The following is a 138,377-nucleotide window of genomic DNA, read 5'->3' on the forward strand; positions in this document are numbered from 1 at the left end:
ATCTTCTGCCTGATCAGTAATTTGGTCGTGTTCTTTTTTCTGCCAAACATAAATCAATATTTGATTGACGAGAGACAAAGACTGCAAGTTGGTTACAGAACAACAGCAACAAGAACCAAGCGCTCAATAGAAATGCAAAGCAGGATGGCACGTTCTGAACTGTCTCTAACTTTTTCCCACAATACTGAGTTAGGCAACATCCAAAACACTTCCTCATTTTAACTTTAAGATTTGAAATAACTTCTCTATATTGATAGTAAGATGGGTTGTTTTCCGGGCAAGGAGTTTACGTTATCATTTGACAGGCGGTTGGGATAAAGCAAGTGTTTAAACAGGCTATTGAAATCATCCCACCGAGACATGCTCTGTGGCACTAGTTTTTATTCAAGCGATGCCAAAAATCACATGAGAACGCTCTGTGTGTTTGAACTGTGGGGCAGAAGCAGCGATGCAAACATCACTGTGTTTAACTCTGAAGGGGGAAAGTAGGGTCTCGGGATGAACTCACTTTAGATCATCCTAATACTGTTAGCTAAAGGGCAGCCTAGACTGTTTACATTAGACTGCTTCTTTCAAGGAGATCAGGGAAATTCCATATTGACTGTTTCCTCCACACTCGAGAAAACAATAGTGTGCTTTAAGACGTCTGATTTCTCTCTGATGTACAATGACATGATGAGTCGTTTATTCACTCAGATATTCAAGCATTACTCTTTGGGGTACTTATTATATGTGAGGTAATAAGAAAGGAAGGAAGGAAGGAAGAAAGGAAAGAAAGAAAGAAAGAAAGAAAGAAAGAAAGAAAGAAAGAACAAAAGAAAGAAAGAAAGAGGAAGAAAGAAAGAAGCTATAAAGCTAGGGTTATTGCTTACTTGGTAAAGCTCTTACCTGGTATGTGTGAGACACTGGTTTCCATCCATGGTACCACAGGGTTCTAGTTGTTGTAATAAGGCACTCAAATACCAACTTAGAGTGAAAAGGGTTTGTTTGGTTTACACTTCCAGGTCACAATCCATCACTAAAGGATGTCAGGGCAGAAATTCAAGGCGAGAACATGGAGGCAGGACCTGTGGAGGAATCCTGTTTGCCGGCTCCTTCTTGGGCTGACTCATGGGCTCCCTAACACTGTCTTTTTTATGCCTAGGATCACCTGCCTAGGAATGTGCTGCCCACAGTGTGCTGGGCCCATTGTCAATTACCAGTTAAGATAATCGGTAATCCTTTACAGACATGCCCCAGACGTACCTTATAAAGACAGTTATGGACTCTCTTCTCTCTCTCTCTCTCTCTCTCTCTCTCTCTCTCTCTCCCTCTCCCTCTCCCTCTCCCTCTCCCTCTCCCTCTCCCTCCCTCCTCCCCTCCCTCCCTCCCCCTCCCCCTCCTTCATTCTCCCCCTTCCCCTCCCTCTCCCTCTCTCTTCTTAGAATTTTTCTATGAAGCTATGGATGGCCTCATAGTCTCAATGTCCACCTGCCTCTGTGTCTAGAGTGCTGGGATTGAAGGTGTGTATCTCCACCCCTGTAAACCAGACCCAATCACATGTTTCCTTTGTAAGAGTTGCCTTGGTCATGGTGTCTCTTCACAACAGTGGAAACCCTAACTAAGACATCTTCTTTATCTGAATGATACGGATCAGCTGACCAACTGTTTTTCTAATTTTGTATGGAGTTACCTGTGCAGCTCAGTCTATGTTTTGGTTGATTCTTTTTAGGTGATTCTAGGCTGTGTCAAGTTGATAGTTAATGCTAATTAGGACTCAAAGGTTTTTTTCTTTTCAAAGAACAGTGTATAACTGAATATTTGTATGAAGCCGGTATCTAAATATAGCTAATGTTTTTAAGACAATGAGTGCAAATTCAAAATGCCATGAGTGAATACTGTAATACAGTAGAGGAAGACTTGGGTACCAGAATAGTGTAGGGAAGAGCTTGAAGAGATGGGTGGGATGAGGGGAAATCATGGAGAAAGCATGGAGCAGGGAGCATCATACTGACCATTACATTGCCAGCTGCATAAAACATAGTACAGAGGTCAAAGAGCAGAGAAACTCACATAGTTACTTGAAGGGTAGTTTGGGGACCAGCAACACCAGCATCCCCTGGAATTTTCACAATTGCAAAATAAATTCATGGTTCTCCTCTTTGGGTACTTTATGCCTTAGCATCTGAGAAGTCACACCACCCACCAATCGATCCTTCAACTTAGAAAGGATGCTGAGTTGAAGAGAGGTTGAGTGGCTTCTCTTATGATCATAGAGAACTTTCTTTTAGAGCTCAAATCAGACAGTCCTGGAAATGAGTCCCATGACATATGGAAGTATCGAATCCCATGTTAAGAAGTTTATGCTTGGGTTGGGGATTTAGCTCAGTGGTAGAGCGCTTGCCTAGGAAGTGCAAGGCCCTGGGTTCGGTCCCCAGCTCCGGAAAAAAAAAGAACCAAAAAAAAAAAAAAAAGAAGTTTATGCTTTATTCCTCACTAACTAAACATTTTTACTGATGTTGTTGTGTGTGATATACTTTGTGTGTGTGTGTGTGTATGTTGCACATATGCTCAGAGTCCAGAGGCTTGTTCACGCTCCTCCCCTCCCCCTTTTTCTTTTTCAAGACAAGGTTTCTCTTGATATACCACCACTCCCTTGCTGTTTTCACCTTATTTTCTTGAGATAGGGTCTCTCACAGAATCTAGAGCTGCACATGGCTAGCAAGCCCCAGAGATCCTACTGTCTCCTTCATAAGCACTCTTATCTACTGAGTCCCTCAGGTCACCTTTTGCAGTGTTACGTCAGGAGCCACATCGCGTACTTGACTTTGCATTTGCACTCAGGGGTCACCTGCTAGATTGCTTCATGCTGGCAGGCTAGTCCTGTGTAAGGATGCATGCCTGGACAGGGAGGGCAAGTGCTATCCTTGGGAAGCAACTCCTCCTTCTCAATCCTTCTCATATACCATGGTTCTCAAATCATTTGCTAATGTAATACATGTGATACAAGGGCAGACACTTGGGCTGTTTGGTCTTTGATTCTGTGCATAAAGCTGTTTAAACACCCCTGCATGTGCACCAAGGTGTACACACATGCATCTGTTAGGTATTGCCCTGGGGTATGGCACTGTTGGAGCCATATCCTGACATGTTTAGCCTTTCGTGGAGTGGAAGACCACAGGAGCCAAGAGCTCATTGCATCCGGCTACCAAATAAATCAATTCAGTACAGCTGCACAAGTAAGTCCACACAAGACTAGAAAAAAAATTGGTCAGCTGATCTGTATCATTTGGATAAGGAAGGTGTCTTAGTTAGGGTTTCCACTGCTGTGAACAGACACCACGACCAACGCAACTCTTATAAAGGACAGCATTTAATTGGGGCTGGCTTACAGGCTCAGAGGTTCAGTCCATTATCATCGTAGTGGGAAGCCTGGCAGTGTCCAGGCAGGCATGGTAATGGGAGGAGTTCTGAATCTTGATCTGACTGCAGCCATGAGAAACTGAGTCTTCCACATGGGGTGGGGCTTTAAAGCCTACCTCCACAGTGACACACTTCCTCCAGCGAGGCCACATGTACTCCAAGAAGGTCACACCTCCGAATAGTGCTACTTCTTGGGTCAAGCGTATTCAAACCACCACAGACTTTACTGTTTAATCTCTTTTTTTTTTTTTTTTTTTTAAAGAAAAGATTTATTTATTTAATGTATATGAGTACACCGGAGCTGTCTTCAGAAACACCAGAAGAGGGCAGCAGATTTCATTACAGATGGTTGGGAGCCACCATGTGGTTGCTGGGATTTGAACTCAGGACCTCTGGAAGAGCAGTCAGTGCTCTTAACCACTGAGCCATCTCTCCAGCCCTACTGTTTAATCTCTTAAATTGTGTGTGTGTGTGTGTGTGTGTGTGTGTGTGTGTGTGTGTGTGTGTGTGTGAATGGGTAGTTCTGGGAATGGAACCTGAGGCCTCAGGAACTCTAGTGAAGCATCTTATCACTAAGCTGTGTCTGTACTCTGTGAGATGTGCTTTCACTATGTAGCCTTGGTTGCCCTGGAAGTAACAATGTAAAATGGGCTGGCCTGGGACACACCTTTCTGCTTCTGTCTCTCAGTTGCTGGGATTGCACACATCGGTGTGCCTGGCCTGGACCCCTACTTTCTAAAGCAGTTTGTTGTAAAGTGATAACTAACAGACATGGAAATCAATAGCCGTTATGAGTACATGAAACTTTAAAGCATGTGGCTCTGGGTTTTGAGCATAGTGGATGGAAACTGGGAAAACAAAGAGGCTCTTAGAGGTGGAGGACAAACGAGCTGTTAGTGAAGGGCCACCAGGCTTGGAGCAGTTGTGTTACTGGAGGCTGGAAAGAGTGAATGGTGACAGAAAGCTATGTAAGGGGGTACAAAAACAAAACAAAACAAAACAAAAAACACCTTGTAACAACCGGAAATTTATGTCACATAGCTAATGGACTTCCAGAGTGGGCTGGGAGATTTCCAGGTGGCATATTGGAAGTATCATTTGGCTTCTGAGAACTGAGTACAGGAAGGGGTAAGGAGGAGAAATAGTTGCGTCTGTAAGCAAACAGCTGGCCAAGGACTGGAAGGGTTAGAAAATGAGACTTCTTTTATTCCAAGTTTCTCCATGAGAGCTTAATTAAGACCTCAGAGAATGCTCGCTTCAGCAGCACATATACTAAAATTGGAACGATACAGAGAAGAAGACCTCAGAGAACAGTTGTATGCTGGTACAAACTGTAATCCTAGCACAAGGGAAACTGGAGAAGAAATACTTCAGCATGCTCAAGGATATCCCATCTTGGGATAGCAGAGTTCTTGTATAGGGGTTGGGGTGGGGCCCCCAAAAACAAAATAAGAAGGACTGAAATGAGGTGTGGACTGAACTTCAAGTCTTTGGAAAGTAGCGAAGCTTTCAAGAGCAATATAGGTGTAGAAACAGCCAGAAGCCCTGGGAGTTTCTCTCCATGGCGCAGGCTTTGCCACACGTGTTACAAGAGTTGACACAGATTCTCAACAGCTCAGGAGTGGGGCTGCAGGAGGTACACATCAAACTGGAAAGTTGAAACACTCCCAGGTACTAAGAGAGAGGAATCCAGGACCGTCTCCAGGTCCTTGGTTTAAACCAAAGAGTGTTTTTGCAATCTGAGCCTTTCGCCCGGAACAAGAAGTCTGGCCGCGGAAGAAAAGAAAACTCACAATATGGCGCCGTGGCACACACCTTTAGGGAGGCAGAGGCAGGCGGATCTCTGATTGGAGGTTAATCTCGTCTACCGGGTGAATGCCATGGGAACACAGAGAAACCCTATCCCAAAAAAGCAAAAACACAGAAATCACAATACAGCCAGATGTTGTTTCCGGCATCTCTAGCAGAGTGGTGTGAAGGAGAGCTGGAAAAGATGGCCCCCCCGTGCTGACGAGCTTGTGGGTCTTTGTTGTACTGAGGAGCAGACCCTGTCTTACCCTTTGGAGAGGGCAAGGCTGTGAAGACAATGATCCCAATGCCCTCTCTGTGAGGGTGCTGTTGACCCGCTACCTCTTGTGTACCATTAAGCTCTAGTGTTCCTGCCTCCTCCTGTGTACGGTCCCTGAATTGTGGCATCCTGTTCCCTCTGGGAGGCTGCAGTGTGATGGTCTTCACGGAAGATTTTCTGGTTCCCGAGTCAGGCCAGGCTCAGGAACATAAGACCACCATGAACAACTCCTGCTGTCCCAGGAGACCTTGAGCCCCTGGAAGCCATGGTCAACTTCAATATCCTTAGTGGAAGAAGAGAAACTCAATTACTTTGTAGCTGAGGAGCCACAGACTCTCAAAACGCTGTAATTGCTGCCTTCTTCCTCTATCTCAGAATCAAATGCGAATTTAAATGTTGGGGGGAGGTATTGGTGAAGATACATCTTATTTTAAAATTTAGTAAGTTATTATTGGATTATAGCATCTGACAAAGATTAAACTGTCTGGGTGTGGTGGCTTGTGTCTATAATCCCAGCATTCGGGGAAGCTGAGGTAGGAGGCTCTCTGTGAGTTAGAGGCCAGCCTGGGCCACAGAGTGGGACTCTGAAATAACATAAAACGTTAAGTATGTTACTCTGAAGCTAGAGCTACAGTGCTTGCACACATCTCTCATCCTAGCAATTACAAGTTGAGGCAGGAGGATTACAAGATCAGTGTCAGCCTGGATTTGGTTAAGATTCTCCCAGAAAACAGATTAAAATAGCAAGTTATTCCTGGCTTTTAATAAACCGACCAGTTGACAGGAGTCTAGTAACAATTAGCTTAAAGCACCACCTCCACCTAGTGGCTGCTCTTGACATTCTTTGATCGTTTGATCTCCAGTGCGACATTAAGACATTAAGACAGTGATTCACTTATGACTGTTGTAACAAACTATTATAGAACATTTAAGGATTAAATTAATGATCATTGCATTAGTCCCCAAATCTCATTCTATAATTTAACATATAGCTAGGGAATTGTGGTCCACACATGAGACCAGCCAGGTCTACACAGCGAGTTCCAGGATAGCTAGAAACTACACAGTGAGATCCTGTCTCAAACACCCAAACAAACAACACACAGTAAGCAATAGTAAAACAAATAGTTACTAAACAGTAAAAGAAAATTTTTTTTTGGTAAGAATTTGGCCTAAGGGCTGGAGAGATGGCTCAGTGGTTAAGAGCACTGACTGCTCTTCCAGAGGTCCTGAGATCAAATCCCAGCAACCACATGGTGGCTCACAACCATCTGTAATGAGATCTGATGCCCTCTTCTGGTGTGTCTGAAGACAGCTACAGTCTACTCACATACATAAAATAAATAAAATCTTAAACAAACAAACAAACAAACAACAACAACAAAAAAGAATTTGGCCTAAAAGTGAGCAACGGGAAAAGGGTCTTGTTGCAGTTTTAAATATGACATTTGAGTGAACATATTAAGTCAATTCAGTGTGGCTATCTCAAGAATAAGAATGCAAAGCTAAGGGGTTGGGGATTTGGCTCAGTGGTAGAGCGCTTGCCTAGCAAGCACAAGGCCCTTGGTTCGGTCCCCAGCTCCGAAAAAAAAAAAAGAAAGAAAAAAAAGAATGCAAAGCTAATATAAGCAGGGTTAGCATGATTTTAGAGTTCTACTTCCTCAAAGATTATGCTTTAAAATATATTTAATTTTATGTATAGGTGTTTGCCTGAATGCATGTATGTATGTACGCTTGGTCCGTGTTGGTGACCATGGAGGTCAGAACAACTGAATCCCCTACGTGGTAACTATTCTTGGTGGTCACCTTGACTGCATCTGGAAAGAACTACAGTCCAGAAATGGAGGGCGGACTTGTGAGAGATTATTTGTGCTTGGGTGAATTCACTTTTAGTCTGAATCTTTGAGACAGGAAGACACACTGTTTTGATTTGGATCCTGAAGTGGGAAGACACACCTTTAATCTCATTAATCTAATCTAATCGCCTTAAATCTAATTTAATCTGGGCCACACCTTCTGCTGGGAGACTGTACAGGAACATGGAGGATGGAAGCTTTTGCTCTTTGCCTGCTTACCCTTGCCTTGCTAGCACATCCACTCTTTCACTGACTTGGAGCCTACTTCTTTGGGATTCCAGCAGTACTGAAGACCAGTTGAGACATCCAGCCCGTGGACTGAGTCTCTAGAAAACCCTTATATACCCTATATACCCTGGACCTGGAGTTACAGTTGGGAGCCACCTGTTGGTGCTGGGAGGAACTGCAGAGATGACTCAGGGTGGAGATGTTGAGAGTTACAAAATCTGCCTACCCGGACTTGTTATTTTCACAGTAGTTTTATTGTGGTGTATTTTCTCTTTCTTTTCCCTTCCTTCCACCTCCCCACCCTCTTTCTGAGACAGGATCTCTCTATGTAGACCTGGCTTATCTTGGAACTCACCATGTAGACCAGGCTGGCTTCGAAATCAGAGATGCACTGCTTCTGCCTCCCAAATGCTGGGACTAAAGGTGTGTGCTGCCCGGCCTTTACAAATGTGGCATATTATTCCTTTCCACCCTCTTTTTAAAAGAGAATCCATTCTCTCAGGTATTTTATGTAATTGTACTCCAAGATAAATCTACAAGAGCCTAAATTTGAAGTAGCAATGACCAAAACCTGTCAATGTAGCAACTCATGTTAGAGAGGAGCTGGGAGAAGGGGTGAGATGGTCAGTGGAATCATAAGCATGCTTTATGTGTAAAGCATTAGAAAGACGAGGCAGTCTTTACAACTAATCTTAAAAAGGCTCAGGTGTTATCATTAACAGGCAATTCATCATGTGCTATTTAAGGTGAGAAGCTGAAGGCAGGGCTGACTGTCCTATTTCAGCCTCAAGTGTCCTACAACTTCCCTGTGCTGAGTCAGGCTGGTCCCTGGATCTGTAACCTGGAGAGAAAAAACAGAAAGGAACACGAAGAAAAAAGACTCCTTGGACTAGAGAGATGGCTCAGCAGTTAAGAGCACTGACTGCTCTTCCAGAGGTCCAGAGTTCAAATCCCAGCAACCACATGGTGGCTTACAACCATCTGTAATGAGATCTGATGCCCTCGTCTGGTGTGTCTGAAGAGTGACAGTGTACTCACATACATAAAATAAATAAAATCTTAAAAAAGAAAAAGAATCCTGTGTCCTTGAAAACAGCTTGAAGGTGAAGCATTCCCAACATGTGTTAGTAATATTTACCCCATGATATAAAAATGCCCAGAGTGGAAACAGCCAGAATTTAGCCATGGAAAGCAGCTCATCAGTGGAATAAATGCTGTGCTCTTGAATTCATGAATCTTGCTTTCTGGGTTCCTTCCTTGTAGGGCGCCCTCCAGTGGTGAACAACGGTACTGCGCATGGCAGGTTTTTGCACCTGGTGTCAGTTAGCCGTTAATATGCTAATGAGGGGCGGTACCATGCTAGTGAGGTGATTCATTCTCCACCAATCCCTGGAGGACAAGTAGTGGGGTGATAGTGGGGTGATCCGTGCCCCACCAATCCCTGAGAGATTATTAGCATACTGTTGTGTATATAAGGCGAGCGACTTTGCCGCTCGTGGTCCCCTGTCCCTGTTCAAGAGAGCTGTACAGTAAAGGCTTGTTTGCAGAAGAATCCTGTTGCCGCGCGTCGTTCTTACTGGCGAGACGTTGGGCGCGCGCCACTTCCCCAGTTGGTTTTTCCCTGATGACTAAGTCTGACTCAATGATTGTCTGTTTTTTTGTCCTTTTACCCAGAGGCTTTAGGGGAGACACTGATCAGGAGCTCTAGTTTGTTGTCTTGATGAGGGTTCTCGATGATTTCTGCTAGATGTTTAAGAGCTGATTTGATGCTGCCTTTTGTCTGCTCTCTCTACCGGGCTACCCCAGTTGTCTGCTGGATGTTGTGCACACCTCGATTGCTGTTTTTTATTATCTGTTGCTTCTGTCTCCTACTGGCTACTCAAGGTCTTACTTTTGCTGATTGTTTACTTAATAAACTCAATAGTGCCTCATTCTAGAGAGATCACTCTGCAGACCTTACAGGTGTTTAGGTAGAAATTCACTTTCCCAATGACTTTTCCTTGCAAGGAATGTTTCTGCGAATTCAGGGCTTTGGGTGAAGAGGAGGGTGTTGGGAGATTTAATTCAACATCTGTGCAGTAAATTTAAGTAAAAAACAAAACAGAGACCCTTGGCAGGAATGTAAACTACTGTAGCCATCATGGAAAACCGTATGGAGTTTCCTCGAGAAGTAAAATAAGTACGGTAGCATCTACTTTGTGGTATTTACCTTAAGAAAACGAAGTTAGTGTGTCAGAGTGCAATGCGCTCCTATGTTTCCTGCAGCATGAATCGCGATCGTCGATATAGAAAATCAGTGGGGGCTGAAGAGGTGGCTCGTCAGTTAATAATTACTATTCTTGCAGAGAACCCTAATTTGGATCGCAGCACCCACATCAGGTAGTTCTCAATTGCCTATAACTCCAGCTCTGGACAGCTCCAGATGTTGCTGCCCTCTGGGAGCACCTGTCCTCATGTGTTCATACTTAGATGCATGCCACGGGCACACACACGCTCAAAAAGTATAAAAAATACAGCTACCAAAAAAAAAAAAGGTACGAAATCAACCTGAATAATCGTATTAATGTAGAAAATATCATCTGAATGTATAGAGGCCCATGCTTAACAATAGAATAACTAGTTTATAACACAAACTTGGAAGCCATTCTGCCAAATGAAATAAGCTTAATACAAAATCATACATTTCTACCTCTGAGGGTGTTGGGAGATCTAATTCATAGGTGGAATCTATGGAGGAAACTCAGAAGCAGAGAGCACAACGGTGACTGTCAGTGGATGGAACACAGATGCAGATACATTGGTAAAGCAGTACAGATTCCTTTGCAACAGAATGAACAAACCCATTAGATGTATAGTCACAGCATGATGACTGTATTTAATAACAATACACTGCCTATTTGGAAATTGCCAGGAGCTGGAGAGATGGCTCAGTGGTTAAGAGCACTGATTGCTCTTCCAGAGGTCCTGAGTTCAAATCCCAGCAACCACATGGCGGCTCACAAATATCTGTAATGAGATCTGATGCCCTCTTCTGGTGTGTCTGAAGGCAGCTACAGAGTATATAATAAATAATTTTTTTTTTTTTTTAAAAAGCCAAATAGGGGGTTGGGGGATTTAGCTCAGTGATAGAGTGCTTGCCTAGCAAGCGCAAGGCCCTAGGTTCGATCCCCAGCTCTGAAAAAAAGAAAAGAAAAAAAAAAGCCAAATAGATTTCAGTGTGCACAACATACAGGAAACAAATTATGAGGATTTGCCTATGTTCACAGTAATCACTCCTCATACATATCACACTGCAACATGCATATAGTTTTATCAGTAAAACCCTAATAATGTTAGACTAAATCTTATGCAGTTTGTAAATTTCCAAAAAGATGAACATTTTCATTATAAAGAAGAACATAACAATACAAAGTTTACATTTGGAAGAAAATCTCCTAAAAAGTTCCGGCGAAAACTCAAGAATTTGAGATAATTGTACTTTTCTGTTTTTAAGAACTTAAAAGAAAGTAAGCCAATTTTCTTGTTCATTTCTTGCATTTGAAGTACTCTTCGATGACATCTTTAGCTTGAGATTCTTGGCCATAATCTTTAACCACCACACAGCTGCAACCTATCACTTTACGAGGTTTCCCCTTTCGATCAATTTTGCAGAGGCCTACCCATTCTCCTAGTTTCTTGTTGTCATCAACCTTAATTAGGTTGATTTGGTGCTCAGCACAAAGGGTTTCCACCAACTTGATGTACATAGGTTTATCACAGTTGGCTGCAAGCACACAGAGATGGGCTTGGCGCTTGCCTAAGGCTTTGGCAGCTTCGTGAATTCCTCTGGCTAGGCCATCGTGGACCAGGGCGGTCTTCAGCACCTCTTGCAAAGCAGTATTAACATCCATGATAACTCCAGCAGCAGTGTCTTCCTTGGCCATGGCGTGGGTTACAGGTGGATCCAACCTGGAGCGCACTCGAGCCTCTGAGCGGCTGCGCAGGAAGAGGAAGCGTTTCTAAGAATTTTAAACACCAAACCCTTTCACTACCTAAAACTACGTAACTTCCAACCCAAGTCGCAAGAGGTAGCAAGTTTCCAGTCCTGCGGAGGCGGAAAGGTGGGCAGGTGGCCACCCAGAGAACAAAAAATTAAGCACCTCGGGTACGAGGGTGCCCTGTGTTGGTGGCACGCAGTGAGTGCGGGTGAGCTTTCTCGTTATTATTACGTAACCCTGGCTCCTCCTGCGAAAATGCATTTAGAGGAAAGTGGACCGCCTCCGCAGACTGCACCGGGATCTGCAACCACCAGGACGCTGCACCCTGCGCCAGCATTCTGTGCCTTCGCTTCATCGAGCTTTTTATTTTTCGTTAGCCGATTCGCCACTATTTGATATCAGAATTTAATATGAAAGAGTCCAATTTTAATATTTGAGAAGGGCTTACTGTCCATAAAAGTGGAATCAGGAAACACTTTTGGTCTTCAAAATTTTTTTTTTGTTATAGACGTGGCGTTCATTTTGGCTACGCTCAGAGAACCAGGAATTTGCGTCGAAAGCGCCGACTCGGACGCCCAGATCGCCGTGCTCGGCGCGCAGTCGCAGTGGCCTCTCGCTCTGGCTCCCGCCCCCGCTGAGTGGACGACGTGGAAGTTGCTGGCTGACCAGGCTTGGAGGAGTCGTCTTCGGAATCGGAGTCTGGGAACAGTGGACGTGGCGGCGCCCCGGCTCAATTAGGAGTCGCTGCCGAGTCCCGGCCTGTCACTGAGGATCGGCGAGGGCGCGGCGGCGGTCCATCATGGGTGAGGAGCGTGGGAAGGGCGTCTGTCGGCCGAAGGGACCGTCCGGGCCGCGGGCAGATCTTCGCTACGTTGGCTCTTCACCTGCAGGGAGACCCCACCTCCCGGCTCGGTCCTTTGCACCCGCGGGGTCCAAACTGGTCCCAGCCCGGCCTTTCCCCCTTATCCCGCATCCCCATCTCGGTTGGGTGGGCGGAACGGAGCGTCGGGTGCCTGCCAGGTAGCTTGCAGGTCACGGAGGTGTCTGACCCTTCGTGGAAGTTTGATGGCTTCTGTGTGGGTGTTGGGACTGCGTCACTTTTAGAAACCCGAGGACAGGTTTGTTGCTCCTTGCTTTGCTCCTGTCTGCTCGCCCGCTGTAGCTAGCTGTCCGCGGAGATGGTGGAGTTAGGTGGATTGTGAAGTGGGAGAGAGAGTACGGCGGGACAGGGAGTGAGATTTTAATGTTGGTTCGCAGATTCGCACTTCTCCAGGTGAGGGAACTACGGTAGACGTCCGAGCGCACCCTATGGTGATGCTCCAGTTGGAATTCTTCGGTTCCTGTTAATACTTCAGTTTTCTCAAAAACATTGTAATTCTGTTCGGTTCTCTATTACCCTTCGGCGTTGTTTTTCCGCCTCTGGACTTGTAAATGGCCGAAAGGACTTTGTCAAGTCACACCCATTCCTTCTGCCTACTGCTTGTTCTGGGTTTGTTTTTCTAGGGTAGGCAGCTTTAATTGTGCCATTTCCGCCCCCAAATAGCAAAGTGACATCTTTTTCTTTCTTCCTCTCTCCTTTCTGTGTGCGTGTGTGTCTTCATGTGAGTGCTGTTGGAAGTCAGCCTTGAATATGCTAGGCAGTGCCCATTTGCTGAGCTGTATTAGTTCCAGCCCTTTTAAAACTTTGAGATAGGATCTCACACAACTCACTGTAGCCAAAGGTGACCTCAGACTCACAGTGCTCTTGCTTTAGCCTCCTGAGTAGCTGGTATTATTGGACCACTAGCCAAAAGGCTTTTGCCTTTTATTTTTAAAATTACGTGTGTGTGTGTGTGTGTGTGTGTGTGTGTGTGTGTGTGTGTAGTAACAGTGTATATTGCATGTTGAGCATATTCTCCTTCTTAACCCTCCCGACAAGTTTCCATTTTCTCACTTTATATCGTGACTTTTTTTTTAACCCTTTAGTGACTTTTGAAGGCAAGTATCTGTGGCACAAATACTTTTACATCTCAGGGTGCCTTCGGTACATAAAGGTTCCTGGGAAGATTTCATTAAAGTAGTGAATGTAGTCTTTCTGTCTAAAATGAGTTCCTCTGTTTCAGGAAACAGAGGCAGGCCAATCTCTATGAGTTTGAGGCCAGCCTGGTCTACATGCTGATTTCCAGGTCATCCAGGGCTATAAAGTAAAAGACCCTATCTCAAAAAATACACCCCCCCCAATAATAATAAACAAAGCAACAACAACCTAGTTTGTTGAGGTGGTTGTGTGGGTTAATGGAGAGTGCCCTGAAGGCTTATACTGGTACTGCCCCTGTACAGTCACTGCTCTGTCACTCAGAGCACTCAATTGTGCCACTGTCTCCTGCCGTAAGGGTAAGGACGAGACTGCATTAAGTTACCCTGTCCTTGTTCTATTGATAGATATGAACTGGACTCCTGAGGGCAGTGTCTACATGTCTGATATCTTCTGCCTGCCTGACGTTTCTCAGGACCTCAGAACTTCACGTGTTAGTGTTTGCTGTTGAGTTACATCTTTCACTGGAAGCAAGAGTAGCTACCTGCGCATCCAGGACAGTGTTTTGCTATTTAATTAGGCACATAGCTCTCAAAAGGCAAGGTTAAATGTTTCGTGGACCTAATTGATAAGATGACGTCAAATACATTTTTGTTTTTATTATCTTGTAGGTGGCTTTTTCTCAAGTATATTTTCCAGTCTCTTTGGAACCAGGGAAATGAGGATTTTAATTTTGGGATTAGATGGTGCTGGAAAAACGACAATTTTGTACAGATTGCAGGTTGGAGAAGTTGTTACTACCATTCCCAGTAAGTATTGGTTTGATACAACTTTCCATGTTTCCAATAGAGCTTTCTGAATAAATGAGTCATATGGTAGAGGTTTTTAAACTTCTAGTATGGAAATGATATTGACAGTATTTAAAAGAAAATAAACTCAGCATTTTGGTGCAATTTAAGGTTCTGAACCTGTCTAGAACACAAACAGGCTTCTCTGTTTAGAGTTACAGTTGGCTTAAGTCACTAAATCTTTACTGCTTAATGAAGATACTGTTTGAGGAGTAAAGCAGGCATACGATGTACTTTGCCAACTTGTATAATGATGTACGTAGATGTTAAATTGGTATTGTTGCACACAAAGCACCTTTTTCTGAATATTTATTACTCGAATCACAGTGCAATTTCTCTTAAGTAATTCTGTAGATCACTTCTTAAAAATGGGAATTTTAGAAGCCAAGTTTGAAATGACCTGGTACCTGAAAACCAAGGAGAAGAAACACCTGAACTTTAATTTAATTTAATTTTATTTATTTATTTTTTTTGGAGCTGAGGACCGAACCCAGGGCCTTCTGGTTGCTAGGCAAGCGCTCTACCACTGAGCTAAATCCCCAACCCCTGAACTTTTTTTTTTTTTTTTTTTTTTTATTATTATTAACTTGAGTATTTCTTATATACATTTCGAGTGTTATTCCCTTTCCCGGTTTCCGGGCAAACATCCCCCTGAACTTTAATTTTAACTCTGCTCATGGCCTTGTTATCTCGCTGTCTTAGACAGTTATTATCTGCAGATAGTCCTCCCTATTTTACTACTTGGGGGTGGATACTCTTGGTGCTTTTTGTTTTTTTGTTGAGCTAAATTTATAGAGATACGATTAATACATTTTTTTTTCTTTTCTTTTTTTCGGAGCCGGGGACCGAACCCAGGGCCTTGCACTTGCTAGGCAAGCGCTCTACCACTGAGCTAAATCCCCAACCCCGATTAATACATTTTAATTAAATTGAAGAGTCTATAGAATTTACTGAAGATTTTAAATTGTGTGCTTTGAATTACTCTGTTGGATATTCCCATTTTGTCACTGTTAAGCCATCCAGGGTTTTTCTCTTTTGCTTTTAGGGAGGAATGTTTGGATTTTGTAGCTTCTGTTATTTCCTTTTGCAGTTTTCTGCCCATTTCATTTCCTTTGATTCTCACTTCTGAGACATCTCTCCTCTCCACGTGGGTAGCTTTTTGTGGCTTCTGCAGTGCACAGTGCTACGCAACATATGGATGGCAGTGTGCGCTGTTTCCATGCCCGTCCTTTGCACGTAAACAGTGTTCTTGACAGTGATGACCATAGACCTGCACTTGTCTAGTTCTGAGGAAGAGCGGAACGTGCTTTTCAGTTGGCTACATTTGCCATGGTTTTATTTTTCAGTTGTAATACGTATGTCTACTTACCTGCCAAGTACATCATTCATCAGCACATTGTTAAGATAGGAAACAAAAATCAGAGGTGATTGTAAGTCAGTTTTCACTCTGATGTTTTTTTTTGGTTTGTTTGTCTATTTTCTGAGACTGGGTTTCTCTTTGTAGCCCTGGATGTGCTGAAACTCACTCTGTACTGTAGACCAGGCTGGCCTGCCTCTGCCTCCCAAGCCCTGGGATTAAAAGCCTCACCTGACTTTTTTTTTTAAGCTTAGGAAATGAGAGCAAACTTTATAGGTGTTCTACCCTAAGTGTTTTCAGCATTACTTTCTCCTCATTTAGATTTTCTTTGAAAATAAATTTCTGGTTTCAGCTGCGTGGTGTCATTACACTTAAGGATGACAGACAAAAGGGATGAGATATTGACTGTCCAGCTGTGACCTTTTTATACGTGAGCTCTCGAGATGACTGTAGAGGGGCTGTAAGGCTGCAGCCTACAGAGAACATGGCTTTATTGCATTTAGAGCCTAGTCTTTTATATTAATTTTAATTATTTACTGTCTGTCAGAGCTTCAGCTTTTGAATCTATAACCACTTTTCAAATGAGACTTCCTGAATGAACTCTTATATACCAATACCTGGGTAGTTACCATAATGGACTTCCGGCCTGGGGAGATTGCTCAGTAGGTAGCAACTGCCTACTCTGTGGTCGTGGTGGTGCGCAATTATGATCCCAGCAGTGGAGAGGCACACTGGCAGATATCTGGGGCCTGATAGCCAACGAGACAGAGAGAGAGAGAGAGAGAGAGAGAGAGAGAGAGAGAATGAATATGAATATGTATATGAGAATATGAATGAGAATGAAAATATTGTTATATTAATCCAACCCATAATGTGATGGAAAATTACAAGCAGTTGCTAACACTCAGTGGGTTGGACACTTTGTGAGAGTGGAGAAAGTGGAGAATATCAGTTTACATATGTGTTGATTTCTCTTTCAGCTATTGGATTTAATGTAGAGACGGTGACATACAAAAATCTCAAGTTCCAAGTTTGGGACTTAGGCGGACAGACAAGTATCAGGTATGGTGTGAACATCAGATCATTTGGTGGTATTTAACATTTCCTGGCTCTTTTTAGCACTGACAACACTAAACCGAAATATATCCCCCGTTGGAAATTAGATAGGAGTCATATTGTTTAAGATGTGGTAGAATTTGAATCTATGTATTGTCCTTAGAGCATCCAGTGATTAAAATCTAAGGAACTCGATTTTTCAGATAGTCACTTAAATGAAAATTCTCTCACAAGAACCTAGAAGGTTCAAAAACTGGCCCTGGTTTGGGTTTTGTCATTTTCCCCTCTGAGACACTGTTTGGCATACATGCAAGTCCACGCAGGCTGATAGAAATGCAGGAGCCAACTGAAATCTAGTAGTTGGCAAATGTCAGTGGCTAGGGGACCCATTTAGAGTAGTAGTAATAAGGTTGCTGTTAAAAATAATGGTGCACATCTTTGGTTCCAGCACTGGGAGGCAGAGTCAGGAGGGACTCGGAGTTAGAGGCCTGTCTGCTCTACATATCTAGTTCCAGGATAGCCAGGGTGAGACTTTTATAGAAGATAAAATAAAAGAGAGAGGGAGACGGAGTGGGGAGGGAGGGGAGGAGGAACATTGATTATAATACAGTCACTAAATACTCAGCCGTTCAGCCATTCATTTTATTTGGTAAGTTACTTTGAGGTGATGATTATTATGATTTCGTTCTTGGTTTTTTTGAGACAGGGTTTCTCTATGTAGCCCTGCTTACCCTGGAACTTGCTCTGTAGAGCAGGCCTTGGAGTTTACAGACGCAAGCCTGCCCCGACCTTCCAAGTGCTGGATTATAGGTGCTCCGCCACCCCCTGCTCTGAGATTGTTTCTAATTGTATACAGTTCTACTCCTGGTTGTCAACAGTGGTTAAGGACATAAAAAGTCACATTTAAAATTCCAGGCAATTGTGGTGCATACTTTAAATTTCATCACTTGAGAGGCAGAGGCAGGAGGATCTGTGAGTTTGAGGCTGGCCTGGTTGACAGAGTGAATCCAGGACAAGCAGAGCGAACAGAGAAACACTGTCTCAGGAAACAGAACAAAACCAAAAAAAAAGGATCCCTGGTTAAAGACTGATAAATTACAGTAATCAGGTCTGTGGGTAATTTTTCTATCAGTGTATTTACTGTTTTTTTTTTAAATTATATTTGTGTCTTCTTATCCTGAAGTTCAAAGCTTGAAACTGTAGTTTTAGGCCTGTAATTTAATGTTTATCACTCTCCTATCAACCCAGTCATACTGAGTGTGATGCCGGATGTGGCTCTGTTAGAAACCATAACTCATGCAGGGGTGGCATGTAACCCCCGTCTCCAGCATTGACCAAGTCCAGCATGTAAGTTGACATGTCAGGTATTTTGCAAGGGATGATATGTTTTTGGATTTTCTTTAGGCCATACTGGAGATGTTATTATTCAAACACAGATGCAGTCATCTATGTCGTTGACAGTTGTGACCGAGACCGAATTGGCATTTCCAAGTCAGAGTTAGTTGCCATGTTGGAGGTAAGCAGACAGTTAAGAGTGAAGGAGCTAGAGGGATCACTCACATTCCGTGTATGTTACCATGTGCAGTAATAATTAAAAACATTCAAGGATACTTTCCTCCCTTCTTTTCCTTTTCTTTTAGATACATTTTTGGGGGCTGGAGAGATGGGTTAGTGGTTAAGAACACTGGTTGCTCTCAGAGTACCTGGTTCAATTGCCAGCACCTGTAAGGCAGTGTGCAGGTGACAGCTGAGTGGTCTGTTACTCCAGTTCCGCAGACACACATGGCGCATATAACATGCTCATAAAAATGTAAACACATTAAAATGCACACAGATACACAGAGACTTACTTATTTATATGATTGTTTTGTCTGTATTATGTGGGTGGACCATGTACATGCATGGTGTCTGTGGAGGTTCAGAAGAGGGTACATCAGATCTCAGGGCAGGGAGGTGTAAATGACTGTGAGCCATTGTGTAGGTACTGGGGAATTGAACCTGGGTCCTCTGCGGGAACAACAAGTACTCTTAATCACCGGACTAACTCTCAAAGATTTATTTTTATTTATTTATTTGTGTGTTTGGCTACATGTATGGTTCTGTACTTACTATCACCTGAAGAGGCTGGAAGGGGTGTTAATTACAGATGCTGTAATCTACTCTGTGAGTTTGGGGATCAAATGGGGGCCGACCCCTGCATAAGCAGCAAGTGAACTTAACCAGAGCCATACCTGTTGCCATTCCGTGGTGTGTGTGTGTGTGTGTGTGTGTGTGTGTGTGTGTGTGTGTGTGTGTATCCATCCTCTATCCCTCTTGTTCTTTTTAAAATGTGCATGTTACTTCCTATTGGAGATACAGTTGGAAAGATAGATTGAATAATAATCCAGCTTTCTAGCTTCTTGTAATCATTACGTGAGCCTTAGAAAGTTCAGAGCTTGTAAGTTAAACTAAGTCAAGTTAAAAAGTTACCAGGGTGTTGGTTTTGTTTTTTGTTTTTGTTTTTTTTTTGGTGTGTGTGTGCAGGCATGTGTACGCGAGTGCGCATGTATGTTTGTGTGTACACATTTGCACATGGAGGTGAGAGCACAGCTATGTAGAGTTGGCTGTCTTCTAACTTACGTAGGTTCTAAAGATGTATCTTGGGTTGCCAGGCTGATGAGACAACTTCTACCTGCTGAGCTATCCTGCTCCCCCACAGTGACTTTTACAAGACTTGTTTTTGTGTCTGTGTGTTTGTGTCTACATGCGTATGTATGCTGGTGCTTCAGAGGCCAGAAGAGGGTGTCAGATGCCCCTGGGCTGGGGTTGGGAGCCACTGTTATGGGGACTGAGAACTGAACTTAGTTTCTGGGAGAGGAGGAGCAGGTGCTCTGGGGTCAGTCCTGGGCCGTCTCTTCCGCTCTGCCTTCTAAGGTTCTTGTTTTTGGATGTTTTGGATGGTTTGGATGGTTTGGAAGCACTGTGCTCAGCCGTGCGTTTTTGGATTGCTGGCTCCGCTGTGCTGTGACCAAGGTCTCACTTTTCTCGGAACTCTCTCTCTGAAGTCGCCGCGCTTGCTTCCGTCACAGCTCTTCTTCCCTCCGTCTCATAGGTCTTTGCTTTGTTGCCTCTCCTCTGCGACACGATCTTGTTTTGCCATCAGCTTTTGTTTGTTTGGCTTGTCATTTTTTATTTTATTTTATTTTTTTTTTTGAGACGGTTTCTCTGTGTATCCTTGGCTGTCCTGGAACTCCACCTGCCTCTGCCTCCATTGCTGGGATTAAAGGCTGTGCCACCACCTCTACCAGTTGTGTTTGTTTTTGAGATTAGGTCTTACTATGTAGCCCTGGCTTTCTTTAAATTCACAGGAATCCACCTGGCTCTGCCTTTTAATTGCTGGGATTAAAGGTCACTATGCCTAGCAATTAATTTTTTAATGGTTTTGGGGATTGAATTTGTACATGAGTTCTACTATTGAACTATATACAGGTACTCGATACATTTTATTGACTGAGATCATTTATAATTTAATGTTTGGACAATCAAATTTGGAGCATTCATTAAATAAAACAATAAAATTAATTTTGCTTTGATTCATTTAATAACTGCCAAGTAGAATTTGCTCTGAAAAATTAAATGGATAGTACCTTTGTCTAAAATTCCCACTTTCCCAGTTATTTGACGCTTAGTAACTAGTTCTAGGCTACTTGGTACTCAGGCGTATTAGTCACTTTCTTTTCTCGCTGTGGTAGAACACCATGACCAGGGCGATTTACAGAAAAGTTTCTTGGGGCCTGGTTCCAGAGGGTCAGAGTCGGATGGTGGAGTGAAGGCATGACAGCAGGAGTGGGAAGCCGAGGGCGCACGCCTCACACTGCAAGCAGGAGCCAGGGAGAAACTTGAAATGGCACCATTTCTCCCAAAGGCAGCTCCCAGTGACGTTGCTTCTCCAGTTGGACCACACCTCCCAGCCCTCCTCAAACAGCACTGAGACTAGGTGAGGGGACCCTCTCTTTATAGACCGCAACACAGCAGAGGGCTGTGGACTTGTAATTTCTTGGACCACCAGCTTTGTAATGGCTTAGGAGTTGTGAGTTACAAACTTAATAGTTTTTACCTGTGCTTAACTTTTTTACAATGTAGCATAGTTGATGAGCGCCCCGCGCCCACGCCCCCCCCGCCCCCCCACGGAGCTGGGGACCAAACCCAGGGCCTTTCGCTTGCCAGGCAAGCGCTCTACCACTGAGCTAAATCCCCAACCTTGTTGATGAGCTTCTTAGATCAAATTAAAGTATAAAGATTTCCCTCTCTCTCTCTCTCTCTCTCTCTCTCTCTCTCTCTCTCTCTCTCTCTCTCTGTCTCTCGACAAGGTTTTACTATGTAGTAGCCCATGGTGGTTTTTAATTCCTAGACATATTCCTGCTTCAGCCTCTCAGGTAATAGTGTGCTACCATGCTTGCCTGGGGATAAGGAATTAGTTTTTAGGAACTGTGGAATTGCTTTTGCTATAAAGGACTTTTTTTAAAATAAATATTTTCCTTTTTGAGGTTATAATACAATTCCATCATTTTCTCCTCCCCTCCCCTCCCTGAGAACCCTTCCTTACACTTCTTGCTCTCTTTGAAGTTCTTGATCTCGTTTTCTTCAATTATTGTCACAGATAATGGATTTCACAGCAGCGGCTTATTTCGGTCTGGTTCACATTACATAAAGTGTCATTTCAAAGAAACCAGCCGTTAACTTCAGTTTATAGTTTTTGGGTTGCACAAGATTGTTATGAGGTCAGCTGCAACAGGAGGATTTGATTTATGAGCTCCCAGAGGTAGGCCTGCAGTCTCAGATGCATGCTTCTGTTTGGGAGGCCGTCCTGGGCTACATAGTTCAAAGACTTGTTCAAAACCAGGGTGGGGTGCCGCTCAGCAGAAGTCAGGGTTAGGACGTAGCTTCTGCTTCTATCAGTAGGCGTGATTATGTCAAATCTAGGTCTAGCGCCAGTTTGTATTGTTAACCTTAAAACAAAACATACAGGCAGTTTAGGGTTTGCCTTCTTTGTAAAACTAGCCACAGGAATGAGAGGGTGAGTGCACTTAGGGTTTCTGGATTGGGAAAACCTTTCTGAAACACTGGGAAGGGCTTACAAAGGAATAGATTTCATTATAATCAAACCACTTACATTCAGATATGGTAAATATCAACAAATAAAACAGGAAGCCAGGACTAGCTAGAACCCATTGAGGGAGGATTGGCTGTTCTTCTTTGTGAGAGGGTCTTGCCTTTAGCTTCTGCTGGCTTGACCTTGCTTGTCACATGCCAGGCTGGTGCAGACTTGGTTCTTACTCTGGTGTTTGACTGCTTCTGTCTTATTTAGCATGCATGAAGTGTCCATGGTGGGCTTGACATTCTGCTTGTGTGTCCATAAAGTCTCGAGTGTGTGTGTGTGTGTGTGTGTGTGTACACGTACATCCCTTTTCCCCTCCTTGTTCTACTTCTACTCCATCTGTCCCTCCCCAGCCTCCCTCCCCAGCCTCCCTCCCTCCCCACTTTGCCTTCCCTCCCTACCCTGCCTCCCTCCCTTCCCAGCCTTCTTCCCTCTCCACCCTGCCTCCCTCTCCACTCTGCCTCCCTCCCCACCCTCCCTCCCTTACACTTCATGTCTTTCTTTTTTCTTTTTAACGACCCAGTGAATTAGAGTTGTCCAGGAATACGGACACACACACATCCCCCCACCCCCCAAACTCGAATGCAAATTAATTAGAGGAAATGAAATCGTTTTCTATCTTACTTAGGAAGAGGAGCTGAGGAAAGCCATTTTAGTGGTGTTTGCAAATAAACAGGACATGGAGCAGGCCATGACGCCCTCAGAAATGGCCAATGCGCTTGGGTTACCCGCCCTGAAGGACCGGAAGTGGCAGATCTTTAAAACGTCAGCAACCAAAGGCACCGGCCTCGACGAGGCAATGGAATGGCAAGTATCGTGTGTGCGTATGTCCAACCCAGTAGTAATAGCAGAGTATATAACAGTAAATGTATATACCTGCACTCAGACCGTGCCTGCTTACGATCCCAACACTTCAGAGGCAAGGCAAGAGGGTCAGGAACTCAAGGCCACCTTTCGTTACTGGGTGAGCTCAAAGCTAGCCTGGGCTACTTCAGATTTTGTCTCAAAAAAAGAAAAAGCAGAATAAAAATCAGTAGATACTTGGTGTTTCTCTTCTGATCTGTATTAATCTTTGTTATCTAAAGAGCTTTTAGTGCACCTCCATTGTGAAGTTTATATTATTACCATTCATGCTGTGTACTTTGAAGTGAGTTGGTAACTATTGCACTTCCTTTCTCCAGGTTAGTTGAAACACTGAAAAGCAGACAGTGAGTCCATTCACATCAGCGCCTGTGAACCAAACGCTCCGTCACAGACTCACTGAACCAGTCAGATGTACTTCTCGTGACTGGTGGAAGGGACTGTGTGATTCTAGCATATACAGACCTGACTTCACTATTTGTAATAAATATAAAAAGCAAGTATCTGGTGAGAGGGTTAGCTTGATCGAATCACCCAAATGGTTTATGTAATGTAAAATATTTCTTCCTTGTTTTCTTGTGTTAAGGTATATATTCTATTTGTATGGAATTCTTACTCAGATACAGTTCTATTAAAGAATGTACACTCTTGGGGGAACCGTCCTACTTTTAAATTAGTGGTTTCATCTTGTTTGTATAAACACTAATATTTAGCTCAGACTCTTTCCCCTAAAATGAATTAAGGCGTTCCAAAGATGAGTCTTAGCAAAGTAGATTAGAAACAGAGCGTATGGTCGTCATTTGCTTAGCAGACTCACTTTACTGACTCACATTATCTTACAATAATAACGCTTCATCAGAAGCGTTTTCTGTATTGACCTGAACTTTGTGCAGGAACTCTGTAAGGAAGGTGGGGTTCTGCTAGATTGCTTTGCCAGCCCTACAGTGAGGTGTTATAGGGTTCAGAGTCAGGCTTGTGGGTCAGGAACTGTCCTAAATCAGACTGTATCGGAAATGCCAACACTGGGAGCATAGACAGACACCACAGTGTGGTGGCACACGCCTGTAATCCTAGGACTCAGGAGACAGAGGCAAGAAGACCAAGAATTCAGCTTTGTGGTGAGTCTGAGGCCGGCCTGGGCAGCTTGAGGCTATGTCTCAAAACAAAACAGAAAACCAACCAACCAACCAACCAAAACATTCATGCTCAAGTTGTTACGGATATTCAAAGTAATGTTTGTATGAACTCTTGTCTATGCTAGTAAAATGATACAGAAGGATCCCAAATGGCTGTTTGAGGAGTTCACCACACAATACAAAAACTGCACATGAAAAGAAATAAAAATCAGTTTTAATAAGCTTTGTCTTTAGTGTCTTCCAGTCATTTTCCTTCATTAATAAGATGTCCTTACTGTCTTCCATTCATTTATCTTGGTATGAAATTGGCTAAAAATAAAAGTTTTACTGGTTCTATAGCAAAAATTAAATAGTCCTACTTTTAAAGATTAGGCATACTGTGTAGGCCTTAAGATTGTCTTCTGAGGAATTTTCTGAACCTGGTAATGCACCACATGCTTAACTGAAGTGTGCAGAATGGTCCAAAGTGTTAATAACGCCGTGGAGTTCTTTCAATTAGTTGGACAACTGGCATTTAAAAGTTAGGCATTGCTAGGAACTTGGGCTCTAGTCTTCCCCGCCATGTATGTGGTCATTTTGGGCAAGTGGGTGAATGGACTTGGCTCCTGTGGGATCTTTAAGCTCCGAGCTAGCCTCAAACTCCCAGTGACCCTCGTGTCTGGCCCCTGTAGTGCTGAGGAAACATGTGGCTCTGTAACCGCCATAGCCAGCTTGGGACTCATCACCTTTTTGTTCTTCCCTCTACTGTGTAGTTTGCCTTCTTTGAAATCTTTTTAGGAACGCTCTTCCTCCAGGTACTATAGGATGATGTCACTGCAGGTGAAGGCAGGTACAAGATAGAACGAGGCCTGTCATTGGACGAGAAGGAAGGATGGGCAGGAAAAGGGTTTTAGAGGAGGAGACAGGAGAGGAGGGAACAGCCTGGAGAACATGGAGGCGGATGTTAAGATTCCTCTCTGCACATTCACAGGTTGTTATGAATATGCTTAAGGGATGGATGTGTACAGGGCTTTGTATGTCTAGGTGGGCAAATTATATTTTATCAATTGGGTCAGAGGTTATTGTATGTTCTTTCATGTGGCAATTTAGTTGAGTTCAAGAGAGTGGTAGCTAGACACACTGGGCCACCATGGAATTGGGATGTGTATGTGTGGCATGGTGGTAACCTGCCCTGGGAACTGGATGGGTAGAGAGATTGTTGCCAGGCTGGGTGAGATGAAAATACCCCACAGATGTCATGTGGGGTACTAGGGCGCCACACTTAGTGCAGGCTGAAAGAAAGCCGTATTTTAAGTTTACTGCAACAAGGCAGTTATTCTTAGTACAACTCATCAAAACAAAATACCTTTTTGATGGGCAACAGCTTTTGTTTTTATATGAATACTAGTATCTATATATCTGAACATTCCGTTTCATGGGAACATTCATACTTGAGGCCAGTAGTGGCTCAGTGGATCGTTTGCTATGGAAGGATGAGGATCAATGTCTTCTAACCAGACCTGTGTAAAAGGCCAGACGATCTTCCAGCCCAGTACCGGGGCTGGAGACAGCCTAGCCAGTCTAGGTTGGCCAGTCTAGCTGAAATGGCAAGGTCCAGTGTCTCAAAGAGTAAGGCAGAATGTGCTTGAAGATAGAACTCAACACCTATGACCTTCACATCTACACGCACAGATAAGTGCATCCCTCATACCCTAATATATATCATACAAAAAATAGAAAGTTGGTATATGTCTGTCAGGTAGGCAAGTGGCCCTGCAATTTATACCTTAGCTTTCATCTGGTCAGAGGCATAGCTGGGAAATGGCAGAAGAGTCATTTACAGAGCTAAAGGTCCTGAGTGCTGGAACACTGAGAAACAGGGGGGCTGGCAGGCACGCACTGCCTGGCACACAGCCCCTGCCACCTCAATCTCATCATGATTCTGTTGATTCATCCCACAGGCTGCAATAAACCCTGAGTTTCGTTGTTGATGTTTACAAAGTAAATCTGGATACGTGTGTGTGTGTGTGTGTGTGTGTGTGTGTGTGCGCGTGTATGTGTGTGCGTGAGTGTGCGTGTGTGTGCGCGTGTGAGATCTTGGTCTACTGCCCACTGCCTCACACACCTCCGTGGTGTACTGGCTGTCTGCTGCATCTGTAAAACAGGAACACGTCTGAGTCATCAGGTCTAGGTGTCCGCCAAGTGCCTAACAACAACACAGGATGAACTTGCTGTCTTCCCACTTGGCACTGAAGAACACTGCTTCACCCATCCTGAGTGCAGTGAGCAGTTTCCTCTAAATGTGTGAGCCACTACACACTCAGGCGGATTCAACCTTAGAACCAACTGGTAAAGTTCCAGTGAAACCATTTACTAATTTTTGTTTCCTGTTGTTGTTTGCTCCACTTTAATTATGAGGTTTTTGCACATAAGCAAAATGTGAGAATCTGGAGGAGAGCTCTAAATCTTGCAGGTACTGCTCGTGCTGTTTCAGGCCTCTGCCGGCACACTGGACCTGCATCTTCTTCCTCCTCAGGGCTCTCTTCCAACACTGAGCGCATTCTCTGTCCACTCACGTTTTACAGGACCACATATATGGTCCTTTAACAAACACATGCATTAAATATAAGCTCACTGTCTTGTCTTCCACTAATTAGCTTACCACCAACTTTTCTGGGGTTTTGCTTCTGTATGCACTCAACCAATGGATGAACCTGGGAACAGGGCGTTTTCAGTCACTGACCGCCTCAGCCCGGCTGTGTCCACTGTGCAGACTTCAGACGCCTTCAGATAAGTTTACATGTTCTCATACTTTGTTTTCCTCACTTGTTCCTAATATCTTCCTCTTTATATTTGTTTTCTGAGGCAGGATCTGTTTTCAAGCTCACAGAGATCACTTGCCTGTGACACTAGAGTGCCGGGATTAAAGGTACACAACACACCAGGTTTTTGTGAAAATTAGGCTAAAATCCTATCATGTAATATCATATTCTTTTTTAGGCAGGAATAGCATATAAACATTTTAATTAAAAAAAAATACAAGTATGGTTACACTAAAATATACATTACAAATCTATGCCAAAGTTTTAACTTAATTTCTTTTGGTTGAGGTCCGGTCTCAGTCCAGCTGCTCTGAAACTCGTGGCAGCCCCGTTGCCTGAGCTTCACCCACCTCCCAAAGTTTACATAAGAAACAAAATCTGCCAGACGTTCAGCCCAGTGGACTAAAGCCGGACGTTCAGGTTTGCACCCTGGTGAAGACGGCTGAGTTAATGTAATGCACATAGGGAGACCTTACTCCACCATTGCTAAGTCTCGGAGGCTGTGGGACTTTTGTCTCTTGGCCTTGTAGCCGGGCCGCAGGAACTCTATCTTTCTCTTCTTTGCTTCACTTTTATTTTTATGTTTCTTCAACTTCTTCTTGGCGGCAATGTCAGGATTGGTTACAAACTTGAAGAGAAACCGGAAATCATTCATTACTTTTAAAGCACATATGAAAAGAATCCAAATCACACGTAGAACACGTGTCATTAATGAACACGTGTCATTCCTCTCCCACAGAACAGTGGCACACGTGTGCACAGCCACATTTACAACGGAACCTCACCTCCAGGGCCTTCCTCTTCTTCCGGAGCGCCCGCTTTTCACTAGCCTGTTTCTGGACAGAGGCAAAGGCTAATGAGAAGCTCTCCAGTCCAACCAGCTTTTTGAGTAATTCTATGATTTCCTGGGATAAATTCTTCAGCACAGGATCTAATCACACAGAAATAAAAGATTAGAGGCAATCACACATCCAAGTAACATCTAAAGTCCTGTGCTGTCATGACTGTTACTGTTAAACACAGATCTGACACAGGCTTCTGAGGGCCCGACAAGGAGGGTGTGGCCTTGTGGCCTCCACCTTAGCCAGCATGCAACAAGACACCAGGAACCTGGCTGTGAGGACGGTACACAACCCAGCACCCTGGCAGTGTTTTGGGTTCTGTGATTGCCCAGTTGTGCAGCGGTGGAAGAGGTCAGACTCTCTGGCCTCTCTCACAGGTCAGAGTCCAGCTGTGCCCACAGTATGGATTTTTGAGATGACAGACTAAGAAGCTGGATTATCTCCTACTCTCCATGTCTCCTCTCTATAAAATGCAAATCAGCCACAAGAGTTTGCCTATTTCTCAAACGCCATGGGGATTAAGATGTGTACCAAGTCCCTAACACACAGAACGGACTGTTCCAAATACTCTGGGCACTAAAGAATATCCCTGAGCAAAGGCTGGGCTGGGCCGAGCAGCTGAAATCAGTCTCTAAATGTGCACCTCACTACAGCACTGGGTATGAGGACCTCAGGACCAACTGCTAAGATCTCCGTGAAATCAGACACTCATTTCCACTTTCTCTCTATTACTTAGTTATTTAGGCCACACGTTTAAAAAAATACATTATGAGGTATTTGTGAATAAGCAAAATTTGAAAACTTTGGATCTAATGTCAAATCTGTTTCCTTTGTCTTATTTTTAAACTATTTAAAAGTTTTTTGTTTTTTTGTTTTTTTTTCCCTTTTTGAGATACTCTTCCCATGTAGCCTAAGCAAACCGCAAACTCGCAGCTCCTGCCTGAGGCCCTAGAGGGCTGGGGTTGCAGGAGCACAGCACCCGCCCAGATCACTGTAAGGTTTAGGCCTTCTGCAAACTGCCGAACAGGACAGTCATCGCTATGCACAAGTGACAGTCGTTGAGACGGTGCTTCACTGTTGTTTTGGCCTTGAATTTGTCAAGGTCCAGCTGCCTCGTGAGTCAGTCTCAACACCATTCTGACATGACTGAGTCATACAGAGAGTTTGCTAGATACAATGGAAAATATATGTTTGTCAATTAACCATTTTCTCCCCTGAACTCTAGCAGGAGAGGCAGACAGAAAGGAAGGGGTCATCCAGCATCCAGACAAGAAGTAAGGGGTCCCAGTGTGCAGACCCTCAGGAGGACAGAGATGGCAGGGTTACCTTGCTCTGAATAGGTGCTGTTGAGTTCTCGAAACAGGGGAGCGATGATCACTGGGAGATAGGGCTTCACCCGGTCTACCCCAAGATCCACGGCCACCGCACCGAGGAACTTAAAGATGCAGGTTCTCTGAAAGAAGACAGCGTTTTCACTTGAAATGTTTCTGCTCAACATTCTGTCATGCAAAAAGTGTTCATTTGAAAGCAGAGTTCACTCTATTGTGCGATAGATAGTGTTACACTTTTAGGTTCAAGATAGAAAACCCCAAGGATCTGAAAGTCTCATGGATAATGTTAAAATATTTAACAAAAAATCCAAGCCCCAAAACAAACACCCCAAACCCAAACTACCACACATCAGGCATGTAACTGATGCCTCTAAATGGAGCACGGGAGGCTGAGGCTGGATTCCTTCCAGCACACGTTTCAGACTGGCCTAGGATATAAAGCAAGTTCAGGCAAATTCGTCAGAGCCCGTGTCAAGCTGGGCGTGTGGTGCAGGCTCAGGAGGCAGAGGCAAGCAAATCTAAGCTGGAGGTTAGGCTGGCCTAGATAGTGAGCTGCCAGAGCTACAGAGAAATTCTCTCTCCGAAAACCAAAACCCAACTGAAACCCAGCCAACCAACCAACTAACCAACCACCCCAACCCCTGTGTGAAAACACAGGAGCCAGGCATGGTGGCACACACCTCTGACGCCAGCATCTGGGGGCAGAGCCAGAGTCCTGTGAATTCCAGGAGGGCAGAGCAGAGCTCCGGCCAGAACTATGTAGTGTGCTGAGAACCTTCTTAGACAACAACAAGCAAACAACAGAGACTTTCAGTTGTCCTGCTCTGTACCTTTAAGGGGTTTCTGGGTGAATAGGCAGCTTCCAGCTTAGCCATTCGGGACAGCTTCTGGATCAGCCACATCAATGTGGCTGGCTTGCTGGGCTCTTCTTTCTCTTCTCTGCTGGACTCCGTCTTCCCATCTGCAGCAGCCTTCTCTTCTGCCGCCTCTCTGGCCAGAGCATCTCCTAACGTGTCCTGTTCTTCCGAGTCTTTTAACCTTTCTTGCTTGTTCTCAGAATCAAGTTCCAGTAAATATAAGACTTTTGCTATGAACAGTAAGTTCTTAACAACCTTAAAAGATGAGGAGGGGGAGTTAGAAACAAGTATGGCTCGTTGGAGCCTAACCAAGTGCAGTGGACAGACACAGAAAGCACAGCACCGCTGCACTGATGGCTGTGTGCTTCAAATTCTTAAGTCCTTCCATAGACAGCATCCAAATTCACCCTCACGGAACTTATCCACCTGTCTCAGTTCCGTCCTTAAAAATCACAGAAAATATTTCCCTATGGAATAACCTTTCTTATTTTACCTTGCACCAAATTCTTTGAATGGAGTCAGGTAGCAGTAGTGTTAACTGACTGGTTGGTGTCTATCCATACTATGGGTCAGCTGTAAAAGGTCTCTCTGAAGTGGTATTACCAGGAGGAAATGAGAAATGAGCTCAGAGTTATTATAAGGTCCACATGTAAACTGTCACGAATGCTCAGTCACGAGTGCTCAGCCACGACCCAGCAGTCTGAGAATCAAGGCCGAGCGTTTAACTCTGCCACCCATCCCTTCCCTGCCCCTGCCCCATGATAAACCATGCTACCATTCACGTTTTAAACATAAGAGTGGAGACCTGTAGCCCAGGCTGCCCTCAAACTGCTGGTAAGCTGCCCACCTCAGCCTCCCAAGGGCTGGGATTACTGGCATGAGCTCTTATACCGGCTACAGTTACATTTCCTCTTATGGAAGTCCATAAACGATTTTCAATGATGGGATAATGTATCTGTTTCTAAGGACAGCCAGTGCTTAGGGCAGAATGTGGACAGCATCTTTTCTCTCTAACTTCCGGGGTGGAGAGGAAATATGTTATCAGGTTGTGCTACAACACCTACACCATCAGTTAACCCCTGTAGAGCTTAGTCACTGAGTGGGATAGGGAATGGTGGGGAAGCCAAGAGTTATTCCAGTACTGACCCCAGAATCAACGAGACAGCACGTGTAACTGCACACACGCTGGCATAGACGTTTACACACACACACACACACACACACACACACACACACACACACACACGCTGGCGTGGACGTTTACACTTGGTCAGATATGCCAGACACGAAAGCTGGCTACAAACAGAAGAGCCAGTAGCAGATGCAAGCCTGTGTCAGTCTGCGGCTCTGACCCTGAGCCGACCACACCCTTACCTGCTCTCCTAGGGACGCATCTAAGAACCTGGAATGCAGTTGATGGCACGAAGCCAGAGAGAAACTCTTCATCTGTGAAAAGAGACGGACATGAGCAGACAGACAGCACATCTGTTGGTTTATTAAAAAACAGAAACAAAAATAAAAAATCCACCAACCAAACAGAAAGACCCAGTCATGTGTAACAGCCAGGTGTGGTCGCACACCTCTGACATCATCCGAGCACACCAGGAACCCGAGCCAGAGGAGCCCTGTGACTTCAAGGCCAGCCTGGGCTCCACAGTGAGCTCCACAACTCCTTTACGCTTAGTGAAATTGTGTCTCACAACCAAACCAACCCCCGGCCCCAACAAAAGCCCCCAAACAAAGCTACTATTAGTTCCGTGTGCAGCAAGTCATCAGCGGGATCTCTCCCAGTCATGGGTTAGAACCACGGTCCACACACCAGAGCAAACACCTCACTCAGCTTAGAAGGGGAGAAAACGGCTTCAGAGAAAGTGTACCTTAGCAAACATACAAGCAGCAAGAACAAAACCCAAGCTAGGCATGGAGTGGTACAGCTCCCAGGACTTAGAAGGCCAAGGCAGGAGGTACAGTAACTCAGGCCAGCTTGATTTTAGGCTAGCCAGGGCTACATGGAGACTCTGTCTTTAAAAACTAAAAGAAAACGAATGGTACCTTCTGGTCAAGGTCACTTGTTAGGAACTTGACTGCTACAGGGTCTGAGGTCTTCTTTTTGGCCTTTTTGCCTTTCCATTTTTGAATGAGCTCTTCTGGTTGGCAAGAGGCAAAGAGCAATCCAAAAATCTGGGCTGCCGTGAGCCACACCCAGCTGTGTGGATGTCTGAGGTGAGAATGCACATGACCTGAAAGAGAAGATGCGTTCTCAGGCACCCTGATTCTCTGGAGGGACAGATGGAGGCACCCATGGAGCTGCTCACAGGCTTGGACCGAGGAGCCGAGGAGCTGCAGAGGAAAATGGCTGTCCCTGCTTCCCAGGCCACAGGAGCCGGGGAGGAGAGGCAGAAAGCCTGGCACCGTCTGGTAAAGGATGCACAGAACATGTGTACATACACAGGAAAGCCCACCGTTCCTAGAGCTGGTGCCACACGAGCTCGTTTCAGAACCCAGGGCGGGAAGATGCTGTTCTCAGACCATCTGTATGTCAGTGATGGAAACGTGTGCAGACACAAGCTTGGTTCTAAAAGAAATTGGTGACGGAAAACAACCATTTCTTTCTGAGGGCCTTCTACTGGGTGTGTGCTCTGGTAACATCCTTTAGACACAATTGTGAAGGAGAGTGCAGCTTTACCTTAGAGGAAAGAAGTGCTCCTGGAAGCTGGGGTCACACAGAGCCCCACCTCACCCAGAACGCAGTGCTTCAGCAATAGGATGGACACCAGGCCTCTCTCTCTCCATCGCTGCTCTTGGCAGGAAGAGTGCAAGTCTAATGTGCAGTCGTTTGACCACTGCACTCTGTGAATGTCCACATACTGACTAATCTAAACGTATATGCTAAAGTTCTGGGTTACACTCTGCATTGGGAGAGTTCTCTAGAGTACACATGGTAATTTAATGTCCTCAAGTGAAAAGGGCGTCTACTGAGCTGTACTGTCATGACATGCTGGCTGAGTACACTAGGACACTAACATCTCTAGGGAACTAAGCCATGTGGGAAACACCTACTTCATAAGCCGACTGGAAGGAAATACACTGTGTGTGTAGATCTCAGACTGTGCTGCCAACAGTCTTACCCCTCTCCCTTCCTCCCGCTGCTCCTTTTTATTAACAAGGACCCCCAAGCTGGGGGAACACAGGAAGGAAAGGGGATGAGGAAGAGCTGGTGTGTGTGTGAGAGTGTGTGTGTGTGAGAGTGTGCATGTGTGTGTGTGAGAGTGTGTGTATGTGTGTGAGTGTGTGTGTGAGTGTATGAGTCTGTGTGTGAGAGTGTATGAGTCTGTGAGAGTGTGCGTGTGTGTGTGTGAGAGTGTGTGAGCGAGTGTGCATGTGTGTGAGAGTGTGTGCGTATGTGTGTGAGAGTGTGTGTGTGAGAGTGTATGAGTGTGTGTGTGAGAGTGTGTGTATGTGAGAGTGTGTGTGTGAGTGTATGAGTCTGTGTGTGAGAGTGTGCGTGTGTGTGTGAGTGTGAGAGTGTGTGTGAGTCTGTGTGTGTGTGTGAGAGTGTATGTGTGTGAGTGTGTGTGAGTGTGAGAGTGTGTGAGAGTGTGTGTGAGAGAGAGTGTGTGTGTGTGTGTGTGTGCGCGCACGCTAGCGTGTGCTTGTGGAGTGAAGGAAACCACGCAGCACTTCGACAACTTTACCTTTTCAAAAATTAATATCCTTTGTTTCATAAATGAAATGAATTAGTGACGAAGAAATACCCTTCCCCCACAAAGAAACATTTCAGTGTAATAATCTGATGGGATCCTTTACGTTTTCCTTATGAACTTAAAAAAATTTACTTTTTGTAGTGTTCTTATTTAATTTTCAAGTTCTTTCAATATTTTTGTAATAACTACAATGTTAGACTAAATACAATACTTACTCCAGATTTTACTCAAAGTCTCAGAGGGCTTGGTAAAGTGAAGAATATTACATTCCTTGATGAGTTTACTTATCAGGGTGAGAAAACCGAACAGCAGGCGATCGGCAGCCTTTTCTTCCGTCTCCTCTATGATCTAAACACATGGAGAACGCATGCCAGTTGACACAATGACCCGGAAGCACCCAATCCACGTCTCTCTAGCACGTTTGTTTCTACTAGGCTTCCCAATCACAGCAACAGCCCTCATTCCCAGCCACCTTACCACTTTGCCAGTATCACGCCCACCTCCCAGCCTTGAGACCAACAATGTTTCTGGATACTGTCAGATACACCCGTGGAGTAAGAAGCTCTGGCTGAGAGTCTCTAACTTCATAGGTCATGGAAGATAATTTGTCTTCACCCCCACTTGGCTTTTAGATAGTATCTCACTGTCTATACCATGCAGGTGTCCAAAGTGCTTGAGATTATGGGTGTGCCATCATGACAGCAGGCTCCCCCTGGGACTATAGGTATGCACTGTGACAGCAGGCTGTCCCTGGGACTATAGGTGTGCATCATGACAGCAGGCTGTCTGTCCCCGGGATTATGGGTGTACATCTCGAGAGCAGGCTGTTACTTGCTTGTTTCTGTGGTGCTAGGGCACGCTGGTAAGCACTCCATTGAGGAAATATTTCCTTTACCAGCTGCAGTGAATTCTTGCTTTGACTAACAACAACTGCATGTTTAAATACTGACTCAATTTGAGTCCCAAGTTTTAGTACCTAGCAAATTACTTACATCTTTAAAACTTTCAGGATCAATTTCCTTTTCAATCACAGGAAGAAGAGTTCCAAGCCTTCTCTCAAAGTCAACTCCTTCACTTTCCACAAATAAACCACAGGCCAGGGCAGCAAGTTGCCTATTTAATCGCTATAAAAAAGCCACAACGGGATGGATTACAGAAAGGCAGATGTCATCAACACCAGAGACAACATGGATAAACGCCATGCGCTGGCCCTCCTATGCGGACCCTAGCTTTATACATGTGTGTTTACCTGGAGTGACAGGAAACTAGAAAAGGGCCAAGGAGAGGAAAACAGAGGTTAAAGGAGAGGGACAGGGAGGATTAAACCTGTCATGTGAGAGCAAAAGGGGGTCGGTGGTAGAAAGGTTCAAGTCAGATGGGGGCCAGAGCACGTGCAGGATCAACCAAATCAAAACTGGATGAAACTAGAATTTTCAAAAAGAGAGAAGAAAATAAACGAGATCCTGGGCAAACGCAGTAAAGGACGGGCCAGCGGTGACGGGGAGAGTGTTAAGGGGGAGAATGAGGAAGACTTCCGTCCAGCAATGGAAAAGCAGACGTGTCAGGCACTCACTCGCTGGAGGGTTCTGCTCCGCTGAACACCCGCAGACGGTTATCCTCTATGGCACCTGGACTTTGTGCCAGTTTAAGAGCTCACGGCTCACACAATCACAGTTACCAACACGGCTGCCGGGACAGGGCGTTCGCTCCAACAGTGTATCTAGCATGCATTCTGATGTAAACTGTGCTAAAAGCGTGTCACTGAGCCATGACCAAAAGCAACACTGACCTTCTTTGCTTCAAACCAGGAGGTAACCAGAGCAAACAGCCAGTCTTTCTTCTCACGGCTGACCTTGCTGAGTAAGGACTTGACTGCCATGGACGCCATCCTTTTGCACATGGCAGAGTCATCGTTGATCATCATTAGGCAGAGAGGAATGAAGAACATCCCGCAGTAGTCATGGAGGAGTCCCTGTGGGACAGCAGGCACCAGTGAGAATGGAACTGCTGTGGCTGCGTGACAACATGGACAACACGGAGCCAGGCTCCCAGGGCCCAGGGGCAACGTACCTGAGGGAAGGTCTCAAACAGATAGGCGATCATTTCTAAAGTGGATTCTCTTCCCGTCTCATGTTCATAACTAGGGCAAGAACGTTAGGTAGACTCAGTACACCATGGTTATTTTAAATTAAAATGTATCAGTTTGTCACCTAGTTTCTTTAAAAGCTGGGAACTACTCCATTCCCTTCATGGTCGTGAATGCATGCACCCAGCAAGCGGCCAGGCAGGTTTAGAGGGAAGCTGTTGGGTTTCCAACATTCTATGTAGACTGATCGGACTGAGTAAAAAGCAACCCACAGAAACAACAGGGAAGTCAAGAGTAACAGAGCAGCATCCACAGAGAAACGGCCACCAGGCCCACGCTGTCCCTTCAAGACTGTCGCCACACTAACAGTACAGAAACTGCCTTCTGCTCCCATGCGGCTCACGGTTGGGCTTACCTCAGCTGAGCCAGCATAAATTCCAGGTTTGGTCTCAGTTTCTCACCGAGGGGATAGTCAAGGATGTACTTCAGGAAAACCTAAGAACAAAGCACGCGGCTGACCATGTGCAGCCTGCCTGTCTAGGCAGGAACCGCACCTTCCCTCCCCTTGTTTCCTTATGAGGCAGGGGACTGACACAGGCACTGGGCTTGCTAGGCCAACGGGACTCCCACCTGCTAAGGTGCTGTCTGGGACTCACAGGAGGGACAAAGCGATGAAGTCAGCCTTTCCAACCAACTCCAGGTTAAGCTGTGTACTAAGCCTAGAACTGTGCCCCTTTCCGATCTCCACGTCATTCACTGAGGTCTGGCTCCACAGCGGCTCCTGCCTATGACCACGTGGTTAAAGCTCCAAACCTAAGCCTGCACATCAAAGCCTCTGTCAGGGGTCGCGGACAGTGTGACCACTGCACTTCCCACCCCTGTGCCGAGCCTAGCACTGTTAACTCTGGCTTAGCTCTTTTCAAGTCCTCACACACTAGGCGACAGAACACAGTGGTGGACAGAGACTCTGAAGTCACTTTCTGGTCCAAACTGTAATTTTTTTTCAAATTACTTATTTATTTAGTGTGTGTGTGTGTGTGTGTGTGTTTGTGTGTGTGTGTGTGTGTGTGCGCGTGCGTATATGCATGGAGGCAGGAGGACAACTTGTAGTTCTTTCCTTCCATCATGTGGGTCCCCGGGATCAAGCTCAGATCACTTGCTGGGGTCGGCAGCGAGCGCTTTTACTTGCTGAGCTGCCTGGCCGGCTAGGCTTCCGTCCTACCCCACTAGTATTCTGGCTTAGTTAAACACACGGTGAAAATGACGGTGCATCCTTCAACTTCCAGAGCCTGGTAAAACAGACACCAGATGCCCACATGAGTGGACTGCGTAAGGGGCTGAGTTGAATCAATAATGCGCTGTGTACAGCCCACTTTGGAATGCCTGTGTGTAACGCACACATCCCATCTCTTGGTGGAGAGGAGGTGACCCCTCCCTGTCGCAGTAGGTGAGAGGGATGTGTGAGAGAGGATCACAAGCCAGAATGAAGATCAGAGAGCATGTGTGATCCAGGGCACATGCTAGTGCTTTACGGCAGCTGACCCTCTGTGCTCATGCCGATTCAGTTCTGGGGATTTACTTCCTCTTCTGCCTGGCCTCCACAGCAGTGTGTGTGCGTGGTCTTCTCTGTCTACCTTCTCCACACGGAGGATCGCACACTTAAGTGTCAGGCCTGGCAGTCAGCACCTTGACCCACAGAGCTCTCACCAGCCAGCGTCTCCATCTGTAACCAGACCACAAGGCCTGCCCAGGCATCTGTGCTCTGCTCTGAAGGACGCTCAGCTCGTCTCACCCCAAAGGCTACTTTCTGAAGGCGGCTACTGCTCCTTCACCTGGAAGACTGGACCCCACTCTCCCGTCACTCCTCACTGCCCTCCTGACCTCCTCCTCTACAGCTTGAGTCTCAGCACACAGCATCAGCGTCACACAAGTCAGTCGTCAGCCCAGTTGGACAGAGGGTCACCTCTCAAACTACAGAAGCCAGCGCTGGCAGGGAGTGGCCCAACGTTTCCTACAGAAACAGGCTCTGTCTCCACACCTGTCTGCACTGGACCCTGGCAGGCTCGCTCTGGGCAGAAATCGCCAGCTTGGATACTTTCCGCATGACATCATCAATTTCTGGGACCAACAATTTTCTTGATAAAATAGCCTAAAATATAAAGGGAAAAGACATAAAAAATTTACACAAAGATGGAAATAAGTAGGCATGATGTTAAAGTGGTCACCGGCAGTTTTCAAACACACAAAAAATAACCAATAGCAAAAGCAATCTTAAGAGATTAAAATGGAAAACATTATATTATGTAGTAGTTCATCAAATTCAGAACAAATGACTCTCTGATATGATATCTAGAGGATGATATTTGTACATAGCTCCCTGGGCTTAGATAAATATATGTATGTATGTGTTTGTGTGTGTGTGTGTGTGTATACACATATGTGTGTGTGTGTGTGTATGTTTATATATGCATGCATGCACACAATGGTGGAGACTGAACTCAGGGCCTTTCACGTTCTGTGTTTTACTACTGAGACCAATCCCAGCTCCTCTGGTCTGGGAAGGTAACTGCAGATCTTATGTTTAAATACTATATCAGGGGCTGGAAAAATGGCTCTGCAGTTAAGAGCATGGGCTGTTTTTCCAGAGGTCCTGAGTTCACTTCCCAGAACCCACATGGTGGCTCATGACTGTCTGTAACTGTGGTCCCATGGGATGCAATGCCCTTTCTATTGTGCAGGCATACATGCAGACAAAATACCCATACAATAAATAAAGAATTCTTTAAAAAGTACTATATAAGCTTATACCTATCAAAATCATCATATCCATCATCAATTAAGTAGCATGCTCCATATTATTCTAAGGATCTGATATGAGTGCATAAATGGCCAGAGCCAACATTTGGGGACATCATACCTTCAGAAGACCAAACGCAGTGGCTTGTCTTGAAGTATCATAAATGTCTTCTTCAGCATAAGCCAGGAGAACCTGAAGCTGTTTCTCAGTTATCTGGTGAGACTTGACTTTCTTTACAACGATGGTAACACACTGTAAGTCACAACAGGGAGTTAACAGCAGCCACCCAGCACGGGGGTCTAATGAAACGAAAAGATGCTGGTCCTGGCTCTCCCTAACTGACGATGGCTGGTCCTGGCTCTCCCTAACTGACGATGGCTGGTCCTGGCTCTCCCTAACTGACGATGGCTGGTCCTGGCTCTCCCACTGATGATGGCAGGTCCTGGCTCTCCCACTGATGATGGCTGGTCCTGGCTCTCCCCAACTGTAACTGTTTCTTCTCACCTTGAAACAATTCACGACCAGGTGGAAGTTCTGGCCCCGGGCAGCCCCCAGTCTTGCATAGTTCTTCAGCAAGAGGAAAAGGTGTTTCGTCAGCTGGTCTGCTTTGGTTGCTATGGAAGGCAGAGGGAACCGCAAGACCCAGATCAGGCACTGCAGAGCACCCGTGATCACCTGAGAAAACAATGCAACTATGACTTAGGACACAGGCAAGGAGCTGAGATATGTCCGCCTACTGTGGGAGATCTAGCTACAAACTGTGAATTTCTTGTTTCTCTAAAAAGTGTTTTTAGATTATTTTACATAAAGAGGGCATCGGACCCCCCAGAGCTGGAGTCATAACTGGTTGTGAGCCATGTGGGTGCTGGGAACAGAGCCCAGGCCCTCTCAAGAGCACCTCTCTTGACTGCTGAGCCACCCCTCCAGGCCCAAGTCAGTCACTCCTTGCTGTGGAAGAACGGACTCCCTATCACAGCAAGTGAACGCAGGTCACAGTCAAAACAAACGCCGCTCATTCACAATGTTCTTAAGGGTTTGGACAGTTTAAGGACTTTTTCCTTAAAATTCAATTTAAAATAGCTTGTCTAATTTCTAGATAGTCCATCTTTATTGTTTGTGTTCTTACAGTGGGCTAGCCTGATGCTCCTTATATTCTAATGCTAATATTGTGTCCCCAAGACTGTTGCCCAGAGATGAGAGTCTGCAGATAGGTCCTAAGTGACCCTGCCCCAAGTAATTTCTGACTGTGAAATAAAGAGGCCAACAGCTGATTTTTGGGCAGAAGGGACATGGGCGGGTTCAGATTTTACGGGCTTGGTGACCCCAAGGAGGACTACAAGAAGAAATAGATACAGGAGGAAGAAGGAGAAGTCTCCATGGGTTAGGTGAGCCATAAGTACATGGCCCTGAGGGCTAGCCAATTGGAGCTAAGAGCAGCCCAGATGAAACATAGTAAATACTGAGTAATAACTCTGAGTTATCATATCAATAGGAAAATAGATTATAACAACATGGAGGGAAGGTATCCACCCAATATTGGGCTGCCTAAGGTTTATTGTAAATATAAAGACTATGTGTGTCTTTTATCTGGGAACAAAATGGTCAAATGCAGGGTAGAAACCCAGAAACCCTGGGTTGCGATTAAATAATTTCTACAACATGTTCTATATACAAGTGTGTGCGTGTGTGTGCGTGTGCGTGTGTGTGTGTGTGTGTGTCTGTCTGTCTGTCCACACACTCTACTGGGTATCACTGGCACTGCTGCTGCCGCCGATGCCACCACTACGTCTTGTGAAGCCCTAGGCTCAATCCAGGGCCCTTCCCATGCGAGGCAGATGTTCTACCACTGACCTACATTCCTCATGAGCCACTGGGCATTATAAATACAAATAACTAGGTGTGGTGGCTCACGCCTGGATTCCCAGCACTTGAGAGGCTGAGGGAGAGGGACCTTGAGTTTGAGGCCAACTTGGGCTACATAGTTAAGAGTCTGTTTCAAAACCCCAAACATAAATATACTTATAATTTCTGTGTTAAGAAGAGACAACAGGGGCTGGAGAGATGGCTCAGTGGTTAAGAGCACCGACTGCTTTTCCAGAGGTCATGAGTTCAATTCCCAGCAACCACATGGTGGCTCACAACCATCTGTAAAGAGATCTGATGCCCTCTTCTGGTGTGTCTGAAGACAGCTACAGTGTACTTACATATAATGAATAAATAGATCTTAAAAAAAAAAAAAAAAAGAAGAAGAAGAAGAGAGACAACAGGCTCAAAACCAGGCCTAAGAACATGTAACATTTTCCACAGTTACATACTATGTACAAGGATAGGGAGCGTGTGCTGGTACTCGGGTGGTAGAGTCCCCGCATCCCCAGGCCCAGACAGGCCTGCAGTCCTGATCCACTCCCTCTAGCACAGGCACCCGCACAGGGCGCATATGAAGAGCTATAAGGGGCCTGGCCATCTGAAAGACCCAGGCTGATGCCTGAGCCTTCTGAGGGACAGAAGCCTGTGTGACTCCGGAGATAAGCATTTCCTCTGTGGAACAGGTGCTCTGCCAAGGAGACGGCAGCTCTGGGGCCCTGAGAGCTCATCACAGACCACGGCTCTCTGCCAGCCCTAGCTTCCCCATTGACATCTGCCTTGGGCCGGGACTACAAGCACTAGTACACTAGTAGCACTAGTATGGGTACAGCACTAGTCTTGTGTGATAAAGTTCTAGGTTCATTCAGAAACAGAACAGGGCTGGGCTCGAGAGCTAGTCTGCTGCTGTCTCAGAGGCTCTAGGTTTGGTTACTAGCATCCAGATTAGACAGCTCACAACTGCCCAGAACTCAGCACTTCAGGGACCCACTACTCTCTTCTGGATCCCGTGGGCATCCAGGTACATATGTAAGAACGCATACACATAAATACAAATAAAGTAAATCTTCAAAATGAAACAATCTGCGTCAGGAGTTAGCAGAGTCAGGGATGAAGCCACGATGATGATGATGACGACCACCATGCAGATGAAGATCAGTATCTGGGGACACTGGAGGTGTTTTGAGATAGCGTAGTAAAAGGACTTTCAAAGATGGTCAGGGCTATCCAAACAAATTTATGTCATCCAACCTCAGGTCCTCATGATCACACAGATGAACTCTGCTTGCTAAGCCTTCTTCCTACATGCCCCCTCTAGTTATTGTCAAGGAGGCAGACAGGGAAGTAAGAGTTCCTGAGGTAAGTTTCAGCCCATGTGAAGGAGCAGACGCTCCAACTCGGACCAATACTCACCTTCACATCCTGGGCACCCAGGCAGTTGATGAGGACAGACACAAAAGGATCCAACATTTCCAGCACACGCTCACTAGAGGACTTGATCTTGGATGTCTTCAAACTCAGGTGCAGCAGCTACAAGGTATGAAGAGGATATTTTACATTATTTCTCCAAAATACTAGGTGGACGAGGTAAAGGAGCTGACTTGCAGAGATGAATATGACATTTCAAGATGCTTCTATTCAAAATAAAACAAGAAATGAAGAAATCCAAGAAGCGACTCTCAGAAAGCCATGCTTGTGGGAACGCAGTCTGTGGCTGAGATGCTGTTCATAAAACGACCACTGAGCATTTACTGGGATTCCAGCACTGGCTCCATGCACAGGGCACAATAATGGCCAGAACAGACCTGGTGCCCACACTGGGGGCTCTTAGCTAGGAACACTCAAAGAGTGAGTTGAGAGCTGAGGGAAGCCAGGCTCACTGCAGTGTGTGTTGGGGTGCTACAGTAGGAGCCTGGAGCCAGGAAAAGAAAAAGGCCCAGGAACTAAAAATGAAATTTTAAAATTCAAAAATTAAAAAGTCTGTCTCATTACCTTAAAAAACACAGTGAAATTCTAATAAATTTAGGTTAGAATAGTAACTCTGAGACAACTGTATATCAAAAATATGGGGGGTTGGGGATTTAGCTCAGTGGTAGAGCGCTTGCCTAGCAACCGCAAGGCCCTGGGTTCGGTCCCCAGCTCTGAAAAAAAAAAAAAAAAAAAAAAAAAGAAAAAAGGAAAAAATATGGCCCAGAATGGTGGTGTATTCTTGTAATCCCAGCACTCGGGGTACAGGGGCAGGTGAACATTGCTAAGTGTGAGGCCAGCCTGGTCTACACAGAGATCCAGGGCAGCCAGAAGGGTGTGCTATTAGAAGTATTGGTGGAGGCAAACGGTAAGTTAACGAACGCACCCTTAACCAGTTCTGGAAGTAATTTGTGGTGCAGCATTGGCACAGGAGGTGGCTGGCACCCAAGATTCTGCAGGTTAAACCGGAAACAAGTTGTAAGGAAGTCTTACCCGAAGTCCAGACTCAATGAATACGTGCATGTTGGTTTTCTTGCTCACGACAGCTTTTGCTCCACCTCGAACCGGAGTTGCAGGGAGCAGAAGGCAGCTCTGGGGTGGCAGTCGAGCGTCAGGCACAGGGGCTGCTGGCTTTCTGCCAATCAATCACATGGGAAAAAAGGAAAGAGCACTGTCATCGATTGGCTCTGAGAGGATGCTGTGGCCTGGAGAACCGAGCAGTGCCGGTGGGGCCCAGCCACTGGAGCTCTGCTCTTCCCTCCCTGCAGACGACCGCCACTGACTGAGCTGCAGCAATCCCTAGACTACGGAACGGGTCTGAGTGAAGACAGGCAGCTAGAGGACACTGCCTGGGGCTGCAATCTGCAATGGAACACCTAGGGGTCCTTTTCAGAACACAGCAAAACCCAAAGCATGGGCACGAGGTGTTTTCAGATCGCTCAAGTTCTACATCTGTTTTTATCAGAACCACAGGGATGTATTTCAAATCCATCCTTCCATTCGGTAAATATTTACAATTGATACTAGAGAATGGTAGGGAGTTAACAGGATGCTGTCATTCATAGCCACCTCATTAAGAGAAAATCTACATTTTTCATTTTCTGAGGTGGGTCTCACTGTGTAACTTGGCTGTCCTGGAATTCACTCTGTAGACCAGGCTGGATTTGAATTCAGATCCCTGCCTCTGCTTCCTGAGTGCTGGGACTAAAGGTCCCACTACACAGGACAAACAAACAAACAAACAGCCCCAAACCCCCATCTCATGTTAAAGTGGAGCTGGGAAGAGCTTGGAAAGCTCTCAGCCTAAACAGCACAAGTGAAGAAGAACTTTGCTATGTAAGCTTGGCTGCTGCATAGTCACAATCCTCCTGCCTCTGCTCCTGAGCGAGCACTGGGATCACAGACATCCATTGACGTAATCAGCTTAATTTTTATTCTGCACTGTGTCAGATTATTAAGTTAACACACTTAAGAGGTGGTGAGTGAAGGGCTGGTCAGAAAGAGAGGCTCACGAGCTGGGTGGTTTAGCTTAAAGTTTTCCCCAAACTTACTTTTCCTTTTCTGTTAGCAGTGGCAGATTTTCACTGACCAAACCGTAACTGAGCAGTAGAAGAGCATCAGCCGTCATGTCTGGATTCACAATTAACCCTGCTATAATTCGGCGTAAGGTTTCATGAACTTTCCGGGCAAGTTTTAAGCTTGTGGTATTTTGTAGGATCTAAATGGGCAAACAGAGAACGGCAATCTGATGAAAAGCCATGTTTCTATCTGCAGTATGGCTCTTCCGCATATTTGCTTTCTAGTGCATTCTTTTTCTAATTAAAAAAAATATATAGTAGTATATCTTCAAGTAGCTATGACATATAAAGTCAAAGTTACTGTGAACCTGTGAACCGAGGTTTCCAAAGGAAAACAGTGTACAGGGCTGACTGGTTAAACCGCAGGGCTGTGGAGAGCTGCAATGTTGCAGGCCCAGAAACAATCTCAGGCTATCGTGAGCCCCATTAAGGGTCATTTACTGTGCACCCCTGTGTTGACCTAACATCCTTGTGACTATCTAGTAAGCCCTTTTGGGAATACACAAACAGACCTCCAGCTTTCACCAGGCCAAAGGCTAAGAATGTCTTCAGATAACTTCATGGGACTCCTGCAGAAACTCTCCACTCTACTGTAACTGACCTACTCAATGTTTCCATAATGTATTCTTTTTTTCTTTTTTCTTTTTTTTGGAGCTGGGGACCGAACCCAGGGCCTTGCGCCTGCTAGGCAAGCGCTCTACCACTGAGCTAAATCCCCAACCTCCATGATGTATTTTTAAATGCCTTGATTTATGACTCTGTTTCTTCTGCTACTATAGAAACTTCATTACTTTGTTACCATGTTTGAATTTATGTTGCCCTCATTCATATTTACCATTTATAAAGAGTATAAAATCTTGCATTTTCTTTAAGGCAAGAGCAGCCTCAACTTTAGGGACAATCACTGTGAATGGTTTCTATGCTTCCATTCCTGTGACTTCCTTTCCTGTTGGTGAGGCTTGGGACAAGTGCTGCAGGTGTCAGCTGCCAAGAGCACTGATTGCAAGTGTGCATGTGTGCACCCTGTGTTCCCCCAAGCAATTAAAAGGCACAAATGCTATTTAAAAGACAGCATGTTAATTAAGGGCTACAATGGCCAGGCCTCAGGACAAACTCAAAGGAACTTAATAGGAACTTGGGACCATCATTGACCTCAGCAAGATACTCAGCACTTCACTGCATGAGAGCCTTTCCACCTTAAAATACATCCAACGTTCTTATGTCAGCCTCAGATAAACTACGGACTCTCTGGAATATGGACTACGGAATAGGTTTACCGACCACCAAGACACCTGAAGTAAGAGCAACTTGTGACCCTGGCCAGCATTTTGGGCTCTAGTTTTAGTATATGAAGCTGTATAACACGAACCATTGACATTATTGAATGCTTATCACTTAAATGGGCAAGGCAAACAGTAAGACAGTAAGTAAACCTGTTCTCTGTAAGGCAAAAGGCACCGGAAAGCCTGTGAGTTTTGGGCCAAAATGGTCTAGAACGAGATCCCTAGTTGCTGTAATGATGCTTCTTTCTAGCCCCCTTCAGCCCAAGCCTCGATTTTCTACCTGTAACAGTGTTTAGAACATTTTCACTTTTTCTTTAACTGTCTGTGTATGAGTGTGTTACCTCAAGAGGCCAGAAAAAGGTGTCAGATACCTTGAAACTGCAGTGATAGATGGCTGTGAGCCACCATGTGGATGCTGGGAATTGAACCTAGCTCCTTGGGAAGAGCAGACAGTGCTCTTAGCACCCACATCTAGCACATTTAATGGCAGCACTCTTCACTTGGCACCATGGCAGCTGTTTAAAGACACAGATGTGCTGTTCACTCACACTCCAGCTCTCAGTGCCTTCCTCTCACGACTATGGGTCCCTGGTCACAGCACACCCCAGGCAAGGCTGCAACCCGGCACGCACACAGCACTTGTTCGCTCCTTTAGCACAAAGGCAATCACAGTCTCGTGCACGGAGAGTGCCCACCTCGCAGGGCTCTCAGGAACTAAAGAAGCGTAACCCTGCTGCTCCCAGTCTCGCACAGACCCTTACCTCTTTTAAGGGAAGAATAAGTTTCGTAACTTGCTGTTTTCCAACGAATTTGCCCAGGATCTCATAAGAGTCGTAACTCTTGCTCCTTCGAGCCTCCATAACTTTGGACAGAATCTGCTTCACTTCCTTTTCTTCGGCAAGCGCACCGAACAATTCATGGTTAAAAATCTTTGAAAGAAAGGGCGAATGGCAGAGATGAGCACTGGGCAAGGCGCCCAGGCACGAAGTCTGTGACAGCAGCTAAAGTAAGCTGCCCTGAGGCCATCAGAGGAGCTTCTGCTAAGTTTTACACATTTCCAGTGCACTTTAGAAACCACTGCAGAAACACCACACAGAGCCACAGTCTACAGTCCACATGTTCTCATATCTGCAGCTTAATTACTGAAATGAACAGAAGACGGTAAATAAAGCATACGACAGGCGCACATAAAGTTGGGAATTAAAACCAGGGAGTGTCTTCTACACTCTAAGCATCCACCATCACTGAGTGAAACCTTATATTCTATTTTCATTTCTATAGTCTTTTTAATATTTGTGAACTTCTAAAATGACCATTGCCACCTAGGGAAAGCAGAATTGCATTCTGTAAATCTTACCTCAGTCATTATTTGAAGACAAGAATCTAACTCCCCAACGTGCAGCTTGCTGGAGAGGCCTTGCAGCAATGTATAAACAGTGAAAGTGAGAACGTGGACCTAGGAGGAGACGCACAATCAGGATGCAAATGGCTGAGTCCCACAGTTGAGGGCACCACACAGGCCTAGGAATGCTGACCTTAATGCTGTCCACATGTTAATTACTGCTCAGAGCAGCTTTGAGACATGTTCTCACATGTCACCATTTAAGGACCTTTGACAGAATGACAGCTTCATATAGAATACAGTGTTCAGAAACCCAAGGCATGCAAGGAGTACAGAGATTTATGAAGGAAAGACGGGCAGACACACACATACGAACTGCTGAGAAACTGGTCACATCATTAAAGCAGTCAGGAAAACCCATGTGACACAGAAGGGGATCAAACTGTGGTACAGTATTTTAAAATAAATCCTGGTCAAGGGCGAGTTCTCTCTTGAGCGGTTACAGCCTTTTCAGGAATGAAGGTAGGATAAAGACCTCCCAGAAGGGCAGTGAGACTCCATGCCACCAGCCCCACACTACACCACTGCTCAGGGAGGCTCTTCAGATTCCAGGGAGGTCCCAGGAGATCAGAGGGGAGGCAAGAGCAGCAATGGAACTATCCAAGTGGGACACTTTCCTTACTTGACTTCCTCCATATGTATCTGACCACTAAAAGCATATATGCTGATCTCTAGACATGCTGGCAAGAAGAGCCACATAAGGAAAGGATCTGGAGTTACTTAGAACAGCTTCCTTACACCCGCGTAAGTTAAGACGTGTAAGGAATGTTAACTACACAGCCCTTGGAGAGTACCTGAACAAGTCATAAAGGTTCCCAAACTTGACCTGTGGATCCTAGTAAATGCAGGCTCTATAGACAAGTGTGGTGGGCTCTAGTTCGCACCTCTCTAACACATGCATGCTGTTGCCCAGGCTTACACTCGGGAGCTGTACCAAGGCCCCATGTAACTGCTCAATGTTTCACACTGCCTGCTGGCCTTAGTAATCTTATACTGTATGCCAAGTTTAAAACCTTCAACACATAAATACATATTCATTCGTATTTTCATATTTGCTCTGTTGGCAATACCTTCAAGTAAACATGACAATAAATTTTCATTAAGATCTAGAGACCGAGAAACAATGCTACACAAGGTCAAAAAAGTCTATGTAACCCCAAGCCAAGGAGAAGCCATAGCTAAGATCTTTGAACTGATGGATACGGACTAGGAACCTTTGGTTATGGCTATCTCATGCAGGGTCTCATGCAGCCCTGAATGCCTTTGATTTCCTCAGACTCTTTAACCTTCCAATGCTGGGATTAGAGACAGTGTCCCCAGACTTGGCTCTGACTGGACCTTGAATGCTGATGTCTGCCTGCTCCACGAGCTTTCCTGAAGACAGACCCAAAGTATTATGACTTGTAATGCTCAAGCTGAACCTATCTGTGATCAGACGCTGCACTTACCTGATACCCACGGACAAGGGTTGTCTGTAACTCTTTGAGGATGTACTGCAGGAAGTGCACACCCAGATCTTCCATTATTTTGCAGAGAGTGCTGCGTGCAATGTCTCTGATTTCCTGTGCTCTGTTCTTGAGGAGGACACACACTTTCAGCAAAATACTAGAAAATACAAAGTTGAAAAGTAACTAACCATGTCACAGAAACGAACAAAAATATGCCTATCTTTTTGTCTCTTAATTATTCATAATCCTAATTCCTAGTTAGGATTTGGAATTATAGCGAACCATGGAAGTATTTCTCTTCCTGACAAAATAAATTTACAGGCCAGGAGGAAAGGAGCAAATGTTGGGTTTCTCCGAACTTCTTTCATTTGTCATGTAACTACCTGGGCAGGTTTGCCTCCATAACTTCCCGTGGAAGGGACCGCATCAGCTTCACCATGGCAAAGGCCAGGGGCACTCGGACCACTTCCTCGTCATTCACGACCTTCGACTTGACCAGCTTGTGCTCTTCTTCTCTCTTAGTCTGCAAGAAAAGTTTAGGGGAAGTTCAAAGAATACAGACCACAAAGATGCGCCAACATTGTGCCCTACATTTGACTGTCTCCTTTGACTGCTGTCCAGATCTTGGGGCTTGCTACACCCAACTTTCTGGACCCCTAACTTCATATATGAAAGACAAACTTTCTATTTTAAGCCTATTGCTAGTTTACTTGTGTGTGTGTGTGTGTGTGTGTGTGTGTGTAAGGGGACAGACATGCAAGTCAGATGTCCTGTTCCATTACTCTGCCTTACTCCTTTGGAACAGTCTCACTGTCTGAGCACCTGGAGCTGGGCCAACAGCCAGCGAACCTCAGCCATCTTCCTGTACCTGCCCATGCCCACCGTCCTCATAGCACTGGCGTTACAGACACACGGCACAGCCATTCCCAGGTTCTTATGTGAATGCAAGGGGGAATTAAGTTCAGGCCTCCATGCTTGCACAGCAGGTGCTCTTACTTGGTTATCTCTGTTAAAGCTAGTTAACTCTGCTGCTGTACTGCACAACAATAGCGGTGTACTCTAATATGTATTAGGTAGTATACTGTCGCTATGCAGAATATCTAACATGCGTATTAGATGTTGATGTATATATCAGAACACACTCTCTCTCTAAAGAAGTAACATAGGTACAACTCATGGCTCACTTTGTAGACCTATGTTTTATACCAAGAAGGAAAGACTATGAAAAACAGACTCAAGGGAGAGAAAGGTATATGAGCATATACTGTATATGTCATCCCTGTCAAGCAGGAGAAAGCTGCATCTCTGTCTGAGCACCATGTCTGCCTAAGCTGATATTTAAACAGTGCAGAAGTAGCCAAAAGGCAGAAAGGGAACTAGATTCTGATGTTTCATTAGCTTGTGCTTGGAAAACTCATCCTCCCATTTGGAGATAGAAAAAGCAGTGTAATGGCTGCCGCAGGAGACGACGCCTCAGGTTACTGCGAGAAGAAACTATGAAATGTTGAGATGAAGGGAAACACACAAGCTTACATCACACCGAAACCCTGAGAGGAGCCCACCCCACTGTGATGGGCTCACTAGGCTCACACAAACCCGCCAGCCCCAGTCCTTACCGCAGCTGCGAGGCACTTATGCAGCCTGGGGAGGATGTCTCCAGTTATGGCTCCCTGGATGGTTTTAATTGTTCTTTCCAACTCCTCCTTATTCCGAGGAAGAAAAGAGACAGACTTGGAGATGCATTCTGGTTCCTTAGCCGCTGTCCCCTCAGAAGCAGCTGCTTCCGGGGCTCCCGATGGCTCCTTGCTGTCTGACAGCCTCTCAGAGGCTTGTTCCTTCTCCTGCTCATCCATGTCCTCCACTTCCATAGCTTCATGCTCCAGTAACTCAGTCATTTCAACTGTGTCTGTAACAAAAGTCACCTTGAATTAAGGAGAGAAACGTCACGGCTGCGTGTGGGGTTCATACCTGTAATCTCATCTTAACCTGAACGGCACACTCAAGAAACTAAGAGAGAAAGATGAAAAAGTTGGGGGCTAGCCTGTGCTACACAGCCAGCTAATCCCAAAATGAGGAAGAGATGGACGAATAGGCATGATGATAAAGTCATGCAGTTGTGACGAGCTGCCTCCTTATATATAAGTACAATAGCGGAGGGAGCAGCGGGGGTAAAAGGGTAATTTCCTCATGGTTGAGAATCTAATGACGGAGCGAGACCAGGAAACGGGCAGTTATGAAAGTGTGTGACCTGGCCAGGACAGGGTCACCCAAGAACACAGTGAGGTACTGTGAGGTAAGGCAGCCTGACCCTGCCCATAAGCTCTCTTATCTTAGTGAATTACCTGACTCCCAGGGGACTTTGGGTTCTTCACCAGTGAAGGGAAAGAGGCACCCGCCTTGCAAAACTATTCTGAGAATTAAACCAAATTCTGTAACTGCTTAAAACTTGTCTGTCATTCCACCAACTATAAAGAGAAATGGTGGCTGTGAAGCCTGTTCTTCTTATCATTTACGGCTGTGAAACTGTCATCTTATACCCTGAAGGCAGTCTCTTCTACTCAGGGAACTAACAGGGTTCCTGAAAGGTTCTTATCAGGATGATGAGACACTGCCCCTCTGCTCAAAACACGGAGTCTATTTCCCACTTCACTGTTGTTGAGCATTTTAACCAACAGATGGGATCAAGAACGGGAAACAAAGACCCATGGCTTGGCATCATAAATCAGAGTCCCTCACAGGTATTCTTCACCCTCAGCCTGACTGTGAAGCTCCCTGAACCCTGGGTTGGTCCAGCGCTGATGCAGGCTACTGGGGGGACAGAATGACTAGCAGGTCAGGGTCTTGGCTGTGTATCCACGTGATGGGCATTCTGCAGTGCCACTCTGACATGACAGGACAGCACAGGTTGCTGAGAAGGACACACATGGGAGAAGAGCTGTTCTATGTGGGTCTGATTATGGTGAGTGAATGATTGATCCTGAGGTGGGTAAGTAGTGGTCGGTCGGTCGGTCTGTCTGTCTGTCTGTCTGTCTGTCTGTCTGTCTGTCTGTAACTGGGATCTCACTGCTGGTACTCATAGACAGACGGCCACACATTCGGGAGATAGACCTCTAGGGAAATAGGTAGCAGCTCTGATGTTTATATTATACACTTTATAGACACGTCTTCTGTACAGGTAAATAAGATTCTAAAGGAATAAGCTACTCATTCCAGTTTCTTTCTGACTCAATAACTGTTGCTTACTACAAAATGCATTTTGCAAAGTGCATTTTTCATCTTTAATTATCATAAATTATCCAGGAATAAAATGAAAATCTGGTTTAAGGAAGTTTCGAAACGTACTTTCTTCATTCTTAACATTTCCCATTTGTTCTTCAAGAGTTTTGTAGTCAAAATGGAATGCTTCCAACACGATCACCAGCAAACTGTCAAGAAAGATACAGAAATAGCATCTGATTAGCAATATCATCTATGGTGGGGTGTGAAGGTGGGCTTAGGGACATCAACAGTACAAGTGATTACCACGTGAGCACCATCGATTATAATGACATTAACACAGTGAGTGTAAGTGCAGACCCCAGAAAGACCCATTCAGGAAGCACGGTTCAGGTTACCTTTTAAAGACAAAGAATGCACCACATTATCTGCATCCACTCCTCTGTTGAAGGGCATCTGGGTTCTTTCCAGCTTCTGGCTATTATAAATAAGACTGCTATGAACATAGTGGAGCATGTGTCTTTGTTATATGTTGGGGCAACTTTTGGGTATATGCCCAAGAGAGGTATAGCTGGGTCCTCAGGTAGAACTATGTCCAATTTTCTGAGGAATCTCCAGACTGATTTCCAGAATGGTTGTACCAGTCTGCGATCCCACCAACAATGGAGGAGTGTTCCTCTTTCTCCACATCCTCGCCAGCATCTGCTGTCACCTGAGTTTTTGATCTTAGCCATTTTCACTGGTGTGAGGTAGAATCTCAATGTCATTTTGATGTTCAACATTTCTTTAAGTGCTACTCAGAGATTCAAGATTGAGAATTCTTTGTTTAGCTCTGTACCCCATTTTTAATAGGGTTATTTGGTTCTCTGGAGTTTAACCTCTTGAGTTCTTTATATATTTTGGATATTAGCTCTCTTTCAGATGTAGGGTTAGTAAAGATCTTTTCCCAATCTGTGGGTTGCCATTTTGTCCTATTGACAGTGTCCTTTGCCTTACAGAAGCTTTGCAGTTTTATGAGGTCCCATTTGTCAATTGTTGTTCTTAGAGTATGAGCCATTGGATACAGAAAATGTGGTACATTTACACAATGGAGTACTACTTAGCTATCAAAAACAATGACTTCATGAAATTCTTAGGCAAATGGACAGAAATTGAAAATATCATCCTGAGTGAGGGAACCCAATCACAAAAAAACACACATGGTTTGCACTCACTGATATTAGCCCAAAAGCTCGGAATACCCAAGATACAACTCACAGACCATATGAAACCCAAGAAGAAGAAAGACCAAGTGTGGTTGCTTCACTTCTACTCAGAAGGGGAAAGAAAATAATCTCCAGAGGTAAAAGGAGGGGTCTGGGAGGGAGAAAGGAAAAAAAGGGGGGCAGGATAAGATGTGGTAGGAGCTGGGGGTTGGGAAGAGTACAGAGGGTCAGGGATTTGAACAGAGGTGTGTAAGAGTGGAGGTTGGGGAACTGGTGGTAGCCACTAGAAAGTTCCAGATGCCAGGGACCCACGAGGTTCCCAGAACCCAACAGGGATGACATTAGCTAAAATACCCAACAAAGGGGAGACAGAATCTGTAGAGATCATATCCAGTGAATAGTCACAGCCCCAGGTTGAGGGATGGGGCCATTCACCCATCTCAAAAATATTAACACAGAGGGTTGGGGATTTAGCTCAGTGGTAGAGTGCTTGCCTAGCAAGCGCAAGGCCCTGGGTTTGGTCCCCAGCTCTGGAAAAAAAAAAAAAATTAACACAGAATTGCTCCTGTCAAAAGGAAATGCAGGGACAAAGAGTGAAGCAGGGACTGAAGGAAAGGCCATCCAGAGACTGCCCCACCTAGGGATCCATCCCATATGCAGACACCAAACCCAGACACTATTGCTGATGCCAAGAAGTGCTTACTGACAGGAGCCTGGTATAGCTGTCCTCTGAGAGACTTTGCCAGAGCCTGACAGATGCTTGCAGCCAACCATTGGACTGAGTGCATGGGGACCCCAATGGAGGAGTTAGGGGAAGGACTAAAGGAGCTGAAGGGGTTTGCAACCCCATAGGTAGAATAGTAATATCAACCAACCAGACCTTCCAGAGCTCCCAGGGACTAAACCTCCAAAGATTACACATGGACAGACCCATGGCTCCAGCTGCATATGTAGCAGAGGATGGCCTTATCTGGCATCAATAGAAGGGCAGTCCCTTGGTCCTATGGAGGCTCAATAATCCAGCGTAGGGGAATGCTAGGGCACTGAGGTGGGTGGGTGAGCAGGTAGGAGTAGGGAGGAGAAAAGGGGGTTGTGGAGGGAAAAGAAAAAAAATTTAAAAAATTAAAAAAATAAAGGCACAGATTCAAATTAAAATCAATAAATCAATAAATAAATAAATATAGAGACGAAGAAGTTGACTATACCTGACAGCCAATTTCTGGTTGATTTGGCCTGATTGTAAGACATGGATGAAGTGTTTCAAGTAATAGACATATGCTGGCCAGGTCAGGTGTCTGCAGATGGCTCCGATGACTTCTGTGGCAGCAATGGTTATGTTCTCATGCTGTGAAGTAAGCCAAGAGCTTCAATGTACAAGTGCTAAGAAAACACGGCTTCATCTGGTACACTCCACAGGACAATAGGCCATCAGCAATCACAGAAGGAATTATGATACCTCCTGTCTTTCACAAAGAAGTTTACCAACCACTGTCACAAAATACTGACTCGGACACTGTGTGTTTGTCAAATAAGCTGTCCTTCCTTCTTTTCCTACCCTAACCCCAGAAAAGGATGGTATCAATTTAAAGAATATTAATGTACTCTGAACCCTTTCTGCCCAGATCTTCCACATTGGTTCAAGACTACTGGCAGTGAAGGGGGGTGAGGGGGGCCAAGGTTGTGACAAATATAAAAAAAAAAAAAACCAAACAAAAAAACAAACCAAACCAAACAAAAAACCACTGCTATATGGCTACACTGCTCAGCTCCTTCAAACCTTAAACTAGGAGAGGAGACAAAACCGTGAATCCAGCTGTCAGACCCTGGATGTCAATTACAGCAAGATAAGACAGTGTTCCTCAAGAGGAAGGCTAGGGAATATTGCCATGACCTGAATTTACTGTACATGGAGAACTGTGGGGTTCCCACGAACCCTAAAGAGCCTCATGGTGTGTGAGTTACAGAGAGAGGCTGAGCACAGCAGCGGCAGTGCACAGGGAGGAATGCCAGGGAGAAGAGCTTGAGGAAAGGCTCTGGGTTTAAGCAGGGCGCCCACCAGCATACCCGAGTAAGGGAAAGAGGCACCAAAGCCCAGCCAAGGACAGGGATACTTACAGCCCACCGTAGGGATGAAAGACACAGCAGTCATAGGCACGTGAGCAAACGCACGAGACCATCTCCTGAGCTGACCTTTTGTTTTTAAAGACAACTATTTATAAAGCAGTAAAAGTATTTACTGTGCATTTAAAACTAATATAGAGGGGAAAAGCAAGTGATAAAAATACTTCTGTTACCAATATATAAGGCAGCAGAGGGGAAAAAAAATGTCAGGACAAGTCAACAGAAAGAATAAAAGGGAAAATGAAAATAAGGAGTGAGATTGTAGTGTTCAACCCAACTTTATTAATAAAAATGTCAGGTGCAAATTGTCTAGAACCAGTTCCCAGGAGGACTGTCAGCCTGGACATAAAGCAGGGTCCTGGGAAATACATCCTACAAGTCACAGTGGGTTTGAAGACACTACAGCAACACTGAGGAAACCTGGGCAGCCTGTCCAGCCACACCTCATCCATACTTCAGCGCCTTAGACCCTCGACTGGTTCTGCTTACCGGCTTTTAAAACTGGAATTTAAAGAAACAACCTTTTAAGGCTGGGTTTGGTGGTACAGGACAATAGTCCTGCACTAGGGAGGGAAGAGTGCTTTAAGTTCGAGGCCAGACTCTAACATAATGAACCACCCACGCCCTCCTCAAGGATAAGGAAAGAAGGAAGAATCTCAACCGGCATGGTGGCTCACACCTACAGTCCCTGCGCTCGGAGTCTGAGGCAGCAGGACCACTGCACTACTACACGGTGAGTTCTAGGGCATCCTGGGATAGAGGGAGATCCATTGCTAAACAAACCAAAAAGCAAGAAACCCAGGAACCAAACAAACAGAAACATGCCTGCTGTAAGGTCAGCAGCAGGGGAAGTAGCTGACAGGAGAGTTTGGAATTCAATCAATGTCAACTTGGGCCACACAGTGAGACCCTTCTCAAAAAGCCAAAAATTATTTTAGAGATCTAGAAATTTCTAGGAAGAGAATTCTTTATTTTGGTGGTTGTCCCATGTGTGCAAACAGTAACAAAAACATATTCACAATTTACACAGTATTTACCATGTATCAGACTTGGAGCGAAGGGATCTGACCTACTCGTGTTTAATCGTGATGATAGAATTAACTTGGTTACTAAAGCTCATGCATTACTAGTAGCTTACCTTGAGCATTTTCTCATCAAGAATTGGAGCCATGGCATAGGGCATGATGTAATTCTGCAGAGATTTAGAGGACAGCATAACCTGTCCTTCCAGGAGCTGGTTAGCCAGTTTCTTCAAGGCTCTTGCTCGCCTGTGGATCTAGAAAGTTAGATAAAATATGCACTGGTTACTGCACGCGCTCCCCTGAAGCCACCCCTGCCTGCCTCAGCCCCAAGTGCCTTTTCCATGAAAAGTGTAAAGGCAGGGAACTAGGAGACCATGGCCTTTCTAGGAGAGCAGGTACTTGGGTTTTGATTTGCTTTCACATATACAATCCATAGCTCTTAACAATGCCACCAAGAAATGAGAACCCCAGGAGATGATCATCTGATATGCAAATCTGCATATCAGACCAGGGGAATGGACCCTGAAACCTTCTTGGAACAAGAAGGTCCCTCTTTCCAACGAGGCACAGCTGTGTGGGCCATTATTCTGAAGGCAGGAGGAAGCAACTGCATCTACCTGAATGTGCTTCATGTTCTCAAAGAAGTCCATTTCCGGGTCATGGTAATGAGTGAGCTGCACCAAGTCCTTAAACTCCAGTTGGTTTGGAAATGTTTGAATCAAACAGGAAAGGATCAGGGTATAGTCGTGTTGAACACTCTGCAAATATCAAATTGAGAAAAAAAGTATTTTAAAGATTTATTTATTTATTATATATAAGTACACTGTAGCTGTCTTCAGACACACCAGAAGAGGGCATCAGATCCCATTACAGATGATTGTGAGCCACCATGTGGTTGCTGGGAATTGAACTCAGGACCTCTGGAAGAGCAGTCAGTGCTCTTAACCACTGAGCCAACTCTCCGGCCCGAAAAAAAGTATTTTAAAGTCATTACCCATTTCCTAGACAATAGATGGTAGATGAAAAAACCATTCATATTTTAAATAAATCATTTCTTCCACTGTAAGAAATAAAAGAACTGGGGCTGGAGAGATGGCTCAGCGGTTAAGAGCACTGACTGCTCTTCCGGAGATCCTGAGTTCAATTCCCAGCAACCACATGGTGGCTCACAACCATCTGTGATGGGACCTGATGCCCTCCTCTGGTGTGTCTGAAGACAGCGACAGTGTGTTCATATACATAAAATAAATAAATCTTAAAAAAAAAAAAAAGAAAGAAAAGAACTGTAAAATAAAAATCCAAGTCACATTACTCCCTACCTACGCCTCAGAAAGAAAGCCTGGTGACAATTCTCTCTAGAGGGAGAACACCCCTAGACAGGATAAGGAGAAGACAAGTTATAATACCTCTGTCTGGCTCTTCAGCCCTTTCCTCAGTTTCTCCAGGAGAGTCCGGTGAATGATCTCCTTATATTCTTTCTCTGTGACATTCAAGGCAGCTAGTCTTTTGATGATACTTGTTAAGCATATGCTGGCATTGTCACTTAAAGACATGTCTCCTATCTGACAAAGAGAAAAAACCCAAGTCATTCTCCTACTAACTTTTACCTAGTAATACAACATAGAGTGTTACTCCCCCAGAAAGTGAAACCCTGATGGAGCTATCGAGCCAAACGCCCATAAGTGCCTTGTGCTTTAGCAAGAAAGGTAGACGAAAGATGCGACGACCAAAACATGGGATTCAGGAAAACACACACTGCAAAGTGTTCTTCATTGCAGGAAGTGCTGTCAAGCATACGTTAGACCAGCTTACTTCCCAGAGCAAGCGGAATAAAGGTTTACTATAGCCAGTTTTTGATTATCAGATCATCATGGAAAATGGCAGAAAGAGTGACCTTCGCCTGGTGTAACTGGGTTAGAAATCCCAGAGTTCTTGGTTTAAGAACGTAGTGAGTTGGTAAGGCGGCGTTTCTGCTGCTCTGAGTACTTCAGGTTAGCTAGCTTTCAAGCTTTGAGGATTCTTCAGTCCCCTTCCATTTTGAGGTGTCACAGATGTATGCTATCATATCTGGCTTTTTACACGTTTCCTGGGGACTGAACGCAGGTCAGTCTTGACCAGCAAGTGCCTTTACCCATGAGCCACCGTGCTGGCCCTCAGTGGGTTTCAGAACAGTCAGAAGGCTGTGCAAGGATCCTGTGTCTCCACTCCCCTCCCTAGGCTCAGGGAAAGCGTTCAGCCTGCTGTGATGTCCCATGATGGTAGAGCTGGAGCCAGGAAGACCTGTGAATCTGAGGTCTTCGTGGTCTACACAGAGTTCCAGGTCAGACAGGATGCCACACTGAGACCCTGTCTATACACGCCCTCACCACACCAAAGAACAAACCAGTAAGAAAGAGAAAAGGACAGGGTCCTGTTCTGTAGACCAGGCTGGCACCAAACCCACGATCCTTCTGTCCTGCCTCCCACTCATGAGTTACAGAAGCCGCCACCACGCCCAGGCCAGGTATCACTGGGTGTTTTTCTTTTTTTTTAAGCACTTCCATGTATTTATCGACATTTTCAGTCTTTCAAATCATGAGAGAAACACTAGTAGCTCACAAAACAAAAAAGAAATTTAAAAGAAATCTTACCCTAAAGCTGCTTGTCCTTTCTCCATAAACCACCTTAGGAACTAAGTCACAGTACTTGGTGGTGTACTATCAAACAGCCTGAGGGCCTGCCATGAACCCCACTCACCTACCTCCATATTATAGAAACAGTTGTGCATCACAGCGACGAGGTAGTCCACATCCACCGTCTGCATTGCCTTTATGTGGGAGGTGATGGTCTGGAAGGCTGAGAATCGGACGTCAAAGTTGATGTCATCGAGATGTCTTTTATCAAAGGCATTAAGCTACAAGAAATGACAAGGCAACCACATAGAGGGGTTATATCGATATTAATGAACCAACACTTTTGAAGCCAATGAGATGTAAGACTTCTTTCTTACCTTTACAATATCTGTAATATATTTTAGTCCACTTTCACAATCAGACAGACTCTGAAAGGAAAGAGCAACAGGTTTACTGTCTGAGTTTTAGGAGGGAGCTTTTCTGGCTTGCAGGTCTGTGGCAGCATTTCTGGCTGTGAGCAGCTCGGTTATTAAGGGATAAAGCCGTAACTCTCCTGCCCTCCTCAGCCCTACGAGCACTCAACTTCCTATGACCTCACACTGCAACAAAGGTGGCCGGCTCCAGGATTTATGGGGTGGAAGGAAACAGCAATTTGGGATTTAAAAAAAAAAAAGAACATACCTGGAAAACAGTACAGAGCAGCTGTCTTGACAACTTGTTCTTAATAACTGAAAAGAGTTTGGCCAGAGGTCTGAGGAAGTGTGAGGGATCCAGACAGTGCTGTAACAAGTTCTGCACGGTCACCAGGATGTCAAGCTCTGTGTCCTGAGAATCAAGAGAAAGTGCATTTCAGAATCTCGTAAAACCTCCTCCCACCCCCCACGGCATATTACAAATTTTGAGACCAGGTTTTGTTACTTGTAACGATCCTTCACCTTCTGTCTCCTAAGTGCTAGGATTACAGGTGCACCACCACACTGAGCTCAGTTTGTATTTTATGATAGCATAGGAAATAGTTATGATTAAGAATTAAAACAAATTTCATGGTATTTAAAAAATTAGCGTTTTAACTTAACAGAGAGTCTATAATGTTACAATTTCTTCCTTTAATTCAAATAAAGAATGCATGTGATTTTGAAAGTCTCTTCCGTTATCTCATCACAGCGGTGCTAAGGGCAAGAGCGTGCTGAGGACAGGAAGCCCTTCTGGCCGCCTACAGATCTGTGGGCCGATGGCCACGGACTACCTGGTCAAGGGTGTGTGGTTCAACTGATGCCTGACACATGGGTCCAGTCAATCAGGGATCAGAGCTTGTGTTTGAATATTAAAGAAGAGACTTTTCACTCAATTTTGCCAATGAGATCTACATTGGTAACTGTTGTTCAAAAGAGAGAGGAAATCCTGGAATGGGTGAAGGAGAAGCTAAATGAAGGGGAAGTCTTCCTGAGGTGGCAGATGATGACGTCCCTCTCTTCCAGCCCAGTTCCCCCTCTATTTCAAATGTTTTACTTCTATACGGCCTGAAGTTTTCTGTAATAAAATTCCCTACACAAATAAGCCTGAGACAGCACGCTCTGAACACAAAGTTAGCATCCTCTGAACAGTACCTGAGGAACATTGCCCCGGAGGAGGAACGGAAGGAGAAGTGTAATGAGGAGAGAACACTGCTCTCTGTCTTTCATAAACTTGCTTATCCTAAAGGGGACAAACGGACACGTTAGATAGATGTGCAGGAAGAAGACTCTCGATCAAGCTAAACTGTGGAAAAGCAGCAGATGCGCGCAGTGGGTGTCTCACCCCCTGGCTACCGCTCTAACACCCACACAGTATCTGCGTGTGGAGGTGGTCCTGATGTCAGCGCTGTCATTTGGCAACGCAGGCCTTCTTATTTTGCAAGGAAATATTCTCAGGCACCATCATAGAAGGTTTCACACACAATATTTCAATGTAATTCCCTGAATGGCACAGTGACAGAGGAATTCCTCTGCCCCATTTTCCTCAGAGAGGACCAGAGACTGGCGGAGCAGCTGAGGTGTGGCTGGGAAGCAGCCGGTGGTCGGTGAGACTCTGGCCTTTCTGAGCCTAATGGCCTGTCATGTTTCCACCACCACATCACCCAGGATGAACTTGAGCAAACACTTAGAAAGACTCAGAAACATGAGTAAAACATTCTAGCTACTGGACGATCCTAACTTATCATTTTTACATTGTTGAGAGTAATAACAAGTTATCAGTAAGTTTAGTGACTCTCACATTAAAATTTAGGACAAAATAGTTTCTTATTAACTTTGCCCTTTCAGGAACTGATTATATATTATTAATTTTACTGCCAAAGTCTTTAAAAAAAAAACCCGGCTTGACTCTTCATGCAATTTGTTCTTCCAAGTATTTTTAATGATCTAACAAAGCTTGAGGCTTTGATTAAGCAGATATGCAAAGGAAGAACAATCAAATTTTTTGTTTGATCGAGGCCTGGAAGATGCAGCATGTGCTCCACTCAGAGCTACACTCCCACCCTCTCCTCCCTCTCCACTCAGAGCTACACTCCTGTCCTCTCCTCCCTCTCCACTCAGAGCTACACTCCCACCCTCTCCTCCTTCTCCACTCAGAGCTACACTCCTGTCCTCTCCTCCCTCTCCACTCAGAGCTACACTCCCACCCTCTCCTCCTTCTCCACTCAGAGCTACACTTCTGTCCTCTCCTCCCTCTCCACTCAGAGCTACACTCCCACCCACTCCTCCCTCTCCACTCAGAGCTACACTCTCATCCACTCCTCCCTCTCCACTCAGAGCTACACTCCCACCCACTCCTCCCTCTCCTCCTGCCCTTCCCACTCCACCCCATTTTCTTTCTTCTGTCTGAATGTTTAGTGCTGGAGATTAGATCCAGGACCTTACACACACTGTTAAAGACCTTTCTTTCCATTTTGTCTCAAAGTTAACACCTTCTAGCACACACACACTACTTACTTGGAAAGAATACCAAGCTCCTTACTGACTTGGGCTCTGTTCTTTTTCTTTTTCACCTTTTCTGCACTAATTGTGTTTTTGCTGAGATATTGAAGAATTGCAGGCACGTGTGGCAGAATCAGTCTCCCTCCTACAGTGACAGGCTCTGAAACAGTGAGGTCTCAATTAACTCTTCTTCATTATATGTGATTTTCTTGATGATAAATAAGGAAAACATTCAATTATTAATGAACATTTACATGTCAACTCTAGGGGCTGCTGAGATGGCTCAGTGGTTAAGAGCACTGGCTGCTCTTCCAGAGTCCTGAGTTCAAATCGCAGTAACCACATGGTGGCTCACAAGCATCTGTAATGGGGTCTGGTGCCCTCTTCTGGCCTGCAGGTGTACATGCAGAGCACTCACACATTAAACATAAAAGCCCCTAGTCCCCCCCAACCACATTCAACTGTAACCACTAAATAATTTTTCTCCTTTAAAAGAGGTACATCAGCAGCTAAATTACAATGTACGTGAGACCTGCAGGGTCTGTAGACCATTCCGTCACAGCACGGGACCTGCTGGGCTAGGTGACAGGAAGGGCTCAGGGGTGACAGTGCAGACCACTTCCCCGTGTCCTGTAGCACAGCTGAGACTTCCTGGCTGGAGAGTAATCTACACTCCTACCTGTGCAAAGAATTTCACATCACACGCACGTCTGCAAAAAGACACGAAGCTCTGCTGAGTCTTTGCTGAGAGCAACGGCTGCCTACGACGTTGACGAGTCACCGCTTGGTGTACTACACGCACCTGTGTTTTCTGCTACGTTGGCGTACACACAGCCAGTCACCGGCAAGCTCGGCACTGCTTCTGTGGGCTCGAAATCCGGAAGGTTGAGAAGGTCATCGACTATATCCATTATAATGCTAGCTGTGGCACCAGACAGGTTCTTCGCTGAGAGAACTGCAAAGACATTGGTCAGGATATCGCATTCTGGGTGCCCAGGTTTCTGTTTAGCCAGAAGAGGGAAATATCTGCAAGGAGAAAGATACTGTGATGATCACCTTATTTCTCAGTATGTTAAGTTTAAAGCATTCCATAAGAGTTTCTCCACTGACGTTAGCAAGTGCATGTGCATATAAAGAGAAATTACTTCACCTAGATATTATAGTTGTTACAGTCCTTAGATTTGCACCTATTTAATCTTGCGACATCTCTACGAGGCACCACTATTTCACATTGTAGATAAAGAAGGGCAGGCCTGCTACAGCTACCAAGCTGTCCTAAGAAGCAGCAGGGCTGAGAAAGAGCCTCACAGATGCTAGGAGTGCTGTCTCTTACTGAGCTATCTCCTCACCTCTAATATAATGGGAGGGGGCAGTTTCTCTGTGTAGTCCTAGCTGTCCTGGAACTCGCTCTGTAGATCAAGCAGGCTTCAAATTCAGAGATCCCCCTGCCTCTGCCTCTGCCTCCTAAGTGCTGGATCATTGATGTGAGCCACCACAGCCCGGCAAGAGTAGCATCTTTATGACATACATATCCACTAATTCTTTCACATACATCTGTGCATGTATGTCTGTGGCTACTGGAATTCTGACGTCAGTCAGCCTCCCCTGGGATATTTTTCAGGTGGGTGTTACATATGAAAGGGAAACAGATGGAGTGATAGCACAGGAAGAGGGTTCTGGTAAGCAAACTTGGGTCCCCTGGAAGATCAGTCGTGCTTGGATCACTGAGCCATCTCTCCAGCCCATCATCTACTTTCTCAGGGGGATAGAGGATAGGGAGGGAGAAAATTTCAGGAGTCACTGAAATGATGTCCAGCGTGGATGTGAATAAGGGACCAAATAAAGAAAGGCCAAGCTCTCCTGGACTATCTTCCTGGAATAAAGCCCTGGGTGGCTTGTTTGTATGCATCACTGTAAAACCTCTCAAATAAAACGCTGCTTCTGGGTACAAAATCCCTTATCAAATGGGAAGATAAGGAAAGCGAGGCTTTTCCTAGTAACAAACAGGTTCTCCTACTAGTAAAAAAGAAACAGACGACAAAAACAATGTTTGGGAGTTTTAGGGAAAGTCTATTTAATAACAAGAAATATTCACGCTGTAATGGTAAACGATAGAAAACAAAACAAAAAAATTTGAAAAACTGGTTATACCATATGGTCCCACTTGTAAAAGGCAACGGCAAGATTTTAGCTGGCACCATCAGATCAACATCAAGGCTTGACCTGACAGGAGTTTTACAAGGAGACAGTGACCTAGAAAGTCTCCCGGGCTCTTTCTAGAGCCTCCATTTCAAGTAAGAAGTGGGAAAAAGGCATAATCAGCATCAGTGAACAAGTGAGTGTTTTTCAGGAAAGCACACCAAAGCATGGTGAATTTATGTGAGTGCCCTGCTTGCATGATCTATTTCTACTTCTGCCTTGGCCAGCTCAGATCAAAGGGCCGAATCAATGACCACACACTGGAGGAACGTGCCTATCGAGGCCATGCCTAGGCATCAGCTTTGGACTTCTGACTGTAGGCTACGTGTAACATGGGTTTCTAAAAGGCTGCAAGAAAGCACACTGGATGGTTTTACTAGAAGGAAGCACACTGGATGGTTTTACTAGAAGGAAGCACACTGGATGGTTTTACTAGAAGGAAGCACACTGGATGGTTTTACTAGAAGGAAGCACACTGGATGGTTTTACTAGAAGGAAGCACACTGGATGGTTTTACTAGAAGGAAGCAGTATTTGAGTACACATGTTCATTCTCATCTGTACACTACACAGCGGATTCATGTACTGCGACATGCCTCAGTATGTAAAACTGATGGACTCATTCTTTAACGTTTCTCACGCGTCCAGATATTTGTTTTATCTTATATTCATAGACAAATATGTTTATAAGCATTTTTCTTGGGATATATCATACATATTTTTTAAGTCCATTAGTTTTCTTAAAATTATGTATTTTGGGGGCTGAAGAAATGGCTCAGAGGTTAAGAGCACTGACTGCTCTTCCAGAGGTCCTGAGTTCAATTCCCAGCAACCACATGGTGGCTCACAACCATCTGTAATGGGATCTGATGCCCTCTTCTGGTGTGTCTGAAGACAGCTATGGTGTACTCATATACATAAAATGAATACTTTTTTTTAAAAAAAAAATATGTACTTTGAGATCTTTCCATGGTGTTATTCAATTCTTTACCTGTTGTGCCTGCACTGAGAGTGATTCCCTTTCAGCAGATGGTCCTTAGACCAACTTTGAGTAGACTAGGCTAAAACACCGTTCCTTTCGAAAGGAAAGAAGTCTTACCTCGCATTCCTGCTCCAGATACTAATCAGTTTCAACAGAGGAGTAGGCGAATACTGACTCTCAGATCCAAGCCTGCAGATCTAGGAATAAAGCAAATAAAGGCAATGTAAGCCACAGACTGATAGAGAAACAAGAGCGACTGAGAAGCAGGGTAAGCAGCGCAGTGGTGTGGAGACAGCAGGCGGAGAGCACACATAGAGGACAGATGTGGAGACAGCAGGCGGAGAGCACACATAGAGGACAGATGTGAGACAGAGCAGGGCAGAGGGCACACATAGAGGACAGATGTGGAGACAGCAGGCGGAGAGCACACATAGAGGACAGATGTGAGACAGAGCAGGGCAGAGGGCACACATAGAGGACAGATGTGGAGACAGCAGGCGGAGAGCACACATAACAGACAGATGTGGAGACAGAGCAGTGGGGAGAGTAACAGCAAACATAAATAGATATATAGAAACAGCAAACTGACAGCAACAGAAAAATGCAGGCATGGTGCATGGAGTGTTTCCATTATACTGAAACCAGCTATTTGGAGTTTCAAATGGTCAGAAAGGACTGAATTTTCAGCTAGAAATTATTCTTAAAATCAAGTTCCTCCCATCACCTTCTTAGCTAGGGCTAGCTAACTACACTAGTTCCTATGACAACTCGTCACAAGTGGAGACATCAGTAAAGAAATGCAGGAGGAACAACACACATCTTCCCCTGTGCTTGTTAGCATGAGAGGCTATGGCAGTTCAGTCACATTTTTTGGTCACTTTTTTAAAAGGCACAGTCATATTCGACTTAACCTTCAGTATATATGCCACTGACTCTTGACCTTTCGGTCTAACTCAGTGCTCTAACAACCTGCAGAAAACAGTGTTGATGTAAGAGAGAGCAGACAACACTCATGTCCGGGTGGTGGGAGAAGTACAAGAGCCAGGCAGGATGTAAAATCCTGGCTTACCTGGGGCCAAACTGTACCATGAAACACGGCATCAATTTCTTCTGCACTGAACTGGTAAGACTCCCAGTCCAAAAAGATATCAGTGACCATCTTGATTCCCAAACGTCTTAAATTTTTCAGTGGGTTAATAAACCTCAGCTGTATCTGCAAACAAAGATATTTTTCAAACATAAACATCGCACACATATACACCTCACAAACATACATACATACATACATACATACATACCCCCCCCACACCCTGGTTTCTGTAGAGAGGCACTCTTGCCCATTTCTAGGGGATTCAATATACAGCCAAAAACACTCATATGCATAAAACATGAATAAAAACAAACAGATGTGCTTGCGTAGAGGCACAGAGCTGGAGAGGCACTGCAAACATTAACGAGACATTCCCTGTGTGCTGTGAAACCACAACAGTGCAGCCTCCAGGTAGAATTACTCATTGAGTCTCCGTTAATGGCACTATAGCCATAGTCCATACTTATATGAGGGACTGAAAATTATGTATAGTTCAATATGTGAGGAGATTTACGAACCTGGGAAGGGCAGACATTATGCAAAATTTCCACTAGACTATTAAAGAATGAATAGGTTTACAGAGCGGAAAGGCAAGGACCTTAGAATGATGCCTTCCAAACCAATGTCAAAAGTCCAACAAATCAGGTAAGACTCAAACTCTGACTACCTTTCTACCTGATTGCTATATTGTGCGCGTTAGATACTTAAAGGCAGCACTTTTATATATGACCTTATTTACCTAAGAATCGTCCTGCAACTTAGGGCAACAAAGAAAATCCTCTTACGTAGTTAATGCCTGTTTTTATCCTTTCAGTTTTTTGAGACAGGGTTTCTCTGTGTGGCCCTGGCTATCTTGGAACTCCCTCTGTAGACCAGGTTGTTCTCAAACTCAGAGATCCAGCTGCCTCTGCCTCCCAAGTGCTGGGATTCAAGGCCTGTGCCAGAGAATGTCAAGTTTGTTTCTAAGACACCATGAGTAAAACTAAGGGAAGTTACTTGCCAGGAAAGAGGACACTAATCAAGAGAGATATGTAAATACACAATATCTCATTTTAAATTCAAGTGACTATGAACAGGGATACTCTTAATTCTGCATAAGCACAAAGATCACGAAACTCACACACGGCCTACCTCAATCTAAGCACCTCGTTATTCAAGCTACAGAGGAAGTAACAGGCAAACACAAGAAGTTACAGAGCTACAAGGCTCTGATCTGCTTCACTCTACTGGGAACACTCGCTGTCCCTTGGCTCAGGTCTGGCAGAAGATAAAATGATCACTGAGAATTTTAAAAACATGGTATTGTGATCATCTGGAGCAAACAAGCCAGTGTTAGGAAACCAGGCCTCAAGTAGACGCCCCACTCTGCCCCATCCCTGCTTCCCCAGGGGCAGGACAGGCACATTCTACCAATTTCTAGAACTAGAGTTCCTGCTGTCCAACTTCCTCCATAACCGTTGACTAAAGTAGAGGAAAAGCCGGAAAACAGGCAGTTGTAGATTTATATATGAGCCACTGCCTTGATGTACAAACACCACAAAACCATTTACAATCTTAACAACACACACCTCATGTCAGCCACACCCCAGAGGCTATCGGTGTCATAGAGAGTAAGTGTATAACTGAGCTCAAACGCACTCAGACAAAACCACCATGGACGGACGACTCACTGTGTCTCTGAGAGGAACTCTTTGGACTCATTTAAAAGAGCGAGAAGCTATGTCCGTGAACAAGCTCAACACCTCACTAACTAATGAACCATGAAAGTGCACAAATGACGCTCTAAGTTACGAAACGTCGGCATGGGAGCATGGCCCATTACTGAGTAACTCCTATGTTACTCCAAAGTCCAAAGGATGCATCTTTACGAAACTTGACACCTTCATAGAACACGTGCACAGACACTTCTGTTTGCTCTAAAGCACAAATGGAAAGTCTCCTCTTCCCCTTTAAATCTTCGTGTGAGAGAATTTTCCATGACCTCTTTTTGGTGTCACCTCTGGCTTCCCCACGCCAAGCCTCCAACTAAGCAACCAAGGCACCTTGTTTTCAGGGTTTTACTACATAGCCCTTGCTGCCCTGAAATTTACTATATATATAGCCCAGGCTGTCCTCCAACTAAGAGATGTACCTGCCTCTGCTTCCAGAGAGCTGGCCAGCACACCTGGATAAACGGCATTTTAAAAAAATGTGTAGCCCAGGCTAGCCTGGAACCCATGATCCTCTATCTGCCTCCTTAAGTGATTCCCACTGGCATGCCCAAACACAGCCTGTGTAAAGCAGTATCTTTACCAATCCCCTCACTTAAGGCTTGTCAGGAATCCCCAGCAGGCAGGACGCTTCACGCTTTCGTGTAAGTCCATGCTGTATCACTCGTCTTCCTTACTGGATGCTTTCCCCTCACTGTGCCCCAGACGCCTCTGCGCCTCTCTTCTTAGCACAGGCAACTGTGCTACCTCAGGGGTCAGCTCTGGTGAACCACTTTATCATCAAGGCCGATTTATGTCTATCCAAAACGCAGCTTAAAATTTTGGCAACCGGCTTCAACTTCTAAATAAGACTACATTTGAAAGGCAGGTCACTGGGTATATTATGAATCAATAGAGATGATTTTTTTTTTTTTTTGACAAACTGAAATTTACACCAGACTTAAAAGGCAAAATCTGAGGCTGGATCTTTACTTCAAATCCCAACTGTTCCAAGAAGCCTTCAGTGCATTATAATGTACAAATACCTCCCACATTCTCCAAAGTAAGCTCACGGCCACACTCCTACTTTATCAGAACACGTTCGGAGTATGTGGGAAACCTACAGCATTCACCTCTCAGTAGTCAGCCAGCTAACTAACCACTCCTGCTCACCACGACGCTTGCTTACTCAAAGCACTACACTGGCTTCAGCAATAACTTCCTAAAGAGTCTGTGTGGCTCTGTCCCGACAACAACTCCCAAGGAAAAGACTCTTTCAGTTAGACGCGAGCATCTGCTGTGAGCCCCTCACCTTCTCCCGCTGGTCGAGGATGTGGGAGATGGCTGCTGTCATACACAGCAGGATCTGCAGGATCTTGGGAAGGTACGTGCTGATCAGATGACTGATGTTCTTCAACACGATCTCCAGGCTGTTCAGGACGCCATGCTGCCGTCCCACAGGCAGAACCTTAGACACATCCAAATCCTCTACCGCCCGGATGACGGCAGAGCAGCAGTCCCCTAGTGACACGGAGAGATGTGCCATGCGGTGGAACGCTAGTCTGCCGCTGACCACGGCGTCCTCCTCAGCTCCCTGCACAGTGCGTTACTTATGGTGCCGGAGTTCTGCTCTCAGGCAACTATCCCCCGCCTCTTACCAATGCTCAGCGAGCTGTTTGACTGTTGGGTTCTCCTGTTCACATTTCAGACAGGGAAACTGAGGGGTAAGAAAGATAAGGGAGTCGCCTGAGAGCTGACTCCGAGTGTTTGATTTTATTATTCATTTTCGCCTTTGAGACAGGGTTTTTCTATGCAGCTCTGGCTGTCTTGGTACTCACTGTGTAAACCAGGCTACCTGTGCCCTCCCTCTCAGAGGCGTCGGAGTTAATGGTATGTACAGCCACACCTGGCTCGCCCAATTTTAAAAAATATTATTCCCGAACACTGGAGTCATTGAGCTATGCTAAGTTTGGTGAGTTACAAAACTCAGAGAAGACTAAGAATAAAATGCCTTTTTTTCTTATATAATTCCAGGCTAATAAATAAAAACAACAGTACTTTGTAAACAGCTGCTACCATATTGATGCAGAATCTTTTGTGGTGTGTGATTTTTTTTTTTCTTTTTTTTTTCCGGAGCTGGGGACCGAACCCAGGGCCTTGCGCTCGCTAGGCAAGAGCTCTACCGCTGAGCTAAATCCCCAACAATGCAGAATCTTTTGAAGTCTGAATTGATACTACTTAAGCTTTGCACAGCCCTCTGCAATAAGACGATGAATCAGTGATGCACAACTTAACTAGAACTGTATCATCTGTACCACCCTCCATCTTGGGAGTCACCCATCCAACAGAATGCTGGTACTCACAGTCACTCTCCTGTACACTGAACTGAAACAAAACACATTACACTACCAAAGGGGGGAAAAAAAAAACAACCGATTTGGGAACTAGAACAAAGGATTTTATAGTCAGAAAGGTCTGAGTTCAAATCCTGCCTCTACCAGTGTTCTCATTTGTAAACTGGGACAATTACATAGTAAGAGCTCCTGTGCTTGTTTTAAATGTCAACTGATGTTTCTGACGTTATGTGTAAAGGGCTCAACACATCTAGTCGTGGCAAGTCCTCACTCTGACACACGTCACACGCTATGACAGAAGAGAGCCAGAGCTTAGCCTGCACTATTACATATACTTCTCCACTGCTTTCCGACGGAGCTGAGGATCTGGGACACAGGAGAGAAGGACAAGCCACTGCTCCGCAGGCAAGTGATTCTGTGAAGAACACATGACCAAAGGCTAAAACATTAGTTAGCGTTTGGAACTTGTGCTTACTCTCTCCGGGGCGGTCTGTCCCTGTTTCTGTCTGTCTCTCTGTATGTATGTGTATACTTTAGGGCAGGGTTTCAGGATGACCTGGACTCACGACATAGTCTAGTCTGGCACACTCTTTTTATATTGATAAGTGTTTTGTCATTTTTCCTCCGTAGAAATGCACAGCAGTAAGACACATTTTCTAATCAAAGTCTTCTTAACACAGGACCCTGACAACCCTGGGGACACCTAGGGTCAGTAGAGTTCTTGGTGAACTCAGTTTCAGGAGAAGGACATCCCTAGGGTGGGAAGTAGCAGCCTCACAACAAAGACTTTCTTCTGTCCAGGATCGTCACAAGTTCACCACAAAGGTGTGCTTTTGGTAAGGAGGCAGCGGGGACCTACCATCCTTGAAGTGCTTCACAGGCTCAGACAGCAGGTCTAAGAAAAACTGGATCTCTTCAGGTTGGGTCCCTGCGAGGAACCGTAGAACGATGGACATGCGGGTTCCGGAAGCAGATTTGCCCTGGGTTTTACTCCCTGTCTTATGCTTCATCCGCCCATACAGAATTCTGAAAAGTCAAAAGAGCATCACCCTTCTGTGAGTTAGACACATCCCTAGCTGCTTATGTGCTGCAGGTCTGTAATGAGCGCCTCCAAAGACTTCAACAGATACAGAGTCAAGAGAAAAGGAAAACAGGTATTGAGAAAAACAAATAGAAAAAGGCAGAGAGAGAAAAAGCCTAAAACAGGCAAGTCAAGGGTAAATTAAATCAAGAGAAAAGGAAACACAGTGAGACGGACATTAAAAGGAATTGCAAAAGAGTCTGTAAGAAAAAAGGAAACTAGAAAGATTTCAGTTAAAATCTGGGGGGAAAAAAGCAAAAACAAAACCAATTAAACCAGCAAAAGGTATTTAAAAAGAAACAACAAAGGAGAGGCGGAGGCAGTCAGATCTCTCCGGGGTATCCCAGCCAGCGCTGGGAAATAAGACCGTCTTAAGTCAAGCTCACACAAACACCACAAGCCCACACCGAGCTCATCTGGTTTACATGCACGTCTTCAAACGTTTAAGGAAAGATGTGATTTCTGGGCTATGGTTTCACAGTACAGAGAGAGAAGGAAGTATGGTTTTTGTCCTTAGGGAAGGCCATAAAAGTAATGGATGAGTTAATGAGCGAAAATAAAAACCCACACTAATTTTGCTTATATATAAAACATTCTCATTCCCCTCCCTCCCACTAAAACCATATACTAGACTAACTAATAAACACAACACAGAGCATTTTTTCCTTCCCGCTCTTATACTGCCGACTCTGGCCTTGAACCTGCCCGCAAGGATGTACAGGCATGCAGGATCACACGAGCCTCGAAATACACTTCTCGTATTTTTCAAAGATTATTATCATCTTATTTCATGTGTATGCTTTGCGCGCGCGCGCGCGCGCGCGTGTGTGTGTGTGTGTGTGTGTGTGCGTGCGGATGCGTGCGTGTGGCCGCAGAGGTCAAAAGTTAAGAGAGCTGTGAACGTCTAACAGTTCTAACAGCTGGTGCTCAGACAATCCCCCCTCAGCCTGCCAATTACATCTCTAAACACAGTTCCGCCTGATCCATCGCCTATGCATATTCAGGGAATGCACCAAGACCCATCAGGGCAACTACAGGAATAAAACAGAGGAAAGGCTCACAAAGAAAAAAAAAATCAACATAACCATTTTAATACATGCTCACTAACAATATTTAACATCCATTTCTCATAAGCCTTTAGATATTTAATAGAAGCGACTTTGTTTGTTTGAGACAGGGTCTCCCTGTGTAGCTCTATCTGATCAAGAACTTGCCATGCAGACCAGGCCGGCAATCCCAGGCGCCAGTGTGACGCTGCTTCCCTGGTGCTGGGACAAAGGGTGTGCGACCCAACCAACTGCCACACTTAGCGCGAGAAAATGTACTGACCGTACTCAAAACGCGGATAGACAGTTTAAAAATGAATATTAAACACCTTTAAACTGTTAGAGCCCAAAAGAACCTTTGTCTGAGTTTGCCTAATTTTAGCAGTTAAAGCTGAGCAATTTTAAAATACTGTTTTATGAATTCATTGAAACAAAACATGTTTATCACATGTTCATATAAATCACGTTTTAATGGAAAAACATAATTATATCCCCCAATATTTTACCACCAGTAAGACTAGAGGCACTGCTCTCGCTTCTGACTGACCTAATAGAAGATGACCAGATGCCCGTGTGGCCTCAGCATCTAATCCACTGGGAGGGAAGAGAACTCCTCTGGGTTAGAGACCTGTGAATAACTGTGGCTACTTCATTTGGATACTGCACAAAAATCTCAACAAATAGCAACTGGCTATAATATGGAATACAAAACTCTATCAACAAAGTCTATAAACTTTGTTTCACTAAAATCCGTTTCTCTTGAGCTTTGCACGCTGACCCTGTAACTCACATCAGTTACTTGGAAACCAGTGGCTAGACAAGTCATAGAAATGTCAAAGGCTGACACATCTCACTGTAAACCAAGAGGTGTATTAATCCACCTTTAAAAAGTACCGTTATCGGTCGACACCTCTGTCTCCTGCGCGGGATACGTGTCGGCCCGGAGATCTCTGTAATAGGTCCCCGTAATAAACCTCGCCTTTGCTTATTCCATCCAAAAAAAAAAAAAAAAAAAGTACCGTTATCTACCTCACATGTTTTCAAGTAACTAGGGAGCCATGAGCTCCCAGACAGAAGTTTTCCAAAATCTTACCTTTCATTTGACTATTAAAATTTAGTAACTTGAAACAAATTCTGTCATTTGCTTTCTCTGAATCGTCAAACTCACTGCCATGTTTAAGGAAAGTCCTGTGAAATATCCAAGTTTAAACAGGACCACTTCATTATCCAGGCTTTAAATAAAAATGGTGTTGCATGAAAACAAAGGGCAGCTTGCGACTCACACACATAAGTGTCGCTCTCGGTGATAACCAGTGTGCGGTGGGAGTACCTCACACAGTCTCCTCCTTCAGCACAGACCAGTAAAATGGTCCGCACTCAGAGCCAACACTCCAGGGAACTGACAGAAGCGAAGGCGATTTCGTCTTCACGTTTTTCTCAATTACGTGTCCGTGAAGACTCTGAGAGCAGTTTGGAGCCAATGTCCAAAAGATCCAGGTAAAGAAGAGAAAAAGAGGGCTAGAGACACAGCTCACAGGCCTGCCCAGCACACGCAAAGCCCTGGGTTTGATCCCCAGGACTGGACAGAACTGATCGTGGTGATGATGCCTGCCTGTAATTCCAACCAGAGTTTAAGGTCATCCTCAGCTACACAGAGTTTGAGGCCAGCCTGGGCTACAGCAGACAAAAACACATGAAATACTCCCACGATAACTGCTGAAGAGAATCACATGACTGTAGTAGAACTGGGTCTTCATTCACATTTTAAAGCCGTATAAATACCTCATCAGAATCGGAAACAAATCTGCCCGGTGGGCCGCTTTCACTACAGAGTTATCTTCTGAGATGTTGAAATGCACGATCTCTTCCTTAAAGCTTCTGTCGTCCAGCAGCCTTTGTAAGTTTTCCCTTCAAGAGACACAGCACAGAGCGACACTCAGACCAGGGCCCTTTCCAGAGACGGAAAGAGCAATATTTACAGCTAAAATATCCAGTAAGTGGTTCACACTGAAGCTCACACGTGGTCGGAGGAACAATCCTCACAAACTGTCTTTGAATTGCAAGAGGTAAATGGGTCAGAGAGATCAGAGTCGGTCCATGAGCCTGATGTTTAGAGCACGTGACACAAAGGCTTTACTTCTTAGGCAGCGCCATTCCCTAGGTATTTGCAAAGGTTTATACAATTATGTTAACAAGGACAGAGAAATGTTACCACTTTCTAAGACATAGTTTCAAATTAATCTCTTTTCCATTTTCTTATCTACAGAGAATAAATACACTCCTGGCTTCCACTTCTTGCCTGGAAATACCTAGGGTAACTTGAGAAGAGGGGGACCCCTGAAAGACATTACGTCAGAAGTGGCGGTAGGGAGAAGGTAGTAAGCATTTCTCTAGCTTACGGTGCTCACCTGTATGGGAGGATATGAGGATGTCTGTAGGTCATTATGCAATCCAAGGTTATTTTTTGCACAGCTTGATCTTGGTGTAGCAATAACTAGAAATGACATTTTACAGAGTAAGTTAATCAAGTAATACATACACAAACCACGAAATAGAGATTTAACTAATCAATAGTAAGACTCTGTCTTAAAAAAAAAAAAAAGGAAATGAAACTCTGACCTGAATTCTGTGTGAGCCTGGATTGTAACCGACTGCTCTGGTCCTGTGACAAGGACATCCTACACTATACAGGTAATATACCATGCATTAGCAGTCAGCAATGTCCAGAGGACTCGGCTGCAGTTCTAAGCTCTAGTACTAAGTTTAAAACACTATTCCTGTGGCCAGAGACTTCTAAGCTCAGGCGTTTTATTACATGTGGAGCGTGGACAGAGTCTGCCCAGCAGGTAAGTTCCTCCAGAAGACCGTCCACACAGGAATCTCACTCCCCAGGGCACTGCATTTTCCTGTCATCTTTTCTGGAGTTGGGGATAAATACTACAAGTACAGCTAACAATCACTTTACATACCCACTCTCATTCCACTGAACAGACTTAGAAATGTGAGTCCCCACCATGGCTGAATGAACATGAGGAAAAGGCAGCCAGCCATCCTTTGCTGTGCTACAACCCATGACTCTACTGTTCTTACTTCTAATACAGTTGCTTAGCGCCAGTCACACCATACTGGAGCTGACTTCAGAGTCAACGAAATTTAGTGCAAGCTAAAGAAATATACATTGAAATGGTTTTTAATGTGTGAGCCTATTAACCAAAAATACCACTTAACATCTAGAGATGGCCCTGTCCCTGACTGCTGAAAACCCGAGGTGCTCTGACAAAGGAAGTGTGACAAAAGTGAGGGTCAAAGCACACAGAATTTATGACTTACCTGAAGATACAATTCATACAGTTTGGATTCTAGATATAAGGCCCGTGGGTTTGAGAACTTAGAGAAGACTTGCAAATGAGCAATTAGCTGCCTAAACAAAGAGAGAGGTTAGCGTAGTAGGGAAGACTAGAGACCGTCTTGAAATAACATTGCCCACCACTTCATTTTCTGACAAGTATTCCAAACAGTCCACCCATACGTCTGTCCTTAATCAACCAATCACAATTTTTATGATTAGGAGACCATTTTCTGAAAACTTCAAATCTCAGGCACCTCTCCCCACAATCAGGCGTTACACCAGAGCAAAGCCTCAGGACGTACGCAGAAAGGTTTAGCTAACCCGACACTGGAGAGAAGGTGGAGAAAACAACTCGCTCTCAGGTGAGCACAGACAATTTGGGGGCTTAGTCCTTTGTAAGGTTCCACGAGTCAGGCGAGGAAGTGACAGAATCCACCTTCCTCTCGCTCACAGACATAAATACTGATGGCAGACAGCTGAGTTTAGGTGACAATGGCCCTTGTTCGCACAGCTGACAGAACATACAGCAAAGCTCTGTAACTGAGAGGTAAGAGGAGGACTGTCCGAGCAATGCATCACCTACGGAAGCAGACGGAGACGTGTGTGTCTGCCTCATTTGTCCTCCTGATTCCATAATACATGGACTCTAGGAAGCAAAGCTCTAAGTTGGTCTATGCATACACTGAGACAGCACGGAGGGTCTCATCCTCAGTTCATTCACTCATCTCTCCTCTTCCCCTCTCCTAGGTCTCATGGTCTCACTACGTGGCCTGGTTTGCCTGGAACTTGCTATGCAGATTGGGCTGTTCTGAACTCAAAGATTTGCTTGCATTTGCCTTCCAAGTGCTGAGATTAAAGGTACGCATGCGTGCGTGTCGTGCTCGAGTGCTCAGCACGATTTATTCATATTTTCTTTTTTTTTTTTTTTGGTTCTTTTTTTCGGAGCTGGGGACCGAACCCAGGGCCTTGCGCTTCCTAGGCAAGCGCTCTACCACTGAGCTAAATCCCCAACCCCAAAAATTAAATTTTTGTTTTTACTTTTTTTTTTTTTTTTTTTTTTGGTTCTTTTTTTCGGAGCTGGGGACCGAACCCAGGGCCTTGCGCTTCCTAGGCAAGCGGATTTATTCATATTTTCAATGATGGTATCTGGTAACAACATTCTAGGTTTGGGTATAGGAAGTAGCTGAATCCTTACAGAATTTCTTTTTCTTCTTTCTTTCTGACCCCGACTGTGTAGATGAGGGTCTCCGTCAACAACTACTTCACCTCCAAACTGAAATTATATGTGTGCTCATACTGTATGCCTAGCTCACACAATGCTGCCTGAGCAGAGCCACATGTGTGTCTCTGCCACCCGAGAGCTGCTTCACTTTTAGTGTTTTAGACAAGTTTCTTTAGAACACTTCAGCGGACCAGGAGGAAGGCAGTTAATAACAAGAATACCACTTGCAGCCCTAGGGATTATGAAAGCCCCGTATGCTTTTCATAAAAAGGAGCTAAAATCCAAGGAAAGCAGGGATTCCAGGATACAAGTTATGGTCAGTTTTGAGAGTCTGAAATCACCTAAGGTAACTTCAGTGAAGAACTAGAAGTACACCTTCGAGTATGACCAGATTCTCTCAGTGGGTGGAAATGAGGCCAGGGCATTCGGAAAGAGCGTGTGTGCAGGTCCAGGGGTGAGAAAGGCCACGGTGTGACTGGATAAATGGCTTATTCATTTATTCAGCAAACACAGAGCTTGAAGTAATCTTTTGCTAGGGATTATGCTGATGGCAACCGGGGAGAGAACAAGGAACTAAAGTTACATGCAGCTTGGCCGTGACCCTTCCCTCTTTCTTCCCTCACACTTTCTACTGGCTGAGAGGTCCTTCCCTCTCCAACACTGGCATCTGCCAGTCTTTCGTCTGTCAGCAGCAAAGGTATCCTTTCCTCTGTGAAAGGTTTTCTCCCAGTCTTTGCCCGTCTTTGTGGTAGAAGGAAGTAGTTCTTTACCACGCTTCCAGAAACCCCATAAACATAATCTGACCAGCCATTTGACACACTCTTACCCTGCAGATGTTTGCAGTTCTTTCTTGCAGCCCTACACTTAGCAAAGAGCATTGGCGAGCTACCAAATGGACAAATCTATTAATGCCTAGTGTCAAAACACACAAGTGAGACCTAAAACTTTAAGAGCAGCGCCAGCCTGGCGGATCAGACCCTCAATGTAAACAATCTTTAGGTAAGCTCAAAGAGTCTCTGAGAGCAGGGGTTTTTCTTCTTCTTCTTCTTTACAGTTTAGAACAATTTAGGTAAATGAGTAACCAAGGGAGCTGGAAGACACTGTAGCACAAGTAATGAGCAGGGGCTAAGTCAGAGGCAAAGGGAGGTGCTGACACAAGGCTCTGCCGCCTGCCCGCTGCCACACAAAATACAGCGCCCTCAGGGTACCTCAGTGCTCCAGTCTGCAATGCTCCCATCTTTAGAAGGAACCATGACAAAAAGGAACCACACCAACAGTTCCTCACATCCTAAGAATCTGGGGTGAAACAAGAGAGCTAGTGAGTAACTGTTCCAAAACAAAGCAGCAATCCTCACGGTGCCCAAGAGACTAAAGGGTCAGAGAGCCAGGATAGCACTGTGCGACTTACTGGGCCATACCGACAGAAGTGTGGTCCTGGGTAGCACCAGTGTCAGCACACCCCTGTAAATGTCACTTATCTTTGATGTCACAGAACACCACAGCCTGTTCTCAGTGCCTGGCACCAGAGTAAGAATCGAGAAAGACTGACGAAACTGTCAGGAGAATCTCAGGACAGTATGCCAATAATTATCTGAGGAGTCCATCTTTCATGAGGCTGTTTCCCAGGCAGACAAGAGGAGGCTACACTGCTCTCCCTGCAAGCACAGCTCCGTGCTAAGCCAGTGACGGGGAACTCACTTTGCTGCCGCCCTTCTTGTCTTTTTCTTCTGGGGCGCTTCATCTGTGGGTGCGGCTTCTTCTTCCACGTCCTCTCCCTCTCCAGCAGCAGGCTCTTCTTCCACCTCCTCAGACACTGCTCCTCGTCCTTTCCTTCGGAGATCCTGAGTGGGAGCGACTTGCAGATCCGCTGGGTAATACTCATTGCTGTAAGAGGACGGACACCAGAACAGCCCAAGTGAGGAGTGTGCCTATCAGAAAGGCACCCATGGTACACGGGAACACGCATGCACATGCACACACACGCACAGAGCTTTTTAGTCAAGCTATACTAGTATTCTTAAGTTATTATTTTATGTGGTGGGTGCTTTGCCTGCATGTATGGTTGTGCACCAGCTATGTTTGGTACCAGCAGAGGTCAGAAGAGGGTGTTGGGTCCCCTGGGCTGACGGTACAGATGGCTGTCAAGCACCATGTAGGTAGGTGTGCTGGGAACTGTACTCTGGTCCTTTACAAGAGCAGCTAGGGCTCTTAACCCCTGAGCCATCTGCCCAGCCCCTTTCCTTTCCCTTCAGTCTGTCCCACTGACAAGTCAATCACTGTCTGTAGAAGACAGTCTGTTCTTTTACTTCACTGCTGAAAGATCTGGACTGTCTACTCCATGCTGAACCGAAACCCACCCTCTTGCCGCTGGAAGCACAGCTGGTCAGAAGCGGACTGTACCGGAAGACTAATGTAAAACATTAAGATTGTATTTCTTTCCTACTTTGCCAATGTCCTTTCAAAAATGTAAAACTACAACCTTAAATAGTAAGCAAAACGTAACAAAGCCAGAGACATTTTCTTACATCCTAACAAACTGAAAAGCGGCTGGATCAGAACAGCCTTGCCTTAGCACGAAAACAGACACACAGGCGGCTGCTGGCCGCTCAGTAACCAATGAGCACAGAGCTCTGGAGAAGCATGTGGTACAGCAGGCTAACCCCAAGCAGAAGGATGCAACTAGACTTCGGTTTCTCATCACTTATAGGACTCAATGGAGAAGTGGAGTAAAGATAAAAGGCCTAAACTGTGAGAGTATCAGGGAAGAGAGAGAAGGGCCATGTCACTCAGTCATAGGGGCAATAACAATTATCCCAAGCACGTACAACAGAAAGCGCCACCTCTTCTTACACATCAGTACTAGGTTCTGTTACAGCACGTCAGTATTCCTCTAATACAGGTGACCCACTCTTACTGCAGGCCTTGCTCTGTCCCTACACGACATAGCACCTTTACAGAAAGGTCATTATCCGTAAAGGAAACGGTGGTAATAATAGTTACTGAGCGTTAAGAGTGGGACACTTACAGTCTATGAACACCAAAATCAACTTTCCTGGGCATAGCCCTAGCTACCTTGCAGAACAGCGGCCATATCCATTAAGATCTCTTACACAATGCAAGAGCAAAGCCTCTTTTCTCATAAGGGGGTAATTTTGTGTCAGTAAGACAGAGGCTGGTAGCAGGAGCATGGGGTACTGCTGTGACAGACCTGACCTGTTTTGGGAGGATTGTGAAGGACTTTGGAATTTGGGCTAGAAAAGGCATTGAGTGTTTAGAGCTCAGTAGGAAGTTCTTGAGGAGTTTGAAAGGTCATGTTCAGAGCAGTGCAGAAGACAGAGCCCCGATTTGTGACGTTTCAGAGGAGAATTTAGCGACTCTGTCAGAGCTGTTGCTACTTTGAATTGAGATTCTGTGGTTCTGGTCAGCTGGAACCATAATTAACAAAAGAGCAACCACCACTGCAGTGGGACCTTTGTGTTACTAGGACAATGGATGCTGGTTAGCTGGAGATGAGAAATTAGGGGTGATTAAGGCGACCAGCGTCACTGAGGTGAAATCTTCTGCGAAGTGCTTCCTAAGAGCACAGAGAGGCTGTGCTCCAGAAGTGGCCAATGCTGTACTGGCAGCTGGACTTGGTAATGTGTACGAGTCACCCGGGACCTTATACTTTTCCACCATTGACTTGTTGCATGTCCTGCTCCTCTCTCTCTCTGTTTGTAAGATGGCTCTCATCGTGCAATCTTGCTTGACCTGGAACCTATGCAGACCAGGCTGGCCTCCGACTCACAGAAATCCACTTATTTCTGTCTCCGAGTGCTGTAATTAAAGATGTGTGTGAAGACACCTACCTTCTCTGCCCTTCCTGAGCTTTTGTAAGCAGCAGTGTCAGCGTGTGACTGAGGAAAGCGTCAACAGAAGCGCCCTCTCCGGCCCACGGTCCTGCTCAGTCACCAATCTCCATCTTACGACCAGAACTCACAGGTTCCAGTTTTCTTCTCCACGTTCTCTAGAGCTCATTTGATCAGACTTCCATCCAGATTAAGTAAAGCAATGCACTAATGTCTACGTGTATCCCTCTGGGTACAGCCTCCCGAGGCCAAAGGTCAGCTTTTCTTCCACGTACGACTGTTCAGAAACACCCAATCTTCTGATCCAACTGACCATCTCTCCCTTCAACATTTATCCTTAAACTAAGAGGTGATGCTATTTCTTGAGGGAAAATGAGGAGTTAACATGCTAGGAAGTTCATGTCCATGTCTTGTTCCTGTTCCTACTTCCCCGTCCTGCCCTCCTTTGCTGGTTCCGAATCTCCTCTTATATCCATCTACTGAAAATTCTCAATGTATTACCTCCATGCCAACCCTTTTTTTTGAATGTAAACATTCTAAACCTCATGCCTACTTGCCCTTCTTCTTGGGTATCTATCTACCTGGTATCCTGAACTTAACGCAAATTCAAGTGAACCAGCAGCTTCTGCATTCCTTTCCTAGTTGCTCAGGTTACAACCCTGAGAGGGATTCAGTTTCCCCACTCCTTTCTAATCCCCAAAACCAACACAACCTTCAAATCACAGAAAGCGGACCTGGTTAGAATCTTCTCAAAGTTTTTTTTCCCTTCTCCTCTCAACTGGAATTCTTTTTAAAGATCCATCCTTAACCCTATGACCTTGGTCAGACCACCGCCAGCCTTTCTTAGACCTGTAATCTCCACTGACCTCTCTTCCCTCACTGCTGCCTTTCTACAACCTATTCTTAAAGCAGCATCTACAAGTCCTTCACGCTTCTGCTTAAACGTCTCTCTTCTCTGACAATGAAGGCTAATCGCCTCTCTCTCACAAGGCCAGTTAATTTCCTGCTACCTCTACTAACTCTCCTTAGATCATGCCACACAGGTCACCCAAATCTCCTTTCTGTTCCCTGGACAACCTCAACATGCTGTGGTTTATGTCTTGTTCAATCTAACCCCATACCTTCTTCCCATGTGACAAAGCACACCAGAACAGAACATACACTTACTATTTACTTCTATACAACATATCCTTTCAAAGCAATCGAGACTCTCAGACTCACACACTCAAAACAAAACAAGGTTTCAGAAAGCTCTTATCATTCTTCAAGAGCACATTCCTCAGCACTGAGACGCAGAACAGCAGACATGGTTATGTCACTCCCAGGCAAGTACAGAAACAATGAACAGGGAAAGAAACAGCAAGGCCTTTGTACACTGACCAAACTCAACATAACCCTTCCTTTGTGGTAGCCTGACCTATTTTTATTAGCACCGTTTGTATATTGATTCATATATAATTAAATAGTGAACAAGACTAGCTTAGTGTTTACCTGAGGGAGGAAGTGCTTTGCAGACATGATAATGGTTTGAAACATGACAAACATGCAAAATGCCCAGCCAGAGGGGAGGCTGATACCTCACCCTCACTGTGCCAGGGCCAGAGTCCGAGCTACTTACTTGATAAATCTCAGGAAAAGTGGGGAGAGTTCCCTGGACCTTGGCTCTACCCTCTCTGGGAATTTGGCCAAAGCTTTCCAGAGCAAGAACCGGAAGTTGGTGTGGTCCAGTCGCTCCCGACAGTCGGTCTTCAACGCTAGCTGTTGCTGGTAAAGAGTGCCAACGTCTCCTTCCTGGGTTTGCTCCCAGCTTCCACCTCCCTCAGACTCTTCATCTCTCGTATCCTTCTGCAGTTCTTTCTCTGCAAGAGACTGGCATCACCCTCATGCCTGTAGACCACTGCTTACCCTCAAGACAGGACCTGCGCTTCCTTGCAGCGCAGAGAGAACAGTGCCCGTCTCAGAATGCTATCCTATCAGCACTGGTACCCAGCCTTCCCAGCTCCTGCTCATACCAGCATGTGAAGCTGCCTTTTCTAGATGTTCATAGCAGACATTCCAGAATTGCTTGTTTTCCATTCCATGGGCATGAGAACTAAAAGAAAAAGATCATAAAATACATGACACAGCATGGTCTTCAGTGTGAAATATCCCACTAGAAAAATGTAAAAGAATCAACTAAATGTTAATTGGATTAACCTTCACCATGAGGTTAAATCTGTTGTTTTTACACTGCACAGACTACATACTTTATTTTATCAATATTTGATTGTGCACATAATGCACATGAATGAGTGGGGGCACACATATACCGGTGTCTGTACAAAGGACGGATGTCAGATTATTTGGGGAGTTGGGTTCTCTCCTTCTACTGCAGGATCCAAGGATTGAACTCAGGTCATCGGACTGTGCATAACGACTTTTACCTGCTGAACCACCTTGCCAGCTCACAGAAACTATTTTCATAGTCATAAAAGACCACACAATAGTTTTTAAAATGTAAGTAGATACATGCAAGGCTAGTTTTGTTGTTGATGATACTTTGAATCAGTCTTTCTCTGAAGTCGCAAACTGTCAGAAAATCTGCTGGCCCCACCACCAAGTGCTAGTCATGAACTATCATATTAACCGAAAGCAACTTGGGGAGGGAAATGTTTTTGTCTTGTAGTTCCAGCTCACCACTCATTGATGGAAGAAGTCAGGGCGGGGTCTCAGAGCAGGAGCTAGAGGCAGAAAGCATGGCGGAGCGCTGCTTGCTGCCTTCCACCCAGGCTTAGTGCACCTGCCTAGGGACTGTGCTTCCCACAGTGGGCTGGGCGCTCCCACACTAATGAGCAATCAAGACAAGTCCTCAGACAAACCTAATATAAAGAAGCTTACTCACTGACTCTCTTCAGGTGACTCTGGACTATGTCAGGTTGACAAAGCTAAGAGGGATAGCATGTGAGAGAGGACCCACTAAGGAAAAGAAATTGCTGGAGAGAAAATAACAGCTGCACTCAGAGTTAGTTAAAACTATCTATTTCTCTGCACCAAACTCAAGTAAACGTTCTCTATTTGAAATACGCTTCTAATGTCACCACCCCGGTGACAGAGGTAGAGATAGAGGGGGCAGACCTGTGTTAGTTCAACCTGTGCTAGTCCTCAGCGCTGGCCCCAGGCCAGTCAGGAATACACTTAGAATCTGCCTCAAACACTTTTCAGAACTTAATGCTGAGACATGGCAAGGATCTAGTAAGATTGGGAAAGGCTGGGCACATGACGCATCTCTAGTCCGACAGAAAGCCTGAGGAAAGCGTACAGGACATCTGTGAAAGGACAGATTTCTCTATCTCAGCACAGCATATGTTTGAGTTAAAGGTGTGTGTGTGTGTGTGTGTGTGTGTGTGTGTGTGTGTGTGTGTGTGTGTGTGTGTGTGTGGGGTGTGCTATGCTAAACAGCTAGGATTTTGAAAAGTCCTTATTTTTAAAGTATGGTTTAGTGATTTAGTATGTGAAATAAAAATCTGTAATTACCACAATCTGTCTTTTGATCATATACACAGCATTATACAGTAAGAGGAAAACTCTCCAGTCATTTGAGTGCACAGGAACATTTGTACAGTGGCCTACTGAAAGACAGGCCCTAGAGAGGAAGAATCTCTGTCTTTCTTCCTCGTGTTGTCTCGCAAAGGAGACACTTAACACTTACCCATACGTACACGGAACACAGGCCCGGCCCCGGCTCCGCCATTCTGCATCAGTGAAAGTGAACGGCCCCACCGCTTAGCCCAGGCTTACCTTATGAGCTCAATGACAGGGTCCCAGAGGGCACTGAAGTTTATGTACAGCATGCCTAACAGGTAACGGAGTGGCACCTGCAAGTCCAAGAAACTGGGTGAGTAAGCATGTGACAGGCTGTGAGAGGAGGTCAGAAGATAAGTGCTCAAACGCACACGCCCTTGGACAAAGCGGGGTTTGGGAAGAAGCTTGCGTTTACAAGAGAAGGTTCCTGGTATTAACCCAGAATTCAGTGTGAAATAATTTTTTTCCAGCTCCTAAAATCTTACTCATACTCATTAGAACACAGTATGCAAGCTCATCCCAGATGTTCACTCCCATATAGTCAACATCTAAATCCAACTGGGAATAAGATTCCATCATAATCACTATCATGATCCAAAGCCTCATACATTAATAAAGTGTAGACATTAAATCCAAACCAACCCCAAAACCCCAAGTTGTAGGAATGGTGACTGACGCCTCCTACATCTGCTGATGCCCGAGTTTATTCTTTCTTGCTTTTGGGGGTGGTGGTGTCTCTTTTTATAGCCCTGGCTGTCCTGGAACTCACAATGCAGACCAGGCTGGTTCAAGCTCACAGAGATCCGCCTGTCTCTGCCTCTCAAGCTGTAGGATTAAAGACCTGTGCCACCATGCCTGGCTAGATGCCTGAGTTCTCTAACCTGTGCAGCCTTCTCAGTCAGCTTCCACATGGCCTTCGTTATTATCAACACTCCACCTTCCAGGTTACACACCATGGAGAATGGTAGATTTTTTTTAAATTTGGGGGTGGGATGTAGATATATGTTCTGGCTGTAATCCCCGTCTCAAATAAAATGTAGAGAACACTAATATTCAGGCCAGCAAAGAAGGAGCCTAGATGAAGAGGAGTTCCTTTCTCAGCCTTGCTCCTAATGAGTCCATGAAGGATTTCCCAAAGCCAAAGCCAATATCCTGCAGCTCTGAATAAATGTGGTGAAGAATATTGGCTTTAAACCTCACGTAATGTCCTCCCTTGTAAGGAGTCATTTCTAAAACGGGACTAACACTGCCCACGCTTGGCTGTGAGAATGGACGGAGATTCTATGGGAAGGAGTTTGAATGGAAAGGCATGTTGTGAATTACAGAGTACAAACCTTGTTCTTTCTAGGCTGGTTTGGTTTCGTGCATACACTATTGATTAGCAGGAGCTTGCTCTTACAGTTCTGAATGGAAGCACTCGAGCTTTCTGGACCGAGGCAGGGGTGCACAGCAATGGAAAGCATGAACCATGCACGATCCTTGACACCTCGGCTGAATCCCAGTTCCTCCAACGAGGCACTACATGACCTTGAGCAAACCTGAAGCTCACTGTGCCTCAGTTTCCTTTTCTGCAAAGTATTATAAGCTGCCTCCCATTCCCTGTGCTTCTGGGCATACCTAAATCCAGCAAGAAACAATACTTGGCTTTTAAGATATTCTTTCTCAAAGAAGAGACTTTAAGACACAACACTGAGTTGTTCTTTCTTGACATGGCAAGGACAGAACTGAGGCTCAACACTGACAACTCTTCTTTACTCTTAGTCTTTGTACATTTTACAGGCCATGCACACAGTGTGGCTGTTCTCACGGGTGCTCATTTCATGGCCATTCTCTGTAAAACCTAGCCAGCAATTCTTCAAAAGCAGTGGCCAGAGAGCATTACAACATGAAATGATCTTGATATAGAAGGACTATGTTTTCCTAGTCTACTGTCAATGGGTTTTGCCTAGAATAAAACCAAAAAACAAACAAACAAAAATGTCCTGTTTTCATTCATTCTGTTTCAACATATACTGAACTGCTTATGTTTAAAAAACAACCTAATAAAGAAAAGTGTACAATTGTGTCCTGGGTAGGGATCAAAGAGCGCACGCTCTATAAATTAACCCATCTTCACCCAACACCTACTCAGTGGAGCAGAGCACTGTGCTCAGATGAGTTAAAGACCTAAAGTCCTCAAGGAATATATGATCTGGGGAACTCCTTCCAGAATCTACAGGTAATCAGCAGCAGACCGATCAACCATCGACAGCAGGATGGCTGTGGACGGAGAGCGCATCTGTGACATCAGAGATGGATTGTGGTATCAGTATTTCCCAGAGCCTGGAGACCACATTCATGTGCAGAACCTGTGTGTGTCAGACCTCACTTCCTTTGCACATCTTCCTCTGCAATGGGACAATACCACCTCCTTAAAGATGCAGCCAAACATCACCCTTCCAGACATTTCCAGACTCTTGAGAGGATGGAAGGTCCCCTAGTCCTTGCCCTCGACGCTGTCTCGCTGAAAGCAGAGGCAAAGCTTTTGTTCCTCACCAACACCTGGTCACTGCTGGCAACAAAATGCTCGGTTAACACCCCTAAGAACTAGTATAACGTGCTTAAACGCCAGCTTGTTTTGTATTGGGATTTTAGATTTATTTCGTGTAGTTCCTATAGCAACAGTGGGCTACAGACTATTGTTTCCCTGGTTCACAAACAAGGAAATGGCGTTACCCACCCTTCACCTTGGCAGTCATGAGTTCTTTACTTAAACTCTTGTGGGGCTACTAGGGACCAGGAGTCAGCTCTGTTTCTCACGTGATACATTTCTGCAACCTACTCCCACACGCACCAATTGTACTCTACCCTGTATAGCTTCTTTTAAAGGACAGAACCCACATTTTAGAACTCTTCTGTCAACAAAATTGGTTTCTGTTTCTTTCTGTCTGTCTGTCTGTCTGTCTGTCTGTCTGTCTTTCCCTCTTTTTCCATCTCTCAGTAAGGCTGATGAAGCCAGACACCAGCTGAAGTGAAGTCTTACACTTTCAAATGCTCACGTGCCATAACTAGGTAAGAAACACAAGGAGAAACCCCAACTGCTCTCTCGGCAAAGCAACACAAGAGTGACAGTCACTGTGTCACACCTTCACATACTCAGAAGGACACAGGCTGAAAGAACGACTTAATTGGAAGCATGGAAGAGAAGCAAGGTTTGCTTTACCTTGTAACAAGAGTATTATCATTGTTGACAACTATGTGGTATGACCTCCCAAATAAAATTTAAAACACACTTTGAGAAACAATTTTAAAGGTAGGAAGAAAGAGAAAGAAAGACAGACAGACCCCACCGTTACCTCCTGCAGTGGTCCCTGAGGGACGGCACTCTGTACCACGTCATGCCTCAGCTTTCTCAAGTGCAGAAGCTTCTCTCTGTAATCGCTCACAGTTGCTGGCACAAGTTCCGCCTGGCGTAGTATAGCGAAGGCTGACTGCTGCTCAGAGAGCCCATCATCCTGAGAAGCCAGACAAGACCCAAGGCAGGTCAGAACTTTGATTCCAAGCGGAACGTGAGGCATGACTAAAAGGTTGTTCTGTGAGACAGGGTCTTACTATGCAGCTCTGGTTGGCCTGGAACTTGTTATGTGGTTCAAGCTGACCTCAAACTTATAGAAAATACCTGTTGCTTGCCTCTCAAGTGCTTGGATTAAATGTGTGAGCCACTACACTCAGCTGAAAGGTTTAAAAACAAACAACCCAACCAAGAACATGCTGGAGAAGGATGATCCCGAAACCTTGTCTCAAAATATAATGATCAGGGTTGGAGAGGTGGCCCAGAAATTAAGAGCAATGGTTGCTCTTCCACAGGACCCTGGTTCAATTCCCAGCACCCGCATGGTAACTCATAAACCACCTGTAACTTCAGTCCCAGGAGAGGATACCTCTTCTGGCCTCCTTGGGCACTAGACATGTACACATTGCACAGATATACATGCAAGTAAAATATCCATATACATAAAAATGATTAGCTCTAAAGACATACAAGCAACAGCAAGTGGACTTAGCAGGTCCTACTTATAAATCTATTCACATTTAAATAAATGTAACAGTAAAGAGTATGAAGTGGCGGGCTGGGGGTGGTGTAGGAGAGGTTGGAAGGGGAAGTGACATAACTATATTTTACATAAAACAATTAGGTAGCAAACCATACAAAATACCAAAATCAACCTCTAGCCTCTATATTCATGTGCACTAAATGCATGTGCACGCGCACGCGCGCACACACACACACACACACAGTCCACACACACACAGTCCACATACACAGAGTAAATAGGAAATTGTCAAAAGGATTCAAAGGATTCAAACTGTGAGCATCTACTAAAATAAAAAACTATATGAGAGTGTGTGTATATGTATATACACTCTCACATATATATATAATATATATATACTCTCACTGTGCTATTCTACTTCTAGTATTTGCATAATAAAAATAATTCTGTACATGCAAATATCTAATCTAAGGGAGTTTGCTGTAGTGCTGTACAAAATAGTGAAAAATGGTAATTAAAGCCTAACTTAAGTTTCCATCAACAGAGGAATCAGTGAGACTTTAAACTGTGGGAACTATTTAAACTTCAAAAGGAAAGAGGCAAAACCAGAGGCACCAATATAGAAACTCATATGGCAACACGAGCCTTCACCACATCTGCTACCCATGAGATTTGAAAGGACATTTAGTAGACTTAGTGGGAGACAAGAGTATGAATTCAAAAATACCAATTTTTATTATACATGTTTACATAGTTTTCTGCTAAAATATCACTTTGAAAATTAAATAACACATATTAATTATGTTTTGTCTATTTATACTATCCACTCTAATAATTACAATACCTCCATTGAAACAGGAAGCTGGATGTCAAAATGATTTAGGATCCTTATTGTCAAAAGCCGAATCTAGAGAGAGATACAAGGGAGATTTCAAACTGCAAAGTTTAATTGAAGGAAGAAACTGCCCGCAGCTCAGAAAACCCAAGAGGCACCGTCTCAGGCAGAAAGCCCACCTTTTCTGGTTCTTGTTTCATACCCAACAATGACCAACACTTAATTCCAACAGTGAACGAATTGAAAATAGGCTGAGACTGAGAGGTGAGGCTGCCCAGTACACAGTAACACTGTTGTAGCTATGGCAGTAATGAAGCACCAGGGCCTGACTACGCTTATATACAATTCAACTTCAACCAGCGGCTCCAGACTCCTTAGCAACACGGGTGTTCCACAGACTCAAATAAGCAGGTGAACCACTGAAAATTCTTTCTTTTCGTTTCCCTCTCCCTCCCTCCCTTCCTTCCTTCATTTCTTTTGGCCTTTTTCAAGACAGGGTTCTTACTAAGAAGTCCTGGCTGTCCTGTGCCTCACTATGTAGACCAGGCTAGCTTTAGACTCACACAGATCGGCCTCCAAGCACTGGGATTAAAGGTGTACGCCACTACTCCTGGCTGAAGTTCTTGGTTTTTTTCTAAATTTGGAAACGTTTTGAGAACAGCAGCATATCACAAGAACGCATTCTAGTGTTAAGCTGTAAGACATATAGGCTGTCCACCTATTAATGTAAGCACAATTTTCTAGTCCATAAGATGTCCACTATACAAGCCTGTACATCTAGTCCATAAGATGTCCACTATACAAGCCTGCACAATGGAGATTCAAACACTTCATGTGAGTATATAAACTGAACAACTATTTTATTTATCTAGCTTTTCTCTGCCCTAGTCCTACTGAATTGGAATGGTTGGAACAGAAGCCTAAGACTTGTAATTTGCTGGTCATCCTAACCAGGCTGCTGTGACCAGACTGTGGCGATCGCCCACAGCAGTGCTCTGATGAGGAGTGAGTGATCACGAGCTGAACTTACAACACAGCATTACCTTGGAGACACCGGTTGAAATGTTTGCTTGTAACTTGGGAAATAACTCCATTAAAGCCTCCTCAGAGAGTGGCCCTTTGCATCCACATAACGCCAGCCTCTGATAATAGACATCGGCCAGCAGCAAAACAGACGGCTCCGCTGGAAATGTTCTGCAACGAGATATTTACGAGAGTCACACTGCACCATATTGCTAAGTTTCTAAGAACTGTCCGCTGATGAGGGAAATATAAAATGCAGCAGGTGTAGGTTTTATAGAGAGAGTCATCATTTTATAGCTGAAGATGAGGTTGCCAAGTGAGTGATGTGCTTAGACACACAATATGCTAGCTAGAGGCAGAGGAGGGACTGGAATCGGATGCTGGAACCCCAATCCACTGCTGTGAGTGGCAGTGGCTTCCCAAGAGCACATCTGAAATTTGTCAAGTGTTTACTGCGTGCCAGGCACTGAGCTGGGGAGGGAAAGTTCAGCCCACATCACAACCCTCCACTGTGACAGCTACAGACCTTCCATATGCCAATTTTATTCACAGACAGGGTTTGAGAACCCAGCATATATATGCTAGTGGTTTTTCTAGACACTGGATAGAAAATAAACCAAAGACAGAGTTCTTATTCTCCTGAAACTCACGTTCTAGGACAAGGTAGTCGAGGTACACTAAAGAGTACTCAGTAGTGCAGTGATAAACGCTGGGGAGAAAAGCATTCAGGGGAGGGGGCATAGAGGCAGCAAGAGAGTAGATGGCAGGGACCAGTGGGTAAAGTGACACAGGACGGGCAGAGAATGCAGAAAAGAGGACATGAGGGTCTCTGAAGGAAAAGCATTACAGGCAGAGGAGTGAAGCCAAGGCTTTCTCTGATGCTTGTTCGCCTAACACTCTAATACATGCACACCTACAGGGACATTAGAGACCAGTGCAACTGGGGCCAAGTGAACAAGGAAATGTGGGTGATGTCAGGACTCAGCAGCAGGGGACTTGTAAGGACTTCAGACTTTATTCCAGTAAGAGGGTTACCAGAGGAGAGGACTTCCCAGCAATGCTAGCATTCAGGGCAGGAACTGTGCTGGGGGTGCCTCATGCACTGAATATTGTTTAGCGAGCCTTGGCCTCCATCTACTAGAAACCACAACCGGCTTCTCCATGATGAACCAGTGTTACTTCCAGGGTCAGCAGCTGGCCAAAATAACTGTACAGACCAGAAACACCGCGCTGGGCCATTTCACCAGCAAACAATAGACAGAACAGGGACGGTTCTTGGAAATGCTGGCCACCCACTGTGAGGCAAAACAGCAAGGCATAGAAGCATGGAAAGCTACCTCATTAAGGAGGTGGATGCCTAGTGTATGTGAAGCCTTTGGTTCCAGCCTCAGCAGCACAAAATAACTTTTTTTTAAGACCCTTTGGGCTGGACATGGGGATGCATACCCTTTAATCTTGTACTTAAGAGGCAGAGGAAGGTGGATCTCTCTGAGTTCAAGGCCAGCACAGTCTACAAAGTGAGTTTCAGGGCTGTACAACAACCCTATTTAAAAAAAAAAAAAAATCCGCTCACATTTTAACTTTGTAACTCCAAACCTAAAAAATTATGAAATATTTCTTTGCAAAGATGACTGTGTACTTAAAATACTTAGTCTGTCAAAAATTACTTATTTTAGTTGAAGACTCTAATAACCACTTAATTTTCCCATGTGACTGTATTCAGGTGTAAAGATTTCTGTTGTATCCAAGACTTCATACAAACAGGAGCTTTTTATATTTCCTCACTGTGAAGACAAATGGAAGCCGTTTACTTACAACACTAAGTGCTTCACCCGTTCCACAGGAACCAGATGAAGAAGTTCAGAAGACTCTTCCAAACTTAGTAGAGTATTTACAGCTTGACAAAGAACAAATAAATTTCCTAAGGACAGAAACCAGAAGAGCACGTTATTTCATTCTCAATAGTGAAACACTCATTTACCAACAGTCCCCTGACTTATAGAAGACTCATTTAAAGCCAATCTGTGCTTTCTAACACTGTATATGTCAAAGGAATAGACAAACGCAATAGAAACCAACAGGGGAAAGATTCTAGGTCAGATATTGTATCTTTCTTACAGTGAACACATATTCAGAAACAGAATAAAATCCACACCACTGTCTGAGGCAAGAAGCAAGCTGAGATTGAGCGCCTCTACTCCAAACCTAAAGTGTGTGAGCCCTGCTATGTGTACAGTTAACTTTCCAGTCACAATGTTAGAGCTGGGGTTTTCAGACTAGGGTTCCTAACCAGCAAAACAGATGTACACATATTTGAAAATCTGAAGCACCTTTTGATCCCAAGAATTTCGAGGAAGGGATAGTCTACCCTCTAGCATGATCCAGACTAGAATTTTCTGTTAACACACACACACACCCAAAGCCTAAAACATTTTCCTCTGTAGAGTGGCACTACTGAACACAATGCTCTGCAATGGCAGAAGTCTGTACTGAAACAGCCACCCCTAATCCAGTAGCCACTAGATACACATGGGCAAGTGTCTGAGCTATGAAAAACTTGCTGTGTAATATTCTACGGCACATTAGTACTTCTGTGGGTGAATAGTCACAGTGTACATGTGTTAGGCTAAAATAAGGCACCGAGAAAGACCGAATATCTACTTTTAAACTGTTAGACTCTGGGGAAGACATGCATATGTTGTGCCTACAGAAGGCAGGAAGGCTCCTAGTGAGGCAACTGTGGTGGTCTGAATGGGCCTCGGGTACCTGAACACTTGGTCCCAGCTGGAGGTGCTGTTTGGAGAAAGTTCTGGAGCTTTTAGGATACTGTGCTGTTGGAAATGATCTCCCAGCTTCCCTCTCAGGCTGCCTGCTGCCAACCCCCCGCCCCCCATTATGTATCGTTCTGGACTGTACACTAAGACAAACTCTTCATCATGGTGTCTCAGCACAGAAACAACAAGCAATTGGCCTAAGTGGTCACACTGAATAATAAACAGAAAGGTTCTCAGGCAGAGGGAACACAGGCGTCAGGGGGTGATTTTGTTCCGGGTGAGTAAATGAAGCAGCCTGAAGCAGAAGCTGTCCCTAAGGGTTAGGGAAGGCACAGGACATAGGACATAGTGGGGACTCAAAGGTCCCATGTTTTAAATCCTCCTAATACTTGACTTTGTGATCAGGTGACTTATGGGATACAAGTAGCACATGCCCCTGCCACACACACATTGTCATAAGGAGGTGCAGACGAGTACAGCGTTGGCACTGTTCTCTGGCACACCGAGAGAACAAGTGCTGCCTGACTGACCTTTCCCAAAGCTCCCTCTGTCAACAGCCAGGAAGAGTGACTCTATGAAGCAGGACACGAGCGATATCGTCTTCTCTTTGTCAAGTGGCCTGTTACGAAGTGCGAAGAAGAGGGACGTTTTCAAATTTCTATTTAATGGCTTAGTCACAGGATGGAAAAGAATGGGCAACACTTTCATTAAAACGCTAAACGTTCTTACCTGAGATGAGGTAATACCACAAGGGCTGCCCAAGACTGTGAAAGGGATGCGGCATCGTTATTTGGGGGTGACTGAACTATGGATGAGAGATGGTCTAAGACGGGAAACTGTCCTTTTCTTCTCTTCGACTCGGCCTTCCTCTGCTTTAAGTAGGATCTGAAGGTAAAAACGACAGGTATTTAACAAAGCGCAAGTCTGAAGGTGCATCTTGAAGGGAGGAGGAGCTGGGATGACAGATGGATGTAAATAAACAAACGCGAGTCATTACTGACTGCACAGTCCCTCTCTATTGAACTGACCTGTAGCCTAAGCCAAGGCCTCCCTAGCTCTAGGCCCTGCTGTGCACTGTACTGCTAGGCGTTTCTGAAGGACTGGAGCAAACCCACTTCCTCCACCCCTCATATCTCATTCATTTTAGACGGAGCTGAGCCCTGGGAAGCTGGAACTATTACACACACCAGGCTGGTCTTGAACTTGTGGCCATCCTCCTGGTTCTTGCCTTCTGACGGCTGTTGGTATTACCACTATAATCAACCACCTGTTTCCTTTTTACATGAACTTTACTATTTTCCAAATGAAGAATGATGTCACAGTTTTTTGTGGAAAAATGGACAAATGCCACTTTTGTTATGATTGACAGTTCGTCCACTTTATATGCAAACAGGTTTCTCAATGATGTTTTGCGTCTTACCGTTTGTCATTTGCTTGCGGGTATGTCTATATAGTTATAACTAGCCCTTTTCTATTCTTGTAAGCAAAGTCACAGAATGATAGGTAATATGCTTTATAACTCGTTCTCCACATCCAGTATGGATAATTTGTATAAGACATGTAGACTGTGAGAACTTTTGTTACTAAAATCAACAAAAAGTCACACTTCTTTTTTGTTTCGTACTTGTCAGGACACAGAATATTTAGAAATAATAAACAAGTAAGTTAACTATCAACACACTACTCACTAGTCAGCCTATCTTTTTTTTCTAGACAGGGTTTCTTTGAGTAGCCCTGGCTGTTCTAGAACTCACTCTGTACACCAGGCTGGCCTCGAACTCAGAGATCCCCTGCCTCTGCCTTCTGAGTGTTGGAATCAAAGGCACGTGCCACCATTGCCCAGCTAGTCATAGTGTCTTGAGTCTTTTTTTTACAATAAGCATGTTATGGCAATCTATAAAAATAAAATACTGAGATGATGTAGAAGAAAATGTCATATTTGTTCCATCGCTGTACTACCTGGCCTGGAGTCTTGAACTCAGATCTTGCAAGGCTCAATCCTTCCCACCACTACAGTTAAGTCCAAAGCCCCACTCCAGAAGGGACTGATCCTCTGTCCTGCCCTGCTCATGTGCTGAACTGCCTCACCAGGTCCCATCTTCTTCAGGATGGACAGGCACCTCTCACTCCCACCCCATTGCCTACAGAGGTGGATGGCGATGAGCATTTCACACCAATTCGCTCTTCCTGGTTCCTATGAGCAGAGAGCCGGGATGGTTCTGTAGTTTTAGAGACAGGGAGGGTCTCAGTGTGGATCCCAGGCTCACCTCAAACCATGGAAGAGTTAAGACAAAGGTGACCATTCACACAAATGGTCTCTGTGAAGGGTGGTAGAGGAACGTTTCTCAGGGAAAAGAGATGTGGAAGTTGTAGCACCAGCTTTTGAGTTAAAAGATCTAATTTGCTTATTTTACTAGGTACTTTTCTCAGAAGGATTACAGAACTGAGAGGTGTGACAGGGGCCTCATCAACCCCTTGGCTTTTCTGGGGGAAGCTGAGAATCAAGCAACTTCATTCCATGGCACAGGAGACATAGTTCTGGGGACACCTGCAAGAATATGCCTGCTGGAGCCTGGCTCTGGGTTGTAAATCAAGACAGAAGGCCAAGGAAATGACTCTCCACGAGTTACTCTTCCTCATCCGTTTCTCAAGAGCCGGGGAGCTCAGTTAAGGAAAACAGGACTCTGCTCAGGCATTTGACAGAAGCTACTTTCAGAGTAGGAGGTGTACACAGGGACTAAGGCAGCAAGGCCCCAGAATCTCCAGCTCATCCAATTCCCAACTAAATGGTGTGAGCTGTGGGGACAATAGCCCTCACCCCAAAGACCGCAGCCAAGGTCAAAGCTGAGACCTTAGCAGACTCTTGGAACCACGTACTTACCCTAGTGTCTCAAAGCAAAGCAAACCACAAGAACAGCTAGGTGTAGCCACTCCAGCAAGTACAAAATTAAGCATGAAAATAAATGGCAGGGGCCACTGGGACTGCTCAGAGAGTAAAGGCATGTGCTAAGCCCAGTGACCTGAGTTTGAGTCTCAGAACCCACTTAGTAGAAAGAAAGAAAGTACTCACACGAGCTGGCTCTGACCTCTGACGTGCCATGCGCCCACCCTTGCCCATGCTCACAAAAAGGAAAAGCAATTCGTGGCCCCGTTAAACATGTTTAATATAACATTATAAACAGAACGGACTCAGGGACACAGAAGTAGAGCATCTATCACGCCCAGGTGATTTCTGACGGAAGCACAAGGACAGCTTCATGGAGAACAGCTTTTCAACAAATGTGGCCAGAGCAGGCTAATAGGCTGTTGGCCTAAACCTCAAAGTTGATATAACAATGAATGCATAATGGGCTCCAGACTTCATATGATACGGAAGGAAGGAAAGAAGGAAGGAAGGAAGGGAGGAAGGGAGGAAGGGAGGAAGGGAGGGAGGGAGGGAGGAAGGGAGGAAGGGAGGGAGGAAGGGAGGAAGGGAGGAAGGGAGGAAGGGAGGAAGGGAGGGAGGAAGGGAGGAAGGGAGGAAGGGAGGGAGGGAGGAAGGGAGGGAGGGAGGGAGGAAGGGAGGAAGGGAGGAAGGGAGGAAGGGAGGGAGGGAGGGAGAGCAGGCAAACCAGCTACACAGTGTGATCCTACCTCAAACAAAACAAAACAAAACAAAAATCAATGAACACTTTTCAATGTTTGATCGAACTGTTGCTTCTGTCATGAGTTAACAAATTGCATTTGGTTCTCCACAGTCATAAATCATGCCTTCTCAAGTCACTACAATGTCTATTTACAGGAAGCGGGTGGAATTCTTCCTATTTATCATACACCCCAAACTCCACACTGGGATATTTACAGAGTTGAAAACACGAATGGTCACAATAGCTTACTTAATGTGCAATAGCCAAGAGGCAGGAATAACCTAAATGCTCTCGCATGTGTTAACCATTAAACAATGACATTCTTACCAGGGAATCCTCAGAAACAAAGAGGAATGAATGGGCTTACTTGGTCTAGCAACTTGAGTGAGTCTCTCTCAGAGAGACTGTTGTAGGCGTAAGGCCGACCAGCTGCGCAGGTAGAAGGCACACTGCACGGTCCTCAGGGACGTGCTCACAGACAATGGGAGGCTAGCTGGTGGGTGCGGGGCTAGGAACCGATGGAGTATGGCTACTAAAACCCGTGCAAGAGAACTGTGAACGTGAAGAGTAAGGGACAGGGGATGGGGGAGAAGAGAAACGATGCAAGTGTTTTTGAATTTTTAAAAACTGGAGGACAAAAATGTACAAGGATGAAGACCTCTGCGGAGGTGGTGGTGACAGCTCTGTGGAGAGATCACTTGCAGACCCTCAGACTCTGCGTACGAACAACAGTGGGGTAAACACACAGGTCTCAGGGAGCCTGTAAGTTGACACTACTCCTAATAGAGCAGCAAGATAATGCAAGACTTTACCAGGAGGGGAACGCATATACATAACCTCTCTATACATTTCTTGAAATTACATATCAATCTAAAATAATATTAAAAGGTTAAAGATTAATAATCAGTTCTAATCTTTATCACCATCTGGGATAAACAAAATTAATAGGTTTACGGCTCCACCCATCCCATACTTTTCCCTGTTTAATCCACAGGTTTGCAAACTGCAATCATACTAACACTCTGTGCAAAGCCACAACTTGAACCTTTCCCTCAACACTTTACCATGGACATCTTTCTAGTGAGATAGATAGATATAGATCGATCGATCAATCATCATTTGGGGTAGCACACCTGAACATTCAATTAGGAATCAATAGTTTTACTGTCACCACAGACAGCAGGTTTAGAACTTACCCCACGGTCTGCTGTGAGAAGACCAGAGGGTATCTTTCAATGGCCATGGAGCCGGCAGTGGGAGGAGCAGCTTTGTTCAGAATGAGCTTGGCTAAAATGGCCAGTGCTTCATCGCTGGCCACAGAGTCGTCCATCAAGAAGCAATTCTCAATGTATAAGAGAAAGCTCGGTAGAAACAGCTAAAGACAAAAAAAGGAAATTTACACGCATTAACAGAAGCATATTCCAGAACATCCAGGAACGAGACACTAAGAGTGCTGCGAAGGACCAGCATTAAAGTTCCTCGTGCAGACAATACGGCAACACTGGGACACTGGGACAGAAAATGGCTACAACCAAGATGGTAATGTCGGGTCTACTACCAATGCAGTGCAAGGAGGGAATGCACATCCCAGATACACTAAACCTTATGTCCTGCCATTTACCCTCCCGAACCTGTCAGAACTCCAACTCCGAGAGGGAGCATAAAGCAGGAGTGAGAGGGAGTACAGGGCCCAGGAACCAGGAGAGAACAAAGGGCCACCCCAGCAGAATGTCCATCTAATGGCTGAGAAAGAGAGCCCTAGACAGGAGGGACTTAAGGCAGCGAAGCAGAGCAGCTGATTTGCCTACAGTTTGCCGTCCGGGGTGTTCAGAATGCCACTGGGAGACAGAGTCACAGACAAGGGACCCAGCCTGTGTGAAAAGTGAGGCAACTGCTAATTCAAGGAAAGGTAGGCAGACATAAAAAAGGACATGCAACTCTAAAATTCTTCTCGCTTATAAAACATAAGTGGTAGATATGGATTCAATCAAACCGTAAGATAGAACTCTCCTGAAAAGGTGTGCAGGATGATGGAACTAACATTAATCTGCCTGAGAAGGGAGTTCACTGATAAGGCCCAAACTAGCTTACCACAGAAAGGATGCATTAGGTGAGTTCAGAGTAATACTGAGGAAAATAAGATAAAGACTACTGGTGGCTACTGCTGGTAACAAGGGGAAACAAAGCATTTGTCTTTTAGCCTTGCCTGACTGCTTTAAACCAACATGCACACACACATACACATACACCACACGCAGATACACACACCGCACACAGACACACACACATACACACACACACAGACACACACACACTTACTCGTTCACATCAAACGTGCACACACATACATACACCACACACAGACACACAGACACAGACACAGACACACACACACACACATCAAACGTACACATGCAGAGGTCTTTTAGTTTTTCTGATATAAGCAAGGTCTTGGATGTCTTCACTAAGCTTGAACACCTGATCCTTCTGTCTTCATTTCCCAAGTATTGGAATTATAAGCATATACCACCACATCTGGGTAAGATTTATGTTTTATTTATTTATGTGTGTGTATGTGTGCACACATGCGTGTGTGGTGGTGGTAAGATGGGATCTCATGCAGCACAGGCTGGTCTAAGTTCTTTGGACTGACTTTTCAATGTTACCAAATGGTTTTCTAAATAATTTAATTACTGCTAAAACACAGTGGCTCGTGGCTATCATTAGGGTGTGTGTACATAAGTCTGTGTGCATATGTGCTCTGAGAGAGTCTCACTGTAACACCGTCTAGCTTGGCCCATTATATAGTCCAGGCTGGCCTTCAGCTCACAATAATCCACTTGCCCCAGCCTCTGAAGTGCTGTGAGTCCAAGCTTGCATCACTCCTGGCTCCAGGATCTTTTGGTGTGGTGGTTTTGGAACAGGGTCTGAGCAGCCTGGCCCAGCCTTCACCATCCTGTCAAGTCCTGCCTTGAACTCATCTTCCTGCCTCTACCTTCCAAGTGCTAGCATTAGAGTCTGCACTGCACAGACAAGTCATCTGAAATGACTTAGTATATAGAGTATTTCTTTATTGACTGCATAGAATTTCTTTAAAATTATATTTTGTTCAGAGCAAGCACTGAACAAAATGAATCTGTTCCTCTCAAAAGGCAGCCAGCCACAAAAACAAAAACACCACAGGATTTCAAATTTGATTATTTCACAACATATTTAAAAAGTACCTTAAAATTCGTATTTTGCTTACCTGCTCAAACTGCTTCATAGCAAACATGACTTCAGAAAAATCCAAAATCAAACGTCTCTCAAATTTGCTTTCAAAGACCTGAGAAGCAGCATAGATCAAAAGTATCTGTAAGTACACACAGCGGTTCTCTCCTCACCCCAGGGTAACTACGGCAAGGGCAGCAGGCACAGCACATGCCGATCAGTATTCTATCCAAAGGCTCAGCAGGCTCTGAGGGAATTCAGATGCAGAGCAGTATCTCAGTGACCAAGACACGCCCTCAAGGCTCCTCAAGGCTCCTTCCCAGTTACAGGCAGTCACAACAGGAAAAGCAGAAGGTTTCATATGAACTCATCTTTCTATTTTTCAGTCCCATCCAACCTGCTTTCCAAACCCACTAGACTGCAAACAGCTTAGCATGACTCTGCTCAGAATTCTTCCAGGCCTTCCCTATTTACAGGATATAGCTGAACTTTTCAAAGCCAAGAGAGCTCTTCTTTATGGTCTCAACCCTTTCCCAATGTCCCTGTACTCAGACTACATGCATTTGTGAAAACAAGCCAGTCATTAATGTTCCTTCTCTGGGTGTTTTCTTTTTCCTCCATTGGCAAACTGTTAAAAATTTTTAAAAGACTACTCCAAGTATGTGACCTTTTGAAAAGCTTTGTCTAGTAAGTAGAATTAACAATTAAAATTCAATAGACACCATATTGTAAGCACTCATTCTCAGGCTCCCTAACCCCTAGTCAGAATGGAAGGATCTTGCCTACCCTGGAATGCGCAGCCCACACACCCACTGCACAGTGGCCTATGGGTGCTTCCTAATGTTTGCTTTGGGGCTTCCCTGCTATTGTGCCATTGTGTTTGTTTACATGAAGCCACAGCTCCCAGCTCCTCTTGGGGGCAGAGCCATTGTCATGCTCCTTCTGTATACAGGGCAGGCATACAATGCTGAATACATTATTAGCTATGCAAGTAAGAGCTGCTAGAGTGAATTACCTTTTCTATGGTTTCTTCGATGAGGGCCTCTGGCAAGGAAACATTTTCAACCAGGAGCAAGGCAGAAACTACATCCAAGAGAGTCTTCCGGCAAGATGTGGAAAGATGGGCTGTCTGTAATGCTTCCAACAATACCTGTAACAACAGAAGAAAACACAGGCGCACATAGCAATCTACACCCGACCCTCAGAGCTGGGGGTCCCCAGTCCTTTGCACATGTGTACAACACAGAGCTACGCCCCAGCCCCAGCTTTTAACAAGCTGTCAGGCACATCAGACTTGGGAACTCACCCCACAAATGTCAGCAGGCTGTGCTACTTTAGACCCACTTCCGTGTTTCACGACAATCAGGAATGTTTCCAGCAAGCGCCTCATCTGGTCAGAGTTTTCAGAGCAGTTTGCTTTTGTCACTTTGTTGTGCAGCTCCAAGAGTGACTCCTTCAAATCAAGAATGTAATGGAGAAAATAACTATGAGACCCCAAATCCATTTGCTCATGCACTAAGGGAATCTTCTGTGACAGCTCCTCTCCTCACACTGTTGTGCTTTACAAAAAGGACGATGTTTCGAACACCACTAGACGGTGGCGGCTAGTATTTACAGAGCACCCCATCCTGTGCTCTTTGCAAGTATTTACACATTCTCACAGCCTCCTTGACATAGGTAACATCCGCCCCATTTTACATGTGAAAATAGCACGCAACCTGCGCTCTAAATAACTTTTCTGAGTCACACCAGCAGTGGGAACAAGATGCCAACAGGAACTCTGGCAATTCTCACAGCTACTAAGCTCCACTGACGTCAAAAGACGAGAGGGGGAGGAAGAAGAATGATGTAATCGATGTATAGGGAGAAGCATAGGAAATGCATAGGGAACAATGAGGAAACACAACGCCCAACAAGAGTGCAGCTCTGCTCAGAGCAGCAACAGAGTCAGGGATGAGGACTGCCCTGCTACACACCCATCTTAACAGTTAGAACTTACCTGCAAACAGTCAAAAAACACACCCAAGTGTTCCTTATGGATATACACTACAGTGGATTTGGCCATGTTTTTTAGGGTTTCTCCAACTAAGATCCATGGAAGTTGGGTTTCTGTTTCCGTAACTGGTCCTAGCTTCTGCAAAATGAGCTTCAGTGCCTATGGGAATGCAAGAGACTGCAATTAACAGTTTTTTGAATATATTTTTTTTTAAAAGAAAGTATTAAGCTGTGTTTTATCACTCTGATTTTATTAAAAAATTTGGCATGGAATAATCAAGGGTTTGGCAGCTTTTTCTGTTAACTCTGTAACCCAGGCTGGGCTTAAACTTACAGTCCATCTGCCTCAACACGTGGGGTGCTGGGATTACAGGATTACAGGTGAGTACTAACCATACTGCCCAGCCTTAGAATGGGGAGTTTATCACAGAACAGCCTCTCACTCCCCATCTACCCATGACCATTAGTCAAGTGCTGTGAAAGCCTCCAAGCACTCAGGATCAAGACGACAGAAGTGATTCTGTAAGTGGAAATACCCAAAAGCTGCATCAAGAAGCACATTATTAACCCAACCCTCCCCGGCGTGTGCTCCCTGTGCGTCCCAGGCTGCCCTCCTCGCTTGATTCCCTTCCCCCCCAGCCTCCACGTCCTGCTCCCTACTCCTTACCTGGCCTGTGCAGGAATGAAACATATTTCTGACTCCTTTGCACATTTCAAAGAGCAGCTGTCCAACTCCTTCCACTTTTTCTGGATGTTCGTTAAGATCAAGGAACATTAAATTGAAAAGTGCATTTTTATCAGAGACCTACAGTGAGAAATGGAAGACTGCATTTACAATACAAGTATATCTAACTAAGAAGCTACCTTGTTTTATATATTCATATTTATTTACTTATTTTATATTCATATTTAAATGGACTTGGGAAGTTTCTGAAAGGCGCAGATGTAATAACTTCAAACTGCTAGCGTCTGATACTTGCCTTGCAACTGTCACACGAGGGTGATAAATTAACTGGTGTGGTAGGAAGGCATGTGCTAAGAAAAACAGCACAAGGCAACACTCTATTTTTAAAATAAACCAAATATTCACATTTTATGAACATTTTATGAATACTGGTTTAATTTATCACCCAAACCTAAATTCACTGGGAAAAATCCAGACAAACATGAGTGGTACAATGCTATTGTTCCCTTGCAAGAAATCATTCCAGAATCCCCTTCACTTGGCAAAGGGCACTTTATATTATGTTCACTGAAAGTTATAAACCTATGTAACAGAATGATCCAAATGATAGCTCACTAACACCGAACAAAGACTAAACCTTACGGCAACATGAGCTGAGAGTAATAACCAGCTTCTGCTTGTCTGTTTAATAAAATCACTTTGTAATCACATTTAAAAACCATCTACTCTAGCCATCCAACTCCTGACAGTTTACTACCAATAAGCACAGAAAGCAGCACACTAACCTTTCTCATCAAGAAAGTAAAACTTTCAGCAGCAAAATTTCTTATATGCAGTTTTTTATGAGCCAAGAGGGTGCTATACAGGCTGTAAGAGGAGAAAAACAGGGCGGGTCAGTCAACAGCATCAGCTCAGTACATACATGCTCCGGGTCAGCAATCTGGTCACCAGCGCTAGGTACGCACGTGATTACAGAGACACTCAAACGTCAGACAGAAGGTGGGGGCCAGGGGCAATGAGCTAAGTGGCATTGGTCCTCACAGAAGACTCCATGAAATGGTCAAAACCACAGTGAATTCTGAAAGGCAGCATGAATTCAGCTGTGAGCTGAACAGCTTATCATTAGGAAAAGTGAAGGCAGGGTGAGTGGAAATAATCAATCACAGTCAGGGGCTAGTAAGGAGGCGAGAGGCACACCTCAGAGGAGGGGTGAGATGGCCAGGGAGGGTGAGAAATGACGGCTAACGCGCAGTTCTGAACCCCACCCAGGCACAGGCGTGTGGGCAGCCGTTTGCATTTCTCCAAGTACTTCCTCGACACTGCTTCATTTAGCCGGCACAGCTCTATGAGCTGGATGCGACTGCTACCTTCAGTATTTAGATAATGAGCCCGGGGCAGGGCTAACCGACCTGTTCATTGTCATATACCACACAACTATAACTAATTATATAACCGCAAGGTCAGTCTGCTTAACGATAGAAAACATGGAATATGCTGTCCTCTTTCTGTCATATTCCAGCAGCTAACAGCACCTTAATAACAGCAGGTGTGAATAAACAGTGGCTGAATGTCATATTTTCTGTAAGATTAATTTGGCAGCAACATACAAGATAAAGAAAGAGAGGCTAATGATCTGGTTATAAAGCTAGTCAAGTAACGGAAGCGTGGGCAAGCATCAAGGCATGGAAGAGGCAGGTATTAGAGAGAAATGGAAAGACTCAACCCAGAAGGTATTTCAGGAGTGCCTGCCTTGGAGCTGGAGGCCTTCAGTGATCCAAGACCCCTATGCTCTGTCCTGTTCTCCACCCTAACAAACACAGAACAAGGACTTCTGTGCTCTATTTGTGACTGTACCAAGTGAGTTAAAGCAGACAGAGTCACTACGCATTCCCTGAGCTTTGTAAAAGACAGGAGAATCTGTAATACTGGGTAACTAGACCAAAGATGCCTCCAAGGAGCCAAGAGGAGATCGCTGGCATTGCTGTCCGCTCAACACCCACACCTTCTATTGAGATGCACAGGAGAAATAACTGGAAAACCCGATAAAGAGTCCGATTTAGTCTGCCTGATTTAAACAGGTAGGAATCTTTTCTTTTATTTAAGCAAAAAGCCACTGGAAATCCGCTCTCCTTCCACATCCCTGTGCATTTAAAAAATGGTATCTCTTTTTGCTGAGCACACAGATACATGGTGAATACACACACACACACACACACACACACACACACACACACACACACACACACACACACACACACACAGAGAGAGCTGGACAAGCACCAGCATTTTCAACAGTTTTCGGTTTGCTTTAACAGTTCAGGGGTATGCAGAAGACAGGATTATATTACAAATAAGACAAAATAAAACACAGCAGCCAGAGGTCCAGAATCCAAAAATATCATGGCTAATAAGTGAGAGGGGAGTAATATGATGAACTCTGAGTCAAGTTTGAATGGGTGGGTATAATTTTAAGAGTTAAGAAAGAGGGCTGGAGAGATGGCTCAGTGGTTAAGAGCACTGACTGCTCTTCTAGAGGTCCTGAGTTCAATTCCCAGCAACCACATGGTGACTCACAACCATCAGTAATAGGGTCCAATGCCCTCTTCTGGTGTGTCTGAAGACAGCAACAGTGTACTCACATATATAAAACAAACACATCTTTTAAAAAAAAGAGTTGAGGAAGAGAGAAAGTAGGTACGAATTTAAGATATACACAGATTAAAATGTAGATCACTGTGACTGGCACATGAACTTGTATAAGGAACTAACTAGGCAGTGTACTGGAAAGGTATTCTTTCAGGGAGGGGCCAGGGCAAAGGAAGAAGGCAAACCAAAGCAGTGCGGAAGAAAGGGGCACCTGTATATCTTGGAAATGTCCTTCACCATCAGTCTCCACAGGTACTTGTAAAGATACGAGAGCGAGGTGAAAGCCCATTCTAACAGTTCTGTGTCCTGAGTCTCCAGGATGGACGTGATTGTCAGGAAGAAGTCTTCAAAGTGGGGATAGAAATCAGTCTGCAGATCTCGTGCCAACTGAACTACTAAACTGGATTGAAAAAGAAGCAACCAATTAAAAAGAAAAGCTGTTAATAATACAGATAACCTATGACTGTTTCATGAATTAAAACAAAGGACTTCTAAGTCAAGCCTCTGTTGTTGCTGTCTTAGTTTGTGAAACAGGATATCTTGCTGTCCAACCCAGGCTGGACCAGGTCCCCCTGCTTCCACCACCCGAGAGCAGGGATTATAGAGTGTGCCATCATCCACAGCTCAAATCTGAAGAGATAGAGAATTCTTCAGATCCTAACAGCTGAGCACAGAAAGTGAATCACAGTTACGGCAGAACTTGGGGCCACCCATCGCTGGTTTCCAAGAAGCATACAGCTCTTGTAGGAGTACAGAGAAGGTGAAATGTACCCCCAGACACTGCTTTACAGCAACACGTTTTCTGATACAGTAAACTAACGGGGAAGGCAGATTTATCCTGCTTCTAAATCATAAACAGTAATTTAAGGCCAGTGATGAAACATGATTTTCCTTGAAACTAAGAAAACACATCGAGCCTGCATTTGAGATGGCACTTACTCCAAAAGAGGTTGGTAGGCAAAACTGTTCCTAATCTGCAGGTGAGTCTTCAAGCTCTGAACAATTTCATTTTGATGATAGACCAACTGGTTGAAAGACTGACATTTGTCAATGACTTCTTTATAAAATTTTCCTGGATTAACAAAAGGAAAGAGGAAGGCAAAAAGGATTATGTTCTGTTTCTCCATCGGATCACTAATTGTTGAGAACATAAAACTTGCAAATTATGGGAGGATGAAGTACAAAGAGGCAGACGATACCGAAATGCTCTGTGAGGTTCAGCTCTCTCCACTTCAGCAGAGCCTCGAAGAAGTAAGTTTCCACGTCCTGCCAAGAACAAGGCGGCCATTAGTGAGGCAACTCCAGGACAACTGACCAAGCTGCAGAGCACAGACCACAGCCAGTATCTTAGGACAAGAACCAAGGGTTTAAAAACTCCTTTTTGTGTTTTTGAGAACCAACCCCATCAAGCCACGGGAAGTCTGCCAGCGGCAGGTGAATTACAAAAACAAGCCTCACTGCTTTGGTTGCAGCAAATAACTGTGTAAAGCCCATGTAATAAGCACAGGCAAAACTGCCCACACACAAAACTATGTAAGACCCTTTAGTCTTCCACTCTGCCTTCAGACATGTAGACTGCGACAACCCTACAGGGAGGAAATCTGGTACTTCAGTTAGACAAAGAATTAATATATCCTTCCACCAGCAATTTTACTTTTTAAGCTATTACTTATAAAACTTACACATATAAAGGTTTATTATACTGAGAGGAAATCAAAACAGACTGAAAATCCAACAGTATGGCAAGCGTTGTACAACTTATGTGGCCTATACATATGGAAGTGTACTATGTGGCAATTAAAAATTACACAAGGAGCCGGATGGTATTGGCTCATGCCTTTCATCCCCAGCACTCAAGAGGCAGGGCAGGCACATATCTGAGTTTGAGGCCAGTCTGTTCTGAGAGTAAGTTCCAGGACAGCCAGGGCTACACAAAGAAACCCTGTCTCAACCTTCCCTCCCCCACAAATTATATCAGTGTTGAGGATATAGCACAGTGGTAGACAGCACCCCTAGCATGCATGAGGCCCTAAAAATCCAATCAATAATTTCCAGCAACAGAAATTTAAAACACCCTCTTACCTCATCATAGCTTGCGGTTCTGTCAATACGGTGAATAATATCAATGTTCACATTGCCCAGCCTTTCAGCAAATGTAAGAAACTGCAGAGAAAAGCACAGTTAGGACACGTTAGCATTCAATGTTTGTCATGCTCGATCTCGGCTGGAGTACACTACACCATATTCACACCAGATTCTGAGCACAGAATGTTTAGAGTTTTAGTGATCCACCTCTGGACCATCACCACAAATAACAGTACGCTTAGCCCATCATTTCAGACGTGTGGTTTCCATTGATCATAAGATGTGTAATTTTTTTTTTAAAATAAGAACAAATGTTACTTATGAAACACAAAAGGTAAATGTAAGAACAATAAAGAAATGCACTGTTACTACCTAAAGTTAATAAATACGTCTACATTTCTGCATAATTTACTTCATCTTGGTGTGTATTTTTTGTTTTTTTTAACTTAAGTATCCAGGTTGGCTATGTAGCCAAGGTTGACCTTAAAAATTTAAGTTCAGGTCCTCTTGCCTCTACTTTCCCAGGTCTGGGGTTAACAGGCACTAGCCATCACACCTGATTTTGTTATTATTGCTGTTGTTATTTTTAATGAGGTGTAAGTGGCTGGGGATCCAACGTAGGGCTTCCCGAATGTTGATGAAACACTCTACCAACCGTTCTACCTCCTACATTATGTTTTATCAAATACAATATCCACACAGGCTGTGGAACCTGGACGAACGCTGACAAGCGGATGCTGCATCTTTCACGTTTCATACCACACCAAAATCGCAGGGATCTCGCTAAGTTGTGGACACAAGTGTGTGTGTGTGTGTGTGTGTGTGTGTGTGTGTGTATACACATATACATACATACATACACCTATATATGTGTATATATGTATAAAACTCAGACAGACTCGGTTACAAAAGGACTTGGAAACACATTATTAAGTACTACAGTGGCCAGCAGAAGTCATTCGCCAGTTGCCGGCTCGTCCCAGTCACCTCAGTTCAGTCTTAGAAAGTAAGAAGTGGAGACTTGGTTGCCTGGGCCAATCAATTTGAGTGATTGCCCAGACAGGCCAGGTCTCATTGTTAAAAGGTGGAATCTGTATTTCAAGCTTCCTAACTTCCCTGCGAACTAATGTTTATTATACTGGCATCGTCTCCCATTTAGGCCGGAGCCCCGGGCAAGTGACTCCGGCTTTGCCCCGACTCTGCAGGCCCAGGAGTTACTCTATCAGCTAGTCAAGCAGAGGTAGGACGAACCGCGGCTCCCGGCCCAAACTCCCGCGCTCACCCGGTATGTGTTCTCGGTCTTGTGGGAAACTGGCTTTGGCTTCATGACTGCGGCGGGACAGCGGCCCGCGAGGGTCTCAGGGAAGCAGGAAGGGATCCGCGGGCAGTACGGAGGAAAAAGCGGCTCACACGCGGTACTCTCCGATGCTCGGTTGTCTGCTTTTTCTCACGTGTAGCTAGTGCTGCTGGGCGCCGCCATGTTGAAAAGCCAGGATGTGTGGGTCACATGGGCGGAAAAGGCAGACCGAGCATGCGCGCTCTTCCTGGTTGCCAGTCGGTCCTGCAGTTTGTGCAGGCGTGGTTTTCGCTTTGTGAGAAGTTGGCCAACACACAAAGAAGTCAAGATATTTTTTTATGGACGTTTTGCTTTATTTTGGGCATTTTTTTTGGTCATATTGGTCGTTTGCTTGTTGGTTTAGATTTTCGTTTTTGTAGATTTTTTTTTAAGGGAGAAGAACGTACAGTTGAGTGGGTTGGAAGAATCTGAGAGGAGTTGGGAGAGGGAAAACACGTTCAAAATATATTGTATGAAAATTTTTAATAAAAAAGGGTAAACGGGTTTTATTATAGAAAGAAAGCATAACAGTCGTCAGCTAATATTAACTGCTGCTCGACACATAACCTGCCCTGTCAGAAACTGTTTCCCACCCATAATTTACAGTAATGGTTATAAACTCAAAATGTTAATATATATAATAATATATATAGTGTGTGATGTACAGTTTTTAAGACATTTAATAACGTCTCCATTTAATATTTGATCAATTATTTCCTGAGAGTCTACTATGGGATACGAAAAGAAATATTTAAAGTGCTCATATCTTAGAATGTCAAGATAAGCTGTAAGTAAAAAGGAGGGTGCATTGTCACATAGACTTGGGGTATGTACAAGGTGATCTGGGCTTGTGTTTGCAGGAAGTTGGAGAGATGAAAACATTGTGATTGTTGGCATATACTGTTGGATATTTCTATCCACCAAATACTATATTTGTAATAAATTCTGAGAGGCCTTATATTGCAGAGATCCAATGGCTATGTATATATGGCTCAGTGATATATGAGGTTACATAGGATCAGAAGGATGTCTGCCGCAAGGTGCATAGTCACAGAGCTATAACATCTGCACAAACATTGCACATAACAACATTCGAGCAGAAACCCAACAGAAAAGAGAGAGTACGAGCCATGGAGTTATTTGCATAAATATTCAAGGGCAAAGTCCTTGAGATAAGCTTTAGTCAGAGCCCCTTGTGGGTAGAATACAGTGAATCAAGCCGTTCTTACTCCCATTTATTACCCTTCCTGTCGTAATCCATTTTAATCCATGGGAGTACCAGGTATTTCTTTAAAGCATCGAACAATTCCCCTCACTTTTGACCTGGGTTTGATTGGCCGATCCATCAACATTTTATGTAAGAAATAGATTTTCTTTCTACACGAGTTTGTTTGTTTTTTGAGACAAGATTTTCTATATAGCCTTGGTCATCCTGGATTTGTAGACCGGGCAGTTTTCAAACTCATAGAAATCCCCCTGCCTCTGCTATTCAGTGCTAGGATCAAACGTGTGCACCACCAACCACCAGTCACCTTCTTTCCTCGTGATTGTGTTAGGGAGTAGGGTGTAAAACTGCCCTGATTATATACAAATCCAATAATTCAAAGGGAAATAATATTAGTAAGATTCCTTGTTCATAAAAAACTTTTAGCTTCTCAAATAGTTAAGTATCCATTGCCTCCGCCGGTCTTTATGTCAGCCCTTTGAGGTAAGCAGAAAGATATAATTTCCATAATATCATACAGAAAGAAATGAAATAGTCCCAGTGAAAGTAAGCAATTTTGCCAAAGTCATATGCTTTTGCTTGCTGATGCCAGAGTTTCTTACTCAGACTTCAAAGGCCCTGGCACAATGCTCATCTTCCCAAGTGATAAACAGTTGGCACGATGTAGCTCTTACAATGCCCCAGGCACTGTTCTAAGTGTTTTTATATAATGACTCATTTTTACTTTTCCTACCAAGTGGTTCTATTATTATCTCCATTTACCAATGGGAAAGCTAAGAGACGGACAGACTGGGTAACTTGGCAAAGACTGGCTAATCCCATGGGGAAGCCAGAGTTCCTGACCGTTGTAGGAATGTTCAGAATCTGTCCACACACTACATACACTACTAGAGGGTTTGGAAAAAAGTTTTGTGATTCGGGCGATTTAAGAGCATAGCTCAAGAGTCTTTGAGATCAAGTCCAGAGATCCGCTTACTCCTGAGATTGTTGAAAGCCCTTCCTTTGATGTCTAAAGCCACTTGGCCTTATTATCCACTTAATGGGACAGGGAGATGTAATTAAATTTTGGTCCTTAAACTATTTATCTGGGTGGGGTGGAAGAAACAAGGCCGTACAGTCATCATTCTCACTGTTTAGCTTGAATTCATTAAGAATATGGAGTAATAAAATATGCGTGTGTGGTTTTCACCTGGTTTGCCTGTATTGGGTTACACAATCTCTATTATTCATTTTCTTTTTGAATCCCCACCCCTATTTGTTTATTCTCAATTCATGAAGTTACAACTACAACAGTGCTGTCCTGTCTCTCCAGGGTTCCATACACGGCTTAGATCATTGTGTGTGTGTGTGTGTGTGTGTGTGTGTGTGTGTGTGTGTGTGTCTGTCGGTCTGTCTGTCTGTGTCTATGTCTCTGTGTGTATACTTGTACATGTACTATGTGTGTGTGTCTGTCTGTCTGTGTGTCTCTGTGTATGCCTTCTTGCGTTTGTGTTTGTGTGTCTCTGTGTGTATGTGTCCAATTCGTTCAGTGAAAGTTGTTCCTAGAACTTGTTAGTTGAATTATCAGGAAACAAGGCTGTTTCTACTTGGAGGCTAATATAGTTGGTTATAAAATTGAGATTGCTGGTAGCCATCTTTTATTTTACAGGGACAACCAGCAAGAGAATGAGTGGATGATTACAGATGAATGTAGTACCCAAAGAGGAACAAATCAAGTTCCAGATCTTCAGCACCTAGCTTTTTCTGATCTGCCTATGGACTCTTCAGTAATGGACGCCAATATGTTCAGACAAGTCTGAGCTGGGCTTCTATCACATGCAGCCTAGATGAATTATTTCCAATTAATTAATTGTTCTAATCAATATAGGCATCATTTATATACTATTTACTTATTTACTTATTTACTTATTTACTTATTTACTTATTTACTTATTTACTTATTTACTTATTTACTTATTTACTTATTTACTTATTTACTTATTTACTTATTTACTTATTTACTTATTTACTTATTTATTTATTTATTTATTTATTTATTTATTTATTTATTTATTTATTTATCATATACATCTGCAGGCCAGAAGAGAGCATCAGATCCCCTTATAGATGGTTGTGAGGCACCATGTGGTTGCTGGAATTGAACACAAGACTTATGGGAGAGCAACCAGTGTTCTTAACTGCTGAGCCATCTCACCAGTATATATATCATATATTCCTAAAGAGATAGAATCATTGCTATGACTTAAAAAGACAGAAAGGTTTCCATCAGTTCACACATGATAAAAGTTTTTGGACAAGTGAATAACCAGGTAGGCTGTCCTTTAACTCAAAGTCCAAATTAATGAAGAGGCAACCATTTTTCAACATGTGCTTCTGGAGACACCGGAAAGGCAGTCACGTGTAGACAGGCATAAGGATCGAGTGAATCAGGCACAGGTATGGTTCTGCCTGCTCACGTTCCACCAGCTAGAATTCAGTCTCACTTGGTTCCGCTTTTACAAGTGAGTCTGAAAAGGGCAGTACAACTGTGTGCTCAGAAAGACAGGACAGGCTCTGGTGACCAAGGAGACAGCCATCTGGGTCATCTGTGTTAAGCCCAAGCAAACTCTTAATTTTTTTGCTGGTTGAATTTTGTCATTTCTAAATAAACAATAGCCATGATAGTTCTTTTGTGGAGTCATTGTAAGGACCAGGTACATAGCAACTCTTAGTAACAGGATGCATCCTTCAAAATACGTCATTAAGTTTCTTTGTTACTATGCAAGTGTCGGGTTGGGGATTTAGCTCAGTGGTAGAGAGCTTGCCTAGCAAGCGCAAGGCCCTGAGTTCGGTCCCCAGCTCCGAAAAAAAGAAAAAAAAAAAAAAGAATGGGATACTATGCAAGTGTCATAGAGTAAACTTACATAAGCCTGGGTCACCTATACATGACAACTATTGGTCAGCCACTTGACTTGGCTTTTTTAATGGATTTTAAGCTTCTTATTGCATTCTGATTTATTTTATGTGCTTATGAATGCTCGTGTGCCACCTTGCACAACACTTACTGGAGTTGGTTTTTGCCTTCCGCCATCTGCGTCCCAGAGATGGAACTCAGGTTACCTTGCCAGCAGGTATCTTCCTCTGCTAAGCCATCTTGCTGGCCCTCGACACAGCTTCTTGATGCAGCAACCATGAGATATACAAAGCTGTGGTATGAAAGAGGTCGCCCCCCCCCCCGACTAACAAAGCAGGTGGTGTCCTGGTACGTTACTTATGTCTTAATTAGCTTATTTTAGTAAGTAGAACCTCATTTTACAAGGATACATGTACAGTCTAAAATAATGATTCAAAATATTATAGTAAATACATGAGTTAGGTGTAACTTCGTGGTGGGACTTTTGCCTTGAATATATGAGACCTTGGACTCAACACCCAGGCAGAAAAACAAACCAAAGCAAAAAATATACTGTAAATCCGTGAAGCAGTAATGTAGACCTTTATTACCACCATTGATTGCTATATGCCATACACATGCATGTGTGCTATGCTTTTATACATCTGGAAGTGTGGTAGGCTCGTTTACACCAACATCCCCATAAACACACAAGGGATATCTACAACATTACGACTATTACAATGTCTGTTACGATACAGGACGTTTTTCAACTCCGTTGTAATCTTATGAGATCACCATCATACATACGGTCAGTGTGTATGGAAACACTGCTATGTGGCATGTGCATGCATCGTGAAGACCTAGAATGTTGCCTGATATACAGTAAACATCTCATCAAAATTTTCCTATTATTAGTGTCATACTCTAGAGCATCAGGTTAAAGGTCAATACCTAATGTGAAATCTTCCCTTTTTCTTCTATATCCTCCACCAGAGTTTACTGTATTGAAGTTATGGATTTTACTGACTGGTCCCCCCCCCCTCAGCACGCTTCTTCTAACTTTGTCTGGAACCTTCTAAAAGAGGCAAATCCTAACAAGTGGCTTCTGAAGATGACCCAGCAGCTTGCATGGTCTGCATGGGATGGGTAGACTCTGATTTGCAAGTTCTTCAGAGATTCCATGTCAGAATTGATTCTTGTTATCGTGTCTTTCCTGTTCTTATTAAACAGCATCATGATCCCTGGGCATCAGCCCACCCTATTGGACAGATTTTCTGCAGATCAATAAAGATGTACTCTCTTGTAGTGATGCCATGTAGATAAATAGAAGATTTATTAGTCCCTAATAATGAGCCTATAGAATTCTTACATGTATTCTAGTAATTTTGAGCCTGCTATAGAAAGGGCTGTAATTGCTTCTTGAGGAAAATGTTTGTGTCCCCCCCCCCACCCTCCTTTTTAATTCTTTGCCAGTCTCATATAAAGAATTTAAATTATTGGGCTGGTAAGATGGCTCAACGGTTAAGATCACTGACTGCTCTTCCAGAGGTCCTGAGTTCACTTCCCAGCAACCACATGGTGGCTCACAACCATCTATTATAGGATCTGATGCCCTCTTCTGGTGTGTCTGACAGCTACAGTGTACTCATATAAGTAAAATAAAATAAATCTTAAAAAAAAGAATTTAAATTATTTTCACACACACCCATTATCCTCTCCCTTCTTCTACTGAAGTCTCTCTTATGTTTAGTTTCTTAAACTATTTTAAGTACCTAGTGGCACACTGTAGGTTAGCATTGGTATTGGTGGAGGAAAGAGAGTGGTGGGGGAGGGGGAAGACAGAAAGGAGAGAGGGAAAGGAAAGGGGTGGGAGGAAGAGAAGATGCCTTCTCATGGAACGTTCTGAAAGAGCAGCCTGGTACACGGCATAGCAGCTGGAGTAACTGTTCTGTTCCGTGTCCCGGAAGGTCACCTCACGCGCATTAGCAGTATAGAGTTGACTTGGTGTCTTGTGTTGGACACCTCTGCTGTCTACTGATTCCAGCTGCTGCCGCCAACCCTAGCAGCAGGAGGAATGACTCTGTAGTCCCTCGCCTCTACTGCGCTGTAGCTCACATAACTTGAGGTTGCCGTGAGGCCAACTCTTTGGGCACCTGCAGAACTGTGTTTTGTCTCTTACACAAACAAACACGCAAGTTAGGGAGTTGATGTCTTGCCAACCGAAAGAACAGAGAGAAGAGGAGAAGTTGAGAGGGAGGGGAATAGAGAAAGGGTCGAAGGCTCTGAGGAATAGTAACAACTTATTTGGGAATAAGCAGGACTCACTGCACTGAAACCTACATGTTTTCGAAGATGACACCATGTGCGTTCAGAGAGGTGGAGGCCAAGGGGCAGTTTGAGGGCTAATGGAGGAAGATTTACAAAAACTGTTTTGAATCAGTCATGCTTGGCTACAGAATAAATAAGAAGTGTGGTTTCTTTTCAAAGGTAGTCAGGCAGCTGACAGGCAGACATCCTGGATAAAGTTGCCGTGGTCTTAGTACAGGCTGTATTTCTGGTCTGTTGCAGTGGCTCGAGTTATCAAGCATGTATACACGAGATTCCCCTCCTTTACTTCCTCATGGCTTGATTTATTAGTTTGTTGTTAGGGTTGACAGAAGTGACTCCATGTTGCTTCTGACAACTTTCAGAGTCTTTTTTGTTTTCTACCTCAAGAATTCATTTTTATTCCTTTTTCTTTTCTTAGTTTTCTCAAAGTGTTCTCTCTATATGATATATATATATATATATGTATATATATATATGTGTGTGTGTGTGTATGGTCCTGTGTTACATAAGATCATGTTTACATACATATTACACATTGAGTATATTTCCCATACCATCATCCTCATTCTCATTTGATGAAAAACATTCCATTGTGTATATACAACACACACACACACACACACACACACACACACACACACACACACACACACACACACACTTTCTGTAGAAGGTCCAGACCCCCTGGCTGGTCTGGAACTCCCTGTGTAGATCACATTGGTCTTGAACTCAGTGAGATCTCTTGCCTCTGCCTCCTGAGTGAGGGTATTATAGTTATGTGCCACCACATCCAGCTGAACGGGTTTCTCTATCTGCTCTCCTGTTGTTGGACACCCATGTTGGTTCCATGACTTAGCTATTGTGAGTGGTGCTGCATTCACCGTTGAGGCATAAGTGCTTCTGTGGTATGTCAGAGTTCTTCAGATAAATATCCTGAAGTGGTATAGTTGGGTAACATGGTAGATTAATTTTAACTTTGCGAGAAACCTCCACAGTGATTTCCGTAGTGGTCTCACTGGCTTGCATTCATACCTACAGTGTTTATTCCTTTTTAACCATATCTTCATCAACATTTGTTGTTTATTGTTGTTGTTGTTATTATTATTATTAGTTGTTGTTGTTTGAGGCAGAGTATTACTATGCAGCCCTGGCTGTCCTGGAACTAGCTGTGTAGACCAGGCTGGCCTTGAACTTACAGAGATCTGCCTGCTTTCCCCCCATTGTTTGTTTTCTGTTTTTTAAAATTAAAGATAAATTTAATTTTTATGTATATGAGTGCTCTACCTGTATGTACACCTGCAGGCCAGAAGAGAGCATCAGATCCCATCCTAGATGGTGGGAGCCAACACGTGGCTGCTGGGAATTGAACTCAGGACCTCTCGAAGAGCAGCTGGGTGCCCTTAACTCCTGAGCCATCTCTCCAGTGCCTTGTTTGTTTCCTTAATGATTGCATTTCTGAATAGAGTGCGACGGAATGTCAGTGTAGTTCTACTTTACATTTCTCTGATGGCTACTGAAGATAAGCATGCTTTCATTTGTCTTCTGAGAACACTCTGCTTGCCTTATTAGCCCATTTATTGATTTGGGTGTTTGAGTCCTTCCTCCCTCCCTCCCTCCCTCCCTCCCTCCCTTCCTCCCTTCCTTCCTTCCTTCCTTCCTTCCTTCCTTCCTTCCTTCCTTTCTTCCTTTCTTCCTTCCTTCCTTCCTTCCTTGTTTTGAGTTTTTGGAATACATCAGACAGTAATCCTCTGTCAGTATACAGCTAGCAAAGACTTTTCTCTCAGTGTCTTTAAAGGACCATTAAAGTACTGTCTTATCCTCACTTCAACAGAAGCTTTTTTTAACCAATTCTTAGAATCTGAAAAATGCAGACTCCCATCCTAGTTTTGACAGGATTCCTTACCCTGAAGCTCTGAAGGCAGGGTCTGGCCTATGCCAATGTATTCACTGGTTTTGTGTGTCAACTTGACATGAGCTGAAGTTATCACAGAGAAAGGAGCCTCCCTTGAGGAAATGCCTCCAGGAGATCCAGCTGTAAGGCATTTTTTTTTCAATTAGTGATCGATAAGGGAGGACCCAGTCCATTGTTGGTGGTGCCATCCCTGGGCTGGTAGTCCTGGCTTCTATAAGAAAGCAAGCTGAGCAACTAAGGGAAGCAAGCCAGTAAGCAGCACCCCTCCATGGCCTCTGCATCAGCTCCTGCTTCCTGACCTGCTTGAGTTCCAGTCCTGACTTCCTTTGGTGATGAACAGCAATGTGGAAGTGGAAGTGAAATAAACCCTTTCCTTCCCAACTTGCTTCTTGGTCACGATGTTTTGTGCAGGAATAGAAACCCTGACTAAGACAGCCAGGAAGCTTATAGAACCACACAAAGGTGTACATGCTGCTCTTTTCAAGGGGCTCTGTCCTTGTGATACTCAGGGGTTTGTTTATTTGGGAGCTTCAAGAAGCTTCTTAAAGAATTTCAGAAGCATGATCAGAATCCTTTCTCTGTAAATGGACAAGTTCCCCAGCCTTGCTGAGAATCATTACACACAAAATTGATAACCACACTTTGAAGTATTCATAGTTCGACCTTGAAGTCCAAGGAGAGCTCCCCATGAGGTCACTTTACCAGTGCCTGTCCTTCCTAGGAGAACTTTGCATGTGCTCTATTTGTAACCTACCACCACTAGGAAAGCATATCATCTTTAGAGCCTTACAACCTTGGAAAGTGTGTGGCTGGGCTGTGTTTCCGCCAAGATATCCAGCAGATATCTGGGGCACTGAGGTGTGGAACCCAAGCAGGGTAAAACACCCAGAGAAAAACATTTACCGTTTCATTTTTATTTTTTTATTTTTATAATTTTTTACAACAACAGATTAGCTCCTGTTTGTGGGAACGAATCACTTAACATGTGTAAAAGCCTGTAGTCCAGGGGCTGGCTGGTTGTGTGTACTTCATAAATAGCTCCTGTTGTTCGCATAGACACGTCTCTTCCATTACCACATCTCCCACAAATCTGTGCTCCACTCCCAAGGTCATTGCATATCCATATTTGCTCAAGTTTCTTCTCTTGCAATGTTGGCTCCTTGCCAATCACTTACCACTTGTCACCCAGCCAAACGTAACTCTGTAAGGTGCGGCACGTAAGTCTTCACTGTCCCTTCGTGATGGGAAGACAATGTCTGGCGATTGTGTCCTTCCCAGAAGTAATGCAACCGCAAGGAGACATTGCAAATAAAACAGCCGAAGCTCCCTGGTGGAATGTGAATCAAAGTCCTATCAATACTTTACTAAATATCCAACAGGACAGGAAAACAAAGGGCAATTGAGGCAAAGCCATGAGGTTTTTCAGGTTATTATCACAAGAGGCCAATTGTCAGCCAGATACGAGGTGGAGACTCCTCACCCGAGTGCTGTATTTCAGAAAGGATTTCCCAGTTGCGTTCACATAGAGCCTTTACCACAGCCAGCAAGAACGCCCATGCTTATTCTTAAAAACGACACCAACAAACCAGCCTTTTGCACTTATAGTTTCTGAGAGCTGAATCTTTCATCTGGGTCAATCGGGATGAGTAAAAGCGGCTTGTGACGTGTCACTGTGCCTGACAAGGCATTCCTTCCCTGAGCCATCGGTAAAGAACTTGACTTAGCTGCACTGAAGTGCAGCCCCTGTTAGGGTGTCACGGGTGGTGATGAGGAATAAAGTCAGGGCTCCTAGGCTAGCTAGCAGCCATGAGCTGGAGGCTGATTTGTCAGTGGGAGAAGCTGGACACTGGTCTCAGGTGAATTGTTTCTACCCGGAGTCTGCTTTGTACTGGACACATGGTTTAGACTATTTATGTAATCTCCTTGAGTCCATTTGAGTCCCCATCTTCTGTGACATGAAAATAATACTGTCTACTTTGTAGAGCCACCATAAGGAGTAAATGAAAAGACAAAATATCTGGAATACAACAGGCATGTAAGCATTCTTAGTGTCTTCTTGAGGCACGGAATATAAAAGCAGTTATGTTGTTCCCAGAATCATAGTCTCTCTCTGTGTCTCTCTGTCTCTCTGTCTCTCTGTCTCTCTGTCTCTCTCTGTCTCTGTCTCTCTCTCTCTCTCTCTCTCTCTCTCTCACCTTCCCTCCCCCTCTCCCTTCCTCCTCTTCCGCTTCCCCTCCTCCCCCTCTATCTTTATCTCTATCTATCTCTCTCTGTCTCTGTCTCTCTCTCCCTCCCTCCCTTCCCCTCTCCCTTCCCCCTCTTCTGCTTCCCCTCCTTCCCCCCTCTATCTCTATCTCTATCTATCTCTCTCTCCCTCTTCCCCTCCCTCCTTCTCCCCCCCCCCGTGTGTGTGTGTGTGTGTGTGTGTGTGTGTGTGTGTGTGCAGGTGTGAAGAGAGAGACCAGAGATGTCTTTACCATTCTGTACCTTAAAAAAAAATTTTTTTTTTTGAGACAGGATCTCTCACTGAACTGGAAAGTCACTGATTTGGTGAAGCTGACTGGCCAGTAGTTTAAGCAGCTGCCTGTCTCTACCTGTATCCACTCCCCCAAGCACTGTGGCACAGATGTCCATTTCCACACCTGGCTTTTTCCCTTGTTCCTGGAGATCTGAACTCAGGTCCTCACTTTGAATAGCAAGCACTTTACCAACTGAGCATTCTCACCACCATAGCTTGTCTGACTCTTGCAGTCTTTTAGTGGTTGAAACATTTTCATCTTATTAAAATTCAAAATATCTTTGTGGCATAAAAATTAGAACATTTATATAAGCACAAAGAAAACTAAAAGTTACACAAAATTCTAATATAGTCCCCTTGGGTATATTGTTCCAGAACTTTTCCGTGATTGTATATACTGATATATTATTTTTAAAATATCATCGTATAATATTTATTAATTATTATACAAAATGCTCTTTAAATTTTTCAATACATCATCGTTGTCGTCGTCGTCGTCGTCATCATCATCATCATCATCATCATCATCAATAATTATTGGAAAGTGTACTGGTTTGAATGAGACTTGTCCCTATAGGCTCATAGACCTGAATGCTTGGTCACAAAGAAGTGGCACTATATGAAAGGAGGTACGGCCTTGTTAGAGGAGGTGTATCACTTGTGATGGGCTTTGAGGTTTCAGAAGCCCAAGCCAGGCCGGGAGTCACTCTCTCTTCCTGCAGCCTGTGGATGCAGATGCAGAACTGTCAGATATGTCTACACTACTATTTCTGCCTGCATCCTACCATTCTCCTGCCATGATGATAATGGACTAAACCTCTGAACTTCAAACAAGTGTTAGTTAAATGCTTTCTTTTGTAAGAGTTGCCAAGCTCATGGTATCTCTTCACAGCTATAGAACACTGACAAAGACAGAGACTCTGAAAAAAAAAATCTCTTTGTGTCTGGGAGGAGCCTCCATCAGATTGGCCTGCAGGTAAATCTGTGGGGCGTTTTTCTTCTCTCTCACTGTCTCTGTCTCTCTGTTCCCATACCCCCCCAACACTTTGTTTTGTTTTGTTTTGAGACAAAATCTTATGTAGTCCTTGTTAGCCTGGAACTTAATCTGTAGACCAGACTGGTCTCGAACTTGCAGAGATCCATCTGCCTCTGCCTCCCAGAAGGCCGAGTTTAAAAGGTGGCCTCTAGGACATTTTCTTGATGAATTAATGTGGGAAGGCTCACAGTGAAAAGTGTCACCCCTAGGAAGGTGATCCTAGGTTGCCTAAGAAGGCAGGCTAAGCAGGCCAAGGCGAGTGAGCCTGGTAGCAGCCAAGTAACCCCTTCTTCCCCTGACTGATTTCGGTCATGGTATTTATCATAGCAACAGAAAAGCAAATGAAGACACTCGTTTAAAAGTTAAATATGGTCTCTATTCAGAGACAAAGCCTAATGTCTTCGTTTTGTTTTGTTTTTGAGGAAGGGTCTCACTGTGTAGCTCTGGCTATCCTGGAACTCAGTCTGCAGACCTCAGACATACAGCTCTGGCAGTGTATGCCTCCTGAGTGTCAAGACTCAAAACCTATTACTATCCATTTGTCTGTCTGTCTGTCTGTCTATATATCTATCATAAAATATTATTTTATGCATATGAGTATTTTGCCTACGTGTGTGTATATCCAACTATATGCCTAGTGTCTGTGGAAAGGTCATAAAAGAGTGTCACATTTCCTAGGATTTGAGTTTCAGATGGTCGTGAGCCATCATGTAGGTGCTAGGAATCAAACCTGGGTCCTCTGCAAGAACATCAAGTACTCTTAACTGCTGAGCCACCTTTCCAAGCCCCTCAAAGCCTACAGTTTTAGCCAAATTTAAACGTGAAATACAAAGACACCCAAACCGTTCTTGTTTGTACATTACCTCTCCCATGGAAACATGCCCAGTCACAGGGCTGAAGGCTGGCTCGCTTTTGCTGTTAAAGATATCCTTTATAGAGTTGTTGGGAGAATTAGGCGAGGTAATCCTTATAAAGAGCCTAACCCTTATAAAGAGGCTGGAATTTAGAAAGGCTTCTGCCCTGCCCTTTTCCCCTCGTGAACGCGGTGAGAAAAAGCCATGGGCCATAGAGTCCCACAGTTAAGACTTTGAAAACTCGCTAATCTCACATGTGACATTTCTAAATCTCATTTTGAATGCATATATGGACATATATGTTTGTGCACATGTGTGTACAGGTCTGTGTGGAGGACTAAGGACAATCTCAGATGCCTTACCTTGGATGCTGTCCATTTCCTTTGAGACAAATTAGCCTAGCTGTCTTGAGTTAGGCCAGACTGACAGTCTAGCATGTGTAACAACAGTACCTTTTATTCTCTGTGGTAATTATTGTCTTGGAGGCTTACTGTTTCAGTCTGTTAACCTAGGCCTAGCCCTGGAAGCTTCTAGCTTCTGTACAACTTCTCTAGGCCTAGACTGTTTTCAGCCTCTGAGATTTGCTGCTGAAAAGCTCACCCTTTTCTTTTCTTTTTTTTTTTTTTTTCTGAACTTTGGCTGGCTGGTTCAACTCAGCTGAACTCCTTCAAACTGACTGATTCAACCTGGCTTTTCCTGAATTGCTCTGCTTGACCTCAAACTACCGCTGTCAATCTGTTCTAAATTTCTGGCTCCTTCTCATTCTCTGGCTTGTTCTGTCTTCACCTGTGTCTAGCTTGTTCTCTCTGCAACCTGTCTCTGTAAAACTGTCCCAGTGAAACTGCCTGCTCTCTCCCCTCCTCCCTGCCTCTCGAGTAGCTTCTCTTTCTTCTCTCTTACTGTGAGAGTTAGGCACATACTATCCTGTCAGATCTTTCTCTGATTCGTCACTTTTTCTGCCACTCAATTGGACATCATTTTTAAACATGGGTGCTTCCTTCTACAAACTAATTTCACCTTCATCCTTTGGGATTAAAGGTGTGTGCTAAGGGCGTGTCTGTGTTCCAGTCAGAGGGATTAAAGGTGTGTACTAAGGGCTGAGCCCTACAACTAGACAGGTTTTATCAGTAAACAACACAGCCTCTGCGTTTAGCATATTCAACTAGCCTGCAATAAGCATGTTTCAGTGGTCCTCTTGTGTCTGCTTCTGCTATGCTGGGGTACAAGTGTATTCATGCTTGGCACTTTTATGCAGTTCTGGGGATTGAACTCAAATTCTCACAAGGAAAACCTTATTGACTGAGTTCTCTCTCCAGCCCATCTAGTTTGCACTTTAAACTTTTCATTGACTTTCTAAAATTTTGTTTTGTTTGTGTATGTACAGTGTGTATGCAGTGTGTGTGTGTGTGTGTGTGTGTGTGTGTGTGTGTGTATGTGTTCATGTGGTGCACGTGTGATGGAATACCATATATTTGTCTTTTATATGGGTCTTGAGGGTCAAAATTCAAGTTCCCACTCTTGTGTGGTGACTGATTTACTCACTTAGCCATCTCCCTAACCCCTCAGCTATCTTTTTAAAAAATATGACATTTCTTTGTTGTTGTTTTGAGACAGGGTTTCTCTGTGTAGCCCTGTGTGCTGAACTCACTGTGTAGACCAGGTTGGCCTCGAACTCAGAAAGATCTGCCTGCCTCTGCCTTCTGAGTGCTGAGATCCAAGGCACGAATCACTATGCCCATCCCAAATATGACATGTTTTTTGAGTTAAGGAATGTCAGCAGTTGCAGAGTAAATTTAAAATAAATGTCCAAAAAAAACCCAAAAAACAACTGAAAGACCCCAGCTTAGCAGCAGTAACGCCATTTTGCAAGGCTGTACTTAAGATGACTGGTTCAGGGAAAGGTTAGAACACTGAGTACACAGCGGCTGCCAAGCAAGATATGTTTGGTTGAAGGCCTGGCAACAGGACGACTGCGGTTGAGCACCTGACAATGAGAAAAGCCCCGGGAGAGGTCCCACACCCTTGGGGGGGCCGAGTCAGCCGTTATGTTTCAGGAAGGTAGCTAGGAAACTTGCCCCCGGGCTGAACCCTTGCCACATTAGAATCCACCAATTATATCCCTGTAACCATGCATCTGCTTCTGTATGCTTGCTTCTGCTCCCCAAAATCCTATAAAAAGCCCATCCTTGGTTCCATGGGGCGCGCCAGTCCCCCGAGTGACTGAAGCGCCCGCAGGTGCCTGTGCCTGTGTATCCGGACAATAAACCAAATCCTCTTGCTGATTGCATCCTGTGGTGTCTCGGTCTGGTCTTTAGAGTTGGAGGGTCTCCATCCCGAGGGAAAGTTCTCCCTGAGAGCTTTTCACAACCAAACACCACAAAAAGAAAGAAAGAAAGAAAGAAAGAAAAAGAGAAAAGAAAACAAAAAACCCAAAAAAACAAAAACAAAACAAAACAAAAAAACCCTCCAAAAACCCACTGAATAATGTACCACTTATGTATTTTCTGTGAATTAATGCTTCAGCTAATAACCTGCTTCTTTCTTAATCCTGAGTCTAAAGAGCATAGTTATTGAGCAGGAAGCTGGCCTCTCTTTTATTTACATCCCTCTTTTTTTTTCTTTTCTTTTTTTAGGAGCTGGGGACGAACCGAACCCAGGGATTTGCGCTTGCTAGGCAAGGCTCTACCACTGAGCTAAATCCCCAACCCCTATTTACATCCCTCTTAAAATGCAAACATCTGGGCTGGAGAGATGGCTCAGTGGTTAGGAGCACTGTCTGCTCTTCCAGAGGTCCTGAGTTCAATTCCCAGCAACCACATGGTGGCTCACAACCATCTGTAATCAGACCTGGTGCCCTCTTCTGGCCTTCAGGCGTACATGCAGGCAGAAAGCTGTATGATGTATGCATAATAAATAAATGTTTAAAAAAAAATGCAAACATCTTTGCTTACCTTGCCTGTTTAATGCCCTAGGTTCAATCCCCATCACTGCCAAAATAAAAAAAAAAAGTTTTAAATTTAAAGATGGTGTTAGTTACCTAGGATGACATCATAAGTTTTCCCAGACGAGGCATATTAAGCAACAGAAATGTATTTCTTTTTTTTTTTTATTTTATTTTTTTTTTTTATTATTAACTTGAGTATTTCTTATATACATTTCGAGTGTTATTCCCTTTCCCAGTTTCCGGGCAAACATCCCCCTCCCCCCTCCCCTTTCTTATCGGTGTTCCCCTCCCCACCCTCCCCCCATTGTCCCCCTCCCCCCAACAGTCTAGTTCACTGGGGGTTCAGTCTTAGCAGGACCCAGGGCTTCCCCTTCCACTGGTGCTCTTACTAGGATATTCATTGCTACCTATGAGGTCAGAGTCCAGGGTCAGTCCATGTATAGTCTTTAGGTAGTGGCTTAGTCCCTGGAAGCTCTGGTTGCTTGGCATTGTTGTACATATGGGGTCTCGAGCCCCTTCAAGCTCTTCCAGTTCTTTCTCTGATTCCTTCAACAGGGGTCCTATTCTCAGTTCAGTGGTTTGCTGCTAGTATTCGCCTCTGTATTTGCTGCATTCTGGCTGTGTCTCTCAGGAGCGATCTACATCCGGCTCCTGTCGGTCTGCACTTCTTTGCTTCATCCATCTTGTCTAATTGGGTGGCTGTATATGTATGGGCCACATGTGGGGCAAACTCTGAATGGGTGTTCCTTCAGTCTCTGTTTTAATCTTTGCCTCTCTATTCCCTGCCAAGGGTATTCTTGTTCCCCTTTTAAAGAAGGAGTGAAACATTCACATTTTGATCATCTGTCTTGAGTTTCATTTGTTCTAGGCATTTAGGGTAATTCAAGCATTTGGGCTAATAGCCACTTATCAGTGAGTGCATACCATGTATGTCTTTCTGTGATTGGGTTAACTCACTCAGGATGATATTTTCCAGTTCCAACCATTTGCCTACGAATTTCATAAAGCCGTTGTTTTTGATAGCTGAGTAATATTCCATTGTGTAGATGTACCACATTTTCTGTATCCATTCCTCTGTTGAAGGGCATCTGGGTTCTTTCCAGCTTCTGGCTATTATAAATAAGGCTGCAATGAACATAGTGGAGCACGTGTCTTTTTTATATGTTGGGGCATCTTTTGGGTATATGCCCAAGAGAGGTAGGTATAGCTGGATCCTCAGGCAGTTCAATGTCCAATTTTCTGAGGATCCTCCAGACTGATTTCCAGAATGGTTGTACCAGTTTGCAATCCCACCAACAATGGAGGAGTGTTCCTCTTTCTCCACATCCTCGCCAGCATCTGTTGTCCCCTGAGTTTTTGATCTTAGCCATTCTCACTGGTGTGAGGTGAAATCTCAGGGTTGTTTTGATTTGCATTTCCCTTATGACTAAAGATGTTGAACATTTCTTTAGGTGTTTCTCCGCCATTCGGCATTCCTCAGCTGTGAATTCTTTGTTTAGCTCTGAGCCCCATTTTTTAATAGGGTTATTTGTTTCCCTGTGGTCTAACTTCTTGAGTTCTTTGTATATTTTGGATATAAGGCCTCTATCTGTTGTAGGATTGGTAAAGATCTTTTCCCAATCTGTTGGTTGCCGTTTTGTCCTAACCACAGTGTCCTTTGCCTTACAGAAGCTTTGCAGTTTTATGAGATCCCATTTGTCAATTCTTTTTTTTTTTTTTTTTTTTTGGTTCTTTTTTTCGGAGCTGGGGACCGAACCCAGGGCCTTGTGCTTCCTAGGTAAGCGCTCTACCACTGAGCTAAATCCCCAGCCCCCCATTTGTCAATTCTTGATCTTAGAGCGTAAGCCATTGGTGTTTTGTTCAGGAAATTTTTTCTAGTGCCCATGTGTTCCAGATGCTTCCCTAGTTTTTCTTCTATTAGTTTGAGTGTGTCTGCTTTGATGTGGAGGTCCTTGATCCACTTGGACGTAAGCTTTGTACAGGGTGATAAGCATGGATCGATCTGCATTCTTCTACATGTTGACCTCCAGTTGAACCAGCACCATTTGCTGAAAATGCTATCTTTTTTCCATTGGAAGGTTTTGGCTCCTTTGTCAAAAATCAAGTGACCATATGTGTGTGGGTTCATTTCTGGGTCTTCAATTCTATTCCATTGGTCTATCTGTCTGTCTCTGTACCAATACCATGCAGTTTTTATCACTATTGCTCTGTAATACTGCTTGAGTTCAGGGATAGTGATTCCCCCTGAAGTCCTTTCATTGTTGAGGATAGCTTTAGCTATCCTGGGTTTTTTGTTATTCCAGATGAATTTGTAAATTGTTCTGTCTAACTCTTTGAAGAATTGGATTGGTATTTTGATGGGGATTGCATTGAATCTGTAGATTGCTTTTGGTAAAATGGCCATTTTTACTATATTAATCCTGCCAATCCATGAGCATGGGAGATCTTTCCATCTTCTGAGGTCTTCTTCAATTTCCTTCTTCAGTGTCTTGAAGTTCTTATTGTACAGATCTTTTACTTGCTTTGTTAAAGTCACTCCGAGGTACTTTATATTATTTGGGTCTATTATGAAGGGTGTCGTTTCCCTAATTTCTTTCTCGGCTTGTTTCTCTTTTGTATAGAGGAAGGCAACTGATTTATTTGAGTTAATTTTATACCCAGCCACTTTGCTGAAGTTGTTTATCAGCTTTAGTAGTTCTCTGGTGGAACTTTTGGGATCACTTAAATATACTATCATATCATCTGCAAATAGTGATATTTTGACTTCTTCTTTTCCGATCTGTATCCCCTTGACATCCTTTTGTTGTCTGATTGCTCTGGCTAGAACTTCAAGAACTATATTGAATAAGTAGGGAGAGAGTGGGCAGCCTTGTCTAGTCCCTGATTTTAGTGGGATTGCTTCAAGTTTCTCTCCATTTAGTTTAATGTTAGCAACTGGTTTGCTGTATATGGCTTTTACCATGTTCAGGTATGGGCCTTGAATTCCTATTCTTTCCAGGACTTTTATCATGAAGGGGTGTTGAATTTTGTCAAATGCTTTCTCAGCATCTAATGAAATGATCATGTGGTTTTGTTCTTTCAGTTTGTTTATATAATGGATCACGTTGATGGTTTTCCGTATATTAAACCATCCCTGCATGCCTGGGATGAAGCCTACTTGATCATGGTGGATGATTGTTTTGATGTGCTCTTGGATTCGGTTTGCCAGAATTTTGTTGAGTATTTTTGCGTCAATATTCATAAGGGAAATTGGTCTGAAGTTCTCTTTCTTTGTTGTGTCTTTGTGTGGTTTAGGTATAAGAGTAATTGTGGCTTCGTAGAAGGTATTCGGTAGTGATCCATCTGTTTCAATTTTGTGGAATAGTTTGGATAATATTGGTATGAGGTCTTCTATGAAGGTTTGATAGAATTCTGCACTAAACCCGTCTGGACCTGGGCTCTTTTTGGTTGGGAGACCTTTAATGACTGCTTCTATTTCCTTAGGAGTTATGGGGTTGTTTAACTGGTTTACCTGTTCCTGATTTAACTTCGGTACCTGGTATCTGTCTAGGAAATTGTCCATTTCCTGCAGATTTTCAAGTTTTGTTGAATATAGGTTTTTGTAGTAAGATCTGATGATTTTTTGAATTTCCTCTGAATCTGTTGTTATGTCTTCCTTTTCATTTCTGATTTTGTTAATTTGGACGCACTCTCTGTGTCCTCTCGTTAGTCTGGCTAAGGGTTTATCTATCTTGTTGATTTTCTCAAAGAACCAACTTTTGGTTCTGTTGATTCTTTCTATGGTCCTTTTTGTTTCTACTTGGTTGATTTCAGCTCTGAGTTTGATTATTTCCTGCCTTCTACTCCTCCTGGGTGTATTTGCTTCTTTTTGTTCTAGAGCTTTTAGGTGTGCTGTCAAGCTGCTGACATATGCTCTTTCCTGTTTCTTTCTGCAGGCACTCAGCGCTATGAGTTTTCCTCTTAGCACAGCTTTCATTGTGTCCCATAAGTTTGGGTATGTTGTACCTTCATTTTCATTAAATTCTAAAAAGTTTTTAATTTCTTTCTTTATTTCTTCCTTGACCAGGTTATCATTGAGTAGAGCATTGTTCGATTTCCAAGTATATGTGGACATTCTTCCTTGATTGTTATTGAAGACCAGTTTTAGGCCGTGGTGGTCCGATAGCACGCATGGGATTATTTCTATCTTTCTGTACCTGTTGAGGCCCGTTTTTTGACCAATTATATGGTCAATTTTGGAGAAAGTACCATGAGGAGCTGAGAAGAAGGTATATCCTTTTGCTTTAGGATAGAATGTTCTATAAATATCCATTAGGTCCATTTGGCTCATGACTTCTCTTAGTCTGTCTACATCTCTGTTTAATTTCTGTTTCCATGATCTGTCCATTGATGAGAGTGGGGTGTTGAAATCTCCCACTATTATTGTGTGAGGTCCAATGTGTGTTTTGAGCTTTAGTAAGGTTTCTTTTACATATGTAGGTGCCCTTGTATTTGGGGCATAGATATTTAGGATTGAGAGTTCATCTTGGTGGATTTTTCCTTTGATGAATATGTAGTGTCCTTCCTTATCTTTTTTGATGACTTTTAGTTGAAAATTGATTTTATTTGATATTAGAATGGCTACTCCAGCTTGCTTCTTCTGACCATTTGCTTGGAAAGTTGTTTTCCAGCCTTTCACTCTGAGGTAGTGTCTGTCTTTGTCTCTGAGGTGTGTTTCCTGTAGGCAGCAGAATGCAGGGTCCTCGTTGCGTATCCAGTTTGTTAATCTATTTCTTTTTATTGGGGAGTTGAGGCCATTGATGTTGAGAGATATTAAGGAATAGTGGTTATTGCTTCCCGTTATATTCATATTTGGATGTGAGGTTATGTTTGTGTGCTTTCATTCTCTTTGTTTTGTTGCCAAGACGATTAGTTTCTTGCTTCTTCTAGGGTATAGCTTGCCTCCTTATGTTGGGCTTTACCATTTATTATCCTTTGTAGTGCTGGATTTGTAGAAAGATATTGTGTAAATTTGGTTTTGTCATGGAATATCTTGGTTTCTCCATCTATGTTAATTGAGAGTTTTGCAGGATACAGTAACCTGGGCTGGCATTTGTGTTCTCTTAGGGTCTGTATGACATCAGTCCAGGATCTTCTGGCCTTCATAGTTTCTGGCGAGAAGTCTGGTGTGATTCTGATAGGTCTGCCTTTATATGTTACTTGACCTTTTTCCCTTACTGCTTTTAATATTCTTTCTTTATTTTGTGCATTTGGTGTTTTGACTATTATGTGACGGGAGGTGTTTCTTTTCTGGTCCAATCTATTTGGAGTTCTGTAGGCATCTTGTATGCCTATGGGTATCTCTTTTTTTAGGTTAGGGAAGTTTTCTTCTATGATTTTGTTGAAGATATTTACTGGTCCTTTGAGCTGGGAGTCTTCACTCTCTTCTATACCTATTATCCTTAGGTTTGATCTTCTCATTGAGTCCTGGATTTCCTGTATGTTTTGGACCAGTAGCTTTTTCTGCTTTACATTATCTTTGACAGTTGAGTCAATGATTTCTATGGAATCTTCTGCTCCTGAGATTCTCTCTTCCATCTCTTGACTTCTGTTGGTGAGGCTTGTATCTACAGCTCCTTGTCTCTTCTTTTGGTTTTCTATATCCAGGGTTGTTTCCATGTGTTCTTTCTTGATTGCTTCTATTTCCATTTTTAATTCCTTCAACTGTTTGATTGTGTTTTCCTGGAATTCTTTCAGGGATTTTTGCGATTCCTCTCTGTAGGCTTCTACTTGTTTATTAATGTTTTCCTGTGTTTCCCTAAGTGTGTTCATGTCTTTCTTGAAGTCCTCCAGCATCATGATCAAATATGATTTTGAAACTAGATCTTGCTTTTCTGGTGTGTTTGGATATTCCATGTTTGTTTTGATGGGAGAATTGGGCTCCGATGATGCCATGTAGTCTTGGTTTCTGTTGCTTGGGTTCCTGCGCTTGCCTCTCGCCATCAGATTATCTCTAGTGTTACTTTGTTCTGCTATTTCTGACAGTGGCTAGACTGTCCTATAAGCCTGTGTGTCAGGAGTGCTGTAGACCTGTTTTCCTCTCTTTCAGTCAGTTCTGGGGACAGAGTGTTCTGCTTTCGGGCGTGTAGTTTTTCCTCTCTACAGGTCTTCAGCTGTTTCTGTGGGCCTGTGTCTTGAGTTCACCAGGCAGCTTTCTTGCAGCAGACAAGTTGGTCTTACCTGTGGTCCCGAGGCTCAAGTTTGCTCGCAGGGTGCTGCCCAAGGGCTCTCTGCGGCGGCAGCAACCAGGAAGACCTGTGCCGCCCCTTCCGGGAGCTTCAGTGCACTAGGGTTCCAGATGGCCTTTGGTGTTTTCCTCTGGCGTCCGAGATGTATGTACAGAGAGCAGTCTCTTCTGGTTTCCCAGGCTTGTCTGCCTCTCTGAAGGTTCAGCTCTCCCTCCCACAGGATTTGGGTGCAGAGAACTGTTTATCCGGTCTGTTTCCCTCAGGTTCCGGCGGTGTCTCAGGCAGGGGTCCTGCCGCTCCTGGGCCCTCCCCCACGGGAGCCCAGAGGCCTTATACAGTTTCCTCTTGGGCCAGGGATGTGGGCAGGGGTGGGCAGTGTTGGTGGTCTCTTCCGCTCTGCAGCCTCAGGAGTGCCCACCTGATCAGGCGGTGAGGTGTCTTTCCCACAGGGTCTGGGAGCAGAGAGCTGCTGCGGACCCGGGATCCGCGGGCGTGGGACCTCCGGCAAACACAGGACGTGCCCGGTCCTAGATGAACTCTGCCTCTGTGTGTCCCGTTCTCACCAGGCAGCTCTCTTGCAGCAGACAAGTTGGTCTTACCTGTGGGCCCGGGGCTCAAGTTTGCTCGCGGGGTGCTGCCCAAGGGCTCTCTGCGGCGGCAGCAACCAGGAGAAATGTATTTCTTTATGGTCCTGGAGGCTGGACATTTGAGACCAGAGCATTGGTAGGTTTGGTTTCTTCTGAGGTCTTCCTCCTTGACTTGTGACAGCTGCACCTTCTCCTAGCGTCCTTGCTCAATCGTTTTCCCGAAGGCATGCATTTCTGGAGCCTGAGGAAACTGGTGGTTTCCTCATTTTCTGAGCACACGAGTCAGACTGGGTCAGGACCCACCTCTATGGTCTCAGTTAACTCAACAACAGCTTTGAATGTCCAGCCTTATAAGCCATCGGATTTGGAGGTCCAGATGGTTGGGGCTGCAACATATGAACTTGAGGAAGAAAGAACTCAGCCCTTGTTGTGGTCTGCCCTGAAGTTAACTGTATTTTGATGCTAATTCCACTGCTCTAAGGACAGCTGCCTAGTCCATACTCAGGAATCAGGTGACTTCACCAGAAACTTCTCCCCATTGAATTTGTAAGGGGCAGGTACAGGATAGAAGGAGGCCTGTCATTGGAGGAGAAGGAAGGATGGGCAGGAAGAGGAGGAGATAGAGGAGAGAGGAAGAAACAGGAGGTAGGAGAGAGAAGCCATGGCAGGACAATATGGCAGGTGACGTTAAGATTCTGCTCTGTGGGGTTCGGTCCCCAGCTCCAAAAAAAAGAACCAAAAAAAAAAAAAAAGATTCTGCTCTGTGTATTTACAGGTTGTTATCAATGTTCTTAAGGGATGGATGGTACTGGGCTTTGTATGTTTAAGTGGGCAATTATATCTTATCAATTGGATCTGAGATTATTGTGTTGTGTGTTCTTTTATGTGAGGGTTTGAGTGTAGGAAAGTGTGCGGCTGGGATGTGTTTCCACCCAGATATCTAGCAGATATCTTGGGGCACTGCGGTGGGGACCCAGCGGGATAAAAGACAACCATACTTTTTTATTTTTATATTTTTACAACAACAACACCTGATGATGGACAAAATAAACTCCGTGTCACTTAGAAATGCAGCTTCTGGAGGCTGGAGAGATGGCCCAGTGGTTTAGAGCACTGACTGCTCTTCCAGAGGTCCTGAATTCAATTCCCAGCAACCACATGGTGGCTCACAACCATCTGTAATGGGATTTGATGCCCTCTTCTGGTGTGTCTGAAGACAGTGACATTGTACTCACATATGTAAAATAAATAAATCTTTAAAAAAGGGGAAATGCAGCTTCTGTTTTAAGGGCAGTGGTATATCAACGTGTGGCAGCAGACCAAACGATTAAACCCCATTTCTGTGCCTTAAATATCTGAAAGAATCAGAGTGGCATCATTTTCTTTGACCTGAATCTCAGCCATATTCTCACAAACATGCTAGGAACTGTTGTCAAAAATAACACGCTCCTCGTTTGGGGCACTCATTATTAAGTATTAAGTTTTTGCAAGTGTCTCAGGGATCCTACGCTCAACTGGGACCTCTAACATTCATGGGTTAAATTTCATTCTTTCCCAAATTCATATGCTGAAGCTGTAACCCCTGGATCGTCCTCTTGATGGATGGGCTCTCATGTACTCTGATGGGCGAGCCTTTAGTGTCCTGTGGCTGCCAGCCATCAATGGCGCTGCCTCATAGCTGTGCCATTTCAGCTCACGGTTACGTTTTTACCTGGGATTTCCCCTTGCGTATTGTCTCTTATGTTCCTGTGTCCCAATTTCCTTTTCCTTACAAGGACACTAGGCTTCTTCTGATCAGTGTCCTCCCCTTGGCAGTATGGCCTCATTTCGGGGTGGCTACTTTTCCAGGGACACTAAGTATCAACTTCCTGCTGATATAAGAAATCACAAACTAGGTAATTTATTAATAGCTGAAGTTTATTTCTCATGTTCTAGAGGCTGGAGGTCAAAGAGTACAGCACCAGAAGAATTGATGCCTGGTTACTTATAAGCCATTTTGTTATGACGTCCTCATGCCACAGAAAGAGGCAGAGGATACCAGGGACTATCAAGTCTCTCCTAGTCTGTTTGTAATATTCTACTATCATCCCCAACAGCAGAACGTTCAAAGCTTAATGTCCCCCTAAAAGCCTCACCTCTTCACAGGACTGCACTGGAGCTTACGTCATCTCCAACCCTGAATGGAGTCACATGCACAGTTAACTAGGGCTTAGGGCCTGAGCATTTATGGGATACAAGTCAACCCATAACACATAGACAGACAATCCACCCTCCACCCAGCACCCACTACACAAACTTACAATGCTTAACTAGGCCGGCTTCAACTTGTACACTTCCTGAATCAACAGCCTAACTTTTCAACACTACATCTTGTTCAAAGACCTGCAAGCGTTTTAGATAAAGCAAGCGTTTGTAGTTTGCCCCATGCTATAACATCCCCCCTGGGCCTATATTGTCTAGTTATAATGCCTGATAGCCGTAGGAATTTTGTGTTACACTGCTGAGTCTGGAGTTAGAAGGTAGAAGTAAGGATAAAGATGGGCGGAAACTCAACTCAAGCAAAAATATGCATATGAAGAAGATAGGGAAGGACTTGAAATCAATTCCGATGCCAAATAAAACATATGGTATCTGTAAATTATAGTGGATATCACTTGAGGACTACCAAGGGAAGCCAGCCACCGAGATAGGAACATAGGAGGAGACTGTGGGTAAAGGTTGTAACTTAGTATTTAGTGTGCTGAGTTTCATATGCCCTTTAGATGGCTGAATGGCTGGTGCTCAGGAAAGAGGTACTGGTGTAAATTTAGAACTATGTACATTTAAGATGTAAGTGTGTGGTTCCACATTTCCACGTGTATAAACACGGAGGTCAGAGCTCAATGCTGAGTATTGTCCTCAATCATTTGCATTTTTTTGGGAGGGGATGGGGTCTTTCTTTTTTTTTTTTTTTAATTGACTTGAGTATTTCTTATTTACATTTCGAGTGTTATTCCCTTTCCCGGTTTCCAGGCAATCATCCCCCTAATCCCTCCCCCTCCCCTTCTTTATGGGTATTCCCCTCCCCATCCTCCCCCCACTGCCGCCCTCCCCCCAACAATCACGTTCACTGGGGGTTCAGTCTTAGCAGGACCAAGGGCTTCCCCTTCCACTGGTGATCTTACTAGAATATTCATTGCTACCTATGAGGTCAGAGTCCAGGGTCAGTCCATGTATAGTCTTTAGGTAGTGGCTTAGTCCCTGGAAGCTCTGGTTGCTTGGCATTTTTGTTCATAAGGGGTCTCGAGCTCCTTCAAGCTCTTCCAGTTCTTTCTCTGATTCCTTCAACGGGGGTCCCGTTCTCAGTTCAGTGGTTTGCTGCTGGCATTCGCCTCTGTATTTGCTGTAGTCTGGCTGTGTCTCTCAGGAGCGATCTACATCCGTCTCCTGTCGGCCTGCACTTCTTTGCTTCATCCATCTTGTCTAATTGGATGGCTGTATATGTATGGGCCACATGTGGGGCAGGCTCTGAATGGGTGCTCCTTCTATGTCTGTTTTTTTTTTTTTTTTTGGTTCTTTTTTTCGGAGCTGGGGACCGAACCCAGGGCCTTGCGCTTCCTAGGCAAGCGCTCTACCACTGAGCTAAATCCCCAACCCTATGTCTGTTTTAATCTTTGCCTCTCTATTCCCTGCCAAGGGTATTCTTGTTCCCCTTTTAAAGAAGGAGTGAAGCATTCACATTTTGATCATCCATCTTGAGTTTCATTTGTTCTAGGCATCTAGGGTAATTCAAGCATTTGGGCTAATAGCCACTTATCAATGAGTGCATACCATGTGTGTTTTTCTGTGATTGGGTTACCTCACTCAGGATGATATTTTCCAGTTCCCTCCATTTGCCTACGAATTTCATAAAGTCATTGTTTTTGATAGCTGAGTAATATTCCATTGTGTAGATGTACCACATTGGGATGGGGTCTTTCTATGAACCTAGAGCTCACTGATTTAGCTAGACTGGCTATCCATCAAGCTCTAGCATCCTCCTGTTCCCATTTTGCCAGTGCTGGGATTACAGGCTCATACCATGGTGCCAGCTGTCCTATGTGTGTGTGTTGGGGATCGAACTCAAGTTCTCATGCTTGGGCAGCAAGCACCTTAGCAACTGATCTATCCACCCCCAGTCCCAGAAACCATTATTTTTCCTGAAGTAGCAGAGAACCGTGGAGAATGATACATGGCTGTCAGTGATTCATTTCTCCATGGAACCAGAGATAAGTGTTAACTAGCTTTGGGCAGAGTAGTAATAACAACAAATCCTGCCCTCAGAGTCAAAGTTGGATAAAAGTCAAGAGCAGAGATTAAAACCAACGCCGAGACGAGGGAAGCAAAACCAGGAAAAGGCTGAGGGAAAGTTGGTCATTTATTTTTCCAGTGATCATTTGTTAGATGTCCCTCATACATTAACTTGGAACTTGTGGACTGCCTGAATTATAAATCAGTTTATGTGGAAACCTTATGCAAATACCGTAACCTGAGACTAACAGGATAAGGCTCAGAGTTCAGGTATATATTTCACTTCCCTCAGAATCACAACAAAGAACAGTGCAAGGGAAAACCAGCTTCTGCTGGATTTAGAATAAAGCTCTTAAGGATTTGAACAAGGGAGGCCTCTAAATAGTTACGGGCTTTGTGGATGTAGTATCAAGGGAAATTTAGTGCGCATGCATGGATTAGAAGTGGACCAGCACATCACGTGTATATAAATGACTTTCCTCATTGCTGTGATAAAATATTTGACAGCACGAGGGAGGATGGTTTATTTTGGCTTATGGTTCCAGGGTACAGTCCATCAAGTTGGGGGTTAAAATTAGGCCTGCAGGAAGAAGCACAAGACTGCAACTATCGTTGTATTTTGCGGGCATCATTGCATATTCAGTCAGAATTCAGAGAGAGATGAATGCTAAAGGGACTTCTTTGCGTGTGGTTTGGGATCCTAAGACCATGCAATGGTCTTGCTCACATTGAGGTGGGTCTTCTCTCTGTCAGTCTAATTGAGGTGATTCCTCACACTCATGACCAGAGACTTGTCTCTTCTGGTGATTGCAAATCCTGTCAAGCTGGCCATCAGTTATTAGCCCTCACAGAAGGAGACACCTGCAGTACAGACTCTCTGCCCCCTTGAAATTCTGATCCATCACCTACGCAGTAGAATCCAGCAGTCCACATTTTCCCCTCAAATACACATCCAGGCGATTCTTATATGTTTATTCTATAGAGCCCATTTTAAGAATGGGCGAGCAAAATGAAACAGCATCATCCTTTAAGGAGTATCAAGCTTCGTATAAAGGATCAAAGAGAATTCTTTGTTGCGATGGAGGTCTTTGCTTATGAGTCATTCCTGTACTATCCATGGATGTTTATGCAACAGTTGCTATGGAGTGGTGTGGGTCATTACCATCATTACCCACTTTCTGCTGTGAAGCTTTCCACCCAAATCCAATGGAAATAAATGGTCTGGGTATTGGTTCAAGTTCTGTGGTCCTAACTAGATAGAGAAGAGTTCAGTATTCCCATCTGTACTAAGCTTGCAGGATGAAGGTATCTCTTTACCATAAGACAAGCGCGGCTATGCACATGTTCATGCGTTTGTTTGAGAAGGGGACAGTTTAAGTGAGGATTCTCCCCATCATTCTTGGGAAGCAGTGTTACTCAAGGCTTAACAACACTGACCCTGTAGTAAGACTGGCTGAGCTTGATTAAGTTGCACCAGTGATGGTTTCATAATGTCATACATATTAATTGAGTTATCCAAGTCTCTATTTCCCCACCTGTCCAATGGGAGTATTTTTCTATGAATAATTATATCCACATTATATGGTGCAAGATTAAAAATTTTTTTGCAACTAAAAAAAATTAAATATAGGACTGGAGAGATGGCTCAGCCGTTAAGAGCTCTGGCTGCTCTTCCAAAGGATGCAGGTTCAATTCCCAGCATCCACAACTGTCTTTAACTCCTGTTCCATGGGATCCAATACCTTCATACAGACATCTATTCAGACAAAACAACTGTTGTACATAACATAAAAATAAAAAATTAATAAATTAAATATGATTATATCATTTCCCCCTCCCTCTGTTCCCATGCAGTCCCTGTTTCGTTTTTAAGTTCCAAAGTAAGTCCATTTAGTGTTCCCTGTGTATATGATTTTAGGATTGACTACTTGGTAGTGGCTGTGATAGGTCCTCCTCTGAGGCCATTGACCATGTTTTTGTTTTTTTTTTTTTTTTTTTCTTTTTCCGGGGCTGAGGACCGAACCCAGGACCTTGCGCTTCCTAGGTAAGCGCTCTACCACTGAGCCAAATCCCCAACCCCGCCATTGACCATGTTATCCCCGGAGAGTTAGCTCTGTTTCCAGTGCCAGGTACACTTTCCATACTGTTAAACAAGTCACATTAGACTTGGTCACCACCAAGAGGTGACGGCCGCTGCTGCATCTTTAGGGATGTTTTGCTGGAATAGTCAGGTGCTGAGGGTAAATGTGTGCATCACTACACCTGGCTATATTTTAAAGTGACAATTTTTTAAGTTCTCAGAACAGCATCTCCTATATCATAGGAACTATGCATGTACTCACTGTCACAGTTCTGTGTGAATCCAAGCTGGGTCAAACACAGTGATTTCACCAGTGTATCCTTCAGTTCCTTTGTTACTCAACAACAGAGAAACCCTAGTATCTAAGTGTGTTGGCCGATGTGTACGCACCAAAGGACTAGTAATTGCCAGTATATCCTTTCCTTAACAAAAAAAAAGAAAACACTCATGTCTTCTGCAGGAACTGTCATGACTAAGGATTTGGGTCATCTGAACCAGCACACTTATCAAGAATAAATTAAGAACATGTAAGGATCACTCCAAACCAGCTTTTCCTGAGCTTGACTCTGTGTCAAACCTGCAGTAGTCAGAGAAGCCCATGCTACCAATGAATGGGGACATCAGGACAGGACCTTGTGTAGGAGCACGCAGTTCCTGGAACTTACCTTGCTGGCTAACATGGGGTTACTTGATCCCAGGCTGCATATCTCCCAGCCAGTCTAAAGCTGAGATAACGATGTGACAAATTATTTGCTTTGTAAATAACGGCTTTCATCCAGGATCAAATCTTCTCTTACGCACTAAGTGATGTTCATTTTTGAAGGGCCGAAGGCTGTGTTCAACTGCCGCTACAGGAATCCCTCGGGCTATTTCACATTACACGGGGGATAAGAACCTGGAAGGGGAACATGGGATAAGAGGCTGAGAGCTAACTCTAGGCCAAAACGTTTATGTGTGTTGTCTTTGGGGTAACCTAAAGTAGGCCAACTCCAAAGCTATGCTTTTATTTATCTCTGTGTTCATCATAGGGACTAGCACCTTGCCTCAAACATAGAAAGCTCTTCATTTGGTAAGTATTTTATATATATATATATATATATATATATATATATATATATATATATGTATATATATATGCATACATACACACACACACACACACACACACACACACACACACACATGTTATGTCCACATGGTCTATCACTCCCGGGTTTAATCTAATAGTAGACAAAGCTAATAACACTGAAAATGATAATTTATGTGGAAGAGGACGAAGAAGTTTCGACTGAGGAAGATCCCCCAGAATTCATCTCTTCACAGATGCAGACAGATCTGAATATTCATAAACTGAAATATCTTTGTAAGTCTATCAGATCTGGCCTTAGCCTAAGACCAAGACACTGAAGAAGTCAATAAAGAATCTGGGCGTGATGGCACAAATTTGTAATTTCACCACTCTGGAGACTCAAACAGGTGAATTGGTTCAAGGCTGGTTTGGGTTATAGTTCGAGACCTCATCTCTAAAACACCAAACTAACCAACTAGCCAATGAGTCAACCCAGCTGTCGACAGCACAACCTGATACAAGTCAAACAATACCACACAACAGCAGCAGAAAAGAAAGCAACGAAAGAATAACATAACCGAAAACCAAACAATAACAACAATATAACCACAAAGGATGGCAGGAAGGATTTGCCCACGTCCTTTCTTCCCTAACTCGAGGTAGCGTGAAGAGAAACACTGCCGACTTTGAGGAGGTAGAATGAGTTAAGTCCAAGAATTAGACTTGAAATCCATTGCCTGTCTTCAATCTTTGGTC

At 44.3% G+C, this 138,377-nt stretch overlaps 3 protein-coding genes across 3 annotated transcripts; 1 reads left to right on the forward strand and 2 right to left on the reverse strand.

The window, feature by feature from the left end:
* Nucleotides 1-11,078: 11,078 nt before the first annotated feature.
* On the reverse strand, nucleotides 11,079-11,866 carry Rps12l4 (ribosomal protein S12-like 4). Its single transcript, NM_001106777.1, has one exon. The coding sequence runs from the start codon at nucleotides 11,475-11,477 to the stop codon at nucleotides 11,079-11,081; it is 399 nt and encodes a 132-aa protein (NP_001100247.1). The 5' UTR covers nucleotides 11,478-11,866.
* Nucleotides 11,867-12,237: 371 nt separating this feature from the next.
* Nucleotides 12,238-23,409, forward strand: Arl1 (ARF like GTPase 1). Its single transcript, NM_022385.3, has 6 exons — nucleotides 12,238-12,334; nucleotides 14,217-14,354; nucleotides 16,731-16,812; nucleotides 18,211-18,322; nucleotides 22,572-22,750; nucleotides 23,125-23,409. The coding sequence occupies exons 1-6, from the start codon at nucleotides 12,331-12,333 to the stop codon at nucleotides 23,153-23,155; spliced, it is 546 nt and encodes a 181-aa protein (NP_071780.1). The 5' UTR covers nucleotides 12,238-12,330; the 3' UTR covers nucleotides 23,156-23,409.
* A 3,456-nt stretch (nucleotides 23,410-26,865) lies between these two features.
* On the reverse strand, nucleotides 26,866-107,851 carry Utp20 (UTP20 small subunit processome component). Its single transcript, NM_001434545.1, has 62 exons — nucleotides 107,644-107,851; nucleotides 106,359-106,439; nucleotides 105,476-105,542; nucleotides 105,216-105,348; nucleotides 104,488-104,676; nucleotides 102,416-102,497; nucleotides 101,613-101,750; nucleotides 100,950-101,105; nucleotides 100,257-100,403; nucleotides 99,966-100,100; nucleotides 98,988-99,065; nucleotides 96,937-97,115; nucleotides 92,844-92,999; nucleotides 92,645-92,733; nucleotides 91,156-91,261; nucleotides 89,361-89,511; nucleotides 88,327-88,389; nucleotides 86,784-86,942; nucleotides 83,665-83,741; nucleotides 81,900-81,979; nucleotides 81,506-81,746; nucleotides 77,738-77,923; nucleotides 74,799-74,889; nucleotides 73,877-73,962; nucleotides 73,251-73,376; nucleotides 70,201-70,367; nucleotides 68,300-68,508; nucleotides 65,279-65,422; nucleotides 64,327-64,406; nucleotides 61,832-62,055; nucleotides 61,045-61,189; nucleotides 59,683-59,770; nucleotides 58,757-58,900; nucleotides 58,453-58,503; nucleotides 58,204-58,356; nucleotides 56,870-57,025; nucleotides 56,081-56,221; nucleotides 55,580-55,717; nucleotides 53,526-53,665; nucleotides 51,242-51,324; nucleotides 49,516-49,805; nucleotides 48,283-48,422; nucleotides 47,900-48,056; nucleotides 46,407-46,505; nucleotides 45,811-45,978; nucleotides 43,740-43,906; nucleotides 42,682-42,823; nucleotides 41,635-41,751; nucleotides 38,863-39,033; nucleotides 38,479-38,610; nucleotides 37,600-37,710; nucleotides 35,977-36,056; nucleotides 35,546-35,615; nucleotides 35,265-35,447; nucleotides 34,468-34,599; nucleotides 33,691-33,823; nucleotides 31,824-32,011; nucleotides 31,146-31,217; nucleotides 29,745-30,026; nucleotides 28,910-29,036; nucleotides 27,527-27,672; nucleotides 26,866-27,369 (listed from the first exon to the last, which is right to left on the reverse strand). The coding sequence occupies exons 1-62, from the start codon at nucleotides 107,686-107,688 to the stop codon at nucleotides 27,214-27,216; spliced, it is 8,367 nt and encodes a 2,788-aa protein (NP_001421474.1). The 5' UTR covers nucleotides 107,689-107,851; the 3' UTR covers nucleotides 26,866-27,213.
* Nucleotides 107,852-138,377: the final 30,526 nt, after the last annotated feature.

The sequence above is a fragment of the Rattus norvegicus genome, chromosome 7 (genome assembly GCF_021556685.1).
Source record: "Rattus norvegicus strain SHRSP/BbbUtx chromosome 7, alternate assembly SHRSP_T2T, whole genome shotgun sequence".
NCBI classification, from domain to species: domain Eukaryota; kingdom Metazoa; phylum Chordata; class Mammalia; order Rodentia; family Muridae; genus Rattus; species Rattus norvegicus.

Bases quoted from the DNA above. Each gene is read 5' to 3' on its own strand.
- Rps12l4 (NM_001106777.1), bottom strand. From the start codon at position 11,477: ATGGCCAAGGAAGACACTGCTGCTGGAGTTATCATGGATGTTAATACT.
- Utp20 (NM_001434545.1), bottom strand. From the start codon at position 107,688: ATGAAGCCAAAGCCAGTTTCCCACAAGACCGAGAACACATACCGG. The intron at 81,980-83,664 runs GTAAGCCTGGGC...TTTTTCTTTTAG, and splicing joins CCTGTCATTGAGCTCATAAG to TTCTCATGCCCATGGAATGG. The intron at 56,222-56,869 runs GTATTATAACTT...TGATATTTGCAG, and splicing joins GGCTGAAGAGCCAGACAGAG to AGTGTTCAACACGACTATAC.
- Arl1 (NM_022385.3), top strand. The intron at 14,355-16,730 runs GTAAGTATTGGT...TTTCTCTTTCAG, and splicing joins AGTTGTTACTACCATTCCCA to CTATTGGATTTAATGTAGAG. The intron at 18,323-22,571 runs GTAAGCAGACAG...TATCTTACTTAG, and splicing joins AGTTAGTTGCCATGTTGGAG to GAAGAGGAGCTGAGGAAAGC.